Here is a 144179-nt window from a genome sequence, read left to right as displayed (position 1 = left end):
TTGATATATGATAACTAAATATACAGATGAATTGTATGATAACATTGCTGAGAGCAGACATTTTCAAATGTTCACACAGAATCATTGAATGAAACATGATAGAATGATCAGTACTTATTAATTGACTACATGATTGTTATCTTGGCACATCTTGCAATACGATATGACAAGAATTTCCATAAATCTGTTATTTTACCCACTCCGATTAAATTCCCAGTACAAATTAATCAATAATAAGATGTCCGAAGAGCAAAATCAAACACTTACCGTATGACAAGTTTTCAGGCAATTGTGGTAACCACAGGGCAGTGGCTTACCACATGGCCGACCACAGGAGATGCCTTGCACATGGCACGGAATGTTGTAGCGGACCTGCAACAAAAATCAAAGAAACTATTAAACTAAAACTCCACCAGTAAAAATAAAGCAAAAAGCCCACAGGATTGTTTAACATCCATCCCAGTATCAATTTTATTTGAATACACTGAATGACAAATACAAACAAAACAAAACAAACAGAACAGCTCAAATTTCATCAAAATCAGATATCAAATCATAAAAGTAACCACATTAAAAAATTCTAAGGGGGATGCCAATTAGCACGCCAAAGATGTCAAAATTCATATTTCCCTGTAAACTAATCACAAAAAATTCAATATATTTCACATCAATAATTCTTGCAAAATTTTTGCAAATTTTTTTTACTCGGTCTACTGAAGGAACCTTGTTTAGCAATTGATTGTGGGGGCTAATTTCTATAATGAATCAAACACAATAATCAAGGAATCGATCCCGTTTTCAGACTCAGCTCATCCTCATCTGTCCTCCTTGAACTATCTCATAGTCCTCAAAACCACACCCGCTAAAGTGATGGTGCCTTTGCCGTATGTGCTCCTAGGCTTTGGAATGCTCTCCCGATTAACATTCGTGACTCTCCAATACTTTCCATTTTGAAGCCTAAATTGAAAACCTACCTTTTTAACCAGTAGTAAATCAGTAATATTCATGGTTATCATTCCTTGTGATTAGTTAATTTATCCTCCATGCATTTTCCTTTAATTTCCGGTAGTCTAAAGTTGATATCATTTTGTATTTTGTTAATTCTATTCAACTCTTCAATTTACATGTACTTATTTTTGTCTATGTATCCAATGCTTAGAAACAATGCCTATTATGCACTTTATTAATGTTGTTTATTATTATAATCATTAAGTTTTCTACCATTTTTTATTGCTTACACTGCGATTCAAATTCTTTTACTCTTTTGTTGTTGTATCTTAACATACTTGTACATATGTTTTTAAAGGATGTCAAATAAATGACTTGAAAATTTGAATTGAAGTTACAGGGCCTGTTATCAAACCATTCTTGAGCACCTACCTCATGGCCTCCGATACATGTCTTACTGGTAAGCTCAACACAGGGTGGGCACTTCTCCTCGCTGTGGCAGTGATGACGTACGGGATGCTGGCAGGCATGCCTACGGTTACATGGCTGATGGCATTCAGGGGGTGGGGTACCGCAGGGGATAGGGGGGTAGAGGATCTCCTGGCCACAGTGACAGGTGAGTTCATCAAAACCTGTATCAGAAAGGCGATGGGTTACAATTCTACTTTACTGAATGCTACATGTTTTTTTTATTTCTAATTTTTTTTTCTTTTCATATACTAACTTTAAATTGTAAATTTATTCATGCATTCAGTTATCTTTTTCAATAATCTTTGTACTGTTTACACCAATGATAAAAGCGGCCCACAACACCAAACTTAGCTATGATCGTAGAACATTTTTCTACGATTAATTCCATTGACTACAATGTACAATCAATCGTGAAAATCAAGTGTATGATTGATTGCTAACCTTTGTATTGTGGGACCCTGATATTTGTAATGTGTTTAAGACATGCATTATACGTATCTAACTTACAGATTTATCATTACCCCAGTATACTGGATTCAATCAGTCATTCCCGCAAATGAAAATATGCACATACTCCACTCCCAGGGGAGTATTCCATGCAAGTCACCACTGAGGAGCAGAGTACCAGAAGAGCTACAATGATTTATCCATCCTACCCATTAAGCACCTGGGTGGAAAGTGGCAGAGTGTGAATAAATGCCTTGCCAAAGGAAGCTATTTCGAGGTGGGACTCGAAATCTCGACCCTGTGATTACAAGGTGAGAGTCAGAACGACCATGCCATGAGAATGAAAAGCATGTTCAGACTAACTTACTTGCATTGAGACAAGGTGGGCAGTTTCCCATATGACATGGTTCCTCACAAGTGTGAATGCCACACTTGAGCTTGCGTCCGCACTGCTGTAAGCACAGGTGATCAGCATCCTAGCAAGATAAAAAAATTGGTTTTAGTCTTGAGATTTAATCTACAAGAAAAATGAAATGCTCTTAGACGCAAACTGATACTGGAAATGCTGATGATAATGCATACATTTTAAGATTGTATGCTTTAACATTTTGGAATTATAAAACAATATTAACTCTATTTTGCTGATTATCACATGCCCTGCACGTGGAAAGGTATGTATGGGACTAACAAAAATACAAAGCCTGAACATTTAAGCTTTTATGTGTCATACTATCAATGAATACAATGGCATCAGAAGAGTAATACCTCACAACAGACCTTACTATAATAATTTTCCTACATAACAAGGAAAGAACTCGACACATTACAATGAATGTTTTCCCTTTGCCAAAATTCCTTACAAGGAAATTTAAAGATTTTTCTATACTAATTAAGAGGACAGGTAAAAGCAGAAATAAGGAAAAATATCACGCATGTGATGATTAAGAAAATCAAGAGAAAAAACAAATAGGAAAGTATAAAGCGTACAAGAGTAATGCCTTTGTACAAATTAATTAATCATTAATTCATGGGCATGATAATTTCATTTATGTTTTTGTCAATACGGATAACTTGATGATTATGTCATTAACCTTCTTCTGTCAATCTAATCTATTAGAGATCATCAAGTTTTTACAGTAATTATAGAATCTAGCAGAAATTACGAGGTACATCATCTCCATTTTGAATCGCAAATTGCATCGTCATGGCAAAATGTCAATCAAAGGGATAAGCAAGCGCTGCACAATGATAACTCAGATAAAGGACTTCAGTATTCAGAATATGCCAAGTTTACGCAGAGACCATTCAGATCTACAGATCTAACAGAGGATCACGCCGTGTGACCTCAAGATTGCCTCGACTGTCTAGGGCAAAACTCACCACACAACATATCTGACCACATTTATGTCTCCCACAATGCTTCTTCCTGGTACACTTCCTGTCGCAAATGACCTCTGACCTTTCCTGTATATCCTTGCAAGGGACGTCGACGAAGCGATGTCCGCAGCGGCATTTCATGTTCGTGGTCTTCTCACATGCTGGACACGCGCCAGAGTGGCAAGTCTGCTCACAGATGTGCTTATCTGTCAAAGTGCAATACAGAGGTCAAAGGTTAAATGTCAACAAATATTTGCTTGACCCAACAACAAATCTTGTCTTAACAGCATGACATCACAGAGTCCATATATTTAGAGTGTTGGGGATAAATCAATTTTAAACCATAGCATACAAAGAAATTTTTGGTAATGTCACCTGTAGGTCTGGGGCCCGTCTTACAAAGAGTTGTGATTGATCTGATCAACCACAACTATGGAAAGCCAGCAACGTCAACATCTAAAATGCATGTTTACTCAGATTATTTTCTAGATACATGTATGATGTATACTCATACTTTCATCGTGTTTTTGACAGTTCAGTGTGCTTCTCATTGTACACAAAGTACTTTGTGCAAATTTTTTGAAGAAAAAAATTATGACATTGATGGATTTCCATATAGTTGACACTGATCAGATCAATCGTAACTCTTTGTAAGACAGGGCCCAGGGGAGTGTTTCATCAAGCATCTCGTCAGTGATTTTTTTTTTTTTACTGAAAGATTTACAACTCTATCTGCAACCAGACCAGGGGGTGTTTCACAAAAAGCTAAGTATGGCTTTAGAGTCGCACTTAAATATCTAATGGTGTGCTGTGTAAAAGGCATCACAACATTGGACAAATAATGTTATGAGGACTCGTGCTATTGCGTATTAATCAATAATATTGTGCTTTAAATAATCATGTGCACTGAACATGACTTTCAGTGACACTTAATGAGTCTTTGTGAAACACCCCCAGGGGTCTACAACGTCAATATATTTATCTTTGAATGTATTTTGAAAACATACCTGTTCCACCGCACAAGAAGACTTTCTCACACCTATTAAGACAGGTAGGGATGGGGTCTGTACAGGAGGTCCTCTCTACCCCACACAGGGAGGAGAGAGGGGTCTTCCCACAGGGGCAGTGGGTTACACGGGCAGGATCACGGCTACAGGGTTCACACTCTCCAGCATGGCACACGCTCTCACAGTGGTGATGACCACAGTCTAATAGTCTTGAAAATGTGTTTAGAAAACAAGAAAATAAAGTGTTCAATCTCATGATATAAACAGAACCAACAATTAGTGGTTTGGAGAAGATATTAATATTAAATATTTTAATTTCTTAAGCATTGTGTCATTATGCAATTGATTATCATATATTCTTGTAAGTTTGTTTTGTAAAATATTCTGCAATTCAGCCTTTGGCTGTGAATAAATTTTCAATAAACCATTATGGTGATTGAAATTCATTCTTACATCTTTCATTCGAGGAAACTGACATGTAAACTATTGTCTAAAGCTACCACAGAAGTTATCATGAATATATAAAGTCAAACTGTCAAATGTCCTGTTTAATTTACATAGATATACCAGGCTATGAGAAATCATAGTCAGAATGGTCTGGCAATTATAACTATTACAAAAGGATCAATGCATTTCTAAAACTCTTGTAATTTTGATGGTATAAAATCAAATTTCATCAACAGAAACATTCAAGTCCCGACTGAAAACTTATTTGATCTCCCATTAATAGTTTAATAAAGTGTTTATTCAGGAGAATTCAAAATTCTGTTCTTTTTCTATTATTATTTGTGTGTGTTTATTTTCTTGAAGCGCCATGAGTACCAAAAGGTGGACCTTTGCGCTATATAAGTAGCCACCATTATTAAAAAGAAAATTTAAAAGTGAATTGTTGATTGGGGTGTGTTAATTATTGATATAAAAATCTGAATAAAATGAAAACAGATGCATACCGTTCTCTTGAATTCATGTGACTTTATTAACTCACTTATTGCAAACTGTCAAACAAGAATAGCTTCCTTTGGTGTTGGTTGATGACACTTCTTGTTGACAATCAACTTCCCTGCTAGCACCTCCACAGTAACATTCTATAAAGGAATAACAGACACAGAATATGCCAAACTTGTTTTGCTACTTGGTAACATAAATTATTGCAGTATGAATGTACTGAATAGTGAATAAAATATGTTAACATGCAGTGGGCTATATATTACAATACTATGCACTGGTCAGAATGTTGCATTTGGATTAGGAAACCTGTTCAAATTTGAGAAGTTTGGTAGGGTAGTGGTTCTGTCATGGCTGCTGTTTCGTATTTGCTTTTCAGAACTATCAAAAAAATTTTGTGTGTATTTGTGATTTTTTTTCAGACGGGTATCAATCAGATATGATTATTTACGTCTGGGACCGACCTTTAACGTCACCATCCGAAAGACGTGACCAGGGCTCGAACCTTGAACCTCTGCATCAATTTGCAACTTCCCCACAGCTTGGATTACAGGCGCACGCCACAGCGCCCAGTTTATCAAAACAAATATCGGAATGGTCCTACATAATTATAAATAATAATATTCTGTATTTATATAGCCCTTTAACACATCGGAACAACGTCTCTAAGCGCTTTACAGATATATCGTTACCCCGGTCATCGGATCCTTGCATGCCCGCATACAATGTATGCACCTTCTCCACTCCCTGGGGAGCATTCCAACAAGAGTTTCAAGACTCAAATATTAGGCATACTACATAGGCTTTCGCATCCTACCGGGTACCCATTTAATACCTGGGTGGAGAGTGGCAAATTGTGGATTGACGCCTTGCCAAAGGACGCTAGGCCATGGTGGAATTCTAACACACGACCCTCTGATTACAAGGCGAGAGTCTGAACCGCTACACCACGGCGCTTCCACAAATACTGGACTCAATCATATTAGATAGGACATACACTCGATCATTATCATCTTATAAAAGAAGTACATACCTTGAACAATTTTTTCTTCACAAGGACTACACTGACCCTTATGGCATATCTCCTCACAAGTATGTCGACCGCAGTTCAATAATTTACCACATTTCTTTTGACATCGAATCTCGTTCTGAGTACCACATCTTACTGTTTGCTGGGTCTTACCTAACACAATGGAAACAATTAGGTTTATCAAAAATATGGCAAAAATTAAAATAAAGTAAAGTACATCTAAAAATTGGCTCTATATCTGATCACAAAAAAAAGAAAAAGTATTTAGTAATCACGATGTACTATCTCCTTCACGGCAGTACCACTTCTTGCCATACATGTATTTTAAGTGAAATGTGGTGAGGATAAAATAATATCTTCACATGATATGTAGTGGGGGATAAAATAATAGAGTCACATGATTGAAATGTGATAGGGGATAATAGGGAAATATTGTTTGAAAGTAACATAATCAATACTGATTAAAAAATACACTTTTTTACATAGTATTGCCATATCTTGATATTTATTGTATAATAATGTCACATTACCACTGCAATATGATTTCTTTACCATAACAATATTACAAATATTGTAATTATAGAGATGGGTTCCATTTTAGAATCAAACAACTTGCTTTTCAGGAATATCTTTAGAGACTGAAACCTATTCTGCCCTTTCAGGTGCACTTACCACAATTGCATAATTTCTGGACGTTGGATGGACACGGCGGGCACGGACCAGGGTGGCAAAGGATGTTACAGGTATGGGGGCAGGAGGTGGGGCGCTTCCGACGACACACCTCTCCGCAGCTGTGAGGGGTTTCCCCCGGTTCCCACATGGGGTCCCTGGTCTTTCCACAGAAGCAGTAATAGACGTGTGGTATCTTGATCTCAACACCCCTGCACGCTGGGCACTGCCAACCATCCGTTCCTGTCGGGGACAAGTGGAACAAGAACATTGGGAGTCTTTGCAGGATATACAGAAGGAAAGATCTGAGGCTTGTAGCACAAAGCTCAGCAATCATTGCCCAACATTATTTCTTTTTATGATTGATTGCATTGACTACAATGTACAATTAATCGGAGAAGTCAAGCATACGATTAATCGCTAACCTTTGTGTGACAGACCCAAGATGTGGATATCCTGGAAGGAAAAATCATTAGTTGACAGACTGACAGGTGTGTCTCACAATCTAAACCAATAATGGAAAATGCTTCCAATGATGCCTTGTATTTCCTATTAACTTGTAATAATCTTACAAGACCAAGGGTCCGTTGCAGAAAGAGTTGCGTTTAAACGCAAGTCAAAAAATCAATCGCAAGTCCCTAATGCACGCTGTTGATCGGTTGAAAATCAAGTTATGATGATTTTTAGAGTTGCGATTGATTGCAACTCTTTCTGAAGTTTACAAAATTATGGGGATAGACTTAAACTGGCCTGAAAACATAATTAAGTCACAGGGTTGCCGTATTTCAGGAAATCTTTTCCTTCATACCAAAAGATGCTATAATGCATTTACCACAGTTCAGTGTACATAAAATATCACATTGATCATTCCTTGTCATTGCCTCTCTTAAAAAGTATGTTTTAAAATTACCTTCAGCAGAAGCAGCAGGAGTTTTAGCCCATTTCTTGATACATCCTAGATGAAAGACAACATAGCAAGTCTTACAGCTCCATACTCTGTCTTGGGCCTTGACTCGGTCGCAACAAATAGCGCATTCATAAGACCCTGTAGAGAGTTGTTCAATGAGCGATCCTGTCTGAGTTTCAGCATTGCCTGCCTTAGATATCTTTGGTTTTCTGGTCCCCTTCTGCAGCTTACTTGCTTGACTGTTTCCTTTTCCTCTGTGACTTGGAGCAGATCTGTTCCTTGGGTTGTCTCTGTCACTGTTTTTCGAATCCTCATTAGAGTTACTTCTGCTTCGATTTTTATCCTGTTGTCCAATATCCCTGTCATTTTGCCATCGGGTACCTTGTATATGGGACACGTAATTGTCAATGTCTTTCCTATCTTGTGTGGCAGCACCGGAGGAGTCTCTGTCTGGGTAGTCTCTTGACTTTCTTGCTTGTGGTCTGGATTGATCCATTTCTCTGTCTGCATGGTGAGATCTTCCTGATTCTCGGTTTCCTTTCCCTCTTCCTCTTTGTCTCCCTCCCCGCCCCCTGCCCCTATTGCCATCCCTACCCCACTCTTCTTGACTGTCAGAATAGCGTCTTCCTTCTGCGCGATTATCAAACTCTCCTGCAGCATCTCTGTCCGGTCCCTTTGAACCATACTGCTGTCTACCCCTTCTGCCCCCTCTTCCTCTACCACCCCCTCTACCACCTCTCGGAGGATGTCGGCTGTCCTCCCATCTCCAATCTTCCTGCTGATTGCCTCCACTGGTCGCTACCCCCTGTCTATCATCAGGTCTGTACCTGTCATCATGCCATCTTTGATTGTCCCTGTAATCCCCAGTGAAATGTTGCTCATTTGGATAATGGCTGTAACTGAAGTAATCTACACCATACCCTGCTCGTCCTTGACTGGCATAATCCTGGTCATGGTTCCTTCCATTGTTCCTCCTCTCTCCATAATAATTAGCAATACCACCTTGATCTCTTCTATAATACCCTTGTCCTTGGTTTTCTTGCCCTGGTTGGTAATACCCATCATCATACACAGGCCCGTGATTCCTGGACGATCGTTGCTGACTTCTTTGATTCGTCCTGGTTTGGCTTGATGAAGTTCTCTCTTCTCTATTGCGGTTTCTGTCTCCTCCACGTCTCCCTCCTTTTTCATAGTCTGATCTTTCTTGGGCTGCCATCCTAGGCTAGAATGAAACAGAAAAGAAATCATTAGTCAGACATTCTGTCATCATTTAGAAGGCAAATGTACAATGCCTTGATTTGTGTAAGTGTAGAAAAAAACAATACAAGATCAAAAACAAATATTAATTTGTACATATATGAGCATTAACAAAAATAAAAATGTCTACTTACTCTAAATATTTACTTAAATGTTAAATTACAATATGGAATAAACAATTATCTAGCTACATGTACTTATAAACGCACAGGTGTTAGACCAGATAGATATATTATTAGGCACAATAAGTATACCCTTACTCAGAGTCAGACAAAGGGATAAACAGGCTAAGTGGCAATTAGACCGAAAGGTATAGATAAACTGATCGGAGAAGTAGGATTGCACTGTGAGGGATAAGACCAAATGAAGACAATGGGTGATTTCAAGTTCAGTGTTGACCTTTTGGTGTTGGTGTTGGGTCAATTTTTACACGACTATAACACCAAACATAAACTGAAGATGGTCCCGAAAAGTCACTCACTAGTTGCAGAGATGTCAATAATGTGATCTGGATCAGTTTTACAATCTCTCAAGTTTTGGAGCTAGGGGAAGCAATCGAAATTTCAACACTAACACCAACACCAAGGCCAACACCGAACTTGAAATCACCCAATGTGGTTGTGACCAGTCTCTGTAATTTACCTTTCTTTACATATTCATCTTGTCAATGTTGTTGGCATTATTTGAATAGGAGGCCTTTAGAATTTTTCAAGACACATGTTTGATTAGGGATGGTTTAACTATCTTCCCTGTCAATTTATGGGATAATTTTGCTTGCTTTTGAAAGGAAAGACCTGTGATAGGTGGTTAGAAACCTAATCAATTTCCATCCTTCAAGGGAGTATTTCTAAGAATCACCTGAAAGGGGGGGGGGGGGTTGAACATGAAATGCTGTAAAAATATATTGATGACCTATAAAGAATAGGTAAATTTGACATTGAAGCATAGAAAATGATAAAAAAAAGTCAAACATGTCCTACTCCTGGTGAAGAAAGGGGGAATACATTAGAATTTATATTGATAAATTAAAGAACATGAAAAAATATGGGTGAAACTGAAACCCCCATTTTTCACATGCTTTTGTAGTGGTTCTCTCCAAAGCTGGTTAAGCAACTGGATGAGTAAATTGAATATGCATGCCAATCCAACAACAGGCAACAACAAACATGACCATTTATAGACAAAAGCTAGTCTCTATTCACCGCTCTAGCTGCTTGAAATTTGATCCATCCTAATTAATCCTAAGGCAAAGAGCATTGCTCTTTTGATGAAACAGGTTCACAAATTCACACATCAACTTTGACTCTCCTTTTTTACATTTATTGAATGATTTTAATTTTTAATACTAGTTTCTTCTTGAAGTTGAAGACTTGAATTGATTCTTTTTCTTCTTCTGGAAACAGTAGTCCACCATCTGGTGTATTGTCATATTTTTCTCTCAAAAATTGTTGATTCACTTCTTGAACTTGAGTACAACAAAACACGTGTAAGTGTAACGTAGACATACGGTACCGTCATTCCAAGTCAGTGTCACAAACCACTGATCACAAGCTTGCACAATAACGAGAGATTTACTCCATATGCTAGTTGAATTACTGCATCACAGAATTGTGATTTCCGTACTGATTTTGTGTGAATAAAATTCGCATGCAAACTGGTACGGTAGTGAAATACAGACGGTATTTTGTCTCTAAAAAGGAAACCCGTGGTTTAAGTTGCCCACAATTAGACATTATCTTACCACACGCAGTCTTTCTTTAATATTGAGCTGAATGGGCTCACTTCCAGTGGTTCACTATCCAGCGGCGAAATTCAGAATGTTTGAACTTACTCCAAACTTTGTTTAATAGGTTTCACGTTACGTTATTGCAACACAAACGGGTTTCCGGTGCAATGTCAAAAAGTGGTGATTACAGAGAGAGATATATATATCTCTCCGACGCGACGACACCTTCACTAACTTCGAATTCATCATTTCATTCGTACAGCCTATGATCATGATGAGTAGAAGACTGTAACTTAAAAAAAAGGGGGGGGGGGGGTGAGGTATATAGGGCCACTAATGTGCCTGGGGGCTTTCCCATTGGAGATGATCCCGGTCCAATCATGGATCGGGGTGGAAATATTTTCCATGTGAAAAATTTTACGAGCAAAAAGAAGGGTTTATAACCAAAAAATAAAGGTATTTTGTCAACGAAAAAAGAAATAATAATATCGCTTTCAAAAGGGGGCGGGGTACACTTCCGTTTTAATGGTATTTTTATTAAGGGGGGGGGGGTCACTGGATTGCTATGTCCCCCCCCTGGATCCACCCGGTGGATCCAATATATAAAATTTATCAGAGAGAAGAAAATCGTCTCCCGGGCCGAGTCCCCACACTGTAAAAAAATCTCTGAATTAATGTATAGCAATATAGAATTTATTCATTCTCGATTTTTTCAGTAGATTTAATTTTTTAAATTTTAATTTACTTGATTTACTTAATTCACTTGATTTATGTGGGTTCAAAATACATTTACGAATTATTCACGTATTACTGCTAGCTTGCTTCGATTGAGTAAATCTAACTTCAATTAAATCATGTTGAATGTACTTATATTTTTCAATTATAATACCTGATTGATTAAGAGCAAGAAATGTAAACATTTTCAAATAACTGTCATATCTACTTTTTGAAATTGTTTTGGATTAGGGTGTGCAAAATAAATGTTATTCTTTTGTTGAAACAAAGAAATAGCAGCACTAAATATAGTCACTCCAGGGGCGGATCCAGGATTTTCCAAGGGGGAAACTTTTTCCGAGGAAACTGATTGACAAGCAAAAAAACACTTCTGTCTAAACGGTAGTTTTACATTTCAAAATTTTAATTTTGCTTCTGGATCCGCCGCCAGTGAGTCACTCATCAGAAAATTTCAGATTTCTTTATATATAGGTTTTCGGAAAAATGTTTATATCATTCTCACTATTTTATTTGTTAGAACGAATCGGTCGCGTATAAATATAAATATCAGTACCTATCATGTACAGCTAGGTATAATGCATAAATTGTAATAAAAAGTGGATAAAAGATGTCCAAGATGAAAATGATACCACTGAAAGTGGGACGATTGAATCACGAAAGTCCACTTCCTCATTTGTTTTTTTTTTAATACTTCAATTGTTTTATTTTACTTAATTCAATGAAGTTGTTGTTACTAAATTTACTTGAGTAAAATGGATGCAAATAAAATATGTAAATTTTACTTAAAAGTGCCAAATTACAAATACTTGAAAAAAAATTAAGACAATTTTTTGCCTCAGATCACTGAACACTGTCTGAGTGTAGTATTATATTGTTAAAATGAACTATTTTTGTATTACAAATCAACCATCTTTTTAAATTTTGCAATATATATATCTGTTACGAAAGAAACAACAACTCAGCTATAATTCAGAGGGTTGATCAACTCCCCGATGACGTCACAATGCAGATCAACCACTTAATTTAAGGACCCCAACAGGAAGTACATATACATAAAAAAATATTATAAATAGCATGTAGGCCTATACATGTATTTTTTCTTCTAAGACAATTATGTTTGCCATGATATAGTAACATCGCTATTCATATAAAACTGCATGTCATTCCAAAGCACCCTGCTCATTTTAAATGATCAACTTTTTGCTGGTAGGCGAAAGGGCTCAGTTATTTGGAAGGGCTCATGGAGCTAACTGCGCACGCAATTAGTAAAAATTAATGCCTCACTGGTTACGATCAGGATTTTTTTTCTTGGACGATTTCTTCACTCATGTTATACGTGTTGCGGATGGACCACTTGTACTTCTTTTTTCTGACCAGACCCCAGACCTCGATCGGATCAGATCGCCTATTTTGTGAAATAATTTTGGGACTCATTTCATCTGATTGACGGAGGAACGTTGGTATGTATATGTTTGAATATAATTTTAGAAGAACAGGCATTAAAAAAAAAAAATCAAAATTAATATTAGAAGATCAATTTACTCAGATGAAGCTACAGGCCTATGTGGAATAAATGTAAAGTGGACGACCATCTCTACTTTTAATATCACTTTTTTTATGGCGATTGAGTGTTTTAGTTCAGAATGATTTTTAATGAATTTCATGATCATTGTATGATTAGAAAATAAAAGTTTAACTTCATTAGAGTGAATTAATGAGTAAATTCATTTCTGTCAGAATCACAGTATGCATGATTCAGGCCTGTGATTCGGTTATTTTAATTTTCGCGATTAAACCCGATCGTATTTGTCAGGAAAACCTAGGACAAACCTTTTTATTTCACAGTTTAATAATAATTTTTGTTTAAATCTTATTAGAAATTGTTCTTGGCGATGTTTCACGCATAAAAAAGTATTAAAGGGATGGTCCGGGCTGAAAGTATGTATAGCGTAATAAATAGAGTAGAATTCACTATAAGCAAAATGCCGAAAATTTCATCAATGGAATAACAAATAAAAAAATTATTGAATTTTAAATTTTAGCAATATTTTGTGAAAACAGTCGTCATGAATATTCATTAGTATGGGCTGATGATGTCACATATCCACTTGTTATTTTGTATGATTAGGTTTATTCAAATTTTTTCCTCCAAGAACTAGAAAAATGATTGACAACTGATTTAGTGCATGATATATATTTATTGCTGCAACTTATTTTATCATAAGGGAGACATTCACACGAGTATGAAATAAGGAAAAAATTATGATTTTACGTAATAACAAAAGAAAACGGACACATCCCCATGCTCAACTACCAGCCTACGCCCGGGGGGGAAGGACATGTAACCCCCCCCCCCAAAAAAAAAAGCGAGGGAGCGAAGCGACCGAGTTTGTCATTTTTGTAAAAGAAAATTATAGGATTACATGCATATTACTTTAGTGAATTTTTGAAAACTTTCAGTACAAAAATGTAAGTTTTGAAAATTTCGGGGGGGGGGGGGGTCGCCTGCCCCCCCCCCCCGCTGCGTACGGCCATGTGTGACCTTCAAGGAATACTTTGGGTCGTGGTGTGTGTGTGAGGGAGGGGGAGGGGATGACATATTTCCAATTAAACAATATTGATAAAACGGTGATTGTTTTAAATGGGTCGATATTCACCTGCTATTTTAGGGTATTCATAACATGAATTCACGGGCCCCCTTTTTTTACCCGCGTGAAATTCCAAGCTAGCAGAGTCTGACATATCTACCCTGTTCCCTTTTATCTGGATGAATTGTTCTGTTTCCTTTCCGTCTTATTGTTCCGATACTATATAGAGACTTAACTTTGTATGATTATACCCTTTGAGTTATTCCACAACGAGTCTGTTAGTATTACCCGCATTTTTTACTTTATTATGGTGGTGGTATAGAGCTTAGGAGGTAGAGAGGGTCTAATTCATTGATCAATAAAGTGCAATGGTGTACACACCAGAGAAGTAAATAACTGAAAATTTGAAGATAAAAATTAAAACTATATAAGAAAGTTACAATTCTAGAAGTTGTAAACATGATAATGTAACTTAAGAACTTAAGAAAATTACAAATAGGATAGTACTTGTCCATGCGGTTTACCTTTTTAAGGTTATAACAAATCATTTCATATTTTCATACGATCTCATTTTCAAATTAGCCATAACTTTTTAATTCATTCTTTTTACGAGTTCATTCAAATTTCACAGTATTTCACCTTCACATTTCCTTTTTTTTTCAAAAGAATCAGTTTCGTACTATGATTGCATTCCCATTTCAATATTATACAATTATATAGTCCAGGCTAGGCACCATAGAAAGTTGACCAAAACAGGAATGAAATAATGTGTGAAAACATGATTTCTGACAAAGTATTTATTTTCTTGATATTCAAAATGGTCGCCATAGACCCTGCATACTATTACTAGTATGCTCAAACAGAATGGGAAAAATAAAGTTAGTAATTACCGAAATACATGTAGTGATCTATGAATGAAATACTGTCTGAAAACTTCATTGCTAATGAAATATGAAAAATAACAATTTTGAAGTACTGTCTAAACACTTGATTTCTAATGAAACAAATCATTACTTATGCCATGTATGTGATAAATGTTGTATTTTGATGTTCCAAATGGTTGCCTTATGTCCCTAACTACTTATGAACAAGTGAACACGTTGAGTACAAATAAGTTTGAAAATATTTGGCTTTCCTTGACTACAAAATGCCTATAATTGTGATGTAGTGTGAAATATACGGTCTGACAACATTACTCCTAATGAAGTCATTTCTTGCCGTGAATAGGTGATAACTAGGGGATAAATGCTGTATTTTTAATTATTTAGCCGCAAAGTCTTAACAGTTTAATGTATGATGAGAATGGGGAAACTATACATTTTCACAAAAGCGGGCAAAATAGGTAACATTTCATGGTCAAGCAAAGCAAAATTCGGGAAAGTTATTTGTCCCCACGCACATACCGTAAACGGGTCTGATTGCCATTTTGAATTTCAAAATGCAGTATTTATCTTTTAAATATATTGTGATGTATTTCGTTAAACCTCTTGTTTTAGACAATATTCCCCTTATACAACACAACATGTTTTTTACAGTCAAACAAAACCAAATTCTTTCAAAATTATATTGTTAGGGCCAACAATGGTTGTCAAGTTGATCTCAAAATATACGGTATTATTTATCCATTATGGCAGAAGAATTATTTGATTTTTTCATTAGGAATCATGTTTTCATACATTATTTCACTCATACCATGCATACAGCACAAATACATAGTCATTTTGAAGTCAATAAATCCAAATTCTGTCAAAACTACAGTGTATATGTCCCCACTCAAATTGCTCATAATTTTATAGTTAGCGATGTACATGGCAGACATTTGAAAATAATATAAAAATACAGCAATTTTATCACATGAATGACATAGGTAATGAAATATTTCGTTAGCAATCATGTTTTCAGAAAGTACTTCACTCATAGATCACAATTACATATAATTCGGTGCTCGCTGATTTATTTCCCCCATTCATAATTGTACACAGATATCGATATGGCGCCAATTTTGAATGAATGAGATTAAACCATCAAAAACATAAAAAGAAGGTCATGGAATACAAGTTCAACTTGCAGTCGAAGATGACAGAGCAATGTAAAAATTCATGATTCGGTATTTAGCCTTAAATATAGTTACTATTGTTGACAGATTTTATTGAAAAAAATACAAGTAGGGCCTTCACTTGAGGCATCACAACAACTACAAATCCTCACATAAAGTAATTTACCCTTAGCTCGCTAGTATAAGCGATTTAAGACCCCCAAATTAGTTTTATGTTGCACGAAGAATGCATGTAATATGATATTAAAGTCAGAGGTCAAGAAAACTTAATTTATTGAACGCTGTGTCGTATTGCAGTGTATAAAAGTATAATTTGCCTAAAAGTATGTATGAGCCTTTATGATTTTATTTCTATCTCAAAATTCTCTTAAACAGTTCCTAAAATAACATTCACGATTTAATGTCGATTAACAACCCAATGGTTTCATCCCCAAAGGAAGGTTTTACGAAGATAAAATGTAGGCTAACCTATGATAAGTGCATAAATTAATTAATTTGCTTCGTCCTGCACTTTTAAAATGTCGACTGACCCCATTTCACTTCCCCGATTGACAGGCCCTATCTCTCAGAATGACGATTTTATATGACTTGCTGTCGGTCCTGGGTGCTTTTCTTACATTCACTCCCTTGCGTGTTCGGGATGCACGTTGCTTTTGTTAATAATAGAATAAATATTATTGTTCGAGAAAAAAAGTTATTATACTTTCTCGCAAGAACCGCAATGGGGCTACAATTATGAAAACAAAAATATAGTGGCACATTTCCATTCTTTGCTACACTGCGTGATGAATGAGTGAATAGTAATTGTGTGCTTTAAACACGTACTGTTATGTGAAATCTTTTTACAAGAATAGTGACTGAATTAGTATAGGACCTATATTAGTCAAGATTAGCCAATTTGGAGTTATTTGGATGTGAATTCTTTTCAAACGTGACAGGTAGGTCTATATAATATGTTCATTTTATACTGCACTCGACCCAGGTGAGGTGAATGGGTTTCCGGCAGGATTAATTCCTTGCATGTACTGAGCGCCGGTGATGGTAGCTCGAGCTAAAGCCGGGGTAATAATAGCAGCGCTTTGTATCCTCAGGCAGAAGGCGCTTTATGAATACAGCTATTAATTATTGTTATTATTTTTGCTATCCTATCCCCAAAACTTAAACTTCCATATGAGCTCATCGATATGACAATGTAAACACGTTTATCATGATTATTTCCATATGGCATTGTAGTTTTTATTTTTGTATTTTTTTTGTTGACACAATAAGGGCATGCTTGAAAACATGTATACTTTGAATCTGAATTCCGAAAAGGGTAGGGCCTATTTCTTGCAAAACGGGAGTAGGAATTGCTGGCCTTTGAAATATAATTGAATTAGGCCTCAAATACTAGACATGAGTCAAATTCTTGTTTGAAAAACGGTATCATGGCACTCTTGGATATAAAGTGACATTCCATTTTTCTTTATATATTTCGTATATAGGCCTAATATTTACGCAGTTCTACAAGTTGGGGTTATAATGATGCTTCGGAGTATACTGCTATAATTTTGATATGTCCTTACCACTGACCCCTGAGGCCGCCTGATGGAGTAGCAATTCTGTATAGTTTCAAGTTACCATGTTATAAAGTCAACTGTTTGTATGATATGCTTTTTATGATAATGTAATGATAATATTATCATATAAAAAAGTAAAAAATTTCTCGGTGTCCGTCCCGGAGACGGAGAGTTGTACGCCTACTTTGTAGGCCTATTCATTTTCATTTTCACTGGCATGCATTTTCATGTTATTTTCTTTTCTTGAACAACACAGGGACAATTTCTAGAACGTCTTCAGCAATGGAACCAGATAATATACCTCTCGTCAGCAACTTTGAAAAGCAGCAAAACAGAAGCAAGATCAACGGGTGAGAATGAGAATATCATACCCGGAGAATATATATCCTTTAATTTCTACCACTTTACAAAAGCTGTGGTGTTAACCAGTGTACGTAGAGGACCAAACCAGTTATTTTACACCGGTGTTAAATTGGTGGTGTTAGTTTTACACCTAGGCCTATAGGTGTTATTACAACACCTTTTGTTGTTACATTTACACTCTTTGGTGTTATGTTTAATCTCTATGGTGTGGTCCTCTATGGGGTGTCAGCCGCCGGCAGCCAGTTCCACCACTCTTCCCTCTCCACTAGCTCCCCTCTGTTCGCCCTCCACCATATTCATTTGTCTCGATTTGACTAAATTCAGCATTAGGCCTAAATGAGCAAATGAATAATCAAGCCTCAATCAATCTTATCATTGTCCTATAGGTCCATGATCTATCCAGCATCATATGCACGAGTGCACACCGATTCAGTTGTGTAAGATTAAAATTTCAAATTATTTTCAAATTGGAACTATATATGAAAATCTTAATTCATGTCAATTTCTGGTGGAATTCAAAAGGAATTTAATTTGCGATAAAAGTAGGTCTATCTCCCGGGGGGGGGGGGGGCACTTACATTGACGAGTGGATACCATGCGCGACCAAAAAACACGTAAAAAGGATGTCTTTTTCACGATAGGGCACATTACGTACGTAACGTGATAAGGGTGTCAAAAACACAAAAATAATGAAAAAGGGTATCTATTTCGCTAGGAAAATTACGTATTTAGGGTCGAATTTTCGGGGATGATAAAACAAAATTAAAATGTTTCATAATGTCCTTTTTGCCCTACAAATGACACTTCGTGTTTAGAGTCCGATTTGCGCGAGGTGTAGAAGGTGGGTCGTACTAAACCAAATAAGGTAAAGCTGACGACCGAAGGACCCCTAACAATACAACATTCCTATACTTGTTTAGGGGTTCATTTCAGAATATTTGCCAAGAGTATCGTTTTGTTTCCAATACTTGTTAAGGGTAGGGTTTCATATGCCAATACTTGTTAAGGGGTACATTTTCAGAATATGGAAATTACGTGTTTAGGGTGCTTTTCGAGACCCCATGGTCGCGCATGGTATCCACTCGTGAATGGAAGTGGCCCCCGGGGTCTATCTGTTTCGACTCGATCTGAACCAAGGCAATTTATATATATGCCGATCAGGCTAGTGCAAGACGACGGTGCCAGACGATGAATTAGTCCAGGATAGAAGAGGCGTAACCTTGTTTTTTTACATATACAATATTTTTTAATGGTTTCTTGTCAATTCGAGGGTGCTGATTACGAATCTGAATGATGCCACAAGTGTAACCTTGAGCATTTTCCGCAAATTGGCAAAATCCAATATGGCCGCCAAAATATGCAAATTACCCGTAAAAATCCTAAAATTGTCCGCACATTTGCTACGAAATGCATGAAATTGTGTGGCAGGAGTGAGATACTCTCTGAAAAATTAATTTTTGACAAAATATTTATTTTCCTCATATTCAAAATGGCCGCCAAAGTCCATTGTATACTCTATTATGTGCAATATAAAGAGGGAAAACTAGCTTTCGCAAAATTGAGCACTAAACTGCAAAAAAAATCGCGATGTATGAACGAAGTGATATATGCAAATCATTATTACTAACGAGATATATCATTCATTATATCATAAATGGGAAGATTTCTGTATTTTGATATCTAAAATGGCCGCCACTGGCCCAAACAGTATTGCGTACAATGGCAATGGGGGCCAAAAAATTCACAAGAGTGATCACTAAAATGCATATTATTAAGATTACACGAGTGGAATACTGACTATTATAAAACATAACTGTTAACGAAATATATCATTAATATGCCATGTATGTGATGAATGTTGTATTTTGATTATCAAAATGGCTGCCAAAGGCCCTAAAAGTACTATGCACAATGAGAAAGAGGGGCAAAGAAATCACAAGAGTGATCACTAAAATGCATATATATGTGATAAATTAATGGGATACTGTCTAAAAACATATTTTCTAACGAAATATATCATTCAGGTTTAAAGTTTGTGTTAAAAACTGTAGTTTTACTTTCAAAATGGCCGCCATAGACATTAAGAGTATCATGCACAATGCAAAGTGGGAAACCAATATGAGCACCATAAATGCAAGTATTAGTGATCTATGAGTAGAATATTGTCCGAAAGCATAATTTATATTAAGAGATATCATTCATTCTGCCAGTTGGAAAGTCAAAATGGCCGATACAGGCCCTTATGATATTATGCACAATGTGAATGGGAACAAATTATTTCAACAGAATTTGGCTTTGCTTGGCCAAATGGTGATGTATGAGTGAAATATCGTCTGAAAACACGATTTATAACAAAATATATCATCTCTTAATTTAGGTGGTAAATACTGTATTTCAACATTCAAAATGGCTGCCATATGCCCTTTTTGTGAACATTATTTGTCTACACTCAAATTGTATATTATACGATAAGGGCTTATGGTGGCCATTTTCAATTTAAAAATGCAGTGTTTATCACCTTAAATACACGAAATTATGATATATATTGTTAGAAATCATGGTTTTAGACAACATTTCACCCTTGCATCAGAATTCACAATTATAGGTAATATTTAGAGTCAAATGTCCAATGTTACAATGTACATAATACTTTTAGGACCTATGGCAGCCATTTTGGATTTCAAAGTACAGCATTTATTACCTCCACAACCAATATGTGATGTATTTAGTTAGAAATCATGTTTAAGACAATATTTCTACTCGTATTTCACAATCATATGCATTTTATGATTCTCACTCTTGTGAAAATTAGTTTCTCCATTCGCATTGTACATTATAAATATAGGGACTATGGCGGTCATTTTGAATGTCAAAATACAGCATTTATCACATAAATGGCATATTAACAATGATGTTTTTAGTCAGTATTCCACTAGTTTATCTTAATTATATGCATTTTAGTGCTCACTCTTGTCACTTTTTTTCCCCGGCCATTGCCCTTGAACATAATACTCTTTATGCCACTGGTCGCCATTTTGAATGTTGAAATACAGTATTTATCACCTAAATTACATAAGATAATATATATTTTGTTATAAATCATGTTTTCAGACGATATTTTACTCATACATCACCATCTGGCCGGCCCGGTGTAAAAATGGCAGAGGTAATAATGGCAGAGGTAAAAATGGCAGAGATAAAAATGGCAGAGGTAATAATGGCAGAGGTAAAATTGGCAGATGTAAAAATGGCAGAGGTAATAATGGCAGAGGTAAAATGGCAGAGGTCATAATGGGAGAGGTAAAAATGACAGCTATAGGTAAAATATGGCCAGCCTCAAACCCGGAAATGAATTGTCAAAAAGCCCCCGCATGTACATAGATTAAATTAGAAGTGCATGTCACGGTTAGGCATTTCAACATATCATTATGTCTTTATCGGCCTAACAATGCTATTTACGAATTCGTTGGAGGTGTACCGTGAAGGCTTTTTAACAAGAAATCAAACGACAAATATTTTTTTCATTCAATTCTTCAGGAGCAAAATGAAACTGCACTATTCTCATTCATCATTTTATAACATTCCCTTTTGTCTAGCTGGTTTTTTTTATCTAAAGTTTTGCCAGGTTTACCGTTACAAAAAGGAGGAAGAGTAGACATAAGAGAGGTGGAGAGACAGAGAGGGTTAGAGGTGGGAAAAGAACATAGCAGGAAAAGCTTAGACCTTGAAATTGTCACGAATGGTTGTGGTGGAATATTATGTCCTAATTTGTAATGTCGTCTGTACTATTCTTGTTAAATATTTGAATGACAATAAGCATGCATTCCCAGGTTTGGCACGGAATATGTAACTGATTATAAAAATCAATAATAATCTTGACTGGTAAACCAATTTGGGGTCGATCGAGGGGTACCGTCTGGTTCAGATTCTTTGCATAAAAGAAGACCCTGAACCTTCTTTACTATTGCATCCAATATGATATAGACGGCTTGATGGTCATAACCCTTGGAAGCGGAAATGCTGTCGGGTATTTTGTACACCATAAGCAGCACCCTCTTGGTAATTAGCTACTGCACTGTGTAATCCTACATGCATGCATTTGTATAAACTTACAGAAAATTGGTATTTTGTGCATGTACCGATACAAATTTATTGTAATAAAATTGTTTTCCCCTTTTTAAAAACATAACTGTTCTGTAAAATTGTAGAAAAATTGTGGAAAACCCTCCTGTTATTATAATCTTCAAAATTATTATTTTTTTTCTGTAAAACCTTTTTTTAATTTTTTTTCTTCTGTAGAATCTACTGTTTTTTCTAATAGTGTACCTCGGCCACTTTTACCTCTGCTATTGTCACGTCTTCCATTTTTACCTCTTGTCATTTATACCTCTGCTCTTTTTAACTGCTGTTCTTACCTCTGCCATTTTTACCTCTGCCATTATTACCTCTGCCATTTTTACCTCTGCCATTTTTTACCTATGCCATTATTACCTCTGCCATTTTTACATCTGCCATTTTTACCTCAGTATCTGCCATTTTTACCTCTGCCATTATTACCTCTGCCATTTTTACCTGGCAGCATCTGGCCAAGCAAAGCCAAATTCTGCTGAAATAATTTGTTCCCATTCATATTGTGCACAATATCGTAAGGGCCTGTACCGGCCATTTTGACTTTCCAATAACAGTATTTATCACCAAACTGGCAGAATAAATGATATCTCTTAACTGCTTAATAGAAATTATGCTTTCAGACAATATTTTACTCATAGATCACTAATACCTGCATTTATGGTGCTCACTCCTGTGAATATTGGTTTGCCACTTTGCATTGTGCATAATACTGTTAATATCTCTGGCGGCCATTTTGAAAGTAAAAATACAGTATTTAACACACACTTTAAACCCGAATGATATATTTCGTTAGAAAATATGTTTTTAAACAGTATCTCATTAATTCATCACACATATATGCATTTTAGTGATTACTCTTGTGATTTCTTTGCCCACTTTCTCATTGTGGATAATACTTTTAGGGCCTTTGGCAGCCATTTTGAATATCAAAATACAACATTCATCACATACATGACATATTAATAATATATTTCGTTAACAATTATGTTTTTAGTCAATATTTCACTCGTTTAATCTTAATAATATGCATTTCTGTGGTCACTCTTGTGAATTTTTCGGCCCCCATTGCCATTGTACGCAATACTGTTTGGGCCAGTGGCTGCCATTTTAGATATCAAAATACAGAAATGTTCCCATTTATGACATAATAAATGATATATCTCTTTAGTAATGATGATTTGCATATATTACTACGTTCATACATCGCAATTTTTTGCGGTTTAGTGCTCATTTTTGTGAAAATTGATTTTCCCTATTTATATTGTACATAATAGAGTATACAATGGACTATGGCGGCCATTTTGAATATCAGGAAAATAAATATTTTGTCAACAATTATTTTTTCAGAGTGTATTTTACTCCTGCCACACGCTTTCATGCATTCCATAGCCAATGTTCGGACAATTTTAGGATTTTCATGGGTAATTTGCATATTTTGGCGGCCAAATTGGATTTTGCCAATTTGTGGAAAATGCTCAAGGTTACACGAGTGGCATCATCCAGATTCGTAATCAGCACCCTCGAATTGACAAGAAACCATCAAAAAATATTGTATATATAAAAAAACAAGGTTTGGTCAAGTTTCTATGGGGCCTATCCTGGACTAAATGTCTTTAGTTTGCAAGTTGTATTTTGCCGGATATCATGTTTATTTCTCATTTATCTATTCATTCATCTATCTAGTTACTTCCACATTTTCAATAAAGTGGCAGCCCAATAAGAATAAGTATATATACGCAAACTGGTATATTTTTATATCTCTGTGTAGTAGAAGACTGTCTTTAAGCATGACACGACACGAATATGAATGAGTGGGACTACAGACTGTCCCATGCGACGTCTGCAACTCTTTCATACCGAGATAATCCACTGATAATATGCATATAAGAGGATCTATTATTGTTTATAGTAATAATTAAGGGATGCAATGAGTAGTTTCGAACAACGTCGGAGGACGGAGGCAATGTTTCATGGGTTTATTCACATAACAAGTAAATTTTCTTCAGTGCAATCGTTGTTTGGTTCAATGCACGTAAAGAATGTACGTACTCTATATAACATGATAATTCTCCCGCGCCTTCAACATCGCTTCTGTGGCGCAATCGGCTAGCGCGTTCGGCTGTTAACCGAAAGGTTGGTGGTTCGAGCCCACCCAGGAGCGAAGATCCTTTTTTTTTAAAGAAATATATTTGATTTATTACCTCCTACTCTTGAAATATGCCACTTACGGGAGTGTTAAAAATATATATATTTCATTCCCACCTGTCGTGTCCGTGATGCAGGCTGCATACTTGCTGTTGGGTCATTTCTTTAAACTGTTATAATAATGATCATTATGATTAACGATATATTGTCATAATCATTATTTTATGTTATTATTCACCACTGTCGCCTTATTAAATATTTATTTCGTTATCATTTTATCAACCAGCCAATTGGCTTTATTCTTTATTTCTTTTATTAATTTCTCATTTATTTTATTTATACTGTATTTATTTATCTGTTGGTTGTATGATTCATTGAGGTCTTTATTTATAATCACTTTTATAATTATTTCATAGAGTTAAGCCTTAATTAAGCATAAAAAATTATGTGTACTATCCAAATTTGTAGTTTTCATTCTTTTCATTTATAATTAAAACTCTATTATTATTATTTTCATTATTACTACTGTTGTTATTATCATTTATTTTATTTCACACCACCAATATATTATAAACAACAAATACATGCATTACACAGTAAAAATAGAATTATACAACGCTGTTCACTATAATTATGAAGTTACAGTAATTGTTTAAACAGTTTAAACAAGTGTTTAAATCTTAAGCAACAAAGTTTAATCTTCAGTATCTAATCTTCAATAAATTAAACATGATTGCTTAAACTGTTAAACAAATACTAGTCAACAACGTTGTATAAAATCTTAAACAGCGTTTTTACTGTGTAGTACAAGGAGAGGAACGGATCATTGTACACGGAAAGATATCGTTTATAAGGTTGCATAATGTTACTCTAAAATATGTCACATGACTTCATTTGTTTATTTCATTTCATTCTATTATGTTCTTAACTTTTTTATTTTCTGTCTATATTCAAAAGTCTCCGGGCACTGATGCGTTTGAATCCATATATTTTTGTGTAGGCCCAATACTTTCCTATGATTTTAGGGAGATCATAATGTTTTATCATTTATCAATAATAAATTGGTATATACTTAGAACTCATAATCAATTGAAATTGCTCTATGCGCTTTGTACAAATTGCTATTACAGTTACACTACAACAAAAACAAATATGTTTTCAAATTCCTTTTATACAATGCATTACTTTATATTTTAAAACTATAGGCCTATCCCTACTCCAACAAACATGTTTAAACAAAATACTTATAAGATTTGAATACTACACAACGCCATTCCTCGGTGAATCTATATCTCACACACAGTGCAATTAATAGCAAAATCGAATGACGAGAGCTGTGCAGGGGAAGGTGGAATCCCTCTCGCTTAGCCTGGCGGAAATCATTCATTTTTCATTCATTTATTGGTTTCTGCAACACTTTTTCATGAACATATTAACAAAGAAAATACAATAATAATATACATATAACTGACAAGCAAAACATACAAAAAAATAATAATAATGCATTTTCTATTAAAACATCGATTATTAGAAGGTTGCAGGGGTTGCCACTATAAGCTGAGCTTGACTGCGTGGCAACCCCAGAAAACGATGATAATTATTCTTACTACATTATCTTAACGTAAGGGTGCAGGTGCACCCTTACGTCGGATATCGATGGATAGCGCCACCTCCACACAAAACTCAATCAACCAACTTCCCCAACAAACAAACAAACAAGCTAACAAGCAAGGAAACAAACAAACAAATTCACTAACTAACTAACAATCAACAAGCAAACAAAAATAAAAGTTTACAAAAATAAAATTGTTCAGCTAAATATAATTTAAATCAAGAAGTTGATCTGAGAATAAGAGATTAAAGTATTGTGGTTTGATATTATCTGAGTATTAGTGTTCACACAAAAACATAGTTCTGTTTTCCTTTCTTTCCTCATGAAAACTTATCAGTCGACATGGCAACGGTACAAACGGATACGGAGCAGCGAACGGCAAAGGGGATAAGTATAACGAGTTCCCCCCTGTGCTGTTATCATGGGAAGATGTGGTGGTGAAGGGAGCAGCGAAAGTAGAGAAACAGAGTTGGCTTGGGAAGCGGAAGAAGAAAGGTGACCCGGAAGTTGGAAAAACTGTAATGGAGACAAAAGAAATACTCAGAAGAGGTGGGATGCTGTTGCTGTACATAATATATATTACCATTAATACGTAGTTCTGTCAACAGTATATTCATGTAGAAATAGATAATGATGATAATATGCCTGGCGATGCATTTTGGGATAGGCAAGGGGGGGGTCACGGGGATCATTTGTCCACCATTAAGGATTGTTGTTCCTCTACTCGCCCCCAGAAAATTCGAAAAACTGAGTATGCCTATATCATAAGCATCCTACTCAAGATGTAATTAAAGTGTTCCATAAGACCATTTTCACTCCTCAAATTATGAAAATATCTCATACATCCGGTCTCTGTTAGCTCCCAACAATAATTAGTAATAAATCTTTCAAGTCATAATCTAAAATTCAAAATTTTGCTCGCGCTTCGCGCTTGGAGTGGCTGTTGATTGAGATAGATAAATGATTTGTTCGATAGGATAACACGGGGCTTTAAAATATCATGTTCAAGTTAACATGCACAAATTCTTCTTCTTGTGATTCGAGTTTTTATTATTTTGTATCAGAGAAATACACATCTATTGCCGCCAATGGGATAGGGGCAATTTTTTTATTCATTTTGCTTATAACTTCTACAAAAGATTTTTTTTTTACAATAGATTCCGAAAAACTGACAAGTAAAATAAAATATAAATCAATCAATTGAAAAGAAAGATGTAAAAGGACATGGCTACCTGTTGTTAGTACCTATTGTATAATTATTGTACAACTTTTTATGATTTATCTGGATCACGAAGAGGGCTACATCCAACTGTGGATGAACTGAGGTGTGAGTTCATTTTATTTTATTTGTATTTGTTTGATCGTATTAGCCAAGTTTTTTGGCACTTTGAAGTGTTTTCATCTTCTTAGTTTTCTCACAACTAGATACGTTTGGTAAGTACAATCAAGACCAATTAAAGCCCCATCCATCTCATACTAGAGATCTATCTAGCTTGACCTGAATAATTGAGTACCCATTGAAGTACACGAATACCCGCAAGATAATGTCACTTTATATCCTTCATTTACAGTTACTGGTATTGCTGAACCGGGAACTCTAACGGCCATCATGGGAGCAAGGTACACCATCCAGGCTGAAAATATGTATAGCTTAATACACAGTGTAGAACTCACTGAGCAAAACGCTGAAAATTTCATCAAAATCGGATAACAAATAATAAAGTTATTGAATTTTAAAGTTTAGCAATATTTTGTGAAAACAGTCGTCATGAATATTCATTAGGCGAGCTGATGATGTCACATCTCCACTTTCCGTTTTCTTATGTTTTTACATAAAATCATATTTTTTTTCATTATTTCATACTTGTGTGAATAAAATGTCTCCCTTATAATGAAATAAGTTGCAGCATGGACCTACCAGCTGGTAGGTCCATGGTTGCAGCAATAAATATATAATGCACTAAATCAGTTGTCAATCCAATTATTCTAGTTCTTGGAGGAAAAAAAATTGAATAAACCTAATTTCATATAATAAAATACAAAATAACAAGTGGAGACGTGACATCATCAGCCAGCCTAATGAATATTCATGACGACTGTTTTTACAAAATATTACTAAACTTTAAAATTCAATAACTTTGCTATTTGTTGTCCGATTTTGACGAAATTTTCTCTGAAAATATTGTTTAAAGGTCAAGTCCACCCCAGAAAAAATTGATCTGATTAAATAGAGAAAAATCAAACTAGCATAACACTGAAAATTTAATCAAAATCTGATGTAAAATAAGAAAGTTATGAAACCTAACCCAACACTATGATAATGATTATGCATATTCTTATACTCACGTTTAGTATTTCTACTACGAGGAATATGATTAAAAATATGAATAAAAATGAGAATGTGATTGTGATAATGATTTATCATTATGATTATGGCTATGTTTATGTTCATTATTTTGAATGTGATTATGATTACAATTATGATTCTATGATTTGTTTCAATATTTATGTGAACTGATCTATGATTTTTTCAATGTTATGTTTAAGTTCATGATTGTGATTATGATTGATTATGATTTTTGTTATGATGAATATGAATAATAATGTTTATGTTAATATGTTTATAATTATGATTTTTATGATTAGATTATAACTATTTTCCAATGGTATCCAGTAATGAACAAAAATCAAACTCAGCTTTAAACTCATTTTTAAATTTTTATCTAAACCTTGAAGTGGTGCAGGTAAGACGACATTGCTGAACACCCTCAACCTACGAAGCCGTGAAGGACTGGAAGTGTCAGGTAGTATCTTGGTGAATGGTCGTCCTCTTGGTCATCAGATGGCCCGTCTATCAGCCTATGTCCAGCAAGATGATCTCTTCCTCAGCAATCTGACGGTCAAAGAACATCTTTTATTCCAAGTATGTTCAGGTCTGGGAGAAGGCCGTGCCCCCCATTAAAGAGTTTACGTTATTGATGATGATGATGGTGATGATGATGATGGTGATGATGATGGTGATGATGGTGATGATGATGGTGATGATGGTGATGATAATGGTGATGATGGTGATGATGATGGTGATGATGGTGATGATGATGGTGATGATGATGGTGGTGGTGGTTCTGACGATGGTGGTGGTGGAGATAAACTTATGAATGGTGATGATGTTGATGGTAATGATGATGATAATGGTGGTGGTGGTGATGATGATGATGGTGATGGTGGTGGTAGTAGTGGTGATGACAGTGGATGATAGTGATGATGATGACTGGCTCTCCCTGAGCTCTTTCCTATAACCTTAGAGCACCTTTTGGTGTGCATACCCTGATAGGGAACAGAAAAGAGGCATAGAGACTTCACTTTTGATCTTGAAGTATTTCTCTGCGATTATTGACGACCATTACAGCGGTTGTGGTGACGAAAGTTGTGATTATTATGACAGTGATGATGATAATGGTGATGATGATGGTGATGATGATGATGGTGATGATGGTGATAATGGTGATGATGATGATGACGATGATGAGGATAACGGTGATGATGATGATGAGGATAACGGTGATGATGATGGTGATGATGATGACGATGATGATGGTGATAATGGTGATGATGATGATGCTGCCGCTGCTGGTGATGATTATGATAAAGACATTGATGAAGGTATACTGGTAATTATGTCAATAATTATGGTGATTGTGGATGATTGATCGACGACCCTGTATATACTTATGTGACGATGATTCAACTTACTCGAGCTTTATCTAAAATATCAAGAAAAAGATAAGAACATAATTATCAGAAAAATTAGACATATTGCGAAAACGCACATAAATTAAAGGAAATCCACGAAGCCTTTACATAATCGATAACTTCCAAACAAAGTCAAACAATCAAACAAACGCTTAGACTAAACAACAATTTTTTTGGTCCCTGTGTTCTTTTTTCTATCTAACTATAGGCGCGAGTGAGAATGGATGGTGAAATACCGATGACGTCAAGAGTACATCGAGTGGATGAAGTAATTCGCGCGGTAAGTATATTTCATTTACCCAACGCTATTTTGAATATCACCAGGGGTGCGTTTCAGGAAATAACTTTACTGATATGTTTTATCCAACAGACTCCTTTTCCAATCCGACATTTGCCATATTAACTCCCATACATTTGTTCTTCTCAGCTTCACTAACCGAAATTACTAAATAAAAGTTGTCAGATCTAACAAATTACTCGTTAGACAATGACGTATTGTGGATGAAGTTAAATTGCTGATGTTAAATTGCGGGTGTCGTGAACCCCATGAGGGAGGAGCATGTCAACATCCACCCCCTTTGAAATGAAATGTTATTGTGAATTCTGTTTTCTCAACTTCAACATTCTTTTTTCTTGTTTATAGCTTGGTTTGAGTAAATGTTCGGATACTGTGATCGGAAACCCTGATAGAGGAATCAAAGGAATATCGGGAGGAGAGAGAAAACGACTCTCATTCGCTTCAGAGGTAAGAAAGAACAACTCATCCATATTAATTGGTATTATTATTTTTATTATCATTCGTATTACTATTGTTAGTATCATTATTATCATTAAAAAAAGTAGTTTCATACCAAACTGATTTAGAATAGCCGATAACAAAAAATACAAAATAAAAGAAAGGAGCATTTAACAGTTTCGGATATATTGCAGATTTTCAGTTTGCAAAGCACTTTTTCTTCCACTTTTCTCCTTAGGATAACTTGAATTTGTTAATACCTATTTAATTTTGTCCACTAGGTTTTGACGAATCCTTCCCTCATGTTCTGTGACGAGCCGACGTCGGGTCTGGATTCGTTCATGGCTCAAAACGTCGTCGAGACCCTGCGCGATCTCGCTTCCGAAGGTCGAACAATCCTCTCCACCATCCATCAACCGTCTTCCGAGGTCTTCGCCATGTTTGACAGGTAGATAGAAGATTAGATTAGATTTGATAGCATTTGTTCCATTAATCATAAAAACATAATGTACATAATTTATAAATGAATGAGGAGGCAACTAGAAATGGAAAGCCTTGTTAGCGCTGCCACCTTTACAAAAATCTGAAAACTAGATATATGATATTGTAAAATACATGATGTAATAAATACTGAATACCAGATATAAAACTTGAACGTAAAACGGGGAAATACAGATTATAACACAATGACAAAATATATATCAACGATAATTACTAAAACGAAGGGGGAAGAAAAGAAACCCGATCATACATTATTTGAATATTTACTGAGAAGTTGGGTTTTATATCTCCTTTTTAAAGTATTTAATGATGAACTAGATTTAACAGAAAATGGTAACTTGTTCCAGATAACGGGTTCTTTGTAAAAGATACAATTCTTTGCCAAAGAGGTGCGTATTTTAGTTATGTACGTGGAAGTCTGAAGATCCTCGCGTATAATAAGGACGTGGGAGGGAGAAGGAGAGGGATAAGGGGGGGGGGGCAAAGGGAGAAACAAACCGAGAGGCAGTAAAATGTATGTTCCGATTAAAAAAAAACACATGGTATTATTGTTCTTAAAATATATTTCTATGGGTTTCATATAATTCATAATGATAATGAAAAAATATTTGACCGTTATGCATGTAGGAATTACACTGAATTCATTCGACATCAGGCTCATTTAAAAGAATACTTTTTTGTTGCATGCCTATGATGATTATGACAATTAATTCTTGTTGATGAAAAAATAACTATTGTTTAAATCTGTACATTTTTCCACTTTGATTCCTTCACCAGAATACTGTTAATAGCTGAAGGGCGCACGGCTTTCATTGGTACAACGAAGGAAGCATTGCAATTTTTCAGCGAGTAAGTAACAATATTCAAGTGTCTTATGATGATAACGAGTACAAGACAAGAATTTACCTTTCTTTCAGTCGACGTACATTTAATCGTCATCATCATCGTCGCCATCATCATCATCATGTTCATCATGATCATCACCATCATCATCGTCGTCATCATCATCATCATTATCATGATCATCATCATCACCATTATCATCATAATCATAATTTTCGACACCCATTTAGAAGACAGTGATGACGAAAAAGGTCTATATTTTTTATACTTTTTTGTGAAGACTTTGTCAAAAAATAGCTTTGTGTCTCCTAAATCTTAAGCCTAACAAAGTTTATGTATATGAACCATCACTGATTTTTATTCGTTTCTTTGACTTTAGATTGGGTTATGTTTGTCCAAAGAACTACAATCCCGCAGATTTCTTCATTCAAACGCTAGCCATTGTACCGGGAGAAGAAAACGAATGCAAACGTAAAGTTGAGGTAATATCATTTCTTTAATGCTGTTTTTTTTCAGATATATGGTTTTTTAATCATTATCATGCCATGTCGTTTTTTTATGACCTTCAGCACAGAAAATCTTCAAATCGTTTTTATATGCTTATATCTTGAGTCTTTTTACCCTAGATTATATATTGTATTCCTTTAAATAAATATGTTATTGATGTCACTATTTTTATTTTCAGAGAACATTCCAACTTTCCGTTGTTCTTGTCATCTTTCATCATGCCCCTTTCAGTTAAATATTTTATTTCAGTTATCTGCAAATCAAAATACTTTTGGCAAACAAGTTTCTTTGAGTTTTTATACCATATACTTCGTCTTGTCAGTGCTCTGTAAAGATTAAACATCATATCCAAGTCTCCGTCCTTTTGTTTCTTCAATTTTTTAATGAAAGATAACACCTTTTGTTATTTCCTCCTTGTTATATTCTTGTATTATTCCTTTATTGCCGATATTTACGACTTTATTCAGAAAACATAACCCATGATCTCAGTTTTGCTAAAATTTATTATAGAAAGCCGAAAATTCGAATATTTTTTTCATATTGTACGTTTGTTATGTTTACGATTGATTAGTGATTTCTTCAAGCTTTGATTGTAAAGACATTATTGAAGATGCTATTCCCAACAGTCAGTTATATATTAATTCACGTTGAGTGCCAAATATGCTGGAAAATTGAACTTGGATTCTCACAGATGTGTGCCAATATTGGCTTAGTATCGTTTAACCACAACTTTCGATCAGAGTTTAATTAAAACCAGAGTACGGGCCATTTTGCGTAAATTTCAAGAATTTCTTATTTTTCTCCAGGCTATTACCGACGCGTACAATGTGTCAGAAAAATCAAGGAAAATACGCGCCAAGGTTCCACCTACCATGACTAACGAGGTAAGAATATTCATTCTCAAATATATATTTCGTCATGAGTATCGTATAGCGAGGTTCTCAAGATCGTCAATCTCCCTTTCTCTTAATTTATCTTTAATTCAATTTCTGCACTTTCCATTTAACTGGTATTATTATCGAAGTTTAATTTATTGAAGTTTTTTTTTGCACCTATAAGAATGTTTTAATGGGCGACTGCAATCTACTAGCTCTGCTTTCGAGTAGCCTCCGCTATTACCAGCCTGTTACATAATTATGTTGTCTATGTTGTACATAATTTTCCCATTATGTTTATTGATTATTTACTATGTCAAGATATACGACGGAAAAGGAGTTTTGAGTTGTAGGCGAACTGAAATGAAAAAAAAACATAAAAAAAAATAGAAGGGCACCCATCTTAACAATATTCCCCCTAATCAGGGATGGGGGCCACGGGGGGGGGGGTGGGGGCGACAACCCCTGTGAATTTTTGAGCAGTGAAATTAAAAAGAGAGGGGGTGAAAATGAGAAAGAGTTAGTTATTGAGAGATACGAATGAGTGTGTAACTTTCCATTATACCAATGCACTGTAAAATATATTGGGTAAAATATTAAGCAGCACGTGGGTAATTATGTGTCCAACCAATTTTGGGCATTATATTATACCCAATGGCGGGAAGCAAATTTCCAGTAAGGTTAAAAAATAAGCTTTAGAATGGGCAAAATTTTCATCACACTGCGAATAAAAATTCCCAATGTTGGTTGGACACATAACTACCCTCATGGAGCACTTTTACCCAATATTTTATAGAGTGCATGTTATTCACCCGAGAATAGATATAATGTTACATTAAAAAAATCCTGACACTGCCTGTAATACACACAAGTTTCTTTTGTCGGTTAAAATGATTGTCTCCTTCTTTCTTTTGCTATAGCTTCAAGCTCTCGATGACGAAGTAGAAAAGTCACCGTAAGTAATAACATATGGTGTCTTTTAAAGAAAGTAAATGAATATAACATCAAATAAAGAATATAAATTAACAAATATAGACCTTTCCATACACATTACTAGTCGTACCCATCGCCTATATTATAAGAATGTCTCCACCATGTCCACATCTTACTTATCAAATGGTAAAAATTAAAATTGTTGACTTTTTAGTAATTATGATTAAGATAATTATTGTATTCATAGGCAATAACAATGATAATAATAACAATATTATATAACACGCCATCTATCTAGAAATATTCCATTCCGAGGCGCGTTATTATTATTATTTATTTATTGTGCAACAGTTACAAGGCGACTTGGTGGCAACAATTTCGAGCATGTATGTGGAGAGCGTATCAGAATAATAAGAGAGAACCTTTAATGACCACAGTGAGATTTACACAAACAGTGGTAAGTATGCTTCTTCTTCTCCTTTTTCTTCTTCTCCTTTACCTTCTTCTCCTTTTTCTTCTTCTCCTCCACCTCCTCCTCCTTCTTCTCCTTCTTCTTCTTCTCCTTCTTCTTCTTCTCGTCCTTCTCCTCCTCCCCTTCTCCGTCTTCTTCTTCTTCTCCTCCTCCTCCCCCTTCTTCTTCTTCTCCTCCTCCTCCTTCTTCTCCGTCTTTTTCTTCTTCGCCTCCTCCTTTTCCTCCCCATCTCATTCTTCATTTTCTCTCCTATTCCTTCACCATCTCTTTCCCCTTCTCCTCCTCCTCTTCCTCCGTCTTCGCATAATTATGTTCATCCTGTTATTCTATCTCTTGACTTTCTTTCCTTCACATCATTATTATCACAACTACTCACATCGTTATTGGTGTAATCGATGTTCTTACTATGATTTTCATCATCAGTATCACGATCTCTCTCTGTCTTGTTTCTCTATTTCAATTCAATTCAGTTCATTTCATTTCAATTCAATTCATTTCAATTCATTTCAATTCAGTTCATTTCATTTCATTTCAATTCAATTCATTTCAATTCAATTAAATTCCACTCTTTTCAATTCAATTCAATTCCACTCATTTCAATTTAATTCATTTCAGTTCAATTCAATTCATTTCAATTCATTTCAATTCAATTCATTTCATTTCAATTAAATTAAATTCATTTCATTTAATTTCTATTCAATTTAATTCAGTTTAATTCAATTCAATTTCAGATCATTGCCCTCATCCTCGGCTTGGTCTTTTTAAGACAGCATATCAATCAAGAAGGAATTCAGAACATCAATGGCTGTTTCTTCATCCTCATCACCAATGCTGCATTCAGTAACACCTTCGCTGCTGTTCAGGTAAATCTCACACAACTCGTTATATTTGTTCGGGTTTTAATTTGATTTGTAGCAGAAATGAAGTCTTAATTTAGAATTTTTTTATAAAATGTGATACTTTTCATGAGGATTGCATTTTTAGTCAGTAAAATCGATTGCTGTTATGTTGGGCATGTACCAAAAGTTCTTTGTTTGGTAAAAAAAATGTATACTTCTACTGTATATTATTTTTCCGTTACATAGGAGGCTGATATAAATACCAATTAGTAAACAGAGTTTTCAATAATTGTTTTTTCTGCTTTTTTATCTTTCATTTTAGGCGATATCTAATCTTATATTGCCATGCATATATATCGCTTTTATTTCTAGATTTTTCCTTTGGAAATGGCGCTTATCAAACGAGAGCACTTCAATGGGATGTATCGAGTTGATGCGGTCTTCTTATCCAAAGTGCTTGTAGAGGTAATACTTTTACGTCCGGGTTAAATTTTCAATGGCGAATTCAGGATTTCATAAATAAACGGTGCTCGTATACCCCCAACTCCCAAAGGCTTAGCCGTGAACTAAACATTTTTTTGTTAGAATAAAAAAGTCTTTGAAAGCTATCCAAAAAATGCTTTTAGGCATATTAGATATAAACATTATATCACTTCCAAAACGAGGTGGGGCAATTTTTATAGAAGAGGGTTTGATTTGATTGAGGGGCACAATGCATTTTATTTGGAAGAATCAAGGGCAGGGGGGGGGGGCAAAATGTCCTTACTTGATGCTAATAATAATGCAAATATTAAACGATTAATTCGACCCGATGCAGTACCTGGACCTTAATTTGTATTTCAGGAATATAAAAAAAAAAAAAACGGAAAAAAGACCGCCTGTAGGGTCGACCAATCGACCCCCACATACAGTATCTAAAGACATATTACATGTGTCTGAATTCATGGCTCAGTTGCGACATGATGCCAATTTTCTTCCAATAAATTTAATTCAGTTCAATATATAATCTTTCTTTGGGTGTTAATTGTTAAATGGTTAGGTTATAATCATTAGAATCAACTTACATCATTAGACTTAAGATTATGTGAAGTATATTTCTTTATCATCTATTCATATACATATAGTAAAGTAGTATATATACATATACATATAGTAAAGTAAGATGAATGAGGAAATCAACTCTTTTATTTAATATCCATATATTTTTATTGATCTTTTACAGTTTACGTATTTTGGTTTTATTTTTTTTAATTTACCCTTTCCTCATTATTATTTGTATATAAATTTTCATTGCCTAAGTATTCTTGCCTATACACATATTTCTCATGTCAGTTTTTACAAAGGTTACTGTTTTTTAATGTTTGAAAGATGTAATGAGTCTTTTAAATGTTTTTACTTTGTATACATGAAGAATTCAACCAGTTGGCTGCGACTCATGTTTTTTAATAAACCTTGAATTGAATTGAAAAATTGAATTGAATATATTTTTGTTATTTCTCCTTTCAGTTACCATTCCAATATCTCTTTCTACCCGTCATCTTCATCACAATACCATACTGGCTTGTTGGTAAGTTTGTCAAATTCGCAGAAATCATTATTTTTGTGGCGAATATTATTCTACGTCACAATAATTATATTGCCTTGATTCACTCCCTACCCGACCAGTGGATATCGAAAAGCTTTGTTATCCATTGCTAGCTATATATGAAGACATTGACCTGTGAGTCGTCTTGCTATCTTTATGGGAAAATTTCAGGTCTCGAGGTGATTATTGAAGTCGTGCGAATAATTAGAACTCTGTTTATCTAAAATTATGAACATAATAATGTTTAAATTCCGAATGAAACATTAGGGCCTACCCTTTTTTATATGAAGTTTATTTAAGATTGGTACACTCATGATCCCTTTATACTACTTGAAATATCATCTGGGAGATGCATGAATATATATATATTTTTTTTATTTTGGTTTTAAGAATGCATCGTGTTTTTACTTATCTTTATTATAGGTATGTATCCTCATCTATCGAATTTCGTGATCGCCTGTATAATTTCCATTCTAGTAACAAATTCAGCTGTTTCCTTTGGTGAGTATAATAATTTTTATCAATATAATAATTTGATGATCTGGTTTAAATAAGTGTTGGTTTGATCGATTATGAATTGGCTTCGATACTTTTTTGCAAGTACAGCAGGCCTCAAAATTCAGGCTGGTATACACTTTAAAAAATGAAGTGCTAATTCAGCTCTTAAAGAGCGTGTATATAGTGACTGCACTTCGGAGTGCTGATTTTTCTCGTTCAAATTTGAACTAGACAAATCAGCACTCCGAAGTGCAGTCACTATACACGCTCTTTAAGAGCTGAATTAGCACTTCATTTTTTAGAGTGTAACAAACTAAGGCTTAATCACAATGATCTTTTATAAATTAAAAATCAATCAGTGCCGTCATTATAATCTTCACTACCATTATAATCAAGATACTCTAAATCATCATCGCAACCATCATCATTCTGATCATGGACCTACTAAGAAGTTAGATGATTCCAGAAAATTATTGAGAGATCTGAAAAAATATCAATATTGCAACGGTTCTGTTACTTGATGTGTAATAGTTTCTTTTGTATTTTAAAGGAAAATGAAACTTTTGGAACAAGATAGCTTGAGTGAAAACAGAAAAATCAAAGAAACAGATCAACAAAAGTTGGAGAAAAATCGGACAAATAATGAGAAAGTTATGAGCATTTGAATATTGCGATCACTAATGCTATGGAGATCTTCAAATTGGCAATGCTACAAAGATGTGTGATGTCACTTGTGAACAACTTTCCTATACTTTAGTATATATTTCACTTAAACTGCCTCTTTTATCACATCTATCAGTAGATCATTTGTTCTTTCTATCGGAGGGCATGATACAGATTTTTAAAGAATAAATCATGGATACAGATTTGTATCATAATAAGAAAAAGCAACATTTTTAGGGTATTTTATAGTCCATTAAAGGTAAAGTTGTTCTCATGTGACATCACACATCCTTGTCGCATTGCCAATAGGAGGATCTCCATAGCATTAGTGATTGCAATATTCAAATTACCTTAACTTTCTCATTATTTGTCCGATTTTTCTCAAACTTTTTTTTGTTCTTATTCTTTGGTTTTTCTGTTTGGACACAAGCCTAGCTACTTGTTCCAAAGCTAGCTTTCATTCCCCTTTAACCTGTTCCATCAAAGAAAAGAACGTATGGATGTGCTAACAACACAAATCATATGATCCAACTGGAGTTTTAATAAATCATTTATTAAAAAAACTAATAGCTTTGACACTGTCGACCCCTTTTGTGAAATTTTTGGGGATCTCCACCTCAACCATGAAATGGCCAAGTGTATGTTTCATTTTGGATTTAAAAAAAAAGTATGCAGAAATCAAAGGGCAGACTTCATTCATCGATATCAAAATTAAATTAAACCAAAAGTTAATTTCTAATCTTTCAATTTTATAGCCAATAGTTGATTCCCTCAAACATGTGTTACTTATCATATATTTTCTGAAATATATTCTACACCCTTACTTATGTCAACTATGTGTTTTTTGTATTTTATTATAACCTTTGAAGTAGCCTACACATAATCATTTGATATTTATATTAGGCCGATCACAGTTATATAATTTGTATCATCTTAAGTTGTTTTTGTATTATTTATTAATTATTAATCTATTCATGTGTTTAAAGGTTATATGCTGTCAGCTATGAGCGGGACTGTAGCCATCGCATTGGCCATAACTCCCCCGCTGCTTTTGCCCTTCATGCTGTTTGGTGGTCTCTTCATAAATCTCGCGTGAGTTACATTTTATTATTAAATAACATTAGACAACCAAAGTAACAATTGTTTCAGGTTTACTTGAATGAAAGAGAGCATGAAAACTACAAGCAATCTACCGTCTTCCGATTTAATTGCATTATTTTTGTGATAAGAGCATGTCATCCTGCAAAACATTTTAATAATGATTATATGAATTAGTGAGCGGTTGACATCTTAAGTTAAAATTTCATTTTGTGTACTACATGAATTCTCCAAAAGCACATAATGTTCAAAACTTACTTCATGTGACGAAATCAAAGCACATTTTACATGTAAAGCAGAGGATTATAATTTTACAAGATGAAGTAGGCATATACTTAGGAAAAGTAGAATCTAATGGAACCTATACCAGGACCAAAATCCAATTGAAACCAGTTGGATTTCCAACTGGTTTCAATTGGTTTCAATTGGTTTTAACTGGAATTTAACAATTTCCAGTTGAAACCAATTGAAACCAGTTGGGCAACTGGAAATCCTAACTGGAACCAGTTGGGCAACTGGAAATCCTAACTGGAACCAGTTGGGTAACTGGAAATGACTTCCAACTGGAAATGATTTCTAACTGGAACCAGTTGGGTAACTGGAAATCCTAACTGGAACCAGTTGGGCAACTGGAAATCCTAACTGGAACCAGTTGGGTAACTGGAAATCCTAACTGGAACCAGTTGGGTAACTGGAAATGACTTCCAACTGGAAATGATTTCTAACTGGAACCAGTTGGGTAACTGGAAATCCTAAATGGAACCAATTGGGTAACTGGAGATGACTTCTAATTGGAAAGATGGGTAACTGAATTCTAATTGGAACCAGTTGGGTAACTGGAAATAAAACTGGAACCAGTTGGGTAACTGGAAATCCTAACTGGAACCAGTTGGGCAACTGGAAATCCTAACTGGAACCAGTTGGGTAACTGGAAATCCTAACTGGAACCAGTTGGGTAACTGGAAATGACTTCCAACTGGAAATTATTTCTAACTGGAACCAGTTGGGTAACTGGAAATCCTAAATGGAACCAATTGGGTAACTGGAGATGACTTCTAATTGGAAAGATGGGTAACTGAATTCTAATTGGAACCAGTTGGGTAACTGGAAATAAAACTGGAACCAGTTGGGTAACTGGAAATCCTAACTGGATCCAGTTGGGTCACTGGCAATGATTTCCAATTGGTTTCCAATTGGAAATTTTCCAGTTACCCAACTGGATCCAATTGAAACCAGTTAATTTGCATATTTTCTGCCAGTGTGCACAGATTAATGTTTTATGAGAATCATCATAATTTACAATGTATCTTTTTATTTTTTTTCGATTTGAAGTTCCACACTTTTTTCAGATAAGTGTTTCCAATACTTAGCAATGAAAACCACGTTCATAAATGTAATAGATTATAATTAAAACAGATTCAAAGATAATTAGTACACCACTAACTGTTACCAAATTACATCAAATAAAAATACATATATTTGAAGAACTCCAATATGAATATATACATATGAAAGTCTGTATTTTATCAATGCCCTTTACATTGGTATTAATAGACAAATAACACTGCTTCTGTGTTGGCATGAGCAATAGTTAGTGCAAATGCTAATTAATTTGTAACTAATTAAGTTCATTCCAACTGGAAGTTCCAATTGGATCCAGTTGGAAACCAGTTGGTTTCAACTGGTTCCAGTTGAAAACCAGTTGCCTCCAACTGGTTTCAACTGGAACCAATTGAAACCAGTTGCCTCCAATTGGATTCAACTGGTTTTAATAGGGAAATTGGAACAACTGGAACCAATTGAAAACCAATTGAAACCAATAGCCAACTGGTTCCAGTTGCCCAATTGGTTTTAACTGGAACCAGTTGGCAACTGGTTTTCAATTGGAACCAGTTGTTCCAATTTCCCTATTGAAACCAGTTGGCCAACTGGTTTCAATTGGTTTTGTTCTAATTGGTTTCAACTGGATATCATCAATCACTATAAAATTCATGAAACGATGGCATGGATGACAAAACTTACAAGTTCCCACTTAATTTTAATTATACTCTTCTGATTGCGTTTTGCTACCATTTCACTCGTCTAGTTTTACTCTATTCTTTAAATCTTCACAGTTAGGTTGGACTGTTCCTTTAATATGGACTATCCATGGGAAAAAAAACAATTACTTAAACTTATATAAAGATATATTAGCTCTTTTTCATTATTTACTATCTTCTTTTCTATTAATTTTTTTTTTATTTCAGAGATATTTCACCATACATTCGATGGTTGTCACGGTTGTCTTGGTTCAGCTATTCGTTTGAAGCATTCCTCATTAACCAGTGGGAAGATATAGACCATATTGGTAAGAGATGATAAAACATTTTTCCCGATGAGATTTATGCAGAAATGAATTTTATTTCGAATGTTTGGATAATTTTTATGATACCCATTTGCTTTTTCTCCAAGAAATTGTCACTTTTCTATGATCTCCTTTTTTTATCGATCTCTCTTATCTTTGACCATCCTTTCAATTATAAAGTGTTTTTTTTGTATCATGTGAGATATTTCTATCCATATACTCGCTCTCTTCTACTTTTTACATTATCATCTGCCAAAAACAGATAACTATACCACACCTAGCTGGATGGCCAGTGTTTTTTAAACAGTATTTAAGATAATTTGTTGTATTCTTGTACAATATGTGGGAAAATGATCCATTGATTGAAATTAAAGGGAGAATTTATACATTGTTCTACCTTTTAGGAAAGGATGATTACGTGAAACATAATGTTAACTTTTTAATTTGATGTTTATGTCAACATGAAACCAGGAGAGTGTACGTTCCATGAAAGTATATGTCGGATTTTTCATTGAAAAGTTCTATATTATCCGACAGTTACCATAGTAACAATGTTTCTAAGTCAATCATAATCAAGGAAAGTTGTCAGATCCTACAAATTGTTGGACGGCAATGTTGATGAAACGCTCCTCTGATGATACAAACCTTGATATGACAGACTGAAATGTAACAATGGTTTTTGATAACACAAAATGAAGAAAATCTTACAAATAAATTACTCTTATTGCTGTTATTCTTGTAGCATGCCCACTGAATGAAAGCCTCCCGTGTATATCAAACGGCGATTTAGTTCTGGAAACTTATTCCTTTTCAAAGGTATGTAGTCGGATGATGTTACTTTTATAGCAGATTTCCTTTTTAAAAAAGTTAATTCCAAATCCGTATCATCGTCATCATCATCATCATCATCATCATCCTCATCATCACCATCACCATCACCATCATCATCATCATCATCATCATCATCATCATCATCATCATCGTAAATTTATCATAATTATTTTTATTATTGATGTTAATTTTCATGACTGTACAAATATATATCGATGTAATTCTAATTCTCTTTCTCATTATCAATTGTATCTGTAGATTTTCACTTGCTTGTTTATCATTATTTTATTGATGTTATATCTAGCATTGACACATCTGTGCAAATAACAAAAAAGGTCCCTTTGTAAATAAAAAAAGTTTACAGAAACGTTATACCCTATAGAAATGAAAACAAAATAATTGATAAGAAGGAATTCTGTGCTGCAAATAATTTACATCTTATATAAGAAATAATTATTCTAGTGATACATGTCTAATGATAACAATCTTATACTCTTCTTTTTTCCAGAGCGATTTAGCAACCGATTTCATAGGTTTATTTGGTCTGATCATCGGCTATCGTTTGGCATCTTATATCATTCTTCTGTTCCGATGCCGACGAAAGAAGTGAAGAGAACATGGAAGATTTTTTTAAACACTAAACTGGATAAGTACTAGTTATATACTAGTTCATGTTGAATATACCAGTTAAGTGCTGATTGAATACTAGTTAAAATTAACTAAATACTATCTACATAATCATATTAGTTAAAATACTAGTTAAATACTAGTTAAAGGAAAATTAAACCATTGGAACACGATAGCTTGTGTGAAAACAGAAAAATCAAAGAAACAGATCAACAAAAGTTTGAGAAGAATCGGACAAATAATGAGAAAGTTATGAGCATTTGAATTAATTATATGCGATCACTATTGCTATGGAGATAGCAAATTGGCAATGCGACAAAGATGTGTGATGTCACTTGTGAACAACTCTCCCCATTACTTTAGTATATATTTCACTTGAATTGCCTCTTTTATCACATCTATCCCTAGATCATGTGTTCTTTCTACATGAGGGCATGTAATACATATTTTTAAGAATACATCATGGATAAAGAGTTTGTATCATCATAAGAAAAAGCAAGAGACATTTCGAGGGTATTTTATAGTCCACCAAAGGGAAAGTTGTTCATCAGTGACATCACGCATCCTTGTCGCATTGCCAATATGAGGATCTCCATAGCATTAGTGATTGCAATATTCAAATGCTCATAACTTTCTCATTATTTGTCCGATTTTTCTCAAACTTTCTTTATTCTTATTCTTTAATTTTTCTGTTTCTACACAAGCCTATTTGTTCCAAAGGTTTCATTCCCCTTTAAGTATAGTTAAAATATACAGATTAAAGGGTCAGATGGGTGCAACTGCAGTTGTCTTAGACATATTTGACTAGTTTTAATCACATTTGAATAGAGTATAGTAATTTTTGAGTTATAATATATAGGGGAAAATGTGACACTGTCAGTCGCACCCATCTGACTTCTGATTTAGTTGTTTTATTATAGGGTGTCGTTCGCAGTTGACTCCCATATCAGAGGATACATCATCTCAGGTTATTAGTTCTTGGGCGGTTGGAACTTCCCTCTTCAAGTTTGACAAAATAGAATTACTCAATAAAATATAGTGTATATAACATGTAGATGACGCAATGTTGACAGAACTCGTACAATAATTAAAATGATAATCAATTATTATGATAATTTGATTAAATGCACATAAAGAAAGGAATATGTGGAAACTCCTTTGCCAAGCTTGCAATAATTAGAATTCATACATTGCTCTTAATCATGACGCACTGTTATTTGCAATAGAAACGAACTCTGTAAAATAGGGCATAACAGTTATATAATATGATGAAATTATTGCTACTAATTTATAATTGGTAAGACAATTGTATACTATTATAAACTATGGTGCCAATCAAACTACTTTGTATTTGAGTGACACCAAATAAAATTACCTTCATTACCTTTGTTACGAATGTCGAATGAATGAATTTCTATCTTATTGTTCATTCTTTGATATCTGAATTATATGTATTCTTTATGTTCTCTTTATTTTGCCAAATAAATAATAATAATAATAATTTACACCATCGTTAGAGATATGTGAACATAGAATTCCTGAATGTTTATTTGATCGTCCTGATGAATTTTGAAGAAAAAAATCATATTGTTTAAACAATAAAACCCTATTTACGTGGGTCTATTGAATCTATTTATTTTCTTAAATGAGGATACAAATGAATGTGAATTATACACGTACACATTGACTTTTATTCATTGAATTAAGATTTTCTTTTTATATCGATCTAGAAAATTGCAATTGAAATTTTCTCACAGGTGTAAATCAAATGCATGCATCCTTAAATAATCTAAAAGATAGACAAAAAGGGGTAAATCATAAGCTTTGAGAAGTGATGGTGTTTTATTCAAAAAGTCAGAAAACAATGTCACTCATTGGGCCTCATCTACCCTTTCTTCATGACCTTTAAAAGAGTATTGTTAGCAAAATGCTGTCATGTATCCCTTTACGCATTTGTATTCACTATTCACCCTCAATCTTCATAAATTAATTTCTTGATATTCTTAGAATGACATTTGTTTTTATTCGTATAAAGAAATTGCAATTTTCGTATCTCGTCAATTTGTTGTAACTACAACTACTGTATGTATGTACTTTATTTCGATATTTGTATTGTTAAAAATTGCTCATTTCTTTGTCCTCAATGTATATATTCCCTTCGGCAATTCATTTGATAATGGATGCCAGTTTCCGCATTTCTTACTTTAGAAATTGAAATTTTGAGTTATAATAACAACTAATTCATGTCTTGCAATATTTCAGATTTTATACTATTGGCATTTTATTTGATATAGTTAATCATATTATTAGGGAAATTAAAACTTGAGAAATGAAATACAAATATTGATATTTCTTCTTAATTTCTGTTTGTTATATTTGATTGCGTAATTAGATACAGGGAGAACTCTTTAAGATAGGTCAAAACAACCACCGACGTGCAGATGAGGGGGATGGGGGCAATAACCCCAATTTCCACGACCACTAAGGAAAAAGAACAGAAAAGGAAATTTGTGGAATGTGATGTTACTTTTTATAATATTATGTCAATATCTACAAAAAAAATCAGATTTTTATGAAAAAAGATATGAATTTCGCTTGATGGCTGCGCGCACTCGTAACTCTTAGAGAAAAAATTCCATGTAGGACAAGTTTGGCCCCCTCTAAAACGTCACTTGAATAATTTTTCAAATAAAAACGATCCACTGTCCAATTTTATATCTTTTTTTCCTGGTTACTCTTTACTACCTCCTTTTAATTTAAAGTATATCAAACTCAGTTCCCCCCCCCCCCCAAGCAAAATATCCTGAATCCACCCTGTCTGTGCCTTTTATTCATCTTGGAGCTATATTTTTAATGTTCATATTCCTGATGGATGGAGAAATACTCGGATCTTTTCTGCTCCTTTTTTTTGTCACAACACACATATTTGGTGCTATGTAGTCCAGGCAAAAACTTCCATCAGTTCTGAACGTGGGCTTACAGCTCGTCAATTAGACTCTCTCAGTGCCCTACCAAAAATGCTGAACATTCTATACTATTTTGATCTGACTTAACAAGATTCTTTATACTCATGGTCATTGTTATTTTGTTAAGAGTGCTCTGAAACTTTTCAGAAGATTTTTGACTCGATACAAATGTAGCTTAAGAAAGAACAAACCAAATTAATTTGATAAATCAATTTTTATTGTAAAAAAATGAACTGCATAATTTCATTTATGCTTGGCACTTTGTTCCTCTTCAATTCATGTAATACATATTTACATTTTACAAAGAATTTATACAAAGAAATCATTTCATTTCAGGCAATAAAAGGAAAATAAAACAAGACAAAATGAGAAATGATATTTCATTAATCGTATAAGATGTTGCAAGTAATATATGGAAAAAAAAGAAAAAAAAGATTAAAATGGGAAATATAAAAGTTGGCTAATATATGCAGAAATGAGTTAATATGATATATCACCATTAATCATATTCTATAAACATCACTTTTTGTTCAAAAATGAGGAAAGGGAAATATAAATATTTCTACTCATTAACTACCACACTTTGAGTCTGATAGATTTGTGCACCAAATCATGATACATTCCCATCACAATATTGTATTTCTATATCATGTGTCACAAAGGACATTACCTTACATACACATAGGCTATTATACAGATATTGCTACCTCGAGTTTGAATATAACATTTCCTCTCCCCGATAGAGATATACTTTTCCTAAAATATTCTCCTTAGGGAAAAATATGGTGGGAGGGGAGTTGAAATGTTATTTATTAAAACGATAGACTAGGCAATATCTGTTATATAGTCTATGTGGATTCGCCATCACAGATTGCATTCATCATCTGGCTCCAACCCAAAATTCTTGCTACAGCTCTGATCCATCTATGTCATAATAGAATTTTTTTGAAAATATATTAACCGCGTTCTTAATGCAATCGAGGTGTTAACACTAGCGCGTACATCAAATAAACTACCTGATTACGCGAATTGTAAGCAGCGAGTGACGTCACCTTAGTGAATATAACGCCAAACTTGACAACGCAGTTATATTCACTGAGGTGACGTTAAAACCTAGAATATACCAAATGCGTCACATGATGGCGCATTGACCTATCACTGATTTGAATCTACATAACCTATGTAATATATACTTTTATGATTCCTACTTATTCAAAAATTACTTGCAAGTTGTAGCCACACAGCTAGCCATCCAAGGAAAGCAGTAGAAACATCCAACACACGCAAACTCTTCTGCAATGAAATAAAGCAGTCAAATCTACTTTCATTTGAAGAGCATGATACATACGCAGAAAATCTATTGCCTATAAAGACCCCACTGCAAAAACTCTGGTGTTAATTTAACACCAGCCCGGAATCTATATGTCCACACCAGAGAAGTATTGAAATAACACCAGTTTGGAATCAAACTGACGCTGTTTTAATACTAATTGGTGTTGTAAACACATAGCTGGTGTTAGACCAAAACCAAACTGATATTGTTTAAACACTTCTCTGGTGTGGACAAATATAAATTCCTAGCTGGTGTTATATTAACACCAGGTTTTTTCAGTCTAGGCAGGAAGCTGAGTAACAACTATGTAAGACTTCAGCTTATTTATTAACACCTTTGAGGTGTCCCAGGTACAAGAGCAATTGAGCCAATAACATAATGTTGTTGACTAAAGACCACTGCACACCTTGCGACTGTTCGCGATCCAATTTTGAACAAACCTCAATTTGCTCATTTTCTGAAAATGTGAATGGAATATAATATATCTTTATTTGAGGTTTAAATTAATTGAAAAAATACAAATATAACCAATTTGAAAGATTACAAGCCCTATTTTGGAGTAAAGGCCAAATTAGTTTCAAATCGTAGCCAATCGTATGACTGCTATGCCGTCATTACGACTCGATATTTTTTCTCATCAGAAAGATAGAATAGTCACAGATTTGAACATATGTCTTCAAACGATCATATAAAACATTACACAGTAAGATATTCCATGTCTAAAAAATGGTCAAATTCTATTATTTTTTATTCCAAAATCTGTCTCAGGTGTGCAATGGCCTTTAGTCTAGCATAGCAGGCACATAATCTGCAGAACGCATAGCTGACTCACCACATTTACTCCATTTTGTTCTATTGCCAAAATGTTGATTGATTTCAACTGAAGATCATTAATATTTTAATTTGGCTGTACTTGCATCAAGTAACATGTAAATTCCATTCTCGATCACGTACCAATTTGTTTTTCAACTACTGGGTATCCCTGGTTATCAGTTGACTACCGAAGTGTGTATTACCCATAGGCCAAGTACAGAGACCATCTAGTTCCAGGGGGGTGTTTCACAAAGATTTCAGTATGACTTAGAGTCGCACTTAAATGTCTAGTTGCGCGCAGTATAAAAGGCATGACAGCATTGGTCAGATCATGCCAAGAGGACGTGCACTACTGCGTATTGATCAATAAGATTGCGCGTTGCATATCATGTGCGCATCGACATTTAAGTGCGACCTAAGTCATACTTAAATCTTTGTGAAACCCCCCACCCCGTACTAGTAGGAAACAAGTTAACATTCCTTTCTTGAGTCCATTAGAAAGAGAACAATTTGGTTTCCCAAATAATGCAATTCATAAAAATGTCTTCAATGCGATATCTTACAAAGAGAAATATCATTTTAATGTGACATTTTACTAAGATTATTATCAGCATAACAAATATGAAAGTTAAAATATTTATATATGTTGAAGTAATGCCACAAATATATTCTTAAAATATCATTTTAATGTGATATTTTACTGAGATAATTATCTGCATATCAAATATGAAAGTTAAAAGATATATATGTAGAAGTAATGACACAAATATATTCTTACACATATGAAACAGATGTGAATGAAATGATAATGTACTGTCAAAATGTCTTGCGGTAAGAGCAAGTCAAAAGACTACACATTGAATAGAATATGATTGGCTTGAGTATCATCAGTTGAGAAAGGCATGATGATAGATGCTTTGTAATTGGGTAATTCTGAAAAGATTGCCTCTCTGTCCTTCAATAGAGATCCCTGAAGATCATATCATTACTATCATGACTTGTGATTGGCTGGAATGTCATCAAAAGGAAAAGTTTGATAATAGGCACCTTATGATTGGGTAATTCAAAAGATGGATTTTCTGTCCTTTAAATGAAGATCCCTAAATATTGTCCACCATTAATTACACAATCAAGGTCTATGATTGGCTGATTTGTTGAGCAAATGGTGGAATCTGATAAGAGGTCATCTGTGATTGGTCAGCTTTCGTACAGGGCTATATTGTCCAATATCTGCTCTTTGAAGGTCACAACCACTCACCACTATCAAAGTCTATGATTGGCTGATCTGTTGAAGTGCAAGTGAAATCTGATAAGAGGTAATCTGTGATTGGTCAGCTACTGTAAAGGGCTAAACTGTCTATATAAGATCCACTCCTTGAACATCACTCATCATCACTATCAAAGTCTATGATTGGCTGATGTGTTAAAGTGATAGTTAAATCTGATAAGAGGTAATCTGTGATCGGTCAGCTATTGTAAAGGGCTAAACTGTCTTAAGATCCACTCCTTGAACATCACTCATCATCACTCTCAATGTCTATGATTGGCTGATCTGTCGAGGCGCTGGTTAAACCTGATAAGAGGTAATCTGTGATTGGTTGACTCTTGTACAAGGCTATACTGTCTAAGACCCACTCTCTTGATATAACAGGAACTCTGAATTTTCTCTGCAAACCTGAAATGGAGAAACAAAGAGAATAAAGAAAAATAAACCTTAAAGACACTTAAAGACATAACAGAATATTGTGAGTATATAATTGAAAAAAAAAATAAGTCCCAATGACACATATATTTTTAATTTTTGGGGGGCATGCGAATGAATACAGGAGAACAACTTTACCTTGGTAGTCTCTATCTGTATCTAGGTTAGGTTCTATGATGATGAATGCCTTCCTTCCAGGGTTGTATGGGAAGAGAGACGGATGCTGGACGGTAGAGGCTCCACACATCTCACACAGCCCAACTAGTTGATCTGTGACATAGATTGATACATAAATGGCTTATTTATAAAAATTATATCACCATTCAATTCAATCCAATTTACATTCATTAGTCTATAATATATACTGTACAGACTTCTGCAAAAGTGTTTAGCGCAATATAAGCAAGGATAATTATTATGTTAGCATCTGTAAGAGCCCTCTCTCTCTTACCTTTGTTCAAACCAGTGAAAGGTCCAATACAGCATAGGTCAAACTTATCCATGAAACCTGGTCCATCTAGAGTCCTGGCCCTCTTTGGTCCATGATGGTCAAGGCCGTTGACGACATCACCTTTGACCTCATAGTCTTCCTCGGCCAAGAGTTTCCTTGCTTTCAGGCTGTCATGAACCCCTGATGGAGACAATACAAAATATCAATCAATTACAAATTTCTAGGTAGTACAACTCCCAACAGGGATCATTGGCTCAAGGAGTTTGACAGTTTACCTCATTTTCCCCCGGGTGTTGTTCCATTATTCAGACTGGATTTCAGTTTTATAACAAATAAAAGTGAAGTCATATTACTATATAACAAATATATAATCCAACTATCAGCTCGTTGGTAAAGACATTACTTCACTCTCCCTTGCCCGGCGATGCCAGAATCATGACAAGGAATGTCAACGTTAAATGAACACTCTCCTGTACTATTTCAATGCTACTCGCTCTAAATTTACCATTGCAGCATGTATGACAGTGTACAGTGGGTCCGTTTCATAAAATTAGCTTCAATAACAAATTTACAATAACAGTTATAAGCTACTGAAATCCTTCAAACTGATTGGCTGATAGTTAATTTGTTATAATAACAAGTTTTTATGAAACGGGACCCAGATATGCTCCACTTCTTGAAGGCAATGATCACAATTAATATAATCCAATATAAGTTTTACAAAAAACATGTGCAGAGTGCAGGAAGAGAAAAGTAAGGCAGGTCAGGGTGCTACACAAGCACTTGCCCGATTGCCCGGGGCAAGTAAAATTAGAGTCGGGCAAGTGTTTTGAAATAAAGACCAAAACTACTTGCCCGAATCGGGCAAGCAAAAATTCTCACAGTAGAATGACAAAAATAAGGGTTGATATGATATAATGACCCTAATTTTGGTCATGGCAGGCAAGATAAAATCACTTTGGAAAAGAAATGCAATATCAAGGTAGATCAGTCCATGTCAAAAGAGAGAAAATGGTTCAATGGTTAAAATAACTGCAAAACTTTCCGTTGAAGAGGTAAAACTTTTTTTTCAAGGACTTTATCAGGCAAGTGAAATAGATTTTCGGGCAAGTATACTCCAACTATTTAAAAATTTACTTGCCTGATTGGGCAAGTGCTTATAAAAAGTTATGTAGCACCCTGAGTGAAGATATGAATTAGAAAAATAAATGTGTAATTACATTGAAAGCTGACGATCCATGCCCTTGCTGCAATGCCTTGGAAATATTTCAGAGTTCGTTCACAAACCAGCGATGAATCTGTGAAGAGAAAAAAGCATGGTTTTAGGAAACAATGTGAAAAAAATTTGTGTGGTTTTAATGCAATGTCTGATCTTGCCTTTGGCTTTGTGAATGATTTTCAGTTTTTCTTCTTTTGTGTAATCTTCAAAGGGGTATACACCAATCATAAAGATAAATCAATATTGTGTGAAGTTAAATGTAAAGAAGATTTTTCACAAGATGTTTTATTTTCCTTTAAAATCCAAGATGAACTACAAAGACATATAGTGATAGCAAGAGCATCACAAACAAGTTAAATTTCTCTGCAGTCTCCTCGCATTCCGCAGCTCAATATAACAGCAGAGCTGACATTAAAGACAACTATTGAATAAGTACTCACAAACAAAACACCATTCAAGATAATAAAATACTATGTTCAATGACATCCATGACCTTTGAACTTGATCATGCGACCTGAAACTCATGCAGGAAGTTCGAAAACTCTTGATTGCTCTTATGTCATGAATTAGATCAATAAAATTTCAATTATGACATCTATTTGACAAATACCCACAGCATTGCTAAAGCTTGTTGACCCTAAATGAGCTTTGACCTTGGTCATTAGACCTGAAACTCGAACAGGATGTCCAGTGATACTTGATTGCTCTTATGTCTAAGTTTCATGAACTAGATCCATAAACTATCAAAGTTATAATGGCAATTCAACAAATACCCCCACCATGGCCAAAGTAAGAACCTTAAGTTACAGACAAGTATTATGATAATGAAATAGATGACAATGAGGATTATGATGATTATGATAATAATGATGATGATAATGATGATGGAGATGATGACGATAATGGTGATGATAATGATAATAATGATGATGTTGATGGAGATAACGATGATGATGCTGGAGATGAATGCTTTATTGATGAAGATCAGCTATGACAACAATCAGTACAAACCTGTCTTGACAATGACATGAGTGGTATTTGCGTTGAAGGCACTAGCAAAACGACAATTGGCCAGTCGACTTGTCAGCTGTTCAACTTGACGCTATAAAGAGGACATGAATGGACAAATTACTAAAGGAGGAGATCTTATTTCAGTGCAGTTACAAAATGTCTGAACATTGTATAAAGTATTTTAGGATTTTTTCTCTCATAATGCCAAAGGAGGTTCTCGATTACAAATGTTAGCAAGTCAAATTTTCTCTCAGCCATTCAAAATTAAGTTTGATGGCAATTCTTTTTCAACGAGCCCAAAAATCACTTTTAAATCTTGGTTTCTACTGTCTTGCAGAAAGAAAATCATATGTACAGTTGTTAAATAACATTGATTGATTTTTATTATTCAACAGGGGATCCAAGAAGTCTGATCACCAATATCTATCTTTACTTAAAATGAAACCCATTACTTACAGTACTCACCAATTCTAATCTATTCAGGCCAGTAGCAATTAGAGACATGGGTCGGGAGGAAGGTCGAGGACTTGGACCCAGACCTGCTTCAGGAGTTCTCACAGACTGTTCTCCAGACCTTCTACCAGACTGGATACTGCCTGTCCTCTGTGTCCTCATGGAAGCATCTACTGGGCTTGGTATGGAGGAAGTCTCAGGGGTTCTTCTAGCTGCTCTATCCGCTGGGGTGTGGATTCTGGGAGTTTGTTGACCTCGAGGAGTGATGCTTTCTGGAGCTTTGTGACTTCCTCCATGTGGTGACCTTGATGGTCTTCCACCTGTTGATATTCTGTTGGAACTGACTGTTGGAGTTGATCGTGGAGTTGTTCGTGATGGAGGTGTAACAGGATGCACTGTTTCATGATGTTCCTTTGTCCTATCAACAGAAGTGTTTCTTGAGTTTCGTGGTGAGTTTGCTTCATCTTGAAGCAGTTCATCCTCACTGTCCACACTACATATTCTTCTCTTCTTGGATCTCCTTCTTGCCGACCCTGTCCTAGGTGATACAGAGCTCCTAGATGATTTGGCTGAAACCATGACAGCACCATCATCACTCTCACCTCCATCAGAGCTATTATTCAATTCATCCTCTACCCTTCTTTTCTTTGTGGTCACCTTCTTGGAGCTACTCTTACGGAACTGTTCCACCATATTGGTGACAGAGCGGATGCTGTCGGTCATCGACGAGGACGATGATGCCTTCTTCAAGGACCGTGGTGACAGGGGTGGAGGAGGAGATGGAGATCTTGGTTCCATCATACTTTCCACTTTATCCATCTCATCTTCTTCATCAGAGGAAGATTCTAAACCTACTCTATCCTCAGTCCTCTTTGGACTACTGTGTTGAGTTCTTCCAGAGAACTTTTGTCTCTTTGAATCTGGGGTTGATGCACCTTCTGTATCTTCAACAAGTAAACCATTCTCCTCCTCCTCATCATTGGTATCGTCGTTGCTCCTGCTTCCTCTCTCTCTGGCCAGTGCTGCCTGAAGCTCAGCCATCTGTGCCTCAAGGGCCTGCATGTCTTCACGAGTCTTCTCTTGTTGCTGAAAGAAAATTGAGAATAAACAGATCCTTTACTACACAGAGATGCCAACCTTAAATGTGAAAAATCTTTTTCATAATTTCCTTTTATCCTATTCTCAAGCCTAGATCCTACTTTTCTTTAAAATTTTGAAAAACATAAAAAAATCCTGTTTCTAGGGGAAAAAATCTAATTAGTGTCACTTTCCCCTTAAATAAAAATACTATCAAAGGGCAGTGCATCATAAATCCTACTTACTGGCAGCTCTGCAATAATAGCTCAATTTACATCATGCTTTATGTCCCTTATCCATCTTAATGTGTGTTGCAATGGCCATATACTGAATATGAAATACATGAAACTCATTCATACCAGGGATACTTTTCTTATTTCTAGTCATGTATGAGGCAAACCGCCCAAAGCTCTTTTTTTTAATTTTTTTTTTACTACATACTGGTATGGGGGATGACTTAAGAACCATGGACAAAATATGCTTTTCTGAATTCAGACCATTTTCCTACTTTGCATCCCAATTATCAATAATTACATTAAACCTACAGCCATCTATGGGGCTTTTCCTCAATTGTATTGAGGGTCATTTTGACTCTTATCAGGGCATTTTGACTCTTATCAGGGCATTCTGCGGCAAAAGCCCTTTTCCCTGATGATTAAGTTCTTTGGCTTGGGAGGTTCTTGTATACCTGTGTGTTCATGATTTCACTCTGACTGGAGAGAATGGATGAAGCGTTGGTGAGATTCATATGATGACTGGCACAACTATCTTCTGAACTCGCTGATCCACCTGAAATCAAGCATGATAATTACGGTAAAACATTTGGCCAGTATTTCTAACACGGGGAACGCCTCTGGCAGTCTCGGCTGCATTTTACTATTCGATATAGCAGCAGTGCCGACTTTGTAAACAGCTATTGAATAATTATTCACAAAAGAAATCACTCATATGATAATAAAATACTATGACCATGATTATGTGACCACACACATGTGCAAAACATACCCAATGTATTCTCCAAAACTGAATCATTTTTTTTTTGTTTTCACAAAACAATGCTGTTTTCTAAATTGTGCTGATAATACCAATTCATGTATAAAATTTATAAAAAAAAGTCACTTTCAATCATTAAATGGAAATTAAAATGGGCATAGTTTTGTCTGAATGCTGGATCAATTTCCTTTAAAAAAATAGTTCAAAAACATATTTCTCATGCATTTTGGAAACCAAAATGAGTAAACATTGTAGGAAAGATCTGAAAAAATACAGCAATACAATTTTCCTGCCATTTCACCATTTAATTTGCATGTATTTTAATATGCAATTCAGACAGTTTGAAGCAATTTCAATCAGTATCTTCAATTGTTCTTTTTTTTAAATTTTGAATGAGTCATGTAAAAAAGTTAGTCATATACATGTAGTTTTTTAAAGCTTCAAACTGCATACCTGTACATTATGAAGCGCTTGAATTAGGCAAAACCATCTTTGCAGGCAAATTTTTTCTTTTGAAAATTTTTGGGCTACTTTTTTCCACCTTCCAACTTGTATAAAGAAACTTAAACATTCCAATGAATGGGGATTTTCAAAGGCTCTTTTTAAAAATATTATTTTCCAGGTCCCTGCCCCTTTGTATGTAGTAATCTAAACTACCCTAGGGCCTAGAAAACCTGCCCAGTCTTTTTTCTTCAAAATTTACCTGCCCCCCCCAAAAAAAAAAGTGGTTGATTGACCCAAATTTTCATGCATTTTCTACTTATCCTTTAACAAATACAGTTGGTAAAGTTTGCTAAATGGTGCAGTAGAACATTGTCCATATTACAATCAGATGACACTTGTTTAAAAGATCTTTCATTTCATTAAAAAAAATCCTGACCCTAATCTTTTTCCTTTGTTATGGCAACCCCCCCCCCATTTTTTAAACGTCTTACAGAAAAAGAAAGAATATTAGTTTATTTACCATCTGTCACTTGGTGGGGATCTGTGTGGTCACTAAAGAGCACCTTGGGATCGTTCACCTCCTCTTCTTCTTCATCCTCCTCGTCTTTTGCCAAGGGTTGGAGGAAGGAACATGGTATCAATTCATCATCACTTTCCTCCTCTTCATCTCTTCCAACTTGAACCATTCTCTTAGCCCTCCTTTGTCTCGGCCTCCCAATAGTACCTTCCTCCTCGTCATCATCATTATCATCATCATCATCATCATCATCATCACTGACGTCGTCGGCGATCACCTGTTTTCTCCGTCTTGTTCTATTTTTAATCACTTCATCGCTCTCATTCGAGGACTTGATTGTAGGTTCTGACTGTGTCTCTCCAATGACCTGAGATGTCACCTTCCTTGAGGTCTTTCTTTGTGGTTCATCAAGCTCAAAGACATTGTCCTGGACACCGCCTTGATCATTAGAGGCATCTTCAACAGCTCCTTTCTCTCTTTGATCCACTGACCGACATTTGGGTTTTATAGGCGTGTCAGCTATGCTTTTGTCTCCAGAGTCAGGTACCTTTTTTCGCTTCCTGGACACCACACTTGGTGTCTCCATGACAAGACTCTTTGACTGAGCCCCGTCCTGTTGCTTCGAGATGGTGTCTTGTTCAGGGCACAGGAGAGAACTAATATCAGGTTCAATCTCTTGTTGCACCTTCTTTTTCTTTGCTATTGCTTTCGATAATCCACTTGTGTGAAGGAAGGACAACGTGCGTGATTTTGACATGTCAGGACAGGGCGGAGTGGGTGGTATAGGTGCTTCAGTGTCTTCATATTGACAGCTCATTTGTGATACCACTGCATCATCTGTTGCTTCAATGTCAATAGATTCATCAGGACGTTTCTTGAGAGTTCTTGTTGTTTCCTTCTTCATTTCATGCTTCAGTTGTGATGAATCACCAGATAACTTCTTTGCATTCACTTGACCACTTGAGCCACGAGCATTATCTCCCTGTGATATAAACACTATCTCTGCATTCATACTCTCAGATTCTTCTTCCTGTTGATGACTAGCCATTTCTTCTTCATCAAACATATCCCTTGATTCTTCGTCTAGATTGAAGATATCTTCAACAGAATGGAAAGACACGTTGGATTCATGGGACTCTTCCTTCTCAGCCAAGGTCAACCTAGCGCTTTCATCCACAACAGAGAAACATTCTACAGTTTGGCTGCTAATTTTCTGTTCACTTTTCTGATCTTCCTTTACTGTATTGCTCGAAGCAACCTCACTTCGATTTTGAGCAATATCTCTTGATTGCCTGGCGCTTCTTCGCAGCCCCCGAGGAGACGTCCCTGGTGTTTGCTGAGGATCATCCTCTGCCCCTTCATGCAAGCTGCCTCTTGACTGTTGGAGAGTTCTGGCAGGTATGATGACATTTGATGAGATCTCATTCATTTCAGATGCACCTGGTGTTGTTGGGATGGCACTGCCATCAGGTAATGAACCTGATTTTGATAGAACTTTACTTATTCTACCAGAAGAACGTCTTCCACTGCTACCACCTGCTTCCTTGTTGCATTTCTCATCAAACTTATTACCTCCACTGGATGGACTAAGCAGCTTAACTGGCTCTTCCACATCCCTACAGGTAACAGGACTTTGAGTGTGCCGTCTACCACTCCGACTTTTCCTTTTCAATTTGAGTGATGATCCACACACATCTGACACCTGAGAGGTGTTACTAGGAGACAAGGATGGGTTTACAGAATCTTCAAGGTTAATGTTAATATTCTTCTGGCCTTGAGACAAAGGTAAGGATTTACTCTTCTTTCTGGTCACTGAAATGACGGGCTGGGGACATTGTAACTTTTCATCTGTTACTTCCATAGAGACCCTTTCCTGAGGTGACTTAGATGCCTTGCTTAATTCTTTATGACTAGAGTCTTCTGGTGCTATTTCAGATAGGCTGACATCTTTCGTTGGAGTTGTTCTGTCTGGAATCGGTTGATCCAGACTATCAGAAACTTGTTGCACTTTCTGACTTGGTGGGTTTGGCATTTCTGTTACAGCTGGACTTGCATCAATAGTGAATGTCCTTCTCTTCCTACGGGACATCCTCCTTGTTGGTCTGCTATTAGCTGATCCTGAAGAAGTCTGAACCTCTTGCAAATCATTACGAACACCGGATTCCTTCGGGCTATCAACCTGTTGTTTATCTCCAGATGAAATCATAATGGAAGAGTTCTTGGTGACATCATTTTCTGATGTCTGAAGTTTGCTTCCTTGATGTCCATCCTGGGACACTTTTCTCTTAGATTTCCTCAGAGGCTGTAGCAGAGATTCACTCGGCTGGGAGTTCACATCAAGAGACATTGGAAATGAACCCGAGGCTTTAGCCTGTGAGATGACTGTTACACTTGCTTGACTCATCTGCTGGACTGAACAACTAGAACCAGACAGTACTGTAATTACCTCCTCCGCTTTCTTATGCAAGGAAACGTCTGCTTCTGCTTGACCAAGATCAGATGCTGTGCCACTGCTGTTCTCACATGGGCCAGGAGAAATTCCCACAGAAGGATGTGGTTGACTGGATAATGATGGAAGAATACAATCCATAATGGACATCTCATCATCAAGAGATTTCTGTTTCACGGAACTGCAAACATCATTCTTCTCTAATCCTGAGGATTCTGGCAGTTCAGACTCCAAAGCTTCATCTGGGTCTTCATACACATCACTATCAATCTCTAAGTCAATGGACTCTGTGGTATCTGACCCTTTACACCTTTGGGAATTGCACACACTGCCCTTGTCTTCTTTGGGAATGTCTTCAGTATAAAGAGGCAGTGATGACATAGGAGGTTCTGCAACATCGATAACCTTCTCTCTCGATTCTGACTCTGTTCCCTTAATGACCGATACACTTGATTCTGCTGCAATGCCTAGATCACTAGCCCCTGATAGTATTTTCCTACTTTCTCTAGTTCTTCCATTGCTTTTCTCCTCTCCCATTCCTTCAACCTCCTTCTTCTCTGCAGGTAGAGACAGCACTTGCCCAGGAACATGAAAGCTGTTAAGAGTCTCAGGAAGAGAGCCTCGTTTAGACCTCCTCAAAGGTGGGGTCAACTGACTGGTTAATTTGCTTTCAGGAATGGATTCTCCTTTTTGATTTGACGAGCTCTTGCTTTCCTTTGACTTCCTTGGTCTTGGGGCCTTTGTTTTGGGTTGTTCGAAAAAGTCTGGTTTGGAAGGGAGTTCTCTCTCAAGACTATTCTCTCCTTTGGGTGGATCAGAAATACAAGGAGTCTCAGGAATCTTGAGGATATTATTCACAGGAGTGAAATTTTGTAGAACTTTACCACTCAGGATATTTGTTTGACTTCCTGGAGAAGCTTTCATTTTGTCAGAGTTAGCTTTTCTCTTTTCTGATGCAGCCCTACTTTTTTCTTTCACAGTTGTTTTGACTGCAACGTTATTGAGAGTTTGAGTTTCAAATGAATCAATGTCCAAAGATTCAGTAGACTCTCTTTTCCCTTTCTCCTGATTTTCTTGGGCATGGCGTCCAGTTTTTCTGACAGATCTACTCTCCGGTACCTTTTCAATAGTGAGTTTGCCTTTCCTCCTTCGAGATGATCGTCCACCAAGTTCAGTTGGCTCAGCCTTCAGATGCTCTGGCTCAGTGCCAAACTGACGAGCAAGTTCTAAGGCAAGTTCCCAGTCACTCTTGATAGCAGCAGCTTCCGATTCCTTTTTGGCAGCATCTGATTCTTTCTTTGCAGCTTCTGTTTGTTCCTTCAGGTTTTCTTTCATGCGCTGCTTCATGGTCCTACGGCTAGGTAAAGACTCCTTTTCCACATCCTCTGATGATCTATTCAAAGTTGAATCTTTGTCATTAATTCCTTTCTCATTTTCTTCATGATCAAGTGTAATATTTTCTATTCTTGTTTCTTTGTTATGTCTACCTGAACGACGTCTGCCATTTCTAACCTCTCCTTGAACTTTCTTTGGGGAAGTAATTATTGTCTTGGGGGATTTTGATTCTTCTGCAGGTTCTAGTTGATCCACTATAATGACCTCTTTAGGTGTAGATTCTGGGGCTTCTTCCAAGGGCAAAATCCCAACAATTACATCATCAATTTCTTGATCATTTCCAGTGCCTTGAAGATCCTCTGTCTTTTCAACTGTCTCTCTTTTCTCTGCATCTCCAACATCGGCATCATCATCGTTGTCGTCAGACTCATCACTTCCTGCATTCTTACTGACCAGCCAGTCCAAGATCCTCTCCTGAGGATCAAGGGGTGGACTCTTGTCAACGCCATTCTTGGCCTTGCCGTACGTGGTGGCAAAGACCCTTCGTCCATGATTCCTGTTGATCACTACTGGCTGGGAGTCAGTGATACCCCCTCCTTCTGATGACTGCTGACTTCCTTGGATATTGCCACCAACATTCCTTGCCCTGATAACCACAACTGGAGTAATAGGCAAAGGATGTTTTCCCAAGTTTGATGTAACAGGCTGAGCTTTATCCTCCTCCTGAGCATTACCATCTTCATTGAGATCAACACCACCTTCATTGTCAAGACCGCTGACAGTATCTTCTATGACAACATTTGCGATATCAACTAGATCACCTTCTTCAACAAGGGTTGTGACAATTCCAGCGTCCTTTGGGTGATTAGAAGGCGATACTTTTTTACCGCCATCATCATGATTGCTGCATAATGGATGAGTGATTTGTCCTTTTGAGTGGGCAGTTGAATTGCTTTCTTGAAAAGGTGTAACTGAAGCAGCAAGCTTATCTGCAGCTTTGCTTTGAGTCATGGAATTCTCTTGATCACTTTCAGAACAGCTACTTGCACTCTTGTTGTCTCTCTTTGGCTTTAGAAACCTGCCTTTCAGGATAGGGAACTCCTTCTTCCCATTCTGATTTTTCTTTCTTCCTGCCTTCCGTTTCACCTTCCGTGGTGTGCGCTGACTCGGTATAAACTCATAGGGATCTTGATCCCCTGCTTTAAGATTGTTCACTTTGCTAGGTCCTTTAGGTGCAGGGACTGAAAAGATTTCTGAATCTGTAGGAGTTGGATCCTGTGGTATATGTGGTAGACTGTCAAGGTCAGGATTCTTGTTCTCCTTGTGATGTCCAGAATTGATGGGAAGAAGATTTATTTCATTATTGATTCTTTCCAACTCATTGCTGTGCCCGGAGACGATGTCCCCATGGCTAGATAGGGGAGCAGCGTTGAGGGAAGTCAGGAAGTCCTCAGCCTCTTTCTCCATTTCTTCATTTTCCAGATCCTCATCTTTGGAGTCCTTCTTCCCACCGGTCTTCAGTCTCGGGAATGATGAACTGTGATTTGAAAAGAGAATATGAGGATCAATGAAAGACTGTAGAAATATACAGAATATTTATGAAAAATGCATTTCATGTGCTTTGTGTGCATGCTGGTGTGATGCAAAAATACCATTTAATAACCCCTTAAAAATTGACAAATGCTTACAGTTCCATTTTACTAGATATATTTAAAGAAAGTCCACGCATTTAGGGCCATGTCCACAAACAAGCTGATTCAAGAGATAAATAAAGCACAAAATTAACAAAACTTGAATGTAAAAAAAGAAATCTTTTTCACAGATGAATAAGACTATCTGTTAGTATACCAAATGGATACAAATAAATAATCGGTATCTAACCTGATATTGGTATGACCAACTAGAGGCAGCTCAAAGGCATCACTATCACTGGAATCACTATCATGATCTCGATACACGCTCACGGTCTCGGCAGCTTTGCGTTTGGTCTTCCGCACGTTGCTTGATCTCACTTGACCTTTGCCCTTGGCCTTCTTCTTAGGTGTTGGCTCTCTAGGCTTAGGATCAGGTTGGGAGATGAAAACTGGACCTCGAGGAGGGGAACCTAGGGTGTGATCAAAAGATACATAGAAGTAGAAATAATAATCCAGGTTTTGAATCCGACTGGGGGGGGGGGGTTGGCGGGCAGATTCCCTTCGGATTCAAGGAAATTACCCTCACCCCATCCTGCATAACTTGATACAGTGCATCCTCCTCCCTCATCACAACCCTCCCACTCTCCTCTATCACTTGCTTCTCCCATGTCTTTTTTTGGTCATTCAAGCCTCCTTGAGCTCAGGTGCCCATCTGAAAGTACATCAGGGGCAAAATTAGCAGAATCCTAAAAATTGTGCCAAATACCTCTGGGGCAAATAACATAAAGCTTGGCGATCGATCGTAGAGATTATTTCTACGATTGATCGTACACAAAACTTAATGGAATCAATTGCAGAAAATAGCCCCATGATCAATCGCAAAGTTTTACAAAGAATCAAGTCTGGCCAAAAGTCATGCTTAAGTGCAAACAGGAATATGATACTGAAGATTGCTTGGTAGCATTTGTCCCATGAGCATGATCTGATCAATGAGGAGATTCATTATAAATCATGTGCAACTAAGAATTAAAGTACAATTTATTCTCGACTTTTAAGCTGTGTGAACAAAATTACTGATAACATAACAGTAGGCTCACTATATAAATTTGTTCCCCTCTTTCTTAAGGTGTATTATGTTTTTTTTTTTAAAGGATCATACTTGAAAGATTATTGTGCCAAAATTGTAAATTGTGTTCGGTTGTCCTAAATACAATTATCTTCAACACCTAGAAGAAGCACTCAAGTGTAATAAGGATGGGTTAAGCTGCCTGATATATAACTTACATTGTAACCCTGAGTCTTCCTCCACAGCAGTAATAACAGAACGTACAGCTTTGACGATCTTATCCAACTGCTCATTTTTAGTCAGACTCCTGATTGAAAAAAAAAAACCCAATGCAAGAACAGATTTAGCATTTATTTGAATAGCCTCATAATGGTCTATCAATACTATCTTCCACTTCGTCTAGTCTCTGAGCACAGATTCATATTTGACACTTTAACCAATTATACCGTGTCTAGAGTTAAGACTAGATGCCAAACTCTCTGTCTGTGTCAAATCAGAACCAAGCCAGAATACACAGTGGATCTAGTCTCACTACTTCAGACTTTGCTAGTTTGCATTATGTGAATTGTGAAAAATAAGGGTCTGTGCCGGCAGACTACACTCCTTCCACTGTGTCTCTGATTTACTTTCACTTACAGCATTCCAACAATTAATATTATGACAAATTTGGAACATTCATAACTTTGTTGGCATCTGGTCAACAAAAACGAAAGGATGGCAATTTCTTACATTCAAATATACATTCTTGGCTAAATAGAGCTTTATTATGATACATAAAAGAAACTTTGGGAGCTTACCGCTTCGTGATGATGACTTTACATAAAGGGCAGCGTGCTGATGGCTTTCTTGAACTTTGCAGCAACGCTAGAACGCAGAAACTACAGAGAAAATTAAAGAAAGAGACAAATGAAACAAATACTTGCAATTCTTCTAAAGCAAATATTATACGGTTCATGTAATATTAATACCAGCAAATAAGAAAATAATTTATAAAGCACCAGAGGACAGTTTCTTCAAAAAAGTTGTTATGATGACAAAGTCACAAAAACATTTTGAAGAGAAATGCCAGTAGTTGCAATAAACACTGATTTCATGAGAAAGTCAATAAAACAAGGCTTAATTGTCTGTATATCATCAAGGATCTAGATCTGGCACAGTTACATAAACTGAACTTTGTGAAATCTTTAAATCTACGCTGAAAAATGTTCACACTGAAGATCACCAACACAGGTAAGCGCATGTGGGACAGTGTATAATTATTGCTTTGAATGTCGGGCCCGATGCTTGACCCGAATCTTGTGCTTATTTGCTGATTTCTCGGCAATTACACAATTTCTTCCAGAATCCTTTGGCACATATGTTTTATGTTTCTACAAAAAAAACTTTTGTGGTCATTTCATTGGATTCTGTACGAACTCATTTCGATATCGTTACCAGTACCACAACTATCATTTACCTTTAAAGTGATTGGTTAACATTGGTTTGACTTTTAAAAAATCTGAGCCAGAAGATCACACTTGTCACCTGTGTCTGTGATATGTTACAAAAATAAAGCCCAGAAAAAATTGCGTTTGAAAATAATTATTTAGTGCTTCAAAAATTGAAATATAAAGTGACCGGAAACACCATCTTAATTTCATCCCATACACTTATGTGTACTATTTAGGTGTCTATAAGACGCCTATTTACAAAATCGGGGTTTGCCTTGTAGTTTTAGTGATTCATTCTCAATAATGGTTGTTTTCAAGGTTCATTAGTTCTAATACATGCACTAGTACACATGTTTCATCTTGGTTTGAGAATTTTTTTAAATCGGCTGCTCACAAAGTTAAACAATACCTTTAAAGCTACTGAAATAATTCAACTTGAGTGAGTAATAGTAGTAGTTGATTCATTATAGAAATTGTCAATTTGATAGTATAGCAAGTCTTTATGAAATGACACAATATGACCCAGATCAACTCTGCTGAGTACTCAACAGCTAGACGTTCAAGGTCAAGAGTACGAAAGAAAATATAAGAGAAAAATTATCTCTGCTGACCTAAAAAATTCTGATTCTGTGTGATTCCCAGAGACTAGGTTTTAATAAGATAAAAAAATGATTTTAGACTCTTGATATTGATAGATATGACGATGAAAAAAAAATGTTCTTTGCCTTTCAAAATTTGATATCTTCTTAAAAAAAAAATAGGTAAGAATTTCAATGGTTCCTATTTGAAAAAAAAAAGAGCAAAATATGTATGACATAAAGCCCTCAGAGACGTCATGTCATTTTGCTGTATTAAGAGCTACATGTATACAAGAAGCTGCAAAGCGGAATATAATTATCATTACACACAGACACATATCTTGATGGAGACTGTAATTGGACAGAAGAGGAATTATTCATGAACTACAAATAATCTTTATTTTCTTTTTGAACCTTGAAGAATAATCTCTTTCAGCAGTTTCAGAGCTATCCCGGGATGAAAACATTCTGTGTATCAGTGCGAGGTGCCATGGTGAAGTTAATTTGGAATTTTGAAAGTGAGCACCGTAAAAAATGCCTTTTGGTTTACAGCATAAGAGACCCAACAGGAGGCTGCATCGCGTAGATAAATGGCAGTAGGGCCTCTCTAAATACTTTGCATTTGTTCCTATTACAACAATAATTAGAACAAAGTGTACTACAATAGCCATTGGAGCATAATCAGTAAATAGGATTGTCTGAAGCCATTTGGTAATTCATTTTCTTATTTCTAGTGTGAAAGTTGTAATATTAAAGGGGAATGAAACCTTTGGAACAAGTAGGCTTGTGTTGAAACAGAAAAATCCAAGAATAAGAACAAAGAAAGTTTGAGAAAAATCGGACAAATAATGAGAAAGTTATGAGCATTTGAATATTGCAATCTCTAATGCTATGGAGATCCTCCCACTGGCAACGCGACAAGGATGTGTGATGTCACTGATGAACAACTTTCCCTTTGATGGACTATGAAATACCCTGAAAATGTGTCTTTTTGCTTTTTCGTATGGTGATACAAACTCTTTATCCATGATGTATTCTTTAAAAATCTGTATTACATGCCCTCCTATAGAAAGAATACATGTTCTACTGATAGATGCAATAAAAGAGGCAATTTAAGTGAAATATATACTAAAGTAATGGGGAGAGTTGTTCAAGAGTGACATCACACATGTTTGTCGCATTGCCAATGTGAGGATCTCCATAGCATTAGTGATTGCAATATTCAAAAGCTCATAACTTTCTTATTACTTGTCCGATTTTTCTCAAACTTTCGTTGATCTGTTTCTTTGATTTTTCTGTTTTCAAACAAGCTATCTTGGTCCAAAGGTTTCATTCTCCTTTAATGTGGTTTAATTTTTTTTCAATGGGTGATTTCAAGTTCAGTGTTGACCTTTGCAGTTTCTGTGTTGGTGTTAGGTCAATCTTTACGGGAGTATAACACCAAACATAAAATGAAGATGGTCCTGAATAGTCACTTACTAGTTGTTGAGATGTCAATAATGTGATCTGGGCTCCGTAACACAAAGATTAGCGATCAATCGCTAAATCGACTGACCAGTCAATATCAATGTTACAAGCGCCTTCTGTTTAAAATACTGACCAGGGACCAATCGGTGCGGTTCTTTCATATTTGCAATTCATCGCTAACCTTTGTGTTACGGAGCCCTGGATCAGTTTTACAAACTCAGAATAGGTTTTGGAGCTAGGGGAAGCAATCCAAATTGTGCTTCCAACACCAACACCGTACTTGAAATCACCCATTGTAGTGGGTGTATCTTAGAAGACGACATGATATAATAGTTGCATTGTGGGTAAAGAATAAGATTTATTTGGGCTGTTCAGGACTCATGCCGATAGAATAGGAACTTACTTGCAGAACTGGTGATCACACTTGGTTGAAACAGGATCTTGGAGCAAATCCAAACTACAGATTGAAAAAAAAAATCTAGGTTAGATAGAATTATGATATATAAAATCATTATAAAATATGATGTAATGAAATTCAATTCATACAAGACTATTTGATTCTTGAAGACTTGCAAATTATGCACAACTTGAATATCAAACTTCAGTTCAAACCATGTTATACCTTCTCCCGAAAACTATTCACACTGAATAAAAAGTTAATCATTTTGATTAACTTGATAAATAAATTTTGACAAGTCTTATGATTTCAAAGATTAACCCTGAAGAAATTGACAGGATAAATTTGAAGTAGGCCTATTGTGGTTGAAGTGCTTGCCAATTTTTGTTGTGAATTGCCAGAGGCAGCACACATCGGGGCGGGGGGGTTCTAAACAACCAAGGTTTGTTAAGATGAAGTTTTCACTTTGTTCTACTTGTGTAGGTATTCAATAATGCAGATTGAATACAAATCATAGTCTAGAATATACCCAGCCAAAAATTATCCCTCTGCTGCTGCCAATTACGAAATTTATTGTGCACTCAATAGTTTGCTTCCACCCCCCAAAAAGGGAAAGTTGAGACTCAACTTCATCTACATGGTGGGAAGCAAATAAACTTACCAAATTGAACATTCCAAGTTTTTCTGCATCAACCCGATGCTATCGGTGATTTTCTTCAGTCTGACGACGTCCATGTTTGCTCTTCTGTAATCTTTAGTTTTTTCTATCCTTTAAGCCCTTACCGAATCTCCATCACCCTCATCAGTCAATTCTGTAAAGAAAATAATTATAACACTTCTCAGTCCATATCTTCCAATTTTGTAGCCTAGGGCCAGTATTCAATTCGATACTTCAACCAGAATTTTCATCATTTTACTTAGTTTTTATTCTTTTCAATTGTATTTTAAAATCTAAGGCAGATGCCTCCAAACCTTAAGTCTGGCTTGCGTGCAGTTTATAAGTCATGATATGCGCAGTAATACATTCTGCGCCCAGATGGATTGCATTGCACATTATTTGGCTTAAATTTTATGACGTCACAATGGTTATAAATAAAGCCCAGGTTCCACTATGATGCATTCGCTACAATATGGCAATTTTCTCAGATCATTAAAAAAATTAGTAAATTTCCTATTCCTATAGATCGAGATATGATTAATGAATATGCAAATAGTGAAACAATCCCGATCTATACATGTAGGAATACTCATAAATATTCATGATCTTGAACTGCGACCCCGCGCATGCGCAATTTGCGTTTGCGATGTTTTGGAAATGGCAGTGAATTAATATGTGTGAGGAAACTGTCACTGGCTCTAAACCACCAATTTTGAGGCTAATCGGAGGATGGACATGGAGTGAAATTAGAATGAAATATGAGATTAGTTTTTTAAGGTCATGTACTCATGTTGTTGCATGAGTTTTACCTTTAATACACATAAAGTGACACCTTTGTCACTCGGGAGTATCAGAGCGAGTTTTAAGGCTTTATGTTCGAGTAGGTAAATTGCCAATTCGTAATACTGCCACTTGTCCACTCACCACATGGTCCACTTTCATTTAGTCTAATCATAATGCCATTCTGTCCATCAACATTTTGTCAAACAACCATTTGGTCCATTAACCATATGGTCTAATCATCACTTTGTCTAATCATCATTTCATCTAATAACCAGTTTTTTCTAATATCCATTTCATTTTCATTCATTTTGCACAATTTACCAAATGGTACACAGTAAACTATACTGTAGACTAAATGGCTATTGGACCAACTGGTTATCAGACAGAATGGCATTAGACTAAATGAAAGTAGAGCATGTGGTGAGTGGACGAAATGATGGTAGACCAAATGATGGTAGACGAGTTGGCAATTGGACGGATTGGAAATAAGCCATTCGGGTCAGTGTAGTGGTAGTGAAGAGGAATGGAGCCTACATGAACATCACTTGAGGTAGACTCTATACCAGGGTGACCAGACGTCCCGTATTTCCTGGGATCATCCCGTATTTTGCTCCTTTGTCCCGACAAACCATTCCCGGGATGCCTATTTGTCCCGTATTTCAGAATATTGAACAAAATATAATTAATACATGTACATAGAAAAGTGAAGAATTTTCATAAAATAATCAACAGATGACGAAGCAAAAACAATAAAATCGATAACTGTAAACTTTTGCAGGTTCTACGGTGATTTTCTTGCTACCCAATACATTTCAAACAAAAATCTAGTTCTTATATACAATGTACTTCCTTTGATCTACACACAAACACACATCCATGCAAAGTCAGTATAAATACATACGCTAGCTGCTGCATACACGTGGCCTGCATTGGCCTCCTGTGTGTAGCAGGTTACTAGCAAGTAGCAAGGCATCTCGGATCGGAGTAGATTCTCAATGGTGTAGTAATCTTGCATCATAAACAGTTTTTCCAACAAAATAATCACATAATCGGTGGGAAATTTTCATAATTTATTATGGATAAGAAGGAAGAAATTCCTTGAATGCTTGAGTGCCTAGGCAGCTCAGCTAAAGCCGGGTAATAATAATAGCAGGCCCGCTGGTAGAACAGTTTTCAGAACTGAAGTGGCTACCCTGTGTAAATATATTATTATACCCCCCAAAAAAATATATATATATATATGGGTCAATCCATGTCAAATCAACCAATGCTTGTCACCCGACCCCCTTCGATTTTCTTTAATCTCGCACCAAATGTTCCCCCAAGTGTCTGACGGAAAAATCTGAAATATTTTGCCCCAAGGTCAAATGGTTGCTAAGATACGGCCTCCCTTAGCAACCAATGCGTGGCCAAACAACCAAGTTTTAAAAAAATTTGCTATTTTTGATTGACTGCTGCAACCAAGTTTGATGAGGTAGAGTGCTAATTTTCTGAAAATTGGAAGAACTTTTTAGTCTTAACATGCACAGTATATTACGGCACAGATCTGACCAGCCGTTATTGCGCACGAGGTCGCCGAAAATGGTGTTAAGCTTCCAAGTCAGTGATTTCGGGTGCACTTTTGGAAGCTCATAACTTTCAAATTCAATTAGCTTAGAGCCCAATATTATGCATACTTGAAGACTATCACTTGCTCAACAGACCTACAAAAAATTGGCCCAAACGTGCGCGTCGTTTTCTTGTAGGGCGCCCTCAAAGTTGGATTTTTTCTAAAAGTTGCCAAGTTCAAGGTCACGGATCACCCCTCGTCCCATCGAGGAGCAACACCAATTTCTGTATTCTGATAGACAATTACCTATATTTTCATGGGATACTTAAAATTTTTTGTGACCGAAATGTTAAATAGCTGGTTTACGCATTCGAAAATGGTCGTAAACACCCCCAAACCAATGTAAAACGATACATACAGTTTATCAGCACATTTCAAATTGCAATAAATCAGAAATGAAAAGCCAACAAATACTGGTATTGTCTGTAATGGTAGTCTGTAATTAGTACTAAAAGGATATGCATCACAAATAGTTTGACTAATTGTCAATGACCTTTAAAAATACAGCTGAAAATCATCAAAAACAATAAATCAGGTCGATTTTCCGTGATTATAGGGCGCTAAACTGTATTTACACGCACTTTCACTTGTGTGTCATTTCAACACAAATGATTATTTTAAGCTGATAATTGCCAATCTTGTTCCTTTTAGGTTCTATTTCAATATCCAAATAACAAACAAAGCAAAATCTCTACCTTTTGACCTTGACATTGATCTAAAAATAGCTGAAAATGCCTTAAATTAGCATATTCACAACACCCGTGAGCTTTACAACACATTTCAGAATTGATTTTCTCACAGACTAAAAGCCTGATCATGTTGATATTTGCACTATTGATAGTCCATAATGAGTACTTGGATGATCTAGTATTAATTCATTTTTTGTACAACACAGTGAACAGATGGCTGAAATTCACCCAAAATCTTTAATCTGCCACACCTTGAAGAGATGGCTGAAATTCACCCAAAATCTTTAATCTGCCAATATCCTATCGTTAAAGGTTGTTTACACCGACTTTCACTTATGTGTCATTTTAAGACAAATGATGATTTTAAGCTGATAATTCCAAATCAGGTTTCTTTCAGGTTGTATTTTAATATCCAAATAATACGTAAAGTCACATCTTTATCTTTTGACCTTGACATTGATCTAAAAATAGCTGAAAATGCTTAAAATTAGCATATTCACAACACCCGTGAGTTTTACAACACATTTCAGAATTGATTTTCTTACAGACTAAAAGCTTGATCATGTTGATATTTGCAATATTGGTAGTCCATAATGAGTACTTGGATGATCTAGTATTAAGTCATTTTTTTACAACACAATGACCTTGAAAAGATGGCTGAAATTCACCCAAAATCTTTAATCCACCAAAATCCCATTGTTAAAGGTTTTTACATCGACTATCATATGTGTCATTTCAACACAAATGATGATTTTAAGCTGATATTGCAAATCATATTCCTTTCAGGTTGCCTTTTAATATCCAAATAATACATAAAGTCACATCTTAATATCTTTTGACCTTGAAATTTAACTAAAAATAGCTGAAAATGCCTTAAAATAGTATTTTCAGCTACTTTTAGATCAATTTCAAGGTCAAAAGATAAAGATGTGAATTTATGTATTATTTGGATATTAAAATACAACCTGAAAGGAACATGATTTGTAATTATCAGCTTAAAATCATCATTTGTGTTGAAATGACACGTATGAAAGTCGGTGTAAAAACCTTTAACAATGGGATTTTGGTGGATTAAAGATTTTGGGTGAATTTCAGCCATCTTTTCAAGGTCATTGTGTTGTAAAAAAATGACTTAATACTAGATCATCCAAGTACTCATTATGGACTACCAATATTGCAAATATCAACATGATCAGGCTTTTAGTCTGTAAGAAAATCAATTCTGAAATGTGTTGTAAAACTCACGGGTGTTGTGAATATGCTAATTTTAAGCATTTTCAGCTATTTTTAGATCAATGTCAAGGTCAAAAGATAAAGATGTGACTTTACGTATTATTTGGATATTAAAATACAACCTGAAAGAAACCTGATTTGCAATTATCAGCTTAAAATCGTCATTTGTCTTAAAATGACACATAAGTGAAAGTCGATGTAAACAACCTTTAACGATAGGATATTGGCAGATTAAAGATTTTGGGTGAATTTCAGCCATCTCTTCACTGTGTTGTACAAAAAATTATTTAATACTAGATCACCCAAGTACTCATTATGGACTATCAATAGTCAAATATCAACATGATCAGGCTTTTAGTCTGTGAGAAAATCAATTCTGAAATGTGTTGTAAAGCTCACGGGTGTTGTGAATATGCTAATTTAAGGCATTTTCAGCTATTTTTAGATCAATGTCAAGGTCAAAAGGTAGAGATTTTGCTCTGTTTGTTAGTTGGATATTGAAATAGAACCTAAAAGGAACAAGATTGGCAATTATCAGCTTAAAATAATCATTTGTGTTGAAATGACACACAAGTGAAAGTGCTTGTAAATATAGTTTAGCGCCCTATAATCACGGAAAATCGACCCAATTTATTGTTTTTGATGATTTTCAGCTGTATTTATAAAGGTCATTGACAATTAGTCAAACTATTTGCGATGCATATCCTTTTAGTACTAATTACAGACTACCATTACAGACAATACCAGTATTTGTTGGCTTTTCATTTCTGATTTATTGCAATTTGAAATGTGCTGATAAACTGTATGTATCGTTTTACATTGGTTTGGGGGTGTTTACGACCATTTTCGAATGCGTAAACCAGCTATTTAACATTTCGGTCACAAAAAATTTTAAGTATCCCATGAAAATATAGGTAATTGTCTATCAGAATACAGATATTGGTGTTGCTCCTCGATGGGACGAGGGGTGATCCGTGACCTTGAACTTGGCAACTTTTAGAAAAAATCCAACTGTGAGGGCGCCCTACAAGAAAACGACGCGCACGTTTGGGCCAATTTTTTGTAGGTCTGTTGAGCAAGTGATAGTCTTCAAGTATGCATAATATTGGGCTCTAAGCTAATTGAATTTGAAAGTTATGAGCTTCCAAAAGTGCACCCGAAATCACTGACTTGGAAGCTTAACACCATTTTCGGCGACCTCGTGCGCAATAACGGCTGGTCAGATCTGTGCCCTAATATACTGTGCATGTTAAGACTAAAAAGTTCTTCCAATTTTCAGAAAATTAGCACTCTACCTCATCAAACTTGGTTGCAGCAGTCAATCAAAAATAGCAAATTTTTTTAAAACTTGGTTGTTTGTCCACGCATTGGTTGCTAAGGGAGGCCGTATCTTAGCAACCATTTGACCTTGGGGCAAAATATTTCATATTTTTCTGTCAGACACTTGGGGGAACATTTGGTGCGAGTTTAAAGAAAATCGAAGGGGGTCGGGTGACAAATTGTCTGAAAATTGGTTGATTTGACGTGGATTGACCCATATTATTATTATGCATTCTCACTCTCAGATTACTGATTTGGTGTAAATCGGAGGAGCAAGTTATTTGTTTTTTATAACTAGATCCAGTTGTTTTAGCTTCTGTTTCGAGTCTTGTGATCGGTGCGAACTTGTAATGGGAGAGATGCCACAATGTTTCATCTAATTTTTAAGTTTGACAATATTTTACTTTGAAATTTTATTCATGTCTTAAACATTTTAGTTTTTTTAATTTTTCATATAAAAAAACAATTAAGATTTTTGTTAGATGATTTTATTTTTTTTCCTTTATTTCTTTCATTTTTATTTCTTTTCTATCCTTCTTGCTTGCCCCTTTTTTTGTTCCATCAATCTTTCCTAGCTTTGTACTTTCCTGATCTTTTCTCTCTCTCATTCTTCTTTCTTTTTAATACTTTCCTTCTTTTTTTAATTTCCTTTTTTTATTTCCTTCATTCGTTACACTATTCTTTGCTTCCTCCTCCCTTTATCTCCTTTTTTTCTTTCTCTCCATTCTGGCCCCAGGTGACAGGTCTTTTTTTTCATTTTCTCCTCTCTTCATTCTTCCTCCCCCTTTCTTTCATTCTTTTCCTTCTAATTCCCCATAACTAGTATAAGCTTATTTCTTTCCCTTCCTTCCTGTTTTTCTACTTTCTTTAAAAAATGAAGGAAATATTCTCCCTCCTATTTTTCCTTTCTCCCCATATTTTCTCTTTCACCCCTTATTTTCTCTTTCACATTCATTTTTTTCTCTTTATTATTCATTTCATTTTCAAAAAATTGAGGAAACCATTTTTCTTTATTTCACAATTAAGAGTTTTAAACTAGATCTAATTTGTGTAGACTTCTTTGTTATCATTTTTTTCTATTAGACCTGGCTCAGCAGCTCAGTGGATCCGCTGGTGCATCACCACCGTCCGTACAACGTCCACGCCCGTCTATTTCCCTAGGGCTAGGCCTCTGTTCGGCCTGGCCCAGGCCTGGCGGGCTGCGCTGGGCCTGGTCATCGACTCCGACGGGACGAACAATCGCGAAGCCGAAGACCAAGTAAAAACTACTCTCGTAGCGCAGTTCTTGTATTCACAAACCAACACAGAGTTCGGCCAAAGATATGGTAACACACTCTTCATTATTTTACAATGATTTTACTTACCGTAATGGTTAATTTGTAAGATGAAAATATGCAATGGCTTTTCTGCGTCGAGTTTGATGCCAGGCCGCGTTGTGTCAGGAACACAGCAGATGCGATCGAGTTACGTTTCATAATATCAAATCTTCCCGCGGTATTTTCGTGGCCGTTTTAACGACTGTCAATTTTTCAAAGGTTTACAAAAAAAATTGTCAATAAACTTATCAAATTCTGTCTACACATTATATTGTAATACACTTTTTAATAAAAAATAACCATATTAATATTCAATTATGAAATTATAGCAAAAAAAGAAATTTAAAATTATTATTTGATAATCATTTCAAGAAATTACATCCTTAGAATGATGAACTATTTTTCCTGGCAAATTGTTTTGCAATTCTGCGTCCAATTCCACTGTACTGAACCCATATTGCAGAAAGAGTTGCAATCGATCGCAACTCTAAAAACCATGCGTAACTTGATTTTCAACCAATCAACAGCGCGCATTTGGGACATACAATTGAATTTTTGACTTGCGTTTAAACCATAGAGATAATTAGTATACATCTCTATGGTTTAAACACAACTCTTTCTGCAAAGGGCCCGGCTCTCGATCTATCTATATCTAGCGTTTTGCACACTGTTGTACTCTTTTTTCAAGCTTCAAATTTGATTATTTCCCCCAAATTAGTGTACGGTACATTCCATAGTGGTAATAATTATATAATATTGACTGGCTTGAGGGGAACATCAAATATATTGCCAGCAAAAGAATCATATTGGCCCGAGTCTTTAGACGAGGGCAATATGGGTCTTTTAAGGGCAATATATTTGATGTTCCCCGAAAGAAGAGCCAGTCAATATTTTTATTATCATCCAAATCAGATATCTAGAGCAAAAATCATGATAATGGGGATATTTCTTTTAAAAATAGAGTTCTATTGTGTCATGTTAATATCGGTCTAGTCTCTGCACTTTACCATTATGACGTACTTGCAAGCTCTCGGATCCAGTGTTGTCTTTATTATGACGTATATTGTTGGTGCGCGGATCCTTATGAAGCGTATCTCTTTATACGCATCCACAAATGCCCGGATGTGAGACCAGGGAAAATACAAAGGTATATTTTGCGTCGTCTCAGCATGCAAAGTAAATGCGCACATTGAGACCGAGGAAAATACAAACAATATACCTACCCTTCCCGATATCAAGAAAATGTAGGGCAATACGGTGACCAGCTCAGATGTCTGATACGGGTGATAATATATTTTATCCACCCGCCGTGACAAAAAAGTGCCTAGGTCGAAATGACAAAAATTTTCAGCTCGCGCTTCGCGCTCTCAGTAATTATTTAGTGACATACGCATCCTTACTCAGGAAGGCACAGGCATTGCTCAGAATGTTCTATATATATATATGTGTGTGTGTGTGTGTGTGAGAGAGAGTTTGTTTATGTGATCGAGCGCCTTTGCATGGAATGTGAATTCATGATTCCCCCCTCCCCAACAATCTAAAAATGAGATCGACGCCGCTGCCCCTGACGGAGATGAATTTTGTTTCTTATCAGAAAACTTTTGACGAGAACCTGCCTCAAAAATGGCGACTTTTTTTTAGCCAGTAACATGTAAGCCCTGTACATCGATGTCATCCCTGAAAAGACTTACCTGGAACACTTTAAATAGAGAGTGGGAGAGAGAGAGGGGGGGGGAGAGATGGAGGAGGGGGAGAGAGCCCCCTCCCCGGAGTATCCTCAAAGTTAAGGGAATTGATCCCCAGAAATTGATTGAGTGAAAAAATATCGACATATCAAAAAAATTGCATCACATTTCTTGAGGACCAGATAGGTACACAGCGTTTAAATACCATATATTGAAGTACAAGTCAACCTTAAAAAAAGTATATTTGAATATGAAGAGAAAAATCGAACAAGCATAATTACTGAAAATTTCTTCAAAATCGGATGTAAAATAAAATTAAGATTAAGAAAGTTAAGAAAAAAGTTCACTCATGTTTTCAAAAATACAGTTTTTGTGTACATCACACTGATATGAGATATAGGACTAATAGATGATGTCACTCACCATTTCGTTTGTATTTTTAATGTGAAATACATATATATCATATTCCACTTTTTGCAGATTTGACGAGAAGAAAACATGAACATAAATGGCAAATATAGTATGTTGCAACATTTGCTATCCCACTTAATCAAGGAGTCAAAAACATTGTTTCGCATTAAAAATAATAAAACATTTAGTGAGTTGGTGAAGTCATCGGTTTCCTCATACTGCATACTTACCAGGCCATTACATTTTTTGGTAAAATTAAAGGAAACTTAACACATAGGCTGTAACCCGGTCGAGCCGAAGTATTGGATATTTTTATTTCATAGGATTTACTTACAAATGTAAAACTATTATAATTTAAATATGTTGGACTTAAATACGAACAATATCCACAGCCGGTTTGGATTTATTCTAAATCCTTTAAAAAATATTATTGTACATCCAATTTCGATGAAATTTCAGCGTTAATCTGTTAGTTTTTCCTCTTTTCATTAAATATTATTGTTTGTTGGGGGTGAACAGGGGCCCGTTGCAGAAAAAGTTGCGTTTTAACGCAAGTAAAAAATCAATCGCAAGTCCCAAACGCGCGCTGTTGATTGGTTGAAAACTGAGTTGCGCATGATTTTTAGAGTTATACGATTGATTGCAACTCTTTCTGCAACGGGCCCCAGAACTTTAAAGAAATATTCTTCCACTCTCTGTAGATACATGTAAATTTTTAACAGATATTATCTCCCTATACTGCTGCTCTTTAGTAGCATTGTTTGTATTTGACAACCGTTTGTTCACCTCCATAATAGATATAGGCAGATCAATATAATTTTTTACCCTCTCTTTTTTCTCCATATGAATTTCCCTTTTTAATTCTCTCACGTTCCAATCAGATTAATTCAAATGTATATTCTAAATCCCCCTTTTTATGTTGTCTTCATTTCTTCTCCATTTTTATTAGAAGTATATACCACGTTAAAGGTTTTGGTATTAAAGGAAACATTATCGGACATCGCATAATTCGCAAAGATGTTTGCCTTTATTAGTACAAATAGTAAGTATCATAATATTTTCTATTGTTTGTATAATCGTATTAATGCACATTTTCCATTATGATATTTATAATTTATACACTCTCAAACATAGGCACAATGTTATACTACCACAATGTTATCAATTAATACTACCATAAAATGTTCTGGCACTGAAAACAAATCAGTGTCTATTGATTGCAAAATATAGAACAAGCAAATAATCATATATCAAAAATAATTAGAGAGTGTCATTTTTTTTGTCACGAATTGCAAATGTAATTAAGGCATGAGAAAAAAAACGAAGAACCATATACACTATCATGCTATCAGCTGTATTATATTTCATTACCGAGTTTGAACAGTTTCATCACAGTCTATACACTGTAAAAACGCTGTTTAAAATTTCAAGCAGGTTGTTTAAGCCCGTTACTCTAACATCAGTTGTTTAAAGTATGAAACAAGTTGATTGATTTTTTAACATGATGTTGAAAACGTTTAAACAATAATTAAAACAAAAGTTTAAACAATAATTGTGTAATTTTTTAACATGATGTTAAAAACGTTTAAACAATTAAAACAAAAGTTTAAACAATTGTGTAAACATCTTGTTGTTAGAGTTAAGAGGATTAAACAGTGTAATATATTTTTTTACTGTGTAAATACATGCACTCTTGCCAGTGATGGTCGGACATGGAGGGATATCGTAGAAAAGACATTGGGAAGCTGGAAACATGGAAAGGGAGAAAACTTGCAAAAATCCTTACTTAAAACTCTTCTTTTATCTTCAGTCTTTAGATTTTTTTTTCATTAATGGCTTCATTGTTTAGCTTAGTTAGTCAGTTCACGTGAGTGCTTTGAACATCTGTTTCAAGCGCCCTTAGTGTCAACATTATTATTACTATTATCATTAATGCAAATCACCCCTTTCGAAGCAATTTGGAGCTATACACATGCTTATCAGTACATAATTAAGTAGAAATGGCCAATAATGTGGGCTATAGAAGCAGAACAACGAAGTACAGAATGGTAAAAGACTCTACTACATATAAAATATGAAGTCCTTATTTTCCGTTTACAGATATACACATATTCATCTGCTTTCATGACAATGTAATATAAAAAAGAAAAACGATAGTGATCCGATCTTTTATGATTACGTGTGTTCCCATGAAAAGCCTTTTTGTTCTTATATGAAATGCATTGCGATTGTGTATACTTTTGAAGCAAACTAAATGACTACATGAAAGGATCAGCTGTGTGTCTAATTACCCCATTCTGTCACATTTAATAAGACGTCTGACTAAAAGATAATTATTAAAATATAATATGACAAGACATAAAGGCACTTCTGACCAGTCATCATCATCTATAGTTATCTAAACTACACTCTCAGTAAAATGTTAGTTTGGTTAACATATTAATATGAATTTACCAAATAATGGAAAGAAAATTTCATATATCAAAGAAATTGAGATTTATTTCTTAACCGGCAATAATGGTATATAGGTTCTTTTTAACGGTCGCGTTTGAACATACCTATAGTAAGTTAGTAAGAAAATTCTGATATAATTATTTTTTCAGTGTGGAGATAAAAGACCAATATCATTCTGCAAGAAACGTGTAAAAGATTTAACTTGAATACATTTGTTCAAAAATCACAATGGAATGCAACACAAAGGTAAATTGCACGAAGAGTACTCCCTTCATATCACTGCACAATAACAGATAATGAGGTAATTAAACAAGAATCGAAACAATCAGTGTGAAATTCATATGGAAAAGTCACTCTCCGTTCAAGGTGAGTTTTTCAAACTTGCTGCCCTTCAAGAAAAGTCAGTCGACTGGAAAAGCATAATTTATAATCTCCCACACAAAGTAGCTCGCTTTCTCATGAATTCTCTCTCACGCACTTTGAATACCAATGCAAACCTTGTAAGATGGGGGAAGGTGACATCAGCGAAATGTAATAAATGTAATAACCGGGAAACGGTTCACGTTCTTAACGCATGTCCCGTTGCCCTTGACGAAGGTCGTTATACATGGCGGCATGACAATATTCTTTTGTACATATTGAAAACATTGCAGAAAGGTACATCAAACCAGGAGGTAGATATTACATCCGACCTCAAGTCAGAATAAAAAAAAACAGGGGATATCTACCGTCCCATTGCAATGTACGCAGACGAATCTGATCCCTGATAAAAAAATTATGTGCATTGTGGAAAAATGAAAAGAAACTAGTGATACTGGAACTTTCTGTCCCTTTTGAAACCACAAACACAGAAAAAACACATGAATATAAAGAAAGAAAATACGCCCCACTCATTTCTGACATTGAATCCAAAAGCTACTCGGTAAAATACTTTCCAATTGAGGTGGGATCAAGAGGCTACATTACCCCGGATAACACAAAACGACTTAAAATGCTTTTAAATGAATTTGGCAAACCAACTCCTTACAAAATTTTCAGAGACAACCTTTCTAAATTGGCAGTGACATCATCTTTCGTAATATACTACTCGAAAAATAACGTCCGATGGGAAAATCAGATTCCTCTGCGTACATAGTGTGTAACTTACACATCATGCTAATGAGTCCACATACTTAATGGTCTTACATTTTTTTCTCAATGTTTGGCTTTTATCTAAAATGATTTTATCTACAGGCCTATAATTACTTTAATTACAAATTAACTTGATGATTAACAGTTTATTATACTTTCACCGAATGTTCCATCTTATTTGGTAGTTTAACTATATAACTGTAACATTATGTTAATCTGCCCTGCTTGCGTCAGTAATGTGACCATGTCCTGGGCTCTCTTTTATTCTGTAAATGTATATGTATTGTTGTCATTCTTACACTGTTCCTTTATTGCTTTTCGCACAATAAAGTGATGCGAAACAACAGTATCAATTTATTCGGCACTTCCACACAATAGACCTGAATATATGTATACAGTTAAATTTAGAAAAAAATCTCTAACAGGTGTTTAATATCAAGAAAGAAATTGTCATTTTAAAACTATTCTATCCCTTTATCCTTCTGGCTAAACCTGTAAAGCATAATATCATGAGTTGTAATAATTCAAACACTTTCCCTTCCTACGAATATATGGCTATACACTCTGAACTTCTAAGAGTTTTATTTCGCAATATTGTGGCAATACTCTGAAAAGTCAAAACATTTGACGAAAATGAATTAAGGCTCTCTAATCAGTAATTTTGATTCCTAATCTTAATGAGTGAAGTTTTGCATTTGTCTCTACTTAAATGTTTAGAGATTAATACCTAACATTATAAAGATCCCATCAGACTTTTAAATTATGTATATTTGTTGCCGAATCCCTTAAACACTCTATAAACACGCAAATTAAAAAACAATTAAATATAAACTTGAATGAGCAAAATACTGAGCAAAGTAAAATATAAAAAATATAACAGGTTAGATCGAGGTCTACTAGACTGAAGCTGAATGATGAGATCAAATGACATTTTTTAATCATAATGTAGAAACCAACGAACGTAGAGGGCAGCAACACACAAGCTTGTGTGTTGCTGCCCTCTACGTTCGTTGGTAGAAACGCTGTTTAAAATTTCAAGCACAATGTTTCAGTCCGTCACTCCAACCACTATTTTTCAAAGGAGAATCCAGCCCAAATAAAAACTTTTTTAATGGAAAAGAAAAATCAGACAAAAGGATAGGTGAAAGTTTGAACAATATCGGACAAACAATATGAAAGTTTTGAATGTTTAAAATTTGTAAAAATTGGTAATTACTATACCCACGATGGAGACTTCAAAATGGCCGCGATGTCATAGCAACTGATTAAGGCAATGCTTACCCTTTCATGTACTCCAATACATAAAATGGCTAAAAGGTCATTTTTTAAAAAAAGTTTTACTTCAAAATTAATGTTGCAATTTTCCTTCATGAGCACATAAAACATACATGCCCAGGAGATTTGGTACTTGGGATAAAACCACAAATCCTTGATAATTAAGTACATGGCATATGGGAAAGTTAATTGTCCTTGCCCCTGTAAACATGGTGAAGCAGCCATAAGTTTCTTATTGCTTGTCCGATTTCTTTCAAACTGTTACCATTCTGTTTTATTTATTTTTCTTCTTTCCAACACAACATTATGACCTATGTATGGCTGGATTCCCCTTTAATGTTTAAAAAAAGTTCAAACTTGGTGTTAAAGTGACGGACTTAACAACGTGCTAAATATCCTTTACTGTGTATTATTTTGTTAATCAACATTGCAGAACCTAACGCAGTAGGGGGGGGTGGTAGGGGGAGGGTATATGGATATCATCAGATTTTGTCGTAGTCGGTGCCTGAGGACGGTGACGTCACCATTTGAGTATTCCCGCAGCAGCCGAAGAGGAAGAAAAATCCATCCTGTTAAAAATGACGATGCATAAGAAATAAGAAGTTGCATAAGAAATCAAATCGAATGGGGTACGAAATCACATGTTTTCCTATATGAATTCCCCGATGGAACTGATCATTATCCCATGAAACCAACGAAATCTATCATAAACTCCATAATTTCCAGACAAGACTTTGCCCCTTCCTTTATAGGCATATTAAAAAAATCTCAAGTTTGAATAATTACTTTATCAGATGGGCACTCAATGGAAACTCCATTAACAAATGAAGAGTTTCTTGTAAAAGATATTTTAATTAGAATACTAGTACACGAAATCTATTAATTTTGACAAGAATCTCGTCCTTTTCTATTACGTGCGCCTCGGACTGGTCAATGCAATCATGTTTGAGAAAATGTTCTCAAACTTATATGCTCAAGTGGATTTTGATAGCTGACAGTTCCGTTTCTTGAGGCAATTGGTCTCAAATATAAGGCTGAATCGATTTCAACTTGGTGTGTACACACCTCACACACCCACCCTCCCACTCGCCCTCTCTTTCTCATTCCGGCACACACCCACACACACACACTCGCACAAACACCCACCCACCTCCAAAATGTGTACACATGTCTCTCGTTCTCTCTTCCATTCACCGAAACATGTACCACCCTCCCACACCCACACGTGTTCAAGGCACAACCACCCCCACACACATCCTCAAACAACGTGGACACACTCGCTTTGTCCTGCTAGATAACTTGTGTCAATTAAGGACTATTGTGTCATCTGTCCTCACTCGTAACATCAGCATTCACCACGCATCCAAACGTAGGTCCGCACAAAAGTATAATTACCATAATTAGATTGGGTAGATCCAGCCAGAAGTGTATATTTGGAATGATTTCAATTCCCCTTGCCCCACTGCAGCAGAACATATAGAATGAACCAATCAGGAAATAGCCGCAAACGAAGCAAACAAATCTGAAAAAAAAACACGAGAAAATACATTTTATTACTATTTATCGTATTTTTGTAGCAGATTTCATTGGAATTTGTTTTGATCGGATCATTGCTTCATCACAAAACAGAGAGCCAATATTGCAAGCAAAATAACGTTTCGAGATCAATTACAAGAAACGGAGATGGTTCGATATTTATTTATTAAAAAAAAGACAAGTTCATACCTAGTTACTAATTCCATTTATATGAAAGCAGGATAAGAGTATTGTAGATTAAATGCCTTGCTCACGGGCATAGGTGCCGCGGCCTGGGATCGAACCCCGAACTTTTTCATGTATAGCCAGGCGCCTTAGACCACTCGGCTTCGGCACCTCTACTGTTCGACATTTATGGTTACCAAAGTTTTATTGAAGGAAAGGAGGCCTATTTGCTATAATGAATAATGATTTCGATATCTTTCAACGATAATGTTTGATTTTGACGGACCATCGTCGTCATTGATCGCATTACAGTCTGCAATCATAATCATAACAAGGTGAGGTGTCGTGGCCGAGTGGTCAAAGACGTCCGGCTACATCATGAAAGTACGAGGTTCGATTCCCGCCACGACCGTTGATCAAGGCACTTTTAATTATATTGCTCCTTTATAGTGCATAAATTATAAATGAAAATGCTTCATGCATTATTGATACCAACGTGTGCACGTTTAAAAAAAATGAATTATTGATGGTTTATGAATACAATCAATGGTCAGGCCATTTTCGGTCTAAACTAAAGTACGAGATCGTTCGAATATTTTATCATTGGTGCTCAATAAGACTATCAAAGATCTGATATAATTGTGTTTTGTTTGTTGCTGTTACAGTGATGGTGGTAGATGAATTTAAAAGTCTAATGCACTTCAAGCACTTTAACAGTTAATTTGGTTTTAATTATTATCATTTCCTTAATCAGAATTTTATGTTAATTTCTTACCTTAACTTAAGAAATAAAAATAAGTATGACTGACACAGGTGTACAACTTACATAAGACAAATTACACCACCCGCAGACATGTGGTGCGTGGGGCTTGGGGGAGGTCTGATCGTCACGTGGGTAACCGGCGTGCTCTGTGTTTTGATTGGATGTAGTGTCACGGTGCCCGGAGGCGTGGTCGAGCCTATGGTTTTGATTGGATGAGGTGACACGATTGGCGGACCAGTGGATGATATAGGTACAACAGGCGGGGCACATGGTAATAGCAGGAGGAAGCTCTATGAATGAGGGAAAGAAATAATTATCATACAGTATAAATACAATTTAAATATGGTCATGATGGTGTCGCAAGCAAAGTTAATGTATATTTCATTGTATCTCGGGAATTGTTTCGAGAGCTAAAACGGCTAGCATTGAAATCATTCGTATAATCTTTCTTACATCAACACATCGTATGTTGATGCGAGATATCTTCCGACGGTGCGGGATAATGGTTGCATCGGGATTGAATTTGATACGATCATCGTAGGAAGGATATATATAGTCTTTTTTTTGTGGCATTGTAGGTAGCTACCGGCTACGATTTATAGTGTAAACATCATATACGACCATGCAACCTACAATTTCTTGTGTTTGACATCGAAGAGGGTACAGCAATACACAGGTACTGCGAAGGTCGGACGATAAACCTACGCTGATATACCGTCAACAACCCTGCGCTGATCTTATAAGGCCTTTTACAATATAAGCCCTCAGATCTGGTCGTATGATGCCCGATTTTGAAACAAAAATGTATATGGCCATGAATCCATACAAAAATCGTACGATGTTTGTATGATCATCGTACCCCACCCTAATGAGATCGTAATGAGATTAGCGGTGTATGTACGATCACCCTACGATGATCGTTGACCAAAGTAAACGGGGCATTATCAATGCTATGAAAATAACGTCTTTTCTTACTGTTTTCGTGTGTGGGAACAGCAGTTTTTGCAACCACTATACGCATGCTGACGCTTTCTGGAACGCAAATAATCTTTTGTCAAAAGCCCTTCATGACAAAACCGTTGAGCTTTTGTTGAAAATCGGTGAATCAAAACAGCAGTGTCGTCATGACCTCTGGACAAACTACATAATCGAATTGTTTCTCGTCAGCTGCCCATCTTAGGACGACCTGCTGGTCATCGATTTTCGACAATGACCTATAATCTGTTCATTTTAATCTGATGTGCATTTTCAATAGATTATCAACGTTCCATAAAACGTCTGCGTATATTATAGTGACTTAAAAAGCTCGATAATGTAAGGGGTCTTACGTGTACGACGGGATTAGCTGTCGGCGAAACGATGCCTTTTACCACGATTTGACTTTCAACTTCTCCATTGCAAGCCGCTAGGAAGCGACTGATGTACCTGGACAACACAAACAATAAAAGAGTTGTTGATATGGGGTGGAATCTTGATCTCTTGCCCACCCAGGAACCTAGATACTCGGTCTTCATAACTTCATACGACCCCCCCCCGCATTGAAGGGTCGCGAATGGTACTCCAACTACACTTTAAAAGAAACCTCACCATGCCATAATTTTGAATAAATCTACGATATAGTACATAGATCATGTTGACGTATACATGCCCAGTTGAATGGGGCGGGAAGAAGTAGCATAATGAGGGATTCATTTTTAGGAGTGCTGATGAAACTACTTAACAGACAAAAAAAGGGTTCCACTACAAAATGGAGGTCGCAGCAGCTATTAAAGTCCCGGAAAATTTGACAAGCCCCCCCCCCCAAAAAAAAAAAAAGAATGGGGGGGTTCATTACAAAGGTAATTTGGGTGACATTCTCCAGTTTGCCAAAACACCTACCAGAATTCCAGGGGGTGCTGCCTATGGGGAATAACAAACGCAGCACCCACCCCTAGGAAAATGTTGGGGTTGCTTTAGCACCCCAGCCCCCCTGCTTCCCATGCAGGGGCCATGGGATTACATGGGAAAATTGCCTCTGACGCCACTCTAAAATTTGTGGCGAACAAAAATTAAGAGATATGGGGAAAAGAATATTAAATAGACAAGAAAGGTAATTTTAAGGTGCGGGGGCTCTACCCAAAACCCTCTTACGCCATTGTAGTTCAGAATTAATACTTACGTTGACCCCGGATCGTTCGGATCGGTGTGATTATATTCCAATATGACCCCTTTATCAGACTCACTGTAGTACATCTGACTCGAGCTAGCAGCAGCAATGTTTACAGAGATGTCCTCTCGATTTTTACGGCAGACCTATATGAATGTAAAGAATATAATCTAATAATTATCAGGAGCTTGAGAATGAGAGATGGGTAGAAAGAGAGAAGAAGAAAGGGAGGGAGGGGGAGAAGGGGGGGGGGCGGACGAGGAGGGGAAGTATTGACGAACAACGATTAATCGTACGCTTGATATTCACGATTGATTGTACATTGCAATCAATCGTAGAAAATTGTTCTACGATCATTGCTAAGCTTTGTGTTGTGCGGGCCCCAGGTGAGGGAAAATAAAAAAGGAGATGAGATAATACATTCCACATTGTAAGGATGGTACTTCACGATTGATATTACCGGAATGTTATGTAAATGAGTGTTTTTTGCCTATATTAATGGCTTGATTTATAATGTCTTGCTCAGGGTTTGTGTATTTTTTTAGACCTCTCACATGCCTTGATCGATACCTAAATTATTCTTGAAATCAATCAAAGTAGTTTGTATATTTACCAATTTGATTAAAATTCGTTGCATTGCGCGATGATCATCGGAAAAAAGTGTGCAAACTGTTTTAAACATCTGCCTGAAAGCACCAGAGGCGCGCATCGCGCTCTTAAAAGATCACGCACATCCAATACAGTATTAGGATATAATTTCTTATTTCATAATTCAAATAAATTCATCAAAATTCAATTTAATTCATTTCAAATAAACATTTGTTTTCTTCCATGCAGTTTTAACAAAATGTCATTTTAAATAAGAATTATAAAAAAAAATCATTTGTCATAAATCGAAATATATGACGTATTTGTTAACAGAAGAAAGCATAGTTCCCTGAAACCAAAAGCGGGTAATGGAAACGCCTAGATACAATAGTTCCCCCTTCAAAATATAATTTCTAAATGAAATCAAAGTTATAAAAGTAAAGAAACTCCACTACACTCAGGCACGTTCACATGCATCCACCCCAAAGTAATGAAATATTTTAGAGTTACATTATAAAACACAAATCTTTGTCTGCATGATTTGCATTTGCAAATATCGGGGAGGACTTGCGCGAAGCGCCGAAATCTGACGTATTTACACAGGGTCAACTTGCTCTGCAATATCGTGCCATATCTTATGTCTTCGTTACCAATAATGAAATATAATAATAGAAAATATATGCACATAGTTTTTGCTCTATATAAAGCAGTAAACTTGTATCATATTTCATTATTTCATAATGATTATATATTTGATGTCTTTTCTTAATATGTCAATATTCCACTCATCTGTAATTCGTGGAAATATTTCCTAACTCATAGAATAATTCTACACTGCATAAACTCCGGTGTTGTTTTAACACCAGCGCAGAATCTGCCCACACCAGAGAAGTGTTAAACAACACAAGTTTGTTTTTCATCTAACACCAGATATGCATGTGTTTATACAACACCAATTAGTATTAAAACATCATCGGTTTGATTTCAAACTGGTGTTATTTCATTACTTCTCTGGTTTGGACAGATATAGATTCCGGGCTGGTGTTAAATCAACACCAGAGTTTTCAGTATAGTATCTCATTCTGAGCCATAATGATAATGGAACACTCTAAAAATGAAGTGCTAATTCAGCTCTTAAAGAGCGTGTATAGTGACTGCACTTCGGAGTGCTGATTTGTCTAGTTCAAATTTGAACGAGAAAAATCAGCACTCCGAAGTGCAGTCACTATACACGCTCTTTAAGAGCTGAATTAGCACTTCATTTTTTAGAGTGAATTCTTACCGTTACATCCTGACAAACAGTGTCTGGTATTGAGAATCCAAAGCAGGGATTGATGGTATAAAGATTCGAATCCTGATCTGTGTTTAGTGCCGGCTCGTCGTTCCATCTGAAAGAAGATGTTTATAGAGGGGCGATAAAAATAAGATCAAAATTAAGAAATTAATGCTTAACATCAAATTTCATATTGTTTAACTATGAGCCCCGCCCCAAACATTAATGTTCTTTGTAATATACCTTACACAGGGATGGAACACGAGGATAGTTTGATTTGGAGAGGAAGGACGACCGATAAGGGGGGGGGGGTGTGGAGGAGAAGGGGGTGTGCCAAGACGAACTGACGCACCTGACGTCATTTCTTCTCAATTTAATAAAATATGAAATAATAACTATACTGTAAAAGCACTTTCAAGGACGTCACTCTATAATTTTTTTTAAACTTTTAAACAATTGTTTAAACTTTTTTTAACTGGTTTAAACTTTTTAAAAACAACTTGTTTAACTTTAAACAACAGTTGTTAGATTGACGGGCTTTTAAAATTTGAAACAGCGTTTTGACAGTATAGATCAGAACTCTCTTTTTATATACCCTCGTCGAATTCTTTTCCCCTTTCTTATCTTCTTATTCCCCTTCCCTTTCCCACAGAACTCGTGGGCCGGTTTCCTGCTAACCGAATGTCGCCCCCATCATACCCTGCATGCAAGCATGCTGGGCAAACCCTTCACTCGAAATAAGGGTCTGATTGTGCAGCCTACTCATGCCTTGTGTACTGAAGGCTCTCTCGTATTGGAACAGCAAGTATTGTATGTGCTAGTCTTTGCGTGGAGGCACACTTGTTGATCAATGTTCCAATGAGGGTCTGTGCCTGCAGACTAATCATACCCTACATGCATGCATGCAGATGAAACTCTTACATTTCTTTTTTTTTTATATACGTTGATCTATCAGAGCATATTATTTATGAAGCGGGCACAACAACGTCATACTAATCCTACATGAATTTAAGTAAATGATTGCTATTAAAAAAAACATATATAGGGCTGATTGTAAAATCACATAGAATATATATACCAGACGCCATTATTTACATGATCCAATACTTGTTCGTTTACCTTTCTGTTCCATCAGTTTTGCCAGCCACAGTCAAATCTAAAACACTACCATCGTCATACAGCCAAACACAGTTAGATACCTGACGACCATGATCCTGAACACTGCTTGTGACAAGCATACTCATTAACATGGCAATGTAAACACACCTCATCATGTGTTTTCTGGTGGGGAGAGAGAGAAAGAGAGAGAGAGGGGGTGCAACGGCGGTCACAGTAACCAATTCGTAGGTTAAATCATGTCCAGAAAACGACAGAACTGGCTAAGAATCCCAACAGGGTCTAGAAACACGACGAAAATGCTTGTTAGTTAATAATACACGAGTTCAAAGCACTATAGGCACCCGGGTGTGTAGTATTCCTCTAATACCCGCGATATCATTGGAGCTCACTTTCCTCTGTAAAGGTGCCAATAAGTTTGGTTATGATGTTACAAACGTCTCCTGAAGAGTTCATTCCATGTTTCCAATAGATGAGGACTCGTAGATCTATTCATTGTATTCCATCAGCAAAGCAGGAATCTTAAAACTCTTTTACAGAAAATAAACAGTACAGACTACTTTTGCACGTATAAACGGCTATAAGCATATACTGTTGAGTCGCGGTTCGTCCTATTCATTTAGTATATGGTTTTCCTATTCAATGGCAGACTTTTGTATTTGCAGGTCGGATCAAAGTTTCTTTTTGTTATCGCTTAGCCATGTGATTCAATAAAGTCAACTAAAAAACTCACGTGACATCATTAACCCGGAAGGATATATTCTGTTCTCCTTGTCTTGTACAATAATTGATACGATTAAAAGTGATCACTGATATAGGAAAACTGTAAATAAGGCCTTGTATATCTTATTAGAAAAGTACGCGTTTACTATACAGAAAGTAAGAATAGTCAAGGTATAACTTTTTTTTTAATGAACTCATTCTTTCTGCAAAGTTTCATGTCATCCTATGTCGTCACGTCAGTGATATTTCCATATATTTTCAGTGTAGGCCTATATATTCCCCCCAACAACAATAAACACCCTTTATAGTATATTTACCCCGATAAAATTTTATTTGAATAGATAAAGAAAAACACTTAAACATTTATAACATTCAATCGCTGGAATCGGATGTGAGGTAAGAAAGTTTAAAAAAAACCAGTGCACGTCGCAACCTACACTGTAAAAACTGTGGTGTTAAAACTGACACCAATTGGTGTTAATAGAGGACCACACCCTGAGGTGTTAAAATTACAAACCCTAGAGATTGAACATAACACCAAAGAGTGTAAATGTAACAACCACAGGTGTTGTTATAACACCTATACGTGTAAAACTAACACCACCAATTTAACATCGGTGTAAAATAACTGGTGTGGTCCTGTATGTACACCGGTTAACACCACAGTTTTTGCTGTGTAATTGCTTTATCTCTGTTACTTTATTTATCACAAATATTTCACTTTACACTCCAATATTACAAAACTTCATTTGATTCCTATAGGAATAACTTCAGCATCAATTCTACATTTGTTTTTGCAAAATACAATACTTTTTCCTATAATATAAATTGATATTGACAGGACCATGGGAACGATTTTTAAAATAGGGGATGTTCGGTATTGCTATTTTCAGAACAATATATTATAAAAAAAATAAATAAAAAAGAATAAAAAAACAAAACAACGCAAAAAAAATCCAAATTTTACTCCAAGATGATATGGTTTCTGGTAAAGAAAATAATTGAAAGCCGTCCACCTATAAAAGTTTGTAGATTGCTCTACTTCATTAATTTGGGAGCAGTAACCTTTTTATGCTTGTCAACCCGATATCAATGGATCTATGGTAAAAAGCATTACTCCCACGGACGTAAATCCCGGGGGTGGGGGGGATACATCCCCCACTTTTCGGAGGGGGGGGGTGGCATGTACAATCACGTTTTCAAAAATATATATATATATTTTGTTTAAAAATCATCAAAATGGTTAATACTACTGTTAATGTGTGCAATGGATTCATCTTTGAATACAGTAAAAGTGCTTAAATTTGCCCAATTTTGCATTCTTAATTGCAAAAATTTCTTATTACATGCAGGAATTTGGCCGTGACAAATCCCTACGTTTAGATTATTGCAAAGAATATATTCACTGCACCATGGGAGTTCAATTATAATAAATCCATTTATGAATATGTGATTCCAAAGACTTTTAAATATGATTATAACTATTATCATAAAAGAATTAAAAACTTGCTTTAAATACTCTTTCGTGAATATGGGAGGGGGTCATCTGGTATCTTGGTGGAAGCGGGTATTTTGTACAAAAAATATTTGGCCAGTCCTAAATACCGTATTCTTAAAAAGGATACGATCAGTTACTAAAGACATTGATCAAAATAATCAATGCCGTTAATGAAACATTCATTTTTTTACTATTTCATTCATATGGGACTTTAAATCACATAAATTAACACAGCAATGTAATAAATATTTCAGAAATGAATTTTGCTCAAAATTTGGAATGTTGCATCATCTCCCAGTATATATATATATAATCTTAAAGATTATTAAAAATCTTTCACTTTCATATATTCATCATTGTGATATTTCCACGTTTTTGGAAGTTTATGTTGTGGGCCGGCTGTGATGGCCTATATAATTATGGCGCCCTTATTCCTGATAATCATGATCCAATTGTTGTTTCCATTCTCATCTCACCTTTGACTAGTGAGCAAATGGGTCTTCATTGAACAAAACTCGACTATTTAAATCTTTATTTGCTCTTTTTATATATATTTCTTGTTCATTCATTCTAAAGTTTACGTTATTGATAATATATCCTTATATCACAATCTGTATTTAACGCATATTAGTTTAGACGACTGAAGCAACCTTTTTAAGGCTCACCAACCATGCTCACCGCTGCATTTTCTCCCATAATTACACTCCCTTGAAAGACGATTTGACAATCATTTAATCTGTTTCTGTTTCTTCCAACTATGGAAAGTGTGCTCGCTCGCTCGTCATAACTTTTTTTTATTCGTTGTCCTTTTTAATGGAATTTTCAGCATTTTTCTTGTCCGACTCCATTCTATCTGCTCACATATTTTTTTTTTTCTGAAGTATCCCTTGAAATATAAATATTCATGCAGGGGCGGCGGATCTTAGTCGAAAGTGTGTGTGGGTGTGTGGGGGGGGGGCTGGGAAAAGAGGCATCTTTTCTTTCGAAAAGGGCACTAAAAACAAAGAAGAAAATGTCTCACAATGACTGTGAGCAAAACTCTACCTTTTGACACTTATTGCCATATAATTCCCCTCCCCTCCCCTCCCCTACCCTCTCCCCTCTCTCCATCTAGGCCGAAATGGTCAACATGGTCAAAGCAAGTTTTGTTTTAGAACCGCTGAATTTCCTGATTAAACAGAAGTCTTAGAAAATAATCCTAAGGCTTTCTCGGGGCTTTCTCGTAATAAAGGGGACCGGGGAAGGGGAAGGCAAAAGTTGGATGTACTTAGTCTCTTGGGTTGTCTCTATCGTCCGTAAAACTTAATAATATTGATGTTGCTTACAGACAAAATAGGTATATAGTTTTAAGGCTTGCTACTCTATCGAGGAAGTGATCTTTAAGTTAGTTCGAATTAGATGCCATTCAGAAAACTGACATTATTTTAAAGCCAGAGAGAAGAAAAGATATGGTGCGATAGGTGGAGAGAAAGAATGAAGATGATCGAAGGGGGGGGGGGGGACTCCGACAGAGAGAAAGATGGCCCCCAAAAAGGAAAGAACCTAAAAATGAAGGAATTAAACGGGGTAGAATAAAGGCAAGATAGAAAAGAAAACATATAGAGATAAAAGAGAATAATACAAAGGGGAAAAAGGAAATTCATACATGGTCGATATAAAAATATATGTTTCTAAAAATGAATACAAGTTTAGCGTGGATATTTTTTTTAGAAACTGGTATATCGCCCTCTAAAGTGCAAAAGTAAACAGCGTAAACAGCCATTTTGTATCAGGAAGTACTGACAAAACCCGAGCCTCTTGTACGATTTCCGGGTGTGATATATTACCATTAACTTAGCAGCCGAGAAGCCATCTCAGTCAGATATGAATTGTATATGGAGGCAAGAGTGATATTCGGCACTGAAACTTAGCTCCAAGGTATAGAAATTTATTAATTTGTTGTTTAAGATCGAGTCAATTTGAAGGCAATCACGGAATGTCACAGCGGATTGCACCGCGAAGAGGGGTAGACGACCAAGTCTACCCGCCGCAAGCGTTCGTATGGATTCTGCTGAACGCGCGCTGCTCTGCCCGTGATTGTTGTTGGGAGGCGTGTTTTCCATGTCATGATCAATCACCACCTTCTCTTTAATCATTTGACCCTGTTTTGACCTGTATTGACTTGATTATGAATTGTATAAAACTGTCATTATGAATATGATCTCTTTTATGTAGGTGATGATTGATGGGAGATGTCATTGTCACTGAACAATGCTTGAATTTGTTATGAAAACTTAAATAAAAAGTAAAGACTTGAAAGAATGAAAGAATGAGCTTTGATCAGGAGTGATCTTGAAACAAGTGACCGAGAGTTGAATGAATTACTTGGAAACAGTTTGCTGATCCATCCATGCCCTTAAATTCTACACGAACGGTCGCTTTGTCATGGTTGTTGTGTCTTGTGACACGTCATGCTTATCATTAAATTCATGATTTTTTATGCTGAACATGCATGTTCTTAAAACAAAGCTTATCACAGAAAATAAATACAATTTATAAATAGGGTCTGACTTGAATAAATTGATTAGAGAAATCAAGTTACAGTCAAAATGAGAAATAAGATATGACCTGCTTGCCAATAGTAAATGATACAAATCTATTGAAAAATGACAAATTTTGCCTCTGGCAAATTTATTTGTATACTTTAAAGCACTGTTAAAAAATTACATCAGCATTGGCAATAACAGCTTTATGATGTTGACAAGTTTTAATCCTGAGAACACAAGTTGTATTTTTTCAATGGATTACAGACTCTAGCTCTTTATATTTTCATTGTCAAGGAGATATTGATTTTTTAAAAAACAATTTGAAGACAAGCTAAAGATATTAATTAAATACTATAGATATTAAAGGGGAATAAAACCTTTGGAACAAGATAGCTTGTGTGAAAACAGAAAAATCAAAGAAACATATCAAGAAAAGTTTGAGAAAAATCAAATAACAAGAAAGTTATGAGCATTTTAATATTGCAATCACTAATGCTAGGGAGATCCTCCAATTGGCAATGCGACAAAGATGTGTGATGTCCACTGATACAATATCAGTGGTGATGTTACATGTGAACAACTTCCCTTTGATGGACTATGAAATACCCCCAAAATGTCTCTTTGTGCTCTTTCTTATGATGATAAAAACTCTCTATTTAAAATGAATTCTTTGAAAATCTTTAATTTTTACATGACCTACTAGGGAAATAATAGATGATCTACTGATTGATGTGAGGCAGTTTAAGTGAAATATATAGGCCTACAAAGGTAACAGGACATTTGACATCACATATCTTTGTTGCATTGCCAATAGGAGGATCTATGAACTAAAATTCAAATGTTCATAACCTATTATTTATTCAGTGTTGCACAAACTTTCATTGATCTGTTTCTTTGATTTTTCTTTTTCATACAAGCTAAACTGTTCCAAAGATTTTTATTTTCCTTTAAATATATAAACGTTATTATTTGTACTTCTCAAGAAAGCTGCCAGAGAGAGTAGTTTAGGAATCACTATAGATACAAATGTACCCCAAAATAGTAGCAAAAGTACAATGTATGTTTCTTCTTTTTACCATCTTTTTTTTTTCAACATTTAACCTGAAGTTTGCTGAGAGTGTTCTGAAATATAGGTTTTCTTCATCCTGTCAGTTGGGAATTATCATCTATTTTGAATGACAAATATTTGCGAATATTTTCTGAAAAAATCTGAATTTAAGGGTGCCCTTTACGAAAACCCCAAATTATTATTTTTTATAAAGTTTTTGTTGTAAGTTGAAGAGAAGGTTGTAATTAGTAACGATTCAAATGAGAATATTTAATTTCTTTGCTTCATTTTTACTTTGTTGGCCTTCAAACGCTGCTTTAAAGTATAAATGTACATGTATGTGTTTAAGGGCAATTTAATGACCTTTGATGATTTGATCATAATCCTTAATTTTGTGAAAGGTCAATTTTTTCTCTCTTCTGATATATTCATTTACCTCAAGGAAGGAAGATTCATCCTTTCCTGCATAGCTTTCATGGGGCTATGAAAAACTCTGAAATTCAAACAAGGTTATTTATTTATTGTTCATGTTTTTGTTGCTATGTGAGGCTGTTACTGAGCAATGGTGTCACCTTGGGGTGTAATACTTCACATGTTTATATGAGTCTCAGGAAGGAAAATTTGTTGCTAATCTTAGAAAAATCAAAGGGGTTTGTTTAACAATAGTTAGAAAATCATGTGGATTGGTCCATTTACCTGAATGTAGGTTCTAGAATGTATAGAACATTTTTACACTAAATTAAACTCCCTATACTCCAAGCATTGATATGGGACAATGTTTGGAGAAAAAAGAATGATACTAAAAAGAGAAGAAAAACAAAGGGGCACAGGAGGGGAGCGTCTAAAATAAATTTGACCCTGAAATCTCAGATACACAAATCTGTAATTCTCCACCTCTCTGGGGCCTATAAAAACACAGCTATCTATCTGGCTTCAATCGTTGTATTCACACCTGCACCCAGTCAGGGAAATACGTTATTTTGCCAGTCATAGCAGTTAACTACAAATTACAAAAAGCTTTTCTAACTTCATTTACAGGGATTTTTAAAGGCTGCTGTGTTTATACTAACATGCAGTTACATGTAGAATGCAAATAAATAGCAATTTGATGTGATTTTTCATGAAATCACACTCAAATATTCCTGATTTAATGCGGATTAGAGTAATGTGGTCCGAGCCACATTGAAAATGCATTCATGAATTTAGAATAAGTCCACATTATTTTTTATGAGTATAGCATAGAAATAGTGTGTATTATTGTCATGGTAACAGCTAGTGGTAAAGTGCATGGAAATTAATGTTGGATTGTTGGATCTATGCACGCAGTGGAGTGAGTACTGCGGTGCACAGGGTCACAGAGCTGCACTATTGAGAATCCAGTTCAGGAATGTAAATATGAGGTAGAGTGCGGATTTCGTCCAAAAAGCGCCTCTCAAATAATCCATTTTATACTGGCCCTTGACTTTCATACAATCTGCATCCAATACACATCCACAAATTTATGAAAGTTGTGTTAATCCTTTGCTATTGATGTATTCTTTTTGCACCTTTATAAGCCACAAGAACTTTATCTGGTTTTAGGCAGCTGTAAACTGAGTGAGGTTTGAAAATTTTCTTCGTTATATTCTCCTGATCAGGCAGATGTACAGCTTTACATCTTATGGCCTTGTGAAGTGAATCCCACAATGAAAGTGAGATGTTTGTATCAAATTCTTAGAGATACAAACCTCCGGACATATGATACACAAAGATAACATGTTCAAATTCTGTGCTCTTTGAATTTGTTTGGAGATGACTCCAACGCTGGAGTTCCTTGTTTCAACAGCTGTAGTCTAGGTACAGGAGTTTGGATGATTTTTTTTTTCATTAAAGAAAATTCAATGAAGGTTGCAGTTTCAGAATAGATTTGCTGCCCAATTTTGTCTTTTTATAAAGAAATTTTATTAAAGGACAAGTCCACCCCAACAAAAATTTGATTCGAATAAAAAGAGAAAAATCCAGCAAGCATAACACTGAAAATTTCATCAAAATCGGATTTAGAATAAGTTGTGTCATTTCAAAGTTTCGCTTCATTTCACAAAACAGTTATATTCACATCTCGATCGGTATGCATATGAGGAACTGATGACATCGCTCACTCACTATTTCTTTTGTATTTTATTATATGAAATATGAAATGTTTTTATTTTCTCGTCATTGTCATGTGAAATGAAGTTTCATTCCTCCCTGAACATGTGGAATTCCATTCAGGCAAGGAGGTCCTAATCGTCAAATTTGTAAAAATTGAAATATTGTTTAATTCAAACAATAAAAAACAAAATAAATAGTGATTGAGTGACATCATCGACTCTCTCATTTGGATGTAACTGGCTCGTTCGTATATTTGTTAAAAATAAGAGAAACTTTGAAATGTCATTACTTTCTCATTATACATCCGATTTTGATTTAATTTTCAGCATTGTGCTTGTCTGATTTTTCTCTATTGATTCAAATCAACATTTTTCTGAGGTGGACTTGACCTTTAAAGTGCGATTTTTGAAATGGAAAATACTAACCATAATTTTTGTGCAATTGAACAACAACGATCGGATGTCTCTTTTTGTTTGCTGTAATATAAGGTATTGATGGGTTCATAATGAAAATAATAATAGTATATTTACCCAGGGTACCCGCTTCAGTTCCGAAAAGTTGTTCTCCCAGTTGGCCCTGTTAGTATAACCCAGGCTTAACAATGTAGCTCGGCTACCTAGGCGCTCAAGCATTTGAGGAATATCTTTCTACCGGGTACCTATTCACATCACCTGGGTTGAGTGAAGCACAATGTGGGCAAATTTGTTGCTGAACGATAAAACGTCTTGGTTAGGACTGGAACCCATGTCCCTCTGATTGAAAGACGAAAATTATAACCCCTAGACCACGAGGCCCCCACATCAGTCATGGAATTAATTTTGAGAGTCACTATGTACTGCGCACAGAAATTTCTGTTCACCAAGGAGCTTATACATATATGGGACTACACACAGATAGCCTAACCATCTCAGTTGTTACTTTATAAAAAAATAAAAATATGAGGGTATTGAAAAAAGAACAGTTGTCTTATTCAGCTATTGATTAATTTTTCTATACATTGCTTTGCATACTGTTTTGTTAAGAATTCAAAATATCGTTTAAGACTGTTGAAATGAACTCGTTGACCCTATTCACACTTTTCATCTAGTCTTTTTTTTTGACCATCCTGATGGGTACTGGTCCAGCGAGACTGAACACACGGAACAATCCTGTGAAGCAATCTTTCATGGCTAGGTCTGATGTAGGCCTACATGTACGTACAGGACTTGAAATTGTTTGAAGGAAACCAAGGTCATGTCCTTGGGTTTCCTTTTGACTCGTCTCTGTAAGTTTTTCATGCTCCGTGGGGAAACTTTTTACAAGACGAGAGGGATGTGTGCGACATCAAAAATCTGTGGAATTTTTTAAAACCCAATGTTCAACACAGTGCTCTGGCTCGCTGGCGCTGTGATTAGAAAGCTGCACCCCATGACCAGTTTCGCAAGTCGGTTCAGGAAATTGAATGTAAACAGGTTCAAAGATGTTGATAATACTGTATCTGCATATAATAGGATTGCAGGTGAAGCCACCTCTACATGTTCATTGTAGAATGAATGAATTCCACATCCCACACATTGATATTTCCTGTAAGGTTGTCTGGCTATTTAGTTGTGCCTTGAGTCATCGTTGTGCACAAGGGACTAGGGCTGGACCTCAAACAACTCAATTCTTAAAGATAAATTCCAGTTTTGGTAACAATCTCAAAATGACTTTTTACAGAATCTGATATAATTAATAACCACCCAAGTGTCTGTTAGTATACATTTATAAAAAAACATGTGCCAAAGGATTCTGGAAGAAATTGTGTAATTGCTGAGAAATAAGCAATATAAGCGCGGATTCTGTCACTTCCGTCAGGTCTTTATTCCAGCAATAATAATACACTGTCCCACATGTGCCTATCTGTGTTGGTGATCTTCAGTGAACATTTTTCAGCGTAGATTTCAAGATTTCACAAAGTTCATTTTATATAACTGTTCCAGATCTAGATCCTCGATATTCTGACAATTAAGCCTGGTTTTACAGACTTTCTCATGAAATCAGTGTTTACTGCAAGTCTGCAACTACTGGCATTTCTCTTTCATATTTCATATTATCATTTTATACTATGTACATGCACACGTATACATGTACTTGATGAAATGTTGATAACCATGTTACATGTACCTCACTTTAATACCTGGGGCCCGTCTTTCATAGAGTTGCGATTGATCCGATCAATCGCAACTATGAACTATGGAAAGCCAGCAAAGTCAATAAAATGCATGGTTCAAAATCTTCTCTAGATGTGAATGAATATCCATAAATTAATTGATTTCTTGACAATATGGTGTGTTCTCCATTGTTTACAAAGGACATTTGTGCACATTTCCTGTAGAAAACATTTCAGCTTGCTGCTATGGCAGCTTGACCTGCGTGAATAAAGCTCATCTGTACGTATTGATCAACCAAGTACCTGAACTGTGTCATCCTTCATGCCTACACCATATTGATTCAATGACTAGAAAATTCGAAAAAATCTCTTTAAAAAAAACTTATAGCCCGCTTAAATTGTTAGATAGGTTCAATAACAAACTAGGACTCTGTATCACTTGAAAAAAAGAAAGCCCTCTCACCATTTTCCCAAATATGTAAAAATCCTATAGGGGAAAAAGTCATAGCATTTTGCAATAGTCCAGACAGGAAAATTCCTAATGTACATGTAGGTGGATTTTGTTTTCATTCAAAAATGTATTAATTTTATTATAAGCCCTCACCCCTCCCTGATTACAAATCTTGATTACCCACTTGAACTGGAGGGGGGGGGGGCAATTACATGTAGATTGCAGGGCTGATGGGGGCTACATGTATTTTCAAACTCATTTAGGAGGGCAAATCACCCGGTCCCATGATTTGCATCAATACTAATTAATTGGTCTGCATACAGTGATAATGTTACTCAATGTACAAGCATATCTACCAATGAACGCTACATTGTACATAATGCGTATTGGCTGTCCTTTATCTTTTGTTATTTCCTGGTTTGATGTACAGATCACTATTTCCCCTTCAGGTTTCGTTGTACAACTGAATGTTGATATCCTGAACTAGTTTGTGAAGTCATTTTATTTTTCTTCTGAAACAGCATAGGTTTTTAACTATCTCTTTATGCACATATGTACCAATTGAATAGTTTGCTTTGCAAACACTTCACTCAGAGAAAGTGGTCAGAATGTGAAGCCTAATGTTCCTGTCATAGTGTCAATGAGATTTGTACCAGGGACGTGTTTGCTATGGCAAGTTTAACTTGTGGTTTTGTTTAGAGACCCACTAGTTGATAAAAGTTTCAATCAGGGTCTGAGCCTGCAGACTACCAACAGAAAGTCTTTATGATTGCTGTGTACTGGAGTACATGTAGTGTGTACTGTAGGCTACAGGTAGGGAACAAACTAATTTCAATGTAAATGTACATGTACGGGTATGTACATCCATATGTGTTCGCAAATATGTCACATTATCATTACTAAATGTACATGTATCTTGTCTATTACCACTTCAAAGAACTTTATAATACCACATGGCGTGTGCAAAATTACTCTTTTTATCTCAAAATTATGACTTGAGCTTCTGGATTATTTTTACTTTCAAAGGTTGGCAGCTCTACATGTAATTTTATAGCGATGATTGTTTATTTGCCATTTTGAAGACTACAGTGCAGGAGCTTATCAGACAGAGACTGCAAATCATAAAGCTGACCTGTGATTTTGTTGTATGTATGTTCATATGCTGTAAGAGGCAGACAATGAGTGAAGCTTCCTTGTCAGTATACTGTTGATAGTGTTGCATGATGAGTACTCTTTAATGTGCATATTGAATATTGATTGCAATGATATTACATGTATATGGACAACCACAGTGCTATACTCAAGATAGTTCAACAACGGATATTGCGCTTTAATCTTTCAGAGCGCTTCATACTATTTATTACCTTCAAGTTGGCTTTATCATGGCTACCCTGAGCGGATGCTCAAGCATTCAAGGAATTCCTTCCTCCTGGGTACCCATTTGCTACACCTGGGTGAAGAGTGGAAAATGCAGATAAACGCCCTTGCCAAAGGATGCGAGTGATGTGATGGGATGTGAACCCCGGACATTGTGGTTCAAAGTCCAGAGACTTATCCACTGAGCCGCAATACCTTTACAAATAATTTGCCAAAATGCATTGATCACTTTTGATAGTAAAACATCAAACTGTTGATTTCTTGTATTTTCATAAATTTCTTCTCTTGATGATATTTCATTTCTCAAGCAACAACAATGTAATGTTATATTGAGAAACATATGTAGGATACATGACACCAGTCGTATAAAGTGTAGCTCTCTTTGGTTGATTGAATCAGACATAATGCAATGATATTATTTGCTAGATCTGCACTGAATAGGATAGTGTGGCATTTGTTGACCTGTTATGTACACACAGCTCTTTATTGTGGGAGTTCTATTTGTGCATGCATGAGTGCAGAATGCAATCAACTTTTTATATGGGCCTACATGTATACATGTGTCCTACAAGTAGGCCTTCATCATACCTATGAGAAGGTATTTTTCTAGATATCAACAGAGTATGTTGGCTTACAATACAGTACATGTACATGTAGATGTGTTGGCTCAGTCGGTAATGTGTCTGCCCGTTGAACCAAAGATCGTGGGTTCGAGTCCAACCCAGGATGATGACTTAAGCCAGTGCGTTGTGTGTAAACGTCTCTCCCATGTTTCATAGATGCAGGCTATGTTACAATAGAAAACACTCCGTCCCTCGGATAGGAAGTTAAATGGAAGCCCCGTATAGAGGAGAGTCACTACCTTTGCATGTTAAGAACCCACTGCACTATTCGTATAAGAGTAGGGGGAAACCCCGGTGTAATGGTCCACCTGCACCCCCCCAATCAGTTATATCGGGAGGAGAGACCTGTGGATCATAGTGATTTAGTTCGCTTTTCACCTCCCAGGCACAGGTGACGCCAAACAAATGATAATAATATAATGTACCATATACTGTATATTGCACAAACAATGTCTCAATGAGTTCTGTTCTTCGGGAAGAACTACACACCGTGTGTAGAATGCCCATGCTGCAGTTTCAAATTTTTTAATTAAAACATGTAACTCCTCTGAGAGCATTCCTATAGCAACAAGACCTCAACTGGTTCTGGAAACCAGTTCAGGAGATGGTGATGGGGGCGCTCGTGAAGCGATCTGCTAGACTCATTTTCCTAAACTGGTTTAAGAAATTCCCACTTCAAGAAAGTAGATGAGAAAGGGATAAAGATTGCCTACATGTATGTACAGTCTATACCTGTAGGGCAGAACACGCACTATGAATGTCAGTACGTGAACATGTACGTGTGGGACTAAAGTGTCCCTTCAGTTGTAAACTGACCTTGGAGTTGGTTATGATTTCATTTCAAATCAAAACTATTATCAGTCTACCTTGGTTCCTTTCGTAGTAGTCCCTGGTGAAATCAATGTTTGTTGTATAAAATTTCTCTTTATTGTAGCATGATACATTGCATGGCTTTTAATGCTCTCTTCATTCAGGGACCCTCTCACGTCCCTGCTTCATTGGTTTGGATTGTTTGGGAATTTTTTATTTGGCAGGATTCATGGTCACAGTAATCATAAATGATTCATCAAAACTAACTTGAAAGAAATAAATGTTTTTTATTAAACCAGGTTTTCTGATACAGGCCCATACATGTAGTCCTGGGATTTTCCCCTGTCTATAAAAATGTAAACGTTTTTGTTCAGCCCTTTCCATTATAAGTTTTTTTTTTCTTTCACCCTTGATGCTATTCATGCGATTGACAAAGTTTTTGTGTGTTATCAAATGCCAAGTCTGAACAATTGCTAGTATTTTGAAACTGAAAGTCTTGTATGGGGCTCTACAAGTAGGCGGTGGGTCTACTATTCTGGGTTAAATTTTACATCCATTTTTATTAATGATTAAGTGTGTAGACAGCTCTCTTGGCAGTTCGCAATACATTAACATGATATGTGTAAATGTACATACAATGTACATATTGACCAGGGGGGATTCTGTTTTATAATGTTCAGAGATTTGATCTCAAATTGTGTCACAATTTAACTTTAACAAAAAACAACTTTACATTGATTGAACTCCATGAATTTGTGCACTTAATGGGGATTTATTTTATATTTATTAATTTTTTTATTCATGTGCACAATGTACAATGTAAAAAAAAATACACAGATAATATATAAATATAGATAAAAAAAAACCAAGTAAATAAGTAAATAAAGAACATGCAGCTGTACAAAGGTGTTGTAACATATGGTAAGCTAAAAGCTTGATTAGTTGAAGCACCTTTAAACTGGTTTTGCGTCCAAGAAAACAAAATCAAAATGTAAGAATTTAAGGAAGAGAGAAAAGAAAGAGAATATAAAAGTGATAGACCGCCAAGATATAACAATTAAGTTTCAAGTTGTTAGGAATGGTCTGAACTTTGCAAGCACCTTGTACGGTTAGGGTTTGTTGAAACGAGGCCCAGGTCTTGTCGAGCGCATCATCCTGCCTGTCCAATGGGCGGTATCCTTGTTTGTCATTAGAGATAATGGTCAGTGATAGCATTCATGGAGAACCTATCACCCTGTTAGTCATCCAGAGAGAAGGTAAACAAAGGCACCCATATACATTCCACAGGTACTAGAATAAAACATATGGTCTGGTGGGTTGGTTGGACTAAGGGTGTGTTTTTATGCTTCCATTGCGAGGACAGAATCAGTGATTTCAAACGTCGATTCAAAACGCCAGTCGTAAACGTGGTTCTGGGAGTGCTGTTTATGCTTACCTTTTCAGAGCAAATCATGATATCCAGCTGGCTTCGCATCGTAAAGCGAGATCAAATTGGGCGCGCCTTTTTTCGAAAGTTTTTTTTTCCGATTGTTGTTGTTACGTAGAGATAACATGGAGCAATGCGACTGTATTTGCCCGCGGATTTTCATCTCACCGGAAGCATGTACCAAATGACGTCATTTAAATACGTTTACGATCGTGGTTCTGTTTATACTTCCCCAGAAAGCCTGATTCTGGTCAAACAAAGTTTACAAACGCACCTTTTTGTGAGTTTGCGATCGGCGTTTTGAAACAGCGTTTAAATGAAAGTAAGCATGGACGCAACCATCTTTTGGACTAATCACGTTTGGAAACGCTGATTCTGGCCTGAAAAGTGGAAGCATAAACATGGCCAAACTTTAATTGGGACTCCATAGGGCCGTTTGCACTATCCTGAGTTTTCAAATTAGCGCGCTATTTCTGATCTGGCAAATCATCCCGATCTGAACAATCTCAAGATTATTTGCAATGGAGACGCAATTATCGCGCTAGTTCGTAGGATTAATCTCGAGATTGTAATCCCAAGTCAACTTGGGATTATTTGCAAAATAGCGCGCTATTTTACGAATTATCGTGCTAATTTGTAGGTGCAGACGCACTCGGGATTATTTATTCATTGTCAGACCATAATGCATCGATGCCTCACTCGAGCAGGAATCGCTCTTCTTGCGATGGTTGAGACAGGGTTTCTTAAATCTCGAGATTAATCGCAAAGAGAGCCAATCGGGCTAAAATCTCGAGATTGAGCAAACTCGGCATGGTGCAGCACCACCTTTGGTGGATTAAAAATTTAAATAACTGTAGCTACGTGTACATGTCTCTCTAAAAAATATGTGTAGCTGACTGTTTCAGTAGTAATGAATTCATGGATTGAAAGATATTGGATGTGGCTTTAATAGGCCTAGTTGAATTCATCAAAGATTGAGCCACCAGAATAAGCCACGTTATCATCGTCCCCCTTTCAGGAGGACTGACTCGTGCCACTCTCGATGTGCATCCTACAGGTATTCCATTGTTGAATTTATGAAAAGAATTCCCATTGAGGCTTGGTTGAAGATCCTGTTTCCCCCCACACATACACTTTTCTGCCTTTTTGTGACGAAAACCTGCACTGTTTACTCATCTGCATTCATAAAAAAATAATGTAGACTATGAACAGGAATCTCAAATGCGGCTTATTTGGTTGAACGCCTGGACTGGCTTATCATGACGATATGCCGCACTATACTGCTCTTGTAAAAAAAATTAAGTGGAATATTTCTGAATTTATAATGAACGCAATTCTTTATTAATGCCTTGCCAGATTATTGTGATTATCATCAGATCCAGACTATTTTAGAGTGAATTCATAAATGGGGTTTTCATGTACTTGTATAAGGGTGCTACATAACTTTTTAGAAGCACTTGCCCAGTCCGGCAAGTAAATTTTTAAATAGTTGGAATATACTAGCCCAAAAATCTATTTCACTTGCCCGAAAAATCCTTGAAAAAAAAGTTTTACCTCTTCTAAAGAAAGTTTCGCGGTTTTATAAACCATTTACCTTTTTCTCTCTTTTGACATAAACTGATCTACCCTGTCATTGCATTTCTTTTTACAAAGTGATTTTATCTAGCTTGCCATGACCAAAATTAGGGTCAATCTCATATCATCGACCCTTATTTTGGTCATTCTACTGTGAGAATTTTGCTTGCCCAATTCAGGCAAGTACTTTTGGTCTTTACTTCAAAACACTTGCCCAACTCTAACTTTAACTTGCCCTGGGCAATCGGGCAAGTGCTTATGTAGCACCCTGCCTGTAATACATATAGGCCTTCACGTAATTACATACCTGTACATACACAAATACACAATGTACTCTCCACATTACTTTTCCTAGCCAAAATACTTGTAGGTACTTGGTAGTGTATCTTCAGTCTGAGAGGACTTCGTTCTCCCGGACCTTTAAAACGCTGGGCATGTACCAACCAAGCATGTGTGCTGTGATTTCTTCAATATATTTATTCTATTCTTCAACATGAAACAATGCCACATTTTTTCTGTAGAAACTCCACAGAGTTGTTTCATGGGACAGCAGAATTGAGCATCTACTTTTAATAATGCATCATACATGTAGAATATGTTTTTGTTTGGGTGTATTTATAATGTACAGTAATACATTGTGTGCAATTGTGGTCTATGAGATAGGATCATTGTTATTGATCAGTATAAATGCCATAGCGGAAATGACCGTAAGAATACAGTTCCTACTGTTCCTTCCTTTCTGCCTGGTTTGTTGGGTCGATCAGGGCCTGGCTCCCTCTACTGTGGGAATTAGTGTATCAGCAGTTGCGTTCACATGGCATTCTTAAATTTTTATTTTTATTACAAAACGATAATACAAGTGTAGTGTCTCTTCATGACTGCTCAAGAGGGGGTTTTCAGCCACATTGCAGGTGCTTTTTAAGTCATACTTAGGAATTGAATTTGTCCTTTGCAATTATTATCAATGTTAAACTTTAAGACCCCAGCACAAATTTTGTGTTAACATATATTTATTAAATGACTTGCAAGGATTTTTTTTTTCAAATTTAAAAGATTTAAAAGTTAAAAAATGTACATGTATAAATGTACATTTTTAAAGGGTGGTTTACCCGTTTAGTTTTTGTCTCACCTGCGAAGCAAAGTGAGACTATAGGCGCCGCTTTTCCGACGATGGCGGCGTCAACATCAAATCTTAACCTGAGGTTAAGTTTTTGAAATGACGTCATAACTTAGAAAGTATATGGACCTAGTTAATAAAACTTGGCCATAAGGTTGATCAAGTATTACTGAATATCCTATTAGAGTTTCATGTCCCATGACCAAGGTCAAAGGTCATTTAGGGTCAATGAACTTAGACCATGTTGGAGGAATCAACATCGGAATCTTAACCTGAGGTTAAGTTTTTGAAATGTCATCGTAACTTAGAAAATATATGGACCTAGTTCATGAAACTTGGACATAAGGTTAATCAAGTATCACTGAACATCCTGCATGAGTTTCACGTCACATGACCAAGGTCAAAGGTCATTTAGGGTCAATGAACTTTGGCCGAATTGGGGATATCTGTTGAATTCCCATCATAACTTTGAATGTTTATGGATCTGATTCATGAAACTTGGACATAATAGTAATCAAGCGTCACTGAAAATTTTGTGCAAGTTTCAGGTCTCATGATTAAGGTCAAAGGTCATTTAGGGTCAATGAACTTTGGCCGAATCGGGGGTATCTGTTGAATTACCATCATAACTTTGAAAGTTTATTGGTCTAGTTCATTAAACTTGGACATTAGAGTAATCAAGTATCACTGAACATCCTGTGCGCGTTTCAGGTCACATGACCAAGGTCAAAGGTCAATGAACTTTGGACGAATTGGGTGTATCTGTTGAATTACCATCATAACTTTAAAAGTTTATGGATCTGATTCATGAAACTTGTACATAAGAGTAATCAAGTATCACTGAACATCCTGTTCGAGTTTCAGGTCACATGATCAAGGTCAAAGGTCATGTACATGTAAGGTCAATGAACTTTGGCCATGTTGGGGTTTTTGTTGAATAACCATCATATCTCTGTAAGTTTATTGGTCTAGTTCATAAAAGTGGAGTGACCATGTATCACTGAACATCTTGTGCGAGTTAGAGTAGTATTCAAAGTCTGCACTGCTGGTATATTGAACCGCGTGATGCAGGTGAGACGGCCAGAGGCATTCCACTTGTTAAGATAAAGCAGGAAAAATATAGAGAAAGGTTACTGGTTATGTTATTTGTGGAATTGATATGGTGAAGAAGGGCCAGTTTGCTATCATTCAAGTGGACTTACAAAAAGATTGCGTGATAAGAATGTTGCATGATGGGAGACTGGAGCTATATGCAATGCTGAATTGAAGGTGGTTGTATTTGTATATTCCCTTTAATGCAGACAGGACAGCCAATTAGCCATGACATTTTCTTATGCTTGAGCCACTTTAATAAACCGAGAGGTTTCAGATGTGTCGTACTGGTCATGTGTACAATACAATAGAGACTTCATGCGGTGGGTTTATTGTTTCAAGTGACAGTTTCGGCCAATGGATGTCAATGTTAATAATCTTCATAATGTAAGGAGTGAGTTTCAGACAAAATGTCAAGGGTTTAAAAAAAAACGCTATGAGTGAATAAACACGGTAATTTGGAATGAACATTCAGAAATAATCATTGTAATACAATGTACTGTGTGTAGCTTTAATTGTTAAGTGTCATATGTACATGTAGTTGCCTATTCAGATTCACGTAATATACATGTACATGTAACGCCTTGGCTTTAGCTTCAGCGCTTGGTGTATTCAAGGGATTCATTCTGTTCGATATTGTATTCAGCTCACCTGGGTTGAGTGCAGTGTAATGTGGATAAATTTCTTGCTGAACTTATAAACACTAGGATTTGAACCCTGAACCTCTGATCAAAAGAAGAGTCAGGTCATCAATCCTGGAGAAATGAAAAGCTTTTCTAATGAAATATTAAGTCTATCCTCAAATGAAGCATTTCCTTTTTGTTTGTTTCAGATACCATTTCTTGGATGTTGTAAGAACTCTCCTACCGCCATCATTCCACTCAGATAACAAGAGGGAGACCGAGTAGGCTGAGAGAGGGATCTAGATCAGGGACCCTCTGAAAAGATGCCACCACCACCCCCGCCGCCCCCGCCGGGGCCCCCTCCCCCACCCACCCTGAACCAGGCCAACACAACCAAGCCCAACCTCTCCAAGAACGAGCAGAAATCCAGAGGAGCGCTTCTTGGGGACATTCACAAAGGAATGAAACTCAAAAAGACAGTAACGGTCGACAAAAGCAAACCTGTGCTAGGTAAGTAATTTATGGTAAAATAAATATGAAATAATTAGTGCTTCTTGGGAATATTCACAAAGGAATGAAAATCAAAATGACAGTAATGTCGACAAAAGCAAACCTATGCTAGGTAGGTAATTCATTGAATTCATGGTAAATGATACTATGAATTAATGAGAATAATTGGTACTTACATATTACATACGCTTTATCCAAGAAATGATAAAGCAAAGTAACTGTAGCAAACAATTATTTCATGAGGAAGTCTTAATCTAGGTTAATATTCACCATGATACAGTAGATCTAGATCCACTTCTTTATATAAACCCTAGCACTGTGAAATCATGAATTCTAAACACGTAATTTCCATATTCTGAAAATGCACCCCTTAACAAGTATTGCCGTGTGAAATCCTACCCTTAACAAGTATTGGAAAGAAAACGATACTCTTGGCAAATATTCCCTGAAATGAACCCCTAACAAGTACAGGAATGTTTTATTGTTACGGGTCCTTCGGTCGTCTGCTTTACCTTATTTGGTTTAGTACGACCCCACCTTCTACACCTCGTGCAAATCGGACTCTAAACACGAAGTGTTTGGGCAAAAAGGACATCCTTTATAAAACATTTTAATTTGTTTTATGATCCCCGCAAAGTCGACCCTAAATATGTAATTTTCCTAGCGAAATAGATACCCTTTTTTCATTATTTTTGTGTTTTTGACACCCTTATCACGTTACGTACGTAACGTGCCCTATCGTGAAAAAGTCATCCTTTTTACGTGTTTTTTGGTCGCGCATGGTATCCACTCGTCAATGTAAGTGGCCCCCCGGGAAACACCCTGACATCTGGCTGGAATGCAATGCTTGTTTTGTCCTTTTCTCACCAATTACAAATTTGTCAAAAAATCATTTAGTGGCACATTTGTTTATGAACACATTCAATAAAGATTGTTCCTCTGGGCTTGATGAACACTGCAGTGTTGTTGTCTACACATAACACTCAGCATGGAGTCGTGCATTTTGTGGTGGGGTTTGCTAACTTTTGAGCACAACTCTGTGTAATTTTATATTTGTTGACCAATTCTTTACTACATGTAGGAACCTTTGATAATTTTGCCCTTCTATTCTTTCGTTTCTAAAGGTCCATCAAAACCTAGTGGAGGAGGCGGAATAGGAGGAGGAGGCGGTGGAGGAGGAGGAGGGGGAGGAGGAGGAGGAGGGGGAGGAGGATTTGGAGGAGGAGGAGGAGGTGGAGGTCTTGGAGGTTTATTTGCAGGAGGAATGCCCAAATTGAAACCATCAGGAATGAGAGGAGGAGGAGGTGGCAGTTCAGGTGAGATGAAATGACAGTAGGGCTGAGTCAAAACAATAAACCGCCATTGAAACAACTGTGAAAAACATGTCCGTCTTGCAGTTTTGTTGACCGTTTACACTCCCCCATACATGTATGTAAAACAAGAAAAAACGGTTGAACGTTTAAAAAAATATGAACGTAATGTAATGACCTGGCCTTGAATAAAATACTTGTCTTTTCTTTAATAATTCGATCGAGGGGGGGGGAGATTTGGTTCAGCTATTTATGCATGACTTAAATAGTCACCACTTTCGTAATTATATATGATTCATTTGAATGTGTAATTGTAGCCCTGTTTATTCAAAATGCATGTGGGAGACACACAGAGTATATTCAGGAGCACTACCACAGCACTCTGATTCTCTTGGTATACAATATCTTATAATAAAATGAAGCAATCATGTTTTAATGGCTTTAGTTAATTGGATAAACACCCCTGGGGCCCGTTTCATAAAGCTGTTTGTAAGTTACGAATGACTTTACGCACGACTGGTGACCATTTCATGTGCTATGTGATATCCCTATGTAACTGATTAGTGCCTAAGAAAAGGTTCCAGTCGTGCGTAAAATTGTGCGTAACTTTACGAACAGCTTTATCACCCAGCACACCTTGCATACATTGTAGTTAGATTTCAGGGGGGGTGTTTCACAAAGATTTAAGCATGACTTAAGTCGCACTTAAATGCCGACGCGTACATGATATGCAACGCGCGATCTTATTGATAGATACGCATTAGTGCGCGTCCTCATGACACAATCTGACCAATGCGGTCAAGCCTTTCATACCATACGCAACTCGGTATTTAAGTGCGACTCTAAGTCATACTTAAATCTTTGTGAAACACCCCCCTGGTCTAAAACAAAAATAGTCCAAATTAATTGTTTCAGTGAACTATGTGGTGTTTCATTAAGCTGTTTGTAAAGTTACGCAGAACTTTACGCATGACTGGAACCTGTTCTTAAGGCCACCTAATAATTGAGACCAGACTGGTCGGGGACTGGCTTTCGACTGAGTGAAGGGAGATGAATCGCAAGGCAGTCATAAGCCTCGACACCGCACACCTTGCGATCCGATCTGCGGCTCACGCATGCGCTTTTTGCTTTTTGGCATAGCATCTGAGAAATTTCGCTCATTACTGCATATGCGCGTTGTTTATCATAATACGCGTTATGCAACTCTGCTGTCTGATTGGCTGGAGGTTGGATTGAGCTTGCGATCCAGTCATAAGGATTCGACATGTCAAATCCTACCGATTTTCCTTGCAACTTGTCTCTGACCGGTCTGCGACGCTCAAGCTGACAAGAGCTGTGACGTCACATCTCCCCTCACTCAGTCGCAAGCCAGTCGGCGACCAGTCGGGTCGTAAGGTGTGCGGTGGCCCTTAGGCACTAAATCAGTTAATACATAGGGATATATCATTTAGCACAACAAATGATCACCAGTCGTGCGTGAAGTCATTTGTAACTTACGAACAGCTTTATGAAACAGGCCCCTGTTCTTATTAGACTGTTCACACAAATAAATCTCTGTGGATGTGTATAAAATCTATTTAATGTGAAAAGGCCTTGGAAATACGCAAAAGTTGTGGAAAGATTAAAAAGATCATTGTATGACATGATTGCCCTTCAAATGACCTTACACTTGAAATATAACAACTGAAATGGGGATGTCAAACAGTTAATACTGTCTCTGACTTTAGAGATCACCATATTAACATATAACCGTACATGCATATGTTAATTTAGTTAAACTCAATTGTTTTACAACATGCACCAGTTCTTAGATGTATTATATATTTATTCACAAGTCATTTTATTATCAAACGCCAATTCAATTATATTTATTAAAATCATGTCGTATTTTGTGCGTTTGAGTAATAAAGCGCATATTAAGGAATTCCTTTTTTCTCAATAATTTAATATATTGTACATGTATATATGTGATTCTTTCAGCTGATGTTGGGGGAAATCCTTGTTTTTGATGTCTGTCAAATTTGAATTCCTTATACATTTACATGTAGTTAGATCCCCAACCCAAGCTTCATCTGTTCATTCATACATGAAAGTACATTGTCCCAAAGCTGCTCTGCTTCAGTTTACATACAGTACCTTAGTGGTACTGAGAAGGAAAAACACAAATATGTAATTTGACAATTCAATATTTCAAATTATAATGCAGCCCAGACTTCTTTTATTTTTTTGATAGTTCCTTTGTTTTGCCCCCAATTTATGAATGTGTATTTAAATGCAACTGTTGGTTACAAAATAAAAAGTTTTTTTAATATCCGTACGTAGCTGTTTTCAGCAATGTCGAAAACTTTGGCTTTAGGGTGTACATTACGTTAGATGCAATGATTCAACTTGAAGTCATGTACATGTATGCTATTGAATGTTGGAACTCTTAGATATTATTAAATTTGACATGTAGATATGACAGAATTCTTACTTTACCCAATTCACAAGGTTGCAAATTCACTAATTATATATTTCACTGGATAATATTTAGAGGTTGATTTAATACTGAGCATGCTGTTTCTTTCTTTCCTTCCTTCCTCTCAGCACACTCAAACGCACCTTCATTACATGCACCTTCATCAAACCATGTCAATCATAGCAACAGGGGCCCATCTACGTCACCTCAACCCCCAAGACACAATTTTGGTAACAGTGGTGGAACCAGAGACAACAAGCCAAGCGGCGGACCACATACGTCACGCCCGTTACCCCCTCCCGTCGGGGGCTCACGGCCACTGCCCAGCCAACCAAAGAACACTCACAATCCAGTGTCAGCCAGAATGAGTAATAAAGGCAGCAGTAATGGGCACGGGGCAGACCGGGCACCACCCCCTCCACCCCCAAATAGCAGTAGACCTCCAAGACCCCCTTCCACAAGTTTCCCCCCACCACCTCCATCATTATCATCCTCAAAACCCTCAAGTAATAATTTTCCACCACCCCCTCCCCCTTCGACTATACCTTCGAGGAATAGTAGAGCGCCCCCGCCCCCTAAGAGAGATCCCCCTAAAGGGTCGCCGGCCCCGCCTCCACCCCCTCAGGCGAGGCTCGATAATAAACTCTCCAATGGTCCCAGTACAGGTCCACCACCGCCACCGCCTTCAAGGCCGCCCCACGGTGGCAGGCCGCCCCCACCCCCAAGAGACAGCGCCAGGCCGGGGAATGCACCACCACCACCTCCGCCTTCCAGAAGTCAGGGCAGGCCTCCGTCAACGTCAAATTTATCGTCGAGGGCGCCACCACCGCCGCCAAACAGAACGTCAACCGGTCCAGGTAGTGGCCCTCCCCCACCATCCAGGGATAGACAGAGACCGCCATCAATAGTGGGTTCAGGACCGCCCCCACCACCACCATCTAGAACACCAAGAAGTCCCCCTGCAAGGGATTCAGGAATAATGAATGGAACTGGTAAGTTAATCCTTTTATTTATATTTTGCTAGAACAGGTTATGTTCTCCATATTCATTAATACAAAATAATCAGTTTTGAGCAGACCTAACGCATCGGGAAGTTTATCACATGAGCAAATTACAGCAACTTGCTAGCCAATTACATGAAGTTTTTGGGTATGTCTGCGTACTTTACATGTACATACAAATGTCTCGGTGTGGGCAGAATTTCAGCCAAATACACGAAGTTGTTTACTGTTGAAGATCATGTGAATGGTATTTTTTTTCTTTCATTGTTTGAAGCAATTTATAATTTTACGTTTCAATACTACCCCCAAATCTTTCAATAGTTGACCTCGTCACCTTGTCAAATATCTGAATTTCGTCTCAGACTAAACAATGGAGAATGCAGAAATGGTGAAGGTCTATGCATACAGGTTGTAGCGCGTTTGTATCAGAATTCCTGCATAAAGACACTGCATAGACTTCTGACACAGTGCTTTTAAAGGGAAATGAAACCTTTGGAACAAGTAGGCTTGTGTCGAAACAGAAAAAATCGAAGAATAAGAACAAAGAAAGTTTGAGAAAAATTGGACAAACAATGAGAAAGTTATGAGCATTTGAATATTACTATAAATGCTATGGAGATCCTCTTTTCCCTTTGATGGACTAAAATACCCCAAAATGTCTCTTTTTGCTCTTTCTTATGGTGATACAAACTCTTTATCTGTGATATTCTTTAAAAATCTGTATTACGTGCCCTCCTTTTAATAGAAAGAACACATGATCCCCTGATAGATGTGATAAAAGAGGCAATTTAAGTAAAATATATACTAAAGTAATGGGGAGAGTTGTTCACAAGTGACATCACACATCTTTGTTGCATTGCCAATTTGAAGATCTCCATAGCATTAGTGATCGCAATATTCAAATGTTCATAACTTTCTCATTATTTGTCCGATTTTTCTCAAACTTTCGTTGATCTGTTTCTTAGATTTTTCTGTTTTCACACAAGCTATCTTGTTCCAAATGTTTCGTTCTCCTAAGTACAGGAGAATGATGAGAATCACAAGATACATATTACAAAAATGATCATATACATGTAGAATAAAGCCATATGATATCCACCAGGATAACATTTTGATGTGAAAAAAAAAAAAAAATAAAACAAGCATAGTACAGACTGTTTCATCACTCTGCCGTTGGGTTTGACTTGGGCTATAAGTTACAGTTTCACACTCTCAAGGATAGCCTTGGATGTTGGACAAGATTTCCTTGTTTTTATAATGCATGTATTTCCTGAAACCAGTACCCAAGTCAGCAATCAATACAGTTTGACATGTACATACAATGTTTCTGCTGGTTGGTATTCAAACACTCAATTGCATGCCAGAAATGTACAAGTGCATGTGGAGTGTTGACCCGTTCTCACTCAGTTGCCGGACCGATCCCATCGTTAAGAGCGATCTGCATGTAGATTGTGGCAGTGGAGCAGTGGGTATGGATGCAGGCATTGGGGGCTCGGGGCAAGTTTGCCCCCGAAATGCTTAAAAGAGCCCTGGAAATAAAAAAAAGAGCCTTTGAAAATCCCCATTCACTTCCAATGTTAAAATTCATCCAATACTTGGTACTAATGCTGTAACCGATTTTTATTCCAATTCCCGATCCGATCCGATTTCCCCCTTTTTTCTACATTTTTCCGAACTCCGATTTTTGCCCAGTGGGGAAAAATCGGATCGGAAAAACCAAAACATAACAAGACAACAACAAAAAAACACGTGGCGACATGTTTGCCGTCGAAATGCGCTGGTGATTTGTTTTGATCTCAGACAAAAGCGGTGGAAGGAAAAGAAGATAAAGGGGAAGAAAATAATGATTTGTTTTTATCTCCGATATTAGCGGAAAGGCAGGTGGAGAAGAAGATTATGATTTGTTTTGATCTCCGACATAATCGGGGAAGAACAAAACGATGATGATGATGATAATTTGTTTTGATCTCCGACAAAAATGGAGGAAGAAAAACAACGAAAAGACGATATGTTTTGATCTTAAGCGGAGGCAAATAAGATTTAGTTGAACACGCTGACATGCGCGGTAATATTTACGACTATCTGACTATACGTCCTCTAAGAGTTTACGATTACCTCCGCTATCACTACGATGTTGTAGAGAAGGTGAAAATCATCTCTAACAACTTTGGATAATAGTGCGTCTTTTTCGGGAGGTCATGCGACCTTTATGAGTTTACGATTACCTCCGCCATCACTACGATGTTGTAGAGAAGGTGAATATCACGGTAAACAACGCTTGATAATAATGCGTCTTTTTCGGGAGGTCATGCGACCTTTAAGAGTTTACCTCCGCCATCACTACGTTGTTGTAGAGAAGGTGAATATCACGGTAAACAACTCTTGATAATAATGCGTCTTTTTCGGGAGGTCATGCGACCTTTAAGAGTTTACCTCCGCCATCACTACGATGTTGTAGAGAAGGTGAATATCACGGTAAACAACTCTGGATAATAATGCGTCTTTTTCGGGAGGTCATGCGACCTTTAAGAGTTTACCTCCGCCATCACTACGTTGTTGTAGAGAAGGTGAATATCACGGTAAACAACTCTTGATAATAATGCGTCTTTTTCGGGAGGTCATGCGACCTTTATGAGATTACGATTACCTCCGCCATCACTACGATGTTGTAGAGAAGGTGAATATCATGGTAAACAACTCTGGATAATAATGCGTCTTTTTCGGGAGGTCATGCGACCTTTAAGAGTTTACGATTACTTCCGCCATCACTACGATGTTGTAGAGAAGGTGAATATCACGGTAAACAACTCTTGATAATAATGCGTCTTTTTCGGGAGGTCATGCGACCTTTAAGAGTTTACCTCCGCCATCACTACGATGTTGTAGAGAAGGTGAATATCACGGTAAACAACTCTTGATAATAATGCGTCTTTTTCGGGAGGTCATGCGACCTTTATGAGATTACGATTACCTCCGCCATCACTACGATGTTGTAGAGAAGGTGAATATCATGGTAAACAACTTTGGATAATAATGCGTCTTTTTCGGGAAGTCATGCGACCTCTAAGAGTTTACGATTACCTCCGCCATCACCACGATATTGTAGAGAAGGTGAATATCATGGTAAACAACTTTGGATAATAGTGCGTCCTTTTCGGTAAGTAATGCGGCCTCTAAAAGTTCACGACAGACTCCGCCATCACCACGATGTTGTAGAGAAGAGGCCTATCGTTGATCGGCAGTAGTGTCGCGCGCTGGAACGTCATTATCTTATTTTCCTTCCTCCGATTATGTCGGAGATCAAAACAACTCATCATCTTCTTCCTCCGCTTTTGTCGGAGATCAAAACAAATACTGCCATCAGTGTAGCGTGCCGCATTCGTCCACGCGCCGGCCACATACAAATTTTAATGTATTTTTTTGTTTTTGAATATCTTCCGATCCGATATCCGAACCGATTCCGATTTTAGGAGCAAAACTTCCGAACCGAACTCCGATCCCGTAATGGCTCTAACTTACAACATTACTTGGTACTTGGTTGTAATTCCTCCAAAATACTCCTGATGGAATTTTAACTGGAGGTTGTGGTGGTTGAGGGTGGATTTAGGGAGTTTTTAGAATTGCAGCTTTGAATTTATCTGGGTTCGCTTTGACATACCAGGGTAGGGTGGAGATCATTCCACGATGCAATTGTGCGGGGAAAGAAAGAGTTCTTGTATACATCGAGCCTGGAAGAAGGTACCTCAAGCTGGAAAGAATGTCCCCGTCTGTTCCTGTTTGGCTTAGGTTTAGTATTTGCTCGGGTATCTCCAGTTTGCCATGTAACATCTTGAAGAAACAGCTTAAACGGTGTGCTTCGCGTCTCTCTTGGAGAGGATTCCATTTGAGTGAATTTAACAGTTGGGTAACACTTGCCGCAGATTTATAGGCATTAGATTGTGAAAAGAAGCCCGCCCCCCCTCCCCCACCCCTCGAAAAAAAAGGAAATGCTTGGTTCACATAAACGTGTGTTCCTGGTCCTAAGTATTCTGGACCACTCTCAAAGATCACCTCTCTGGAGTTTTGATCTGATCTGTAGGCATGTGATGTCGAGTGTGAATGGAAAACTAGTCTGTACATGTCAAACTTGGTTTCAAGAATTATTTTCATGAGTGTGACATGTTCCATTCAACCTTATCACTGTATTTTTAGGTTTTCAAAAGCATCTGAAAATGCATCATTTTCATTTTCTCAGAATAATTCCCTATTCATACACAGATCTGTGTGTTTCAACTTGTGCCCATCTCAATATACGTAAAGTCCAATAAAAACTTGCACCAAGATGTTGCTCTAAAGCCCAGACAAATGTAAACATGTTTTATAGTGAGTCTAAAAGATTTTCCGTTTTGATTCCGGTATTATGGAAAATCAATGTGCCTGTAGAATTCTCTTGAGGGGTTTGCATACGTAATGTTGATGACTGTGTGTGAATCTTTGTGTGAACATGCCTTGTATCAGATCTATAGGCCTACTTGTACATGTAGATTTCAAGTTGTACTATTTATCTTGTCAGTTTTGCAACTGGTATCAGCAGTAATATTTACATGTTTGAGGCCAGGGTCCAATAAAAAGCAAACAATTTATTTCACTGTACATTTTTCAGTTATCAAATACGATTACAAAATTCGTGAACATTTTTGTTTCACAAACTCATTTTACATGGAAATGTTCCAAATACTACTTCCAATGTAAAACTTACTTTGGACTTTGGGCGATTTCACCCCTGAAAATGCTTAAAGAACCCTGGTAAATTTTCACTAATATTTGGTAAATACATGTAGTCTAAAGATAATAACCAAGAGAAGAACATTTCACAAAACTCACTTAATACAAAACTCCTGCGGTGTTTTCCAAACACCTCTTGATTTCGCCACCCGATGTAGAGGGAGTCTTAAAGCTACGCACTTGATTTATCATGCAAAGAAATAGTATTTCCTGTGCCTCAATTTCTAAAATACATGTATGTTTATGTTATTACAGGAAAATATGAAATTAAAGTGAATATGACTCCAAAATTCCAAACAGTAGCTGGGTTTCTTCTGCATGTAGTGATTTATTGCAGCCTCTGTAGAAAAATTGATTAGGGATCCTTCATTACTCTTTAGTCACAGATCCACACACAGAGTGCGCATTTCGCCATTGAAATTGGATGCGCGATGAGTGGTGCGTAGCTTTAATTACGACCCCCTACCATACATTGCTGTGTAGTTGCACAAACTACAAGTACTGTTACATGTTTATGTAGTGACAGATGAGATAAATTTCATCACTTTGGAAGTTGGAACCTGGTGTGGTTTTACTTGCCTTGATGCTAAGGGGGGGGGGGGGTGGGAGATATTTCTCCTACAAATTTATCTCTATGATTAATGTCATGAAGTCACTAGAAATATCAGTATTTTGATGTATTTTTGGAGATCCACTGTGCTGTACTATATGTACATACACTTTACATGCCTAGACTTGACTTCCTGAAACTAAAGGATAACAGTATATTGAAGTGGGGGACAATCAGAACAGGTAGTCTCACATTTTGCTCATATTTTGTTGATAACATTCAAACTACATGTAGGTTTTCAAAATACAAACGTGTACTTTCCCTCTGACAGAATTGAATGTACAATCAAATGCCATTAATGGTGTTAAATGGATCCCCCCATGTAACCTTTCTTTTCAATTTCAGTCTCGTGATTTGACATACATACATGTACATGTCAATGGTTGTAATGGCTTTGTGTAGTGTAGATGCTGGAGTAGATTGTGAAAAAATGGATAAGAATCCTCATTGACAACTCTTGAACACTCAACAGCCCCAGAACAGCAGATTTCACAGTAACTCCACAGTTAAAGACTATCGAGACTAGTGTACATACATGTACACTGTAATCATGGGGGGAAATCCCGGGGGGGGGGGGGGGGACAGGGAGGGACGTGTCCCCCTACCCAAAATAGTAAGGGGGACACAATATGGCCCCCTACTATTTTGGTCTTTCATGATGGAAAGAAATACATGTACATCATTCAAAATCGAAATAAAACATGTATTTTTGGTGATCACCTTTTTTTTGCATGTCAAATTTATTTTGGTCGAAATGACCTTGCATTGGGGATGATAGCCTTTTTTATTTTTTATTATTTTTGTTTTTGCTTGTCGAATTTTTCAGCCCCTGGTCCCCCTACCTTTGGTAAGATATTTCTGCCCTTGACTGTGATCAATGAAAGCATACTACCACTTTAACACCACAGTAGGTGGTTTCAGACTGCCTCGAAGTTTGTCAGTTCAAGGTATTCTCTGATCGGGAAATTTACCCCGATCAGAAAATACCAGGTATTTTGGTAATGAGAAAGCAAACTACGCATAATTTCCCCGAGAGAAAATACCTGCTAAATAGTAGGCACTTAGCGAAATTACGAGAACTTTCGCGGGGATTTTTCCAAGGTCACAGGTATTTTGGCAATGTGAAAGCAATTTACGGGAACTCTTAGCCAAGCGGGTCTTTGGGTGCGGAAGAAAGAAAATACCCGCTAAATAGTAGGCACTTGGCGAAATTACGAGAACTTTCGTGGGGATTTTTCCAAGGTCGCAGGAATTTTGGCAATGTGAAAGCAATTTACGGGAACTCTTAGCCCAGCGGGTCGTTGGGCACGGAAGCCGCGGGTGGCTGCTGGGCTAGTGATTTTGAATCCCGCGCCTTGTCTGCTTATCAGACCATACTGCGCATGCTTGTAACTTCGGGAACTTATCCCGAAGGATGTGTTTGGGGGCGGTGTGAATGCAGGAATATTCAACGGGTATTTTTTAGCCTTAGAAAGTTCTTGTAATTTAACAGGGATTCTTGTGATCGAGGCGGTTTGAAACCACCTGGTAAAGTATGTTTGTGTTCAATAGAGATTTCTCAAAAGTAGAGTAATATCACTGCACAATGAGAGGGAGGAAAGGGTGTGAAAATATAATAAAAGTTTGTGAGTCATTGTTTTATTATAAAAGTCATTGAATGAATACAACCCTGAAGTGGTTTTAAGACAGGCAGTCGATGATCAATACAGTGTTATGCATGTATGCGTACTACATGTATGCACAGGAACTGTGTGAGAAGGAAATTAGTCTGCTCTTATCGGGAAATGATACAGGCTATTAAAGTGGACAAATTGAGAATGTTGGAAATTGATGCCTCATCACCGTTGAAGAGTTATAATTTGTACTCATTGATGTACATGAAAAACGTAGTTGTCATTTACTCAGTACTTGAAATATTGAACTATTATGAGGAAGCATCATTTTCTATACATACATGTACTGACACTGCCATTTTTGTATGGTAAAAATATGTATACCACTAGAGGGAATATCTGCATGTATTTTTTTAATGGTTCATTGAATTTTTTTTCCTTTGGAGTTCAGGAAATATGTCTCTAAACTAAAATCTCTTTTTAATAGCAATTAGAACAACATGTAAATGTATTTGTGTGAAATATATGATAAATGTATGATTATGGACTGTAGCTGCTTTAAACCTGTGTACAGTAATAGAGCTAGAATTACTCTGCAGCCCAGAAGTCCCCTTATAAATTTAGACTATAGATAAAAATAAATAGATATGTAAATCTGGGCCTATGCTTTTAGGCTAGCAGATGCATTTAATCTCCACTTGTTGCTTTCTGAGTTGGGTGACCTACTTGTACAAACACAATGTACGTACATATGAAAGATCATCTATTTTTAATGCATGTTGAGAACCTTCACAAGCTAGTGTACTGCAGTTTATACAGTTTTGATGCATAGAGCACATTGATGCATCATCAGACAAGACAGGATGGAAAATACCCAACTAAGCTGGCAGTCTGAAGGGAACGTGCCATCAGCGCAGATGTGATCTTTGTTGCCGATGGCAACGGCAAGCAAAGGGAGTCTTTGTAAGGAAATAGCGAGAGGAGTGGTGTCTGAAACGGTTCTCTATTTTTGGAGAGATTCTCTAGGAACTCTGCCCCCTTCCTATTGAAGAGGCAACGGAGGAGGAAAGAATTAATAATGGTTTGCAAACCCGTTGTGCCTGTCAGCAGAGGCATGGACCTGCTACTCTGTAGGTCCGTGGTAGAGACAAAGTACTTAGTCTGCTGTGCAAACCCTTCACTTGAGTAAAGGGTCTGAATTGCAGCCTGCTTCATGCCTTGTGTACTGAAGGCCCTCCTGAGTTGAAACAGCAAGTTTGTATGTGCTAGTCTTTGCGTGGAGACACACTTGTTGATCAAACTTTCGATCAGGGTCTGTGCCTGCAGACTAGTGGCAAAGGGGAAGGGGAGGAAAGAAGGAGAAAGAGAGGCATGGATATGTATAATGAGATAGAGTAAAACAATTGAGATTGTAGTTATTGACTCATTTAAAATAATTCAAACAAAAAATTCACTGTTATGAAAAGGATGGACAAAGTGTGTCAAGGAACAAGAGAGGGGAAGAGTGAGACAGACAGGAGGAGTAGAGAATGGAAACGTGAAAGTGAAATTTCTATTTGAGTAAAGATGGAGGGAAGAAAAAAAGGAAACGTTGAAGGAGGAAGAGTTGAAAGAAGGAGAAATTGAGAAAGCATGAAGAAAGAATGAAAGAAATAAGGAGAAGGCATATAGGATAGCATACATTACATGTATACACATTTTGAGTTCTTGAGAGAGAGAATCGCGAATAATGGGAACCAAATTGTTAACATCAAGTGCGACACAATAAGATTGAATGGTAATATGAAACCTTGATATTGAAAGTATAGAGCCTGATGTTCATATCCTGAAAGTCAAGGAAATACCGAATGCTTTCATTATACAAAACATTGTATGCTATTTCTGTCGCTATATTCTTTTACAAAAGTTGTATCAATTATTAACAATGCAACTACACTGTCCATTTTTAATAGATGTTTAAATGTATTAGTTTTTTTAAACATTTATTAGGTGATCTGTCAATTGACAGATCAATTATTAATTTAATTTTGTACAAATTTTCTTTTTTTATTCATTCATTTCTTTCTTTATTCATTTATTTATTGATCTGTCAATTATTAACATATCAACTATTAATTTCGTACTTATTTTCTTTTTTATTTCTTTCTTTATTATTTATTTTTATTTTTCTGCCCTTATAACCATAAAATCTCAAAACCTACATCATCAATTTTCTTCAAAATATCATCAGTTATGGGGACTTATCATGTCATCTGTATGAAACCAGTTCAAGGCCAAAAGGTCATCATGACGTCATCTATATGTAGATGCCATTTTGTAAATCAGGCCGTTCAGCGATTGAATAAAAAACTTTTCTGAACCTCAAAAATGATTTCAATTAAAAAATATGCTAGATATTAAGTGTACATGTGATATCATGATATTCTTCTCTTTAATACGGCATAGTGCCATACAAGTAGTATTTTTGAAGATTGAGATATGAAAAGGACATCACTTGATTTATTGGACATGTAAAGTCATTAAAAAATAACTTTCCTCCAAAATTGAGAAATGCAGTGTTTTTACCCAAGTGAAGTTCTTGAAAATCAATATGAGTATGTACATGTATGGAAGATCTATATAATGTGTTATTGTCATTAATACCGGTCTTCACTATAAAATAGTGATTCTTTATCCAGATATTCTAAAATTACATTACAAGTGTTCGAACAGACTTGGAGGATTAATAAATTTGTAATTAGGCAGGTCTGTCTTTTGAGTAGTGCTCCTCATTCTACTACATATGTAGGCATATTCGCACCTGTCTTATGTGAAATTATCCCATAAAATTATGAGAACTTGTTCAGCTTTAATAATTTTCTGATGATTTTATCATTGCAAATATTCACATCTGCCTTGGGAAGAAAAATTTTTTGTATTTAAAACCAGAAACAAGACACACAATAAAAAGATCTTGTTCGGTAATTTTATATTGACCCATTAAAAATAAAAATTTGAATTATAATAAATAACAACTTGTTCACACTTCAAAAACCATGTGAAAATTGTATTGGTTGCCAGATCTGGACAAACATGAAAGGTTTTTTTTTTAAGATGTGCATTTTCCCCAAGACAAACTTCCTTTATAGGCCATGAGTTGGCAACAATATTCTTTTGTTTCTATGAAATTTAATTTCATGATTTATGCAATGTTTCCATAACAAAGAAAATACAAGAGTGCATAAAATATCTGACAAAACAAAGAATAAAGTTGTATTTTCTATAACACACTGTGTAAACTTAACTACGTTTCAGACCTGGAATTCATTATATTTAATTAAGTGCATGTGCATATTTTAGGGTACATGCAAAATGATGATGTACATTAACTTTTCTCAATCTTATACAACCCTCTTTTGCCGATAGATTAATCTGATACATTTTATATCATGATGAAATTTTCATTAATATCATACTTTTCTCTCAGTTATGAAGTAAAGTCTCCTTTTCAATACACTCTTCATACTACACCAGGGTAATACAGGTCTAGTCTGCAGGCACAGACTGAGATTTGACACTTTAAAGATCAATTCCAGTTTTGGTAACGATCTCAAAATGACTTTTGACAGAATCTAATATAGTGACCACCCAAGTGTCTGTTTGTATGAATAAAAAATATGTGCCAAAGGATTCTGGAAGAAATTGTGTAATTGCTGAGAAATAAGCAAAATAAGCGCGGATTCGGTCACTTCCGTCGGGTCTTTATTCCAGCCATATTAATACACTGTCCCACGTGTGCCTATCTGTGTTGGTGATCTTCAGTGTGAACATTTTTCAGCATAGATTTCAAAATTTCACAAAGTTCAGTTTATGTTTATGTATAAACTGTACCAGGTCTAGATCCTTGATGATATTCTGACAATTAAGCCTGGTTTTACAGACTTTCTCATAAAATCAGTCTTTACTGCAACTACTGGCATTTCTCTTTAACAAGAAAATATGCAAAAACCATATAGGTTTATGCAATGAAACTACCTGTCTTCAAAAGTGCAAACATGCAAGCTATCCAACCCCTACCTGAATGTAATGACCAAAAGGTCAAAAGCCAGTCAGCCTGCTCCTTGAAAACTGTACAAAAAGAGGATGATATCTGGAAAAATGATTGGGATTTCATTGAATTTTTTTTCAGCAAAATTGAATTAATGTGGCTATCCTGCCAGAAGAAAGGATCATCTTTGTGAAAGGAAGGAAAGCTAGCCTACATCAAGATTCCTCATGTCTTCATTTTAGATCCATACATGTGCAAGCTACATGTATGATAATTAAAGAAAGAATAAATATTTTAAAGTCCTTACTTTCCTCTTGAAAAAATCTCTGATATTAAACGTGGGATATGTTGCATACAAATTAGAGTGAAAAAAGTGTAATCCGGGCTGAAAATGATAATAGGGTAAAATTCACTGAGTAAATACGCTGAAAATTACATCACAATGTGAAAAAAAATCATTGAATTTAACAACAACAAAGTCATTGAATATAAAAGGACAAGTTCATCCCAACAAAAAGTTGATTTGAATGAAAAGAGAAAAATCCACTAGCATAACGCTGAAAACTCCTTCCAATTCGGATGTAAAATAAGAAATTCATTACATTTTTAAAGTTCGCTTAATTTCACAAAACCGTTATATGCACATCTTGGTCTTTATGCAAATGAGGGAACTGATGATGTCACCCACTCACTATTTCTTTTGTATTTTATTATAGAAATTATGAAATATTCCACATGTAAATTTCCCCTCATTATCATGTGAAGGAAAGTTTTATTCCTCCCTGAACATCTGAAATTACCATTGTTTATTTTATGGTTCAACTTGGTGCTTCTTGTCTGTGTAAAAATTGATATATTGTATACATATGTAATTCAAACAAAAAAAACAAAAGAAATAGTGAGGGGCATCATTGCCTCTCATTTCGATGTCACTGATTTGTGCATATAACTATTTGTACAAGATTTTAAGGGATACTTTAGAATGTCATAACTTTCTTATTTTTCATCTGATTTTGATAAAAATTGTCAGTATCATGCTTGTTCGATTTTTCTCTGTTGGTTCAGAACTTCAGATCAACGTTTTTCTGGGGTATGCATGAATTGCACATCGTCATGGCTATAAAATGTCATGTCCTCACTTTCCTCTAAACAATAATGATATGCAAATTATGTAGCACTTTATGTTTCTAAGTGCTGCATACTATTACTCCAGCTTTAGCACAACTACCCTAATTAATACGGGTAGTTGAAATCATTATTTCATATTGTCAAAACTTTTCTTTATGTTCATTGTTTGTAATTGCTTTTATTATTTTTTTATTATTAAAAAAAAAACACTTGTTCTGTGCTCTGTACATGTAAAAATTTACAGTAGGCTATATGTATGCATAGTTCACAGATATGACACTATACACTTTAACAAGTCAATATTGTCAATATAACAATGATACAGACACCCATGCTTTGCATGTAATGATTATAATAAGCTCAACATGATATTACTGTGAAAAGGGTGAATTCTGTATGTAGAATTAGCATTGAATGCATGTCTGATATTAAGGATCACTAAATTGAAAGACATGCAACCTTGAATGATTGCCCATGGATGTATTTTTGTGTCGAAGAGACAATGTCTTTGCTGCTTGAAAAAATGAATGCTCCTGCTTGAAGAGGAGTCATAAATAGTCTACAGGCACAGACCCTGTTGAAACTTTAGCAACAAGGGGTCTTGAAAACTTGTATCATACAAGCTATACAGAATGCACAGTTAATTTACTTGCTTTCCTGTTAAGCTTCAAATTCAGACCACTTTTATAGTGGGTTGCAAATTTTATTTCAATAAAGCGAGGGCTTATGCCGAAAAGCTGAGCTTTGTATACAAGTCATGTAGGGCCTACATCACTGTACAGTATGTATAGTTATTAAATACCCTAGAAATGATATTGTACTACATTTTTAATAACCTGTTGAACTTTGGACCACTGAAAAGAGGCCACAAAGTTGGTATTATGGTGAGATCTTTTTTGAAGTTCCCCTGTAAATTTTAGGCTTACATGTATACTGTACTTAAAATTCTAGCATCTTTAGAATGGCCAAGTCTTCCTAAAAAATAAAGTGGTTTTGTCAATATACCCTTGTAATTGCATCAATGTTTCACACTTCCTCTTTCTTTGTGAAACATCATTTGATTGATTCTGTTATTTGAGATGTGTGAAATCACCTTTATTGAAAGCTATTATAAACGATTCAATGGAATGAACTGGGGGCCATTTCACTAAGCTGTCCGTATTATAGTTTAGAGTGACTTTAAAGGACAAGTCCACCCCAACAAAAACTTGATTTGAATAAAAAGAGAAAAATTCAACAAGCATAACACTGAAAATTTCATCAAAATCGGATGTAAAATAAGAAAGTTATGACATTTCAAAGTTTCGCTTCATTTCACAAAAACAGTTAAATGGACTAGCCAGCTACATCCAAATGAGAGAGTCGATAATGTCATTAACTCACTATTTCTTTTGTTTTTTATTGTTTGAAATATGAAATATTTTGATTTTCTCGTCATTGTCATGTGAAATGAAGTTTCACTCCTCCCTGAACACGTGGAATTCCATTATTTTAACATTTTGTGCTTCAGGCAAGGAGGTCCTAATCGTCAAATTCGTAAAAATTGAAATATTGTATAATTCAAACAATAAAAAACAAGAGATAGTGAGTTACATCATCAACTCTCTCATTTGGATGTAGCTGGCTCATTCATATAACTATTTTGTTAAAAATAAGCGAAACTTTGAAATGTCATAACTTTCTTATTTTACATCCGATTTTGATGAAATCTTCAGCATTGTGCTTGTCTGATTTTTCTCTATTGATTCAAATCAACATTTTTCTGAGGTGGACTTGACCTTTAAGTATGACTTAGAGTTGCACTTAAATGCCGAGTTGCGTACGGTATGAAAGGCTTGACCGCATTGGTCAGATCGTGCCATGAGGACGCGCACTACTGCGTATCTATCAATAAGATCGCGCATTGCATATCATGTACGCGTCGGCATTTAAATGCGACTTAAGTCATACTTACATCTTTGTGAAACACCCCCCTGGCTTAATTACGTCTGAGATGTAGGGTTAGGTTTGCAACAGTAGGGTTTTATGTTCGGTTTTGGGTAAGGTTTATGGTAGGGTATAGTGTTAAACCTAGCGATGTCACTAGGAGGCCGTTCTCATTACGCTTTCTAAAACTAGTTTACTGAAAACCGATTCAGGAAACCAGTTGGAAGATCGCTTTCCCACTTGATCACACGAAAGTGGTTTTCAGAATCACTTCACGTAAAGCGCTCTTGTTGCTATGTGGAAGAATGTGGAAGATCGCTTCCCGAAGAATGGCTGTGTCCTCACTTACGCTAAAACCAGTTAAACGAGGCAAAGCAATCTTGAAAATTACATCGCGAGGTGGTTTTCCAAACTGGTTTGGAAGATCGCTTCCAAGACTGCTTTGACCGTTCTCACTATGCGTTAAACTAGTTTCCACTGAACTAGTTTCCAGTAAACTAGTTTTAGGAACGTAGTGAGAACAGCCTCTTTGTCATTCTTGATTTTAGACCAATTTGCAATGCCATTAGATCTGTTCCACAATGCTATCTTCCACATTCCTTGTGTTTTGTCTTGTTGCAAAACTGTAATCAAAGTTTATTTTGACAGAGAATCAACTAACCGTGGAGATAGGCAATGAGGAAGTGTAATAAATAGGTAACTATATTATCAAGAACAAAAGAAATCTCATTGATATAAAACAACAACAATCACGTGAAAACAAATAATAAACAAACAGACATACAATGTAGATGTGTATACTGAACAGTGTATGTTTATTTCAATATCAAACTGCACATGTAATATGCATGGTAGTGAGTGTACAGTACATTGTTTGGATATTGCACACTGCACACAAATCATTGTACATTCAAATTATAGAAAGTTTTTCTCTGTATGAAATTTATTGAACAGCAATCCCTTCTAATACCCCCAATGATTTGTATTTGCATTGTATTTGTGGTGTTCCTTTATGAAAAGCATGACCTTTCCAATTATAGACTATAGTGACTCTGACTAAAGAGGGGGTACTTTACTTATGCTCAGGGACTCAGTTGCAAACTTTTAGCAACTTTTTGCCAAGTACAAACTTTTTTTTTGAACTATCACTAGTAATACTATCCCATTTAAGTCATACACTGTAAGTCACATTTACGAATATAGTTTAAGTTTAAAAATTTTGACATTCATGGAAAATATAACTTTTGATGAGAAAAGTGCTCATTAGAAGGATAAAATCCTTATCTCAGACTCATCAAAGTGTCCACTCCCACGTTTGGTCGTTAATTCTGGAACAACCCAATTCTTGGTGTAAAGAGAAATTCCAGTAGTTGCAGTAAACACTGATTTCATGAGAAAGTCTGTAAAACAAGGCTTAATTGTCAGTATATCATCGAGGATCTACATGTAGATCTGGTACAGTTACATAAACTGAACTTTGTGAAATCTTGAAATCTACGGTGAAAAATGTTCAGACTGAAGATACCTAACACAGATAAGCGCACGTGGGACAGTGTTTAAATTGCTTCGAATGTTGGGCCCGACGCTCTACCCAAATCCTGTGCTTATTTGCTAATTTCTCAGCAATTACACAATTTCTTCCAGAATCCTTTGGCACATGCATTTTATTCTTACAAACAGACATTTTGGTGGTCATTTCATTGGATTCTGTACTAACTCATTTTGATATTGTTACCAAAACTAGCATTTACCTTTAAATTGTACTCAAATTCTAGTTGATTTGTGCCACATTTTTCATTTTTTACCAAATTGATATTAAGGATTGGGTAAAACTCAACTTTGAATAACGATTCTTTGCTGAAAAAGAGTTACTGTACAAGTGTGGTATCTTTGCTACCGGTAATTGCTTTTATAGCAACATCCCATGGGATCAGGGATCCGCAGCCAATCACAATCTAGGATTCTATTGTAGCCATGATAGTTGTAAAGTTAAGTAGATGTACCATTGTTGTATTGGAACAGGCTACTGGTCTTGGAAACTGCTATGACTTTTTACGCGATTATTTGACTTTATAGTACAGACGGCCAAATTAGCAGAAATTACTATTTTGTTTTCAATTTGAAAAATGACACAATTATGGATGACTGGCCAATTTTGGATGGACATGTAGATGAACAGTGTCAGTTACTACGCTTTCACACCGTTGTTCAGAGTAATCCATCTGTACTTGACCTTAAACAACCAACACATGGCATCGTTTATTTGCACTAATTAGTGGGCTTTCCTCATTCTAGGCTCCTAAGAAAACAATTCACCTTGGGTAGTGTGTATCCATACAGGTTTGCTTGTATTGTGACTCGGTGCCATCGGGTACATCGCGGCAAATGCATTGTATCTGAATTGAGACACTTGTTGTGTGACAAGCCTAACGCCGTCTAATTAGCAGCTGTCAGCTCTGAACGTTGATGTCAGCTGGCGCAGACTCCCATCCAATCCTTGCGTGGGTCGGTTGAGTCGCCCCCAGCTACACGTCATGCTGTCCCCCTTGCACTTCCTGTTAGGTCAGCCTGGGTTGATTGGACATGTACTGTTCTAGGAAACACTAATGATCCTACGCTACAGCATCAGACAACACTGCAGAAGATTGTTCCGTAACCTCTCATAGTGATTGCTTCTTGCATGTCAAGGTATCTCACAAGGAAAAGTTCTGATCCTTTGCATCGCAAGCAGAAAAAGAGTTCGGGCTTTGCTGCTTTCTGAATTCCCCATGATATTCTGGAATTAGTGGATTACATTGAAGTGGAGGGGTTTGTTTCTGGTTTGGAGCAGTGACTGAATCCTCTGGTCTTGACAAGGTTGTACAGAGTTGGGCACCATGACGAGTGGGAATCGACGATGGGGTTTCAATGGGTACAATGGGTATGGCAATATGTATGGTGCTGCGCAGGCATCTTCCGCCAGCAGCTCAGGTAGGTTCATCGTACAGCAAGGTGTTTTATAAAAAAATATTTGTAAGTTGCAAGTAACTTTATGGACGACTGGGGATCCTTTTTTTTTACTTTGAATTAAAAAAAAAAAAATCATTACAAGCGTAGAAATAAGAACGAATAGTCAAAGAATTTTTACAAAGTAAAATATTTGAAAGATAAGACTAAAATTTTCTTGTTTTTCCTATTAACATTTGGCACCAACCTAATATACTGTCATTGGCTGGCTTACCTGGCTAAAATACTTGATCAGTATGAACTTATTTTATCTTTAGCAAAATTCTAAATAATTTTACTAATGACTACCTTGGCCAAACAATTTCCCCATAAAACAAAAATGCAATTGTTTGCAGTGTACTGGTTAGCCTTACAGTGGAAAGGGTTTGCCATACATTAGATCCACTTGAACCCTTTAAAGGCTTACTTTGTCAAGAAAACTCGCGTAGCCTGATGCCAGATGCATCTGATGTGCTAGGCAGCATCACATGGTCTTATAAACTATTTATATTACTATTACTTTGCCAAATGCTATTGAGAAAAGATAACTAAAATTGGTATGTTTATTTAAACACAAGATATTCCATTCTGAAAATTAAAGAAAACAACTAAAACACAGGGGCCTGTATTCTAAAGTCGGGTTTAACTTAAACTCGCGTTTAACGTTGTGGTTTAAGTATGGATAGCCAATTGTTACATAAATCAGTAACAGTAGAGATACCATGTTTTTTTTTAGCTCATTTGGCTCTCAAATCATTCATAATTGTTTAGGAAGTAAAAAAGATGATTTTCTTCACCATCGATGAATCAGGAAAGAGCACAGCAAACATAAGAAACATGCAACTGAATACAGATTTTGACACTTTTTGGCTAGCCATAATTTTAGCACAGAGTTAGACAATTTAAACCTGACTGGAGAATATGAATGAGCCAGGCAGTTTAGGCATTACACTGATACTAAAAAGCAAGTTTAATGCAACTTTTATTTGTATTTATGTAGCTGCCTTCCATTTCCCCAGGCACTTAAATTGTGAAGGGGGGGGGGGGATAGGGAAGGGTTACAATCCAATTTTATTATAGGCCTATAAATACATTTTATGGCAAGTACTCTTACAATATAATACTCAGATTTTTTCACACTTGAGGCTACTTAGTTTAAGTGAAGAGAAATATGTGGCATGAATGTAGTCATTAATGCCACATTCACTTACATGTAAAGTCAGATGATAATACTCCTGCTGTAGGACTTCTGCCAATATGCATAACACCTCGAGGAAATACTTAATAAGTACATGTGCATGAACAATGGAATAAATGAGTCATTTCGTCTATATCAGTTTCCTACTAACCCCTTTTTACAGTGGTTATCACCGTCCATTGTGATCGTTTGTAATCCCTTTTTTGTGAAAGTGCCAGAAATACCGTGTATGAGTACATCATGCTGGTTTATTTTAATACAATCTAGTCACTTTATACAATTAAGCCTACTCATTGAGAAAGGGGCCAGGAGTCACGGATGACCCAGCCCCCCCCCAAAAAAATTGAAATTTATAACAATTCAGAAGAGTTCCCATATATTTTCGTTGAGTTCAAGAGAAATTTTCAGTTTGAATTAAAGGAATGAGGTAAAATCTTCACATCACATTTTTTTTCTCCTCTCCTAATAGAGGGTTTTTCTTTGAATAAATCTTTTTTTTTGTTCTTTTGGCGATTGCATGAAATATTTTTGAATATTTAGCATGGATTATCAAAAGTTCAAGGACCTCAAACTGCTAAGGTTGTAAATTTTTACAGCTATGAAGTTCAGAATACTCAGAATAAAACTATTTCTACTGTATACTAACTCATAATTTATTGATTCTTGCTTATTTCAAATGTGTGTTTTTATTTTGTAAGTCATGCAAGTTAATTAATTATCAAGAGAAGTTTAGCAATACGTTTTATAAAACGTTTTTAACTGTACTGTAGAAGCAAGGAGGTAACATACATTCATCTACATGTACATGGATATGATAACGGACCAAGTACATGTATGCAATATTATTGCATATAATTAAAGGTCTTTGTTGTCAATCACATGATGTATGCAATTGTATGCAGCATTGCGAATATTAATTTCTATTGTCATACATGTACATACGAATGGTAGCAGACAGAGTGCTATACATGTATGAACTAATAGTTGTATGACGGTATCTTCCCAAGGTCAAATATACAGGTGTTTCAATATTCAGATATTATATTAAATACAGAACTGTGAAGATTGTGTACATTAGGGGTACCCAACACCAAGACAGTGCTCATTCAAATGGGCAGATATTTATTAGGAAAAAAAATACAGGTTTGGTAAAAGTTCGAAAGGTGCGGGTTCGAATTTTGTAGAAATGACTGATTTGTTTTTGGTAAAACTCTGTACCTACATGTACATGTAGGTGAGGTGGGTACCTGGCAGATATTCTTTGTTCTTTAAAATGCTTCTTTAATAGACCAGTTCGTAGTTACTTCATGGACAATTTTGGTCAAATGACCTTTCATTTCTTTGATTAAGATTTCAAAGCAAGATATTACGTAAGATTGCCTTACATACATGTAGCAGGATGAAGAAATTGAACAGACCAGGTGACTAGAATAGCACACAAATGAACACTTATAATGAAGGCATTTGTTGCATTCCTACTTTGAATGCATATCTTAGCATGTTGCACAATGTACTTTGCAAACTGTGAAATACCAGTCGATCGTGGAAGCATTGTTGTTTTTTGTGGATATAAATGAAAACGACAATTCAAAAGAATATATGAATAATCAAGACATCAAAGTTGGTGCTTATCTCATTAGATTTTAAAGCACCATGTCATTTTAGTAGAAATGACCTTCTGATCATGCGTAGAATCTTTTGATCATGCGCAGAAAGGAACTACGAACTGGCTTGTTGTATTGGTTGTGGAGTGATGCCAACATTTGCTCCTGCGACAATTACTCCAGGGGGGTGTTTCACAAAGATTTAAGTATGACTTAGAGTCGCACTTAAATGCCGAGTTGCGTACGGTATGAAAGGCTTGACCGCATTGGTCAGATCGTTCCATGAGGATGCGCACTACTGCTTATCTATCAATAAGATCGCGCATTGCATATCATGTACGCGTCGGCATTTACATGCGACTTTAGTCATACTTACATCTTTGTGAAACACCCCCCTGGCTTAATTACGTCTGAGATGTAGGGTTAAGGTTGCATCAGTAGGGTTTTATGTTCGGTATTGGGTAAGGTTTAGGGTAGGGTATAGTGTTAAACCTAGCGTTGAAGTTGGTCATTCGATTAGTATGGGTGATTTATCTAGAGCGGAGCAAATGTCATGGAATCACTTGTGAAGCAGCAGTTCGTAATTAATAGGTGGTTTCAGACCGCCTCGAAGTTCGTCAGTTCCAGGTATTCTCTGATTGGGAAATTTACCCCGATCAGAAAATACCAGGTATTTTTGTAATGTGAAAGCAAACTACTCGTAATTTCCCCGAAAGAAAATACCCGCTAAATAGTAGGTACTTGGCGAAATAACGAGAACTTGCGCGGGATGTTTCCAAGGTCGCAGGTATTTTGTCGATGTGAAAGCAATTTACGGGAACTTTTAGCCCAGCGTGTTGTTGGGCGTCGTTGAGCCCTGGAGCTGTGGGTGGCTGCTGGGCTAGTAATTTTGAATCTCGTGCCTTGCTTGCTTTTATATCAGACCCTACTGCGCATGCTTGTAACTTCAGGAACTTATCCCAAAGGGTATGTTTCGGGGTGGTGTGAATGCAGGAATAATTAACGGGTATTTTTTAGCATAAAAATGTTCTCGTAATTTAACGGGGATTCTTGTGATCGAGGCGGTTTGAAACCACCAAATAAGACCTTAGTTTTACACTGAAGCCCACAATATGAAGTGTCCACATGTACACTTTATTGAGGTTTATTTTGCTTTCTTCTATACATGGCAAATGATTTTGTAAAGAAGTATGGCATTTTATTTTCAGGAAGAATTGCAATTTGAAAAAGAAAACTCAATTCAATAGAATGCATTCATCTTAGAGTTGCGTTCAATATTGTTTTAGTTGTTTATTTCAGTAGAACAGTACTATTCATTTCTTGCATGCTACATGAATTTGTCGTATTTCCATCATTACAAAAAAGATGAATTGTATGTCAAGTAATCAGATGGACATTTGATTTATTTTCATTTTTTCTGTCCCCCCTCTCCCCTATCTCTCGCAGATGATTTTGAAGGTCGGTTCAATTTTAAGTCATCCTCACGCTTCCCTAATCCACCAGCTTTCAAGAAGAATCAAAAGACATATCCAAGCAAACAACCAAATAGACAAAGTAAGTATCCAAGTCAGTCATGAATGTTGTCATTGAGAGACAGAGGCTGCACGCACGAACTGAAGGAGTAGTCTGGAGGCCTGGGCCCCATCTTACATAGAGTTGCAGTTGATCTGATCAACCTCAACTATGGAAAGCCAACAGCATCAACATCTAAAATGCATGTTATTTCTCAATAAAGCTGTATATTCATACATTCATGTTTTTGGTGAAAATTCACTGTGCTTCTCTTCATTTGCAAAGGATATTGTGCAAATTTCCTGTAAAAAAATTACGACATTGATGGATTTCCATAAAGTCGAGATTGATCAAATAAACGTGACCATTTGTAAGATGATGCACTGGGCCCCATCTCACAAAGAGTTACGATCAATCTGATCAATCTGAAGTATATTCAAATCCAACAATGTCATAATTTTTTTCCTAAGGTAATTTGCACAATTTCCTTTGAAAGCAAAGAGAAGCATACTGAATGGTCCAGAAAGCAGTTAGTGTTTGAATATACCTCAAAGTTTTGGAAAATATTTTAAAGAAGCATGTATTTTAGATGTTGACGTTGCTGGCTGTCCATAGTTGTGGTTGATTGGATCAATCGTAACCTCTTTGTGAGACGGGGCTCAGGTATGACATGCAGCAACCCTCTGACTTGCTTCTGTGTAAATCCAGTTGGTTATGAGGCAGCAAAATGTTGTTCATTCTGGAGTCTTTTTTGCTGTCTAACCTGCTGGGATGAAAGTAGTTGTGGAGCAGTAAAATGCTTAAAAAAGTAAGAATAGCACAAATTATAATGAAAGGAGTTCATGTTGGCATCTTTTAAAATAAATTCCTCTTCCATACTTTATTTGGTATAAATTATGAACTGTAATTTTTACATTTTTGTTGGGCTGTATCAGAACATTTAAAAATGTAATTTAAGCATTTTTAGCATGTACATTCAACTACAACTTTTAATCCAAATTCATCTAGAGTACTTTATCTTTATAAGTACTAGAGTACTTAATGATCTTTAAGATTTCAATTTATTTTTCAATTTCAATTTTTATTGGGGAGGGGGCAGTAAGGGTTTATTTATATTATACACTATTCCTTTGGCTCATTAATACTTTTCTATTCAACATTTCCAGTGTATATGATACACCATTGTATCTTTATCCCACTATTATTGGATACAATACATACATACGTATGTTTAATACCCCATTTTTTTCCTTCAAACTTGTAATGTATTCACAGAAAAGTCCCTCCTCCTTCATGATATCATTTACACATGACCAAAGATCATATTATTGCAAGTTTACTATCAGACCAGACTCTATTAATACATGTTATTGTATGTCTCATAATGCAAAGGCTCAACTCCTAGACACTTTTTGCCGTTTTCACTTCCTCCTTTCCCCATTCACTGGGATTATTTTTGTTCCTTTGTTATCATAATAGTGCCATCCAATGACAAAAGGTAGCAACTCCGTGGGATGAGATTCTTAGTAATTGAGGAAAATGTGTCATTTTATGTGAAAATAGAGTAATCATGTACTTGGTGACTTTTGGACTTCAATGACATTTAAGTATGTAGAGCAAACAGGCAATATCCCAAATCAAGAAAAAACGTTCATATTGAAAAAAAATAGGCAGAGTTGCTTCCTTTTGCGATGGGATGACAGAATACAGTTCACAAATGTGTCATCGATGTTTGGCCTAATAAAGGTATCATGAATTTGAAAGCAAACCAGGGCAGTATTATTGGTGGAATTGATTTTCAAATAGTGGTAGAAAAAGAGGGAGTGGTGGGGGGGGGTACAAAGAAAAGAAGTAAAAAGGAATGGCGAAGAGAGACGGGAGAGGATCGAGGTATGTGATGCAATATTACTAGTACCTCAGTTTTTTTTATACTGATTTGGAAATAAAGCCCCCCCCTCCATATGAAATGCATTGGTGCTACCCATGTAGCAAATGTTAGACAACATGTTCATTTGTTGGTTGAATTGTATAGGTTTTTATGTTCAATTGATTCAATAGTAATTCATGCCTGGGGTTTTTTGACATCACATTATTCTAGTGTGTACATACATGTACAGCATTTGTGTGACCACTAATAACAAGCACACATCTGGTTAGAAAAAAATTCAAGTGAAGTTTCATCTCTTTGTATTTATTGATCTAATTTATTGTTATTGATTAAAATCAGACCTGTATATTAATGGAACTTCAAAAATTATGAAACAAACTTCTTTCTCTGCTAGTTTTCTTTTCAGTGTATTTTATGAAAGTCTGAATTTGATTTCTTCAGTATGTATTACTCTATTCCTGCAAGATATTTTAAACTATGGTTCATACAAGAAACTCAAATTAGTAGCAAGATTCAAGAATGAATCTCTCTATCTCAGTTTTTGCAAAGAGGGCTGATGTTATTCGCTAGATTTTAAATAATATTGATTTTTTTTAAATGGAAAATGAAATCTATTAGAGTTGCTTGTATCCACTTTGCTAAATGCTCAATATGGTATTTTCATTAAGTACTTCACCATAAGTTTATAATCCTTTGCTAAACACTTACTTAATTTTGTACAGAGTACTTGGACCTTTTTTAGCTTGACTTTTCCTGTCAGTAAATCATACAATGTTGAAATTTATCGTTCCTTTCCAAAACATGCTATTTCATTTAAGAATTATATAAAAAGGCAAATTAAAATTGGTCTCTGCACTGAATATTTGACATACAGGTATGGCGTTACCGACTTGGTAGAAAAAACAGAAATACTGGTGATGTGAGTTACAAATATCCAATCCTCAAGCACAAAGAGAAAGAAGGGAAAACAAAAGGCATTTTGCAATCAATATCAAGAATTAGTGAAAGCCTTGATTGGAATGAGGTGAAATGATTAATATTTTATAGCTTTAAATACTCTGTTTCTTGATTTTGGTTGAGTTAATTTTTTGTTGTTTGATATTGACCTTTAAGAAAATAAAAGTTTTCATATACTGTAACAAAAGGTGAAGCAAAGGCATGATCACTTTAAAAAGAAAAAAAAAGGCAGAATACATGTTTGAGGTAAAAAAGCAAGTACGCATAATACAAAGATTAAAGCTCAAATATTACATGTATGTTCTCCACATTTTTTTTAAAAAAAAAAAATATTTTAAAGGTTCTTTACAGGTTGCTCATAATGAGATTGGCAAGATATGTCCAGATATGTCCAAATCTTCATGTGGCCAGATCCTTCCCTTTTTATCTCTTGGCTAATTTAACTTCAATCTCATTGCACCGTTGAATCATTGAATGCTTTTACATAAACATTTTATTTTGTTTTGTTTAAGGATGATTTTGAATTTATACTGTTTCATTATTTTTATTATATTGTTCTTATTTATTAGTATTATTATTTATTATTATTTTTATTATAATCATTATTATGGTATTGATATTATTGATTCTTATGTACATGTAACTTGGTTTGAACAAAAATGTTGAATGTTCAACTTGGCTTCATACAATTCATGAACATGCTTGCCATATTCAAGTACTCTCCACAGCTGTTTGTTGGGGCACGGTTATTCTCAAGTCATGGGTATTGAATGCTTTTTATTTTATATTGTCGCTGTAATTTCTGAACCGTTCCTATTCCCTGTCAAATAACTTTCAAAACAAAAACATACTGAACTACAAATGAAGTGTCACGTTGTCCCACCTCATTTGAAAGTAAATGTTATCCAACAAATTTTATCAATGGTATCAGTGTTGCCATGGTCCACTACACATGTATGTCGACATCTATGTAAAAGTGAAAATTCCCTGATATGATTTGATCGTACTTCTCTCTCGCACCCTCTTTGCACCCCGCCCCCCTTTCGCTATCAGACTCCGCTATGTACTTTACATCTGATCAAGCGAATGCACATTCCAACGGTGAGTGCAGCTGCAACAGAATTTGGAATGATGTTTAATTTCTGACTACCTCTCCCTGCCTGCCCCACCCCCACCCCCGCCCCCTCCCCACCCTCACCCCCCCAAACAGCACACTTTTATTTGCATGATTCATCTGATGTGTGATTTAATTTCAGTTACAAACAAGGGAAAAATGAAAATGCTTTAATGGGCAAAGTTTGCATGACTCAAAAGAGATATTTCAGCAATATGAACCCTCATCCAGTTTAAACTCTGTATTCTTAAAAGAGCAAGCTACTTGTAATTTGTAAGCAGCGGTGTTGAAACAATGCGACCTTGGTTGATACATGTATTTTTAATAGTAATGCTGGTGCCAGGTGCCCTTAATGTCAATAATGATGACCAGGTACATGTAGGTCCCTCGGAAAGGACTTAAAGCTGCCAGTCCTTTAGATGCTTATTATAAACATCCATTATTTAGTAGTCGGGTGAAATGACCAAAAATAAAACAATTGCAAAAATTGAAAAAGCGTCTGATATTGCAGCAATAAATTTTTACTCAGAGAGCATATAAGTTAGAGTGGGCATGAAAACTGAATTTTCTATGCATGTTTAGAAGATTCAGTGTACTATCTGTTCTTTTCCCTCCCATTTTCTAGCCAAGAAACATGTATGCTATTTAAATATCTTGCATGTATGTATGCATGAATACATTGAAACAAATACACCAATATTATTTGCATTATTTTTGCAGTTTTTTTCTCCATTTATTGCAATTACGGTGTACCCAATTGCAATGAGCATGCAAAGACCCAGTTTCAGAAATCACAATCTAACCTCTTGGACAATTTAGAGAATTAAAATGAGAGCTCACCATTATTAAAGTCAAGTTGAGTTTGAAAAAAGCAGAAATATATTTTATTATCAGTTAAGGTTTGATAAAAATCCTTCGAAGTTTGATCCTGTGATGTTACTTTGGAGTAGCTCCCTACATTTGTATATCATTTGATTAATTTTCATAATTGCCATTTTCTTGGGAAATTGAAAATCCTTTCATTGTTTGATGAATTTTTGACCAAATTGATTAATACTTTTCATTCTTACGGCTTTTGATTAAACTGACATGATATTAGGGTGGACATCCATCAGTTCATCGTGCTGGTGCAAGAACGCCCTTAAAATCACACTTCCGTGCATTGCATGGGCGCAGAAACGCCATCAGCAGCATGTATGTTATGAATTGCATTGTGTAAAGGCGTTTCTGCACCGATGGGGTGCGCAAAAATGTTTTACCAAGGGTGTTCTTGCACTGACAAGAGTTTTCAAACTGACGAGGTATTGATAGTGGGTTTCAGCATTCCTTAAAGGGGCGATTGCCCGTTTCATGGTGGTTCGCCCCTGAAGTTGGATGCAATTAGAGCCTTTTGTTTTACAGAGTTTGGTCAATTCACTTTCAGTTGGTTACAACATTTCCAGATTTCCTTTTGATTTGTGCTTGCCTAACAAAGCAACGCAAACCTTGTGGTTATCCATTGAAAACATATTGGCCAAACTCCTCAATTTCTGATGGCATCCAACGTCGAGGAAGAACGGCAGTGAATCGCCATCTAAACTGTCGATTTGTGATCGCATATACATTCACCTATTAATCATCAACTATAATCTAATTGCATTTTGGTTTGCTTTGAAGTATGGCATCTGTCTTTGCTTTTGTTTGTTTAATAAAATAAATTTCCATTTTATTTTTATTGAGCCTATTTTTTTTCTTTCCATCTCTTTAATTAGGTACAAAGAGAGGGCAACCCCCAGCACCCCCAAGACAATAGGATCTTCACTTTTTTTTCTGTAGCTTAGGGATATTGATGCACTGGCTCTCCATTGACAGAAACTACCAGCCCTTGCCTTGCCCAACCATCCTGACAATGCAGTACCACCTAAGCTGGTAAAAAAATACAACATGAAGGAAGCACTTGGCAAGGGTCCATTTGGAGAAGTTATGCCTGCGGGAGGCCTATCCGGTGGAAGACAGCCAAAAAGAAACTTATGACAAGAATATTTTATAGTCTTCATGTATATATATATATGCATTGGAGGTGCGTCAAGTCAGCAAGAGCATATACTACTATATTTGAATCTTTCTAATACTCAGAAGAAGTTCAATTATTTATCTTGCAATATTCCGACGATGTGTCTTAAAACAAGAATCCAAGAAGAACCGAACGCTATGCAGGTGATGCGGTGGATGTAACGCTGTTCGCTTATTCTGAGACATTCTCGGATGGTACACGGCCTCGTTGTAGGCCCACTGGTTCCAAACAACCAGCAAATCAGTAATTGAGATCGAAGGGAACAAGTCCCGGAGATTTTTCATGAAGAGTTCAATGTGACTCAAAGTCATCTCGCACGAGTCCCAATGCACTATTTAACAAATGATCTCATTGGTAGGTTAATCAGTATTGGGCACCGACCTAGCATGATCTAACCAATGTGGTGACTTGTTCTTAAAGTTTGACTTCAAACTCAAAACTCCTTTCCACGCTACAGAAGTGGTGTATTCATGGGAATGCACTATTTCAGGCATACCGTACCACACTTTGGAAAAGGCATACAGATGCCATTTTGATAGACATGTAAGCCGATGGTTGATGCATTTGCAAAGCCATCCATGTATGGAATACTGGAACATTCTAATGCAATGGATAGGATCTAACAATAATGAAATCTGATAGAAATAAACTAAAGAATGGAGGTATAAAATTGGTAAAATGAAGGGGAATAGATAGCTCCTAACCCCCTTACCAAGAATATTCCAGGCTATTTTAGATAGGGTTGCACTTCTCAGCAAGAATACTCAACATCTCAACACTTCTCCTACCACATCAGTGCAATCCCCACCCCCATAACCATGGATAGGGAAGATGATGTAAAACCACTGACATTTCTTTCCTTCAGCTTTAAAGCCAATTAATTATGAATTTAAAGGGCTATTCTTTTTTCTGAAAATGACACCCTCAATAAACTCGTGTGCAAACTATAAGGTTCAGACAAGGTTCAAACATTGTTTCTGCACTTAAATAGAATGTCACTCAAAGATTTGCTGCTTAATTTCTATTTTGTCTTCCAAGTGAATGCAAAGAATTCAATACTTCTTGATAAAAACTTTAAAAAAGGCTTTCTTTTCAAGGAGATTAAAACTGAAAATACAAGAAAACAAAGATATAGTTCTTTTCTTCTGCATTCCTTAGATGTCATGATTATTGTGGACACACTCAAAGGCTTTTATACACAACTCGGGGGCCCTGTAACACAGAAGTTTGCGATGGATTTTAAATATGAATGAACAATGCTGATTGGTTCCTGGTCACCCAACAATGATCTTGATTGGTCATTGCTAATTTAGCGATTGATTGGAAACCTTTGTGGAAGGGGCCTTGGTTAAATAAATTGAAAAAGGGGAATCTAATCCAAGTGGAAAGTTGGTTGAAATGAAAGAGGAACAAAATTTACTCAACTAAAAACCTGTCTGGGTCAAGAATATTGAAGGTTAATTCCAGGAATTTACATGGTTTGAAAAGAACACATTAAAATGTATTCCGTTTACTCCCATGCATAGTTATCACCAGACGTCATATTTTCACGAGTCTGAATATTTTCATGAGTCTGACTCTGTAATGAAAAATGCTGCTTTTGGAATGCCTTATCAGGTCATTTTGTTTTGTAATTTTCTTGTCATTGGGACCAGTTTACACAAAACTTACCACTGAGTGTAGGATGAAAAATCAAATACATGTCTTTACTGCTTGGAGCCGATTTGTTGAAAAAATTGTTGCGTTGTATAAGCTTTGTGTGTCAAACACAATTTTATAACTTACCCCTCTTATGGGGTGTTGCAAGAAACTTGAGAAACTTGTGATCAATTGCAAGTCCATTTTTGGTTCCTAAATCAATCATATGTCTTGCAATTAATTGTAAATTAGTGATTGATTGCTAATCTGCTCCATGAAACAAGGAGTTTAATCTGATTTGCTATAAATAACGGTGATCTATCAACTGTAAAATTGCAACAGAACATTTGCAATTGATCGCAAATATTTTCTTGCAACCCCCTTAAGTTACCAAAAGCTTGTGTTTATGTGAGGATTAATAATTATAATAATAATAGGCATTTATATAGCGCCATCTATCTAGAAATATTCTATTCCGAGGCGCATTGTTATTACCCCGGCTTTAGCTCGAGCTGGAATTAATCCTGCCGGGTACCCATTCACCTCACCTGGGTCGAGTGCAGCACAATGTGGATGAATTTCTTGCTGAAGGATTATGAATCATAGTTTGTTTCCTAGACCTATTGAAATGTTCACATCTCGTAAGCTACATTACGTGTAATGTAAATGGTGGTGATTTTTTTTTACCTGATTGCTAAGAAAGCATGAATGCTTGTAAGCAAGCAACCAGAGGACCGACGGCTTAAGGTCCTCTCCGAAGGACCTGGTACTGAGGATTAATGCCTTACCAAAGGGCACTAGCGCACCAAGTGGGAATCGAACCCGGGCCACCGGAATACGAATCCCCCGCTCTACCGACTGAGCTATCGCGCCTCCTATAAATGTAATAGGTAAAATGTGATAAACAGGATTATGGCAAAAAGGTTACTATAGTGTACAAACCTCATGCTGTAACATCCAAATCTCATTTTGAATGAACCATGCATGATTAATGCAAATAAACAATACAGCTCACACCATTATGTTCCAACTTCATCTCAGCTTGAGAGAGGGCTCTTTAGTGGTGCATCATAAAATATATGTGGATAGCTTGTATACAGTAAGTCATTTATCAAAAAAAGATGAAAAGAGAAGGCAGCCATCAATAAAAACACAAGACCGGGTGGATTTTTTTAATGGGAAGTAATTAAACCTTGATGCCACATCCCAAAATATACCCAAAACTTTGATAGTTCACTTGTTGAACCTCAATCTGGGGACATATAAGTGTGATTAATAGAATTCATAACAAACAAAATATTGCAAAAAAGGTCCAAATAGGCATGAGATTTGCACTCTGTAAATGAGAGACTTCGGCCTTGAATGTGATATTTCAAATGCCCGTGGAGTATATTTGAAGAATATCCAAGTACCTACCCTCCCCTTATAAAGACATATTCAAGATCACTTTGTGTGAAGTGATTTTGGGATGCACATCATAGTTAATATGGTCAATCTTTTGAATATCGTTTTTGATATTTTAGGGGTGCTACGTGTATATCTCAGCTTTATATACAAAGAGATGCATAATTCTTTATATTTCAAAAGTCATCTCTTTGTAAAATTACTAAAGAAAGTGAATAGTGTTGGAAAGATTTGAGTCTTTTGAGATGAAAAGTAAGAAGAAAATAAAAAGCAGAGGAAGATGAAAACCTGGGCTTTCCATCAATTTCTTAATATTTTTTTCTTGTAACAGTGAGTTTGTATGACAATGTGTAGATATGATATTGAATCATTTTGTAAGTGAGTGATTCTCAAATCAGTCAAAGTCTATGTGATCTGGGCCCTGTCTTACAAAGAATTACGATTGATCCAATCAATCCCAAGTATATGGAAATCCATCAATGTCATAATTTTTTTCCATTAGGACTTTTGCTCAATGTTTTTTGCAAACAAAGAGAACCATAGTGAATTGTCAAGAAAACAGTGAATATATGAACATACATCATTTCTAAAAAATATTTTGAACAGACATGTATTTTAAATGTTGACATTGCTGGCTTTCCATAGTTGCGATTGATCAGATCAATCACAACTCTTTGTAAGATGGGGCCCTTGCTTTATGCTATTCTCCATCATCATTTGAAGAATTTAAAAAAATGATAAAGATTGAATTTTTTATGATTGTATT

The 144179-nt window shown here is 36.1% G+C and overlaps 5 protein-coding genes and 1 non-coding gene across 10 annotated transcripts in view; 3 read left to right on the top strand and 3 right to left on the bottom strand.

Annotated features, from left to right (window-relative positions):
- The window catches only part of LOC121426560 (transcriptional repressor NF-X1-like), a 20595-nt gene extending 9593 nt beyond the window's left edge, over positions 1–11002 (bottom strand). The window contains exons 1-10 of one of the 2 annotated variants that reach the window (XM_041622909.1): positions 10800–11002; positions 7805–9023; positions 6898–7137; positions 6229–6378; positions 5236–5335; positions 4251–4459; positions 3247–3449; positions 2234–2342; positions 1381–1580; positions 268–372 (exon numbers count right to left, since the gene is read on the bottom strand). In XM_041622909.1, coding sequence (XP_041478843.1) covers positions 268–372; positions 1381–1580; positions 2234–2342; positions 3247–3449; positions 4251–4459; positions 5236–5335; positions 6229–6378; positions 6898–7137; positions 7805–9017 — 2529 coding nt within the window. In that variant the 5' untranslated portion in view covers positions 9018–9023; positions 10800–11002. The remainder of the gene's footprint in view (positions 1–267; positions 373–1380; positions 1581–2233; positions 2343–3246; positions 3450–4250; positions 4460–5235; positions 5336–6228; positions 6379–6897; positions 7138–7804; positions 9024–10799) is intronic. The other variant, XM_041622908.1, reaches the window with a different exon arrangement.
- A 1715-nt stretch (positions 11003–12717) lies between these two features.
- On the top strand, positions 12718–43298 carry LOC121426526 (protein white-like). Its single transcript, XM_041622867.1, has 21 exons — positions 12718–12979; positions 17979–18072; positions 26311–26522; positions 27545–27593; positions 28710–28896; positions 29935–30006; positions 30370–30471; positions 30744–30910; positions 31741–31812; positions 32186–32288; positions 33120–33197; positions 34109–34143; positions 34473–34578; positions 35325–35456; positions 35805–35897; positions 36939–36999; positions 37441–37518; positions 39165–39270; positions 41523–41623; positions 42363–42436; positions 42960–43298. The coding sequence occupies exons 2-21, from the start codon at positions 18005–18007 to the stop codon at positions 43059–43061; spliced, it is 1998 nt and encodes a 665-aa protein (XP_041478801.1). The 5' UTR covers positions 12718–12979; positions 17979–18004; the 3' UTR covers positions 43062–43298.
- Positions 24304–24377, top strand: TRNAN-GUU. Its single transcript has one exon. It is a non-coding gene; the product is annotated as a tRNA-Asn (tRNA).
- A 6101-nt stretch (positions 43299–49399) lies between the features above and the next one.
- Positions 49400–74144, bottom strand: LOC121425919 (breast cancer type 1 susceptibility protein-like). Its single transcript, XM_041622026.1, has 14 exons — positions 74070–74144; positions 67075–67225; positions 66420–66473; positions 63339–63419; positions 62760–62848; positions 61723–61945; positions 56061–61378; positions 54792–54892; positions 53039–54112; positions 52574–52664; positions 51564–51641; positions 50344–50523; positions 50031–50162; positions 49400–49865 (listed from the first exon to the last, which is right to left on the bottom strand). The coding sequence occupies exons 2-14, from the start codon at positions 67146–67148 to the stop codon at positions 49705–49707; spliced, it is 7656 nt and encodes a 2551-aa protein (XP_041477960.1). The 5' UTR covers positions 67149–67225; positions 74070–74144; the 3' UTR covers positions 49400–49704.
- Positions 74145–80000: 5856 nt separating this feature from the next.
- LOC121426193 lies at positions 80001–89212 on the bottom strand. 2 transcript variants are annotated; one of them, XM_041622398.1, is made up of 7 exons: positions 88909–89212; positions 87458–87563; positions 85600–85733; positions 84770–84866; positions 83505–83731; positions 82373–82499; positions 80001–81546 (listed from the first exon to the last, which is right to left on the bottom strand). In XM_041622398.1, exons 1-7 carry the CDS (start codon positions 88944–88946, stop codon positions 81460–81462), a joined length of 816 nt encoding a protein of 271 aa, XP_041478332.1. In that variant the 5' UTR covers positions 88947–89212; the 3' UTR covers positions 80001–81459. The 2 variants fall into 2 exon arrangements, with proteins under 2 accessions (XP_041478332.1, XP_041478331.1); XM_041622397.1 differs by having other exon boundaries at positions 88568–89210.
- Positions 89213–92538: 3326 nt separating this feature from the next.
- Positions 92539–141511, top strand: LOC121426094 (WAS/WASL-interacting protein family member 1-like). 3 transcript variants are annotated; one of them, XM_041622249.1, is made up of 7 exons: positions 92539–92702; positions 107923–108223; positions 109348–109539; positions 112657–112983; positions 134294–134401; positions 138258–138305; positions 140070–141511. In XM_041622249.1, the coding sequence occupies exons 2-7, from the start codon at positions 108037–108039 to the stop codon at positions 140108–140110; spliced, it is 903 nt and encodes a 300-aa protein (XP_041478183.1). In that variant the 5' UTR covers positions 92539–92702; positions 107923–108036; the 3' UTR covers positions 140111–141511. The 3 variants fall into 3 exon arrangements, with proteins under 3 accessions (XP_041478183.1, XP_041478180.1, XP_041478182.1); XM_041622246.1 differs by having other exon boundaries at positions 112120–112983; XM_041622248.1 differs by lacking the exon at positions 138258–138305 and having other exon boundaries at positions 112120–112983.
- Positions 141512–144179: the final 2668 nt, after the last annotated feature.

This window comes from Lytechinus variegatus, chromosome 13 (genome assembly GCF_018143015.1).
Source record: "Lytechinus variegatus isolate NC3 chromosome 13, Lvar_3.0, whole genome shotgun sequence".
Classification (NCBI taxonomy): Eukaryota; Metazoa; Echinodermata; class Echinoidea; order Temnopleuroida; family Toxopneustidae; genus Lytechinus; species Lytechinus variegatus.
This window is presented reverse-complemented; position numbering and strand designations above follow the sequence as displayed.

Bases quoted from the DNA above. Each gene is read 5' to 3' on its own strand.
- LOC121426526 (XM_041622867.1), top strand. From the start codon at position 18,005: ATGGAACCAGATAATATACCTCTCGTCAGCAACTTTGAAAAGCAGCAA. The intron at 30,911-31,740 runs GTAGATAGAAGA...TTCCTTCACCAG, and splicing joins GTCTTCGCCATGTTTGACAG to AATACTGTTAATAGCTGAAG. The intron at 37,000-37,440 runs GTAAGTTTGTCA...TCTTTATTATAG, and splicing joins AATACCATACTGGCTTGTTG to GTATGTATCCTCATCTATCG.
- LOC121425919 (XM_041622026.1), bottom strand. From the start codon at position 67,148: ATGGACGTCGTCAGACTGAAGAAAATCACCGATAGCATCGGGTTGATG. The intron at 63,420-66,419 runs GTAAGTTCCTAT...TTTTCTCTGTAG, and splicing joins TGTGATCACCAGTTCTGCAA to TTTCTGCGTTCTAGCGTTGC. The intron at 62,849-63,338 runs GTAAGCTCCCAA...TTTTTCAATCAG, and splicing joins AAAGTCATCATCACGAAGCG to GAGTCTGACTAAAAATGAGC.
- LOC121426193 (XM_041622397.1), bottom strand. From the start codon at position 88,722: ATGATGAGGTGTGTTTACATTGCCATGTTAATGAGTATGCTTGTCACA. The intron at 84,867-85,599 runs GTAAGTATTAAT...TGTGTTGTCCAG, and splicing joins CCGAACGATCCGGGGTCAAC to GTACATCAGTCGCTTCCTAG. The intron at 82,500-83,504 runs GTAAGTTGTACA...TTTTTTTTTCAG, and splicing joins GGTGGTGTAATTTGTCTTAT to ATTTGTTTGCTTCGTTTGCG.
- LOC121426094 (XM_041622246.1), top strand. From the start codon at position 108,037: ATGCCACCACCACCCCCGCCGCCCCCGCCGGGGCCCCCTCCCCCACCC. The intron at 109,540-112,119 runs GTGAGATGAAAT...CCTTCCTCTCAG, and splicing joins AGGAGGAGGTGGCAGTTCAG to CACACTCAAACGCACCTTCA. The intron at 112,984-134,293 runs GTAAGTTAATCC...TATCTCTCGCAG, and splicing joins AGGAATAATGAATGGAACTG to ATGATTTTGAAGGTCGGTTC.